The following is a 144,179-nucleotide window of genomic DNA, read 5'->3' on the forward strand; positions in this document are numbered from 1 at the left end:
GGGCGCACGCACGCACAGACACGCACAGGCACGCAACGCACAGGTGGACACACGCACAGGCGCGCACACGCACAGGCGGACACAGGCGCACGCACACACAGGCACACACACGGGCGCGCGCGCACACAGGCGCGCTCAGGCGCGCAACGCACAGGCGGACACACGCACAGGCGTGCACATGCACAGGCGTGCACACGCACACGCACAGGCGCGCACAGGCACACAGGCGCGCGCACGCACAGGCGGACACACGCACAGGCGCGCACAGGCACGCAACGCACAGGCGGACACACGCACAGGCGCGCAACGCACAGGCGGACACACGCACAGGCACGCAACGCACAGGCGGACACACGCACAGGCGCGCACAGGCACGCAACGCACAGGCGGACACACGCACAGGCGCGCAACGCACAGGCGGACACACGCACAGGCACGCACAGGCTCGCACACACAGGCGCGCACAGGCACGCAACGCACAGGCGGACACACGCACAGGCGCGCACACGCACAGGCGGACACACGCACAGGCACGCAACGCAAGGCGGACACATGCACAGGCGCCCACACGCACAGGCGAACACACGCACAGGCTCGCACACATGGGCGCGCGCACACACAGGCGCGCACAGGCACGCAACGCACAGGCGGACACACGCACAGGCATGCACATGCACAGGCGCGCACACGCACAGGCGCGCACAGGCACACAGGCGCGCGCACGCACAGGCGGACACACGCACAGGCGCGCAACACACAGGCGGACACACGCACAGGTGCGCACAGGTACGCAACACACAGGCGGACACACGCACAGGCGCGCAACGCACAGGCGGACACACGCACAGGCACGCAACGCACAGGCGGACACACGCACAGGTGCGCACAGGCACACAGGCGCGCGCACGCACAGGCGCGCAACGCACAGGCGGACACACGCACAGGCGCGCACAGGTACGCAACGCACAGGCGGACACACGCACAGGCGCGCAACGCACAGGCGGACACACGCACAGGCACGCAACGCACAGGCGGACACACGCACAGGCGCGCACAGGTACACAACGCACAGGCGGACACACGCACAGGCACGCAACGCACAGGCGGACACACGCACAGGCACACGCACAGGCGCGCACAGGCACACAGGCGCGCGCACGCACAGGCGCACACACGCACAGGCGCACACACACACGCGGACACACGCACGCGCGGACTCTCCGCCTGGGACAGACCCTGGCAGCCACCAGCAGCCTCGACTTCCAGAAGCGCCGCTGCCTCCGTTTTCCCCTGGGGGCGGGGAGGGGCGCGGGAGGCTGTAAGGGCAGGATTTGCGGCCTGAGTAGTATAAATAACGGGTCGCCACACTCGGATCATCCTGTCGCGGTGTGACCGCAGTCCCGTGACCCTCCGTTACTCCCGAACCAGTGCTGTCATATAATCTGCGAGCTATGCATAAACAATCTGGGTTACGGTGGGTTTCCTAAAACTAGGAGAATTTCAGCCATAACACTCACATTTTGTTTCTGGAAATTAAAGCCTGGGAACAGTGGAAATAAAGTCCATCGATTGATGAATTGTATTTCTGCACAGACTCCAATTCCCAAGGCTTGTGGGGAAACAGAAATGCGATCTTGCTCCTGCTGGCTTCGCCCCTGAGGGCAGCAGGCCTGCGGCTCCTTGGACTCCCAAATATGGTCCCTGCTAAAACCCGGGTGACCTCGGACCTCAGGGAATGACAAGAACACACCCAAGCAAGAGGGAACTGCTACTTGGGGCTCCGCTGCCCAGGGGCTTCCAGATGCCAGAAGAGGTGACCAAGGCCTCAGCAAGGACCTGGTCTCTCAGGTCGGAGGCATCCCACCAGCAGCCAGGGGGGGACTGGTTTGCGTGTCTCCCTGTCCCCCCACCCCGACTGTGGCGTTCTGCAGGCTGGGGGCACAGAGCCCTAACGCCCAGGGAGCTGGAGGCTCAACCAGTGTTTGCTGAATGGTGACTGAGGGAGGTCGCAGTGGGGGACAAAGGAATGCTTTATGGGCAGAGGAGAGGATGGGCTGCGAGAAATCGAGGAATCGGGGAGAGTTTCACCAACAGGCTGGGAGTGGGGCTTGGACGGGACAGCAGGATTTCGGGATTTCAGCAACAGCCGGAGAGCATACAAGGTGGAGGGAACTCATCGCTAAGCGAGCAGGGACTGGAGTGTGCACAGCGAAGAGCAGGGGATCAATGTGATGAGCGCTTTGAAGATAAGGGAAGGCGGAGGTGGGTGCAGCAGTTAGGATAAATAGACCCACGGTGATGTTGCCCGTGCTGGAAGGGCTCCAGAAGAGCCTGCAGGGGCAGCCTGCTCAGTCCACACTCGAGGGCTTCCTCATCAGCATGGCCTCCCTACCCCTTTGGCCAGGACAAACCTATCTATCCTTCAAGGCCCTGCTCAAACTCCACCTCCTCCAGGAAGCTTTCCCTGAATTCCCCTGCTCCAGTTTCTACTGTGCACACTCCGTTCTGCGCAGCCCAGCCGCCTGTTGAGGCCATGACAAGGTGAGGCAAGCATCTCCTGGGTTCAGAGCATCACCACAGTGGACCACTTCTTACACCACTCACGTCCCCCACAGTCTGGCTCACCGCAGAGCAGGCATGGCAGGACTGCAGAAAGAGACTGGCAACCCGAAGAAGAATGGCATGAGAGGGGACCATTCAGCCAGCCCAGCTGCTACCCATTTCTCTACCCACCAGGGACTCTGCTCACCTTCCCAGCCCTTAGCCCAGGGACCAGAGCTTCTAGTCCCTTCTTCAAGGCTCCTGGAGAAAGAGGCTCCTGCACCGCATTCAGAAGGCAGCCCCACCTTCTGCCTTCCTTCCAGAATCCTTAGGCTCCCTGCACCTTGCCAGTCCTCTCCAGCTAAAGACCATAGGTCACCACCCATTAAAGCCAGGCAGGGTGGCCTGCTGGTGCTGTCATCATGTCCAGTTAGCCCCGCTCCCAGGAGCCCAACGAGGCCTGGCTGCCAGCACCATCCATCCCCAGGAGCAACCTGTCTGCTCAGAGCAACTAAAACAGCCCTAGCCCTGTGAGTAAATCCGCTTTTACAAGGCCAGGGCAGAGCTGCGGGGAGAGGAGGTATTGAGGGCTGGGCAGAGCTTGGCCTGGGTCCCCCCCCTGCAGAAGGAGGTAGGAAGACTGGCTCTTGCCCCTATGGCTGGGCTGAAGGGCGGATCTCCACCCTCACAGGTGGAGGCTGTGCAGAGGCCGGAACAGCCCCGGACCCCCAGGACAGCAGCACATACATAGGCCCCAGGGTGCTGCCCTCATCATAAGGAAAACACAGGACATGTTCAATGGACCACTTAGGGGCAAACACACGACAAAAGTATTCTTCACTCAGTAAGTGTCCTCCACAGTAATTAGCAGACTCCTCTCGGACACATGATTGCCCGCGGGAGCAATTTCCCTAGAATCGTAGTACAAAGGTGTTAGTCACTCACCCTTTAGTATGATTCAGCTTCACCAGATCGCTTCCCTGCTGCCTTCTGGTAGAAGTCAACTTCCTAAAAGAATAGATCCTGTGGGGGAACTGATACAGGGTGGGTTATTTTGGAACAAGGGGTATTATATGAACCTGGTTAGAACAGGGGAGAGAAAGAGGACTGGTTCAGTCAGGACCCCAAATAAGGAGACAAAGGAGAGGAGCCTGTGATCTCATTAGAGGCCCAGAGAGGAGGCACTGAGATCCAAAACAGCCTCTCAGACGTGGCACCATATTCGTGTGCTCGGGCTGCCCTATCAAAGTGCCACAGGCTGGAGGCTTGAACCACAAAAGTTTATTGCCTCGCAGACCTGGAGGCCAGGAGTCTGAGATCAAGGTGTCTGCAGCGCTGCTTCCTTCTGGGGTCTGTGGCTTCCTTCTGGGGACTTCCTTCCGGTCTCCCCTGGCTTCTGCCGGTGTGTTGGCCACTTTGGGCACCAACATTGCACATTGGTGAAATGGCGAAGTAGAAGCATCACCCCGGCCTCTGCCTTCATCTTGTCATGGGGTTCTCTCTGTGTGCAAACGTCCGCCTTTTGTAAGGACACCAGCACATTGGATTAGGGCCCACTCTAATCCACTGTGACCTCGTATTAACTAATTACAACTGCAGTAGCCCTATTTCCAAATAAGGTCCCTTCCGAGGTCCGGGAGTTAGGGCTTCAACACATGAATGGGACGACGGGGTGGCATGGGACAGATTCAACCCCAAACAGGCACCTTTGCTGGGATGGAACCAGGACAGAAGACTCCTCACCCCTGAGTGACCTTGAGCAAGACATCCCCCAAGCTGACCATCATTTATTCATCAGTGGCCCCGGGTAAGTGGGTGCCAGTCCCTTCCCACCTGGTCCCTACTTGCAGACAGGGCCCAGGAGGACAGGCCTGTGTTCCACAGGCACGGGGGGGCGGGACTAGATCCTGCCAGAGTCTTCCATCCCTCCTCACATAAGGACAGGAGCCAAGTCACCAACACTCCCAAGCTCCAGGGACAGGGAGCCGGGACGCTGAAGGTGCAAAAGCTCCCTGACACCCAGGGGTGAGTCTCAGACGCCCTGTCATTGAGACCCACATAGAAAGCAAGCTTTCTGTTAAACAAGATGAATAAATGCCTGATGTCACCTACAAACAGCATGTGCTTTTGCGCTGTCAACGGGTGATCACGGAAGGTCAAAGTCAGGCCCACGCCTTGAGCTGAGAGCCAGAGGAGGGACACACTTGCCCAGCACCTCCCTGGGGCCAGCACCCTGGAGCCTAGACCCCGGCAGGCAGGCCCACTTGTGGGGCGACGGCGACACCCAGTGGCCATATGGGAAATGACATGCTCAGGCCCCGGGGGCGGGGCAGGAGAAAAGGTGCTTGAGGGCCTGGCCGCGTGTGCACCACGGATACCCGAGTGGCTGTGTCAGATTTCAGTCCCATGTCTTCTGGGCTCTGAGCTGAGACCCCAGGTCCTAGGAGGGACAGCAAGGACCGTCTATTCGCCTGTGCAGCTATTTAAAAGAAGAAAACCATGCTCGAACGTGGGGCAGCTGGTGATCCTTTAACAAATAGGGTTCTGCTCTTCGGGGAGCTCACAGGTCCTGCAGCGGCAGGACCCCGGCCTCTCCACCCGCATCAAGTGGTGGCGGGACTTCAGCAGCGACCTGGGTTCTAGGGCAGGTTCTGCACCAGGACCTGTTGGAGCCGCTGCCCCAACCTCAACTGATGCCCCCCTCCCTGAAGAGGCAGAGATGATGGAGTTTAGTAAACCACTCCTGATGGCATTTGCAGCTCAGATGCTGTCTGAGTCATTGTGAGCAACTTGCCTTCAAGACCTTGAAGCTTGGTGTCAGAGGTGACAAGCACAGGCAACTAAATTTAGTATTATTTAATTTTGGCCCAACATTGCCAAATATGTTATCATTTTGACACAGAGTCAAATAAAAATATTCATGAGATTAGTTTACTTTCTTTAATTCGTACTGAGTCTTCAAAATCTGGTGTGTGTGTGTGTGTGTGTAAAACGCAAAATAGCTTGATGTGAACACTAAATTTTCATCAAAAATACTTGATCTGTATTTAGATTTCATAAACCCTGCAGTTGGAAAAGTAGATTCATACGCTTTAAATGTGAATGTGTTGTTACAAACGTCCTTTAAATTTTTTAAATAACCAAACTGAGGGGTTTTTTTTAATTTATGTTAATTCAAATAAAATTTAAAATTCAATTCCTGAGGCACCTGGGTGGCTCAGTGGGTTAAGCGTCTGCCTTTGGCTCAGGTCCTGAGATCGAGCCCCACATCAGTCTCCCTGCTTAGTGGGGAGTCTGCTTTTCCCATTTCTCCCTCTGCCCCTCCCACCTCTGCTCACACACAGGTGCATGCTCTCTCTCAAATAAATCAAATCTTTAAAAAAAAAAAAAAAAATTCAGTTCTTCAGGGATCCCTGGGTGGTGCAGCGGTTTGGCGCCTGCCTTTGGCCCAGGGCGCGATCCTGGAGACCCGGGATCGAATTCCACGTTGGGCTCCCAGTGCATGGAGCCTGCTTCTCCCTCTGCCTATGTCTCTGCCTCTCTCTCTCTCTCTCTGTGTGACTATCATAAATAAATTTTTTAAAAAATTTTTTAAACATTCAGTTCTTCGGCAGCAGTAGTAGACATTTCAGGTTTCCAACAGCCACATGTGCTAGTGTCTACCAACTTGGACACTTCAGCTCTAAACCTCTTAAGTGCTTCTTAAATAAAATCACACTGAGAGAGAACTTAAAAACCCATGTCTTTCTTCTTGTCCTGTCCAAGAACTCAGTGTGTTTGGACTTCGTCCATGATAGGGCCAGCTGTGTGTCCCAGAACCCTCCTGATGACCCAAGGGTAGCATGAACAGTCAAACCATAAGAAAAGTATCCATAGTATAGGAAGGAAAATACAGTGCAACTTCTGAGCAAGAGGTCTCAACTTTCCCAAAGAGCCCATGCTCGTAAAGCTTTGGGGTAAAGCCAGTGTGTGCACCCCACAGACTCGGGGACCCCTCCAGCTGCCACAGTGTTATTCAGACAGCATGAGGCCACAGAGGCCCACACAGAAGAGTAACTTCTCCATTCCACAGAGTCAGTAAGTGGCTGAGCCAGACCAGAGCCCAGCTTCTTGTATGTTCTGGGCCAACACATGAGGTAACTTCACCAACCCCGTTTCTTATGACCTTAGGTTTCCCTAGGAAGGCCAGGTCATGCGCCACAGGGCACCTGCAGGCAGATGTCCCAGCCAGTCTCCAGCCTGGACCTGACCCTCAGCAAGTCCTGCCGCTCATACTCTTCTCATCTGTAAATGGGGAATGTGTTCATTTCCTAGGGCTGCTGTGACAAAATACCACAAGCATGGTGGCCTAAAACAGCAGAGGTTTATTTGGTCACAGTTCTGGCAGCCAGAAATTTGAAATCAAGGTGTTGGGAGGGCCACAGTCCCTCTGGAGGCTCTAGGACAGAATCCTTCCTGGCTGCCTCTAGCTTCTGGTGGCTTCTGACGCTCCTTGGCTGGTGGCCACATCATTCCATGTTCTGCCTCTGACTTCACATGGCCTCTTTTCTCCAGCTCAAATCTTCCTCTGCTTTTCTCTTAAGATACACTTGTCATGGGATTTAGGGTCCACCCAAGTAATCCAGGGTGATCTCCTCATCTCAAGATTCTCACCTTCGTTACCTCTGCAAAGATTCTTCTTCCAACTAAGGTCACATTCACAGATTCTGGGCATGAGGTCATGGACATATGTTCTGGGGAGCTGCCTGGACCAAGTGAACTCCAGACTTCAGCTCTAGAAGTCTCTGACACAAAATACCAAAGGGCAGCTATTTCTACTACATAAAGAGTGCATCCAAGTAGGGAGGAATATCAACATCCCAAGAGGTAAATGGACGATTTTAACATACAATTGGAAGATGCTCCAATGAGTAAACAGACACACACAGATGTTCTGCTCTCTTAATGTTGGAAAGATGCAAATGAAGATGAGCCTTAGATTTGATTGGTCTAAGAAAACTCAAACCCAGTGCTCCCAAGGATGTGAGGAACCTGGCACTCAATACACAGACCCTCCATTTCTTCCGAGGGACTGGATCACTGTAGGCACTTATTAAATGGAATTGCTCAGGGAAACAAAAGCAATGATGAACTACTGGGACTTCATCAAGATAAAAAGCTTCTGCCCAGCAAAGGAAACAGTCAACAAAATCAAAAGGGAACCTTCAGAATGGGAGAAGGGCTAGTGATATGCAAATGACATATCAGATAAAGGGCTAATATCCAAGATCTATAAAGAACTTATCAAACTCAACACCCAAAAAACAAACAATCAGTCAAGAAATGAGCAGAAGGTATGAGCAGATATTGCTCCAAAGACCTACACATGGCCAGAGAGCACATGAAAAAATGCTCCACCTCACTTGTCATCAGGGAAATACAAATCAAAACCACAATGAAATACTTTACCTCAGTCAGAATGGCTAAAATTAGCAAGACAGGAAACAACAGGATGTGGAGAAAGAGGAACCCTCTTGCACTGTTGATGGGAATGCAAGCTGGTGCAGCCACCTGGAAAACAGTATGGAGGTTCCTCAAGAAGTTAAAATAGAGCTACCCTATGACCCAGCAATTGCACTACTGGGGATTTACACCAAAGACACAGATGTAGTGGAACAATGGGACACCTGCACCCCAATGTTTATAGCAGCAATGTCCACAATAGCCAAACTGAGGAAGGAGCCACAATGTCCTTTGACAGATAAATGGATAGAGAAGATGTGGTCTATATATACAATGGAGTATTACCCAGCCATCAGAAAGGATGAGTACCCACCATTTACATCAACGTGGATAGAACTGGAGGGTATTATGCTAAGTGAAATAAGTCAATTGGAGAAAGATAATTATCACATGGTCTCACTCATATGTGGAATATAAAATGTAGTGAAAGGGACCATAGTGAAAGGAGGGAAACTTTGTGCGGAAAAATTAGAGAGGAAGATAAACCATGAGAGAATCCTAACTCTGGGAAACAAATGAAGGGTTGCAGAAGGGGAGGTGGGGCGGGGGGGGTAACTGAGTGACAAGCATTGAGGAGGGCACGTGATACGATGAGCACTGGGTGTTTTACTGTATGTAGGCAAATTGAATTTATTTTTTTTAAGATTTTTTTTTATTTATTCATGAGACACAGAGAGAGAGAGAGAGAGAGAGAGAGAGAGAGAGAGAAGGCACAGACATAGGCAGAGGGAGAAGCAGGCTCCGTGCAGGGAGCCTGACGTGGGACTCGATCCCAGGTCTCCAGGATCAGGCCCTGGACCCAAGGCGGCGCTAAACCGCTGAGCCACCCGGGCTGCCCGGCAAATTGAATTTAAAATAAATAAACATAATTGCTCATGGGTGTGTAAATTAGCAAAAGTATTGGAAGGGAGAGCAGAATGAGACAACATATTCCAAGAATCTCGAAAATAAATAATTGGCTTAAAATTTCACTATTGTGAATTCATCTTAAGGAAAGCATCCTTACAAACAAATGTTTATCTCAGCATTATTTATAACATTGAAACACTGCAAACTCCACACATTCAAGAGGAGGGGAACAGTTTTGCACACTCTGTAGCCATGAAAGCAATGTTAAAACCAGGAAAACAGATAAGGCTGAGTAAATAAATCAAGATCACTGTGGAGGAGGAAGGGGAGGCTTTTGGAATGCAAGCATTGTTTTGTTGTGGGTAATCAAGAACATGATATGTTTGCTTTATAATTGTCTTAAACTGTGCGTTTATTTCAAGCATTTTAATACTTATGTCATGTTTTACAATGGATGGATGGATGGATGGACGGATGATGTGTGTGTGTGTGTGTGTGTGTGTGTGTGTATGAGAGAGAGAGAGAGAGGGTTTTTTTTCTTTTTAAAAGGTAGATTAAAAAAATAAAATAAAATAAATTAAAATAAAAAATAAAAGGTAGATCCATGAACTATTAGGACACCAACTGCCCCAGAAGCATGAACAGTCCCATCTAGGGCAGAGCCTCAAAACACTCCCAGAACCATTACAAGACTCACTGCAGTGCTTCCTCCCCTCACTTCCATAAAGTGCATGGCCCTTGACACACACGATCCTGATGAGGATGAACGGAAGCAAATCCCTAGGTCTTAGGTCCCTATAGGTAAAAATGGACTGACCGCCCTGTCTCTGTCTCTGCCTTCCCATAGGTGCCCCCTGTGCAAAGCCAAACACGGGGAGCCAGAGGGTCCATCCTGCACCTCAAGGGTCGTGAGCTGGGGAGTCACAAGCAGAGCAGCATTCAACAGGAATGCTGCCTTCAAGCTGCCAAGCAGCAATAGCTCCACACAGCCCACCAGCTCACCTGGAGCTGACCCCCCACGGGTGGGCCAGCCTCCCACCTGGGTGGCCTGGCCAGCCCTGCTCAAGTCACTATGCTCTCAGGACAAGTGCCCTTCTAAGCCCTCTGCCCCCTGTTCCACTGCTCCAGGCTCACCTTTCTGCTCCTGTTCTCACCAGGGTTTCAGCTGGAGGGCACCCAAGCCAGCCCCTTACTGCCCCCAGGTCCATTAAGGATTGGATGAAAGTGCCCTGAGGAGTTCCCACAAGGGTATCAGGGAGGATACCCTCTCCCAGGGTCTTCCTAGGCTTCCTGGGGAGCAGCTGCATGGCGAGGATGCATGCATGCATATGCATCTTCTGTATGCATCTACCCCAAGCTTTCTGGAAAGCAAAACCTTGCACCTAGAACTTGTGGGTGAGAGGGGAAGGGCTCTTGTGGGTCCTTACAGCCCGGTGTCCCCAGAGCAGCCTCCATCCCACCAGACTTCTCCACTCCCTAACCAACTGAGCCAGACTGGCATGGCCAGGGGGAGGTGAGATGGTGAGTCAAGGGGCCTTCCACCACAACCCACCTTCCAGCTGGGCAGCGCCTGCCTTTCCAGCCATCCGCCCACCCACCCATCCAGGAGGAAGCCCTAGTCTGCTCCCTAGGATCAGCCTGGAACGTTGCCCTAAGTAGGGGCACTGAAGGGTGCCACATTCCCCCGGGCTGGAACGTCACCCCACTTTTTCCACTTCGGGCTGCTATTCACTAGATGCCCACCCATCCTCCCACTGTGGCTGTGGCTGTGTGCTGTCTGAACACATCAGGGGAAACCCCGTGTTCCTGGCCTCTGTGCCGGGGCTCTCATTCAACTGCCCCGAGAAACAGGAGCCCGAGGCCCAAACTCAACAGCCAAGGCAAGTCCCAAATACCAACATAGAAGAACACCCAGGCCCTGCCCAAGGCGCTGAGGATGTTTTGGAGTTGTCAGTAGTCCTTAAACAGAGCAAGTGAGATTAGAAATTAGATCTTATTTTTAGGTAATCTCTATGACCAGTGTAGGGCTCCAACTCATGACCCCGAGATCAAGAGTTAAATGCTCCACCAACTGAGCCACTCAGGAGCCCCATAATTAGATCTTTAAATCCTGCACCTGTTCTTCTCTACCTGCTCTGTTCTATCGCACTCCTCCTTCCCTGCACACCTCCACCTGCCTATCTACTAACAAGAGACTAGGATCTCAGTCCCACCAAGATGTGTGGGACTCGATCGGACCTCTCTACTCAACTCTTGCCAAGTCTTCCCTGAGACTTAGGGGCTTTCTTGCATTTCTTGCAGGTTGACAGAGGATTCCCTCAGTGTGAACATAAAGATGTCTGGATTTGTAGAACCTGCAGAAGAAACCACGTACAGCTCTACCGTGTTCAGTTCCTACTTTACATGGGCCCCAAGGGAGAGTCTCCAAGAAAAGAACTACATGGAGATGAGCAGAGCCTGAGTCGGGTACAGGAAGTATGAGGAACACCAGCCAGAATGCCAGGTCTCCAGGCACTGAAATTACTTGATTCATTCTATATTTACACGGAACAGAGACCCATGGTGGTTAGGCCTTATCAGCCGTGAACTAGACTCTTTCCTGGAAGGAACGGTTGATTACATTAGAAGGAGAAAAGATCATTTAAAGTGAAGGATCACGAGCCTGGAGGTAGGTAGGCTCTAAGCAATCTCTACCCACCAGGTAGCTTCCTACTGTTGCCTTGGGCACAACAGCCGTGTCAGAGCTGCTGTCCCAACCAGGCCCTCCTCCCTTAGGATGTCTCAGGAGATCCTAGGTCCCAACTGAAAAGGTCATTCCCATGAATGAACTGTCATGTTGGGCAGATTTCCTGCGCTGGAAGATGTCAAGGGGCCAGTACAGGCAGGTGTTGGGCCAGGTCTGGGGAATGTGAGTGAACCGCAGAGGCCCTGCAGGGGGGGAGGGGGTGGTGGACCCAGAAAGGAGGCTAAGAGGCACATGACTGTGGGCAAAGGAGGCTCATGAGGTACAGAGATCCGGAAGCCTCTCTGAGCTTCGCAGGGTGGGTACTGCCTGGGAAGAGATGGAAATGACACACTACCGAGATAACAAGCTCTACTTGGGGACAGGTGTCCATGAAGAGCTATGTGCCCATGGCCTCTGAAGCTCAGGACCCTGAGCAGTGGATGCCAGAGCACAGGCTGGGCTGCGCTCCCAGTGTGAGGACTGAGGACTGGCCTGGCAATCCCTGCCCAGCCTGTTTCAACCTGCCTTCCTCTTTCCTACACAATGTATGGATGGCCCCACTCCAGAGGGCAGGTTCAAAACCCAGCTGTAAACTACACCACAGTTCAGCTTTCGCTGTGCTCTTCCGGGATTCTGGGGAGGAGAGCCACACCTACACCACCTTGCCCACCTGGGACCTCCAGCTTTTCTCCCTACCCCATGTTGGCATTTCAGAACTCAGGGCTGAGCATGGATCTCTCCCAGATGTGACTTGAGAGGATCTTCCATTGCCACTTGGCCACTTCCAGCTCTGCTACAGATTCCCCACAAGATAAATCCTTTGGGTTAAAACCAAACCCTAACCCTTAAGGGCCTTCTTACTAGCATTCAGGGGAGAAGCAAAAAGACCAAAGAGCCTGATGACAAATGAATATTTAGCACTTCAGCCTTGGTGGGCCACGGCTAGATAATGAACCACGAGAATCTGACCCCAACCTGAGTGCCATGTACCCATTCTGCACATTCCACAGAACTACCCACCCTACTGGCATCTGCAACCGTGCAACTCTGTGCATGGCGGTCCCAGTGACCGGTTCATTCTGCCGTTGGGAGCTCTGCATGGGACACCAGGGCCTGAGCCCTGGGCTGGGACCCCCTGGTCGAGTCCTCCTAAGAAATAACTCCACCCATCTGCTGTTGACAGTACCAGTCTTTTCCCCAGGGGCACCATGAGGTAAGTTTCGAAAGCAGTTGAGCTGGTAGGACAAGGAGGGCCTGGGGCCATCAATCAAAAAGGGATATGTTGGCATGTCAGACACAAGGCAGTGGCCAGAATCGGAAGCTTGCAACCAAGCAGCAGAGTTCAGGCTTGGGCCATCTCTATCTGGGTGCCCCCTGTGTCTCTAAGACAAGCCTAGCACAGTGTTCATGAGGAATGGCCTGTTTTCATGTGTGGCATGCCATTCTAACCCCTAGAACTAGAAGTGGCTTCCAGATCCCAGGCCCCCTCAAGCAAGCAGGCAAGCAGGTGCCAGGCCTGATAGGTGTAAATTGTCAAATCTGCCTCTCATGGTAAGTACTGCTGGGCCTCACCTTCTGGCAAGGGAGCTGAACCCAGCTGCAGGAAGGGTCCCAGGATCTTTTCCTCCAGAGGATGCATGCCCAATTTGAGGTGGCTCTGAAGAAAGTGGATACACTAGAGATCTAGAAGCCTTCTCCATGAAATATGTCCATCCTCTTCAGACCTCATTGGCCAGTAGATACGCCTCTGGCTCTCCACTCATGTGGCCTCTTGCTTGGTGTTTCAAGAGGCCTCCTTGGTCTCCAACACCCTTGCATCCTGTTAGACCTTTGGTCTCTGCCCTGCCTCATTCCATCTTCCAATTCTGTCTTCAGACCCACTACCAGCTCTCCTTCAAAGACACAGCGTCTACTTCCATCCTGAGTGAAGAAGGCTTTGAGCATCTGCCTTGGTGGAATCCACTTCCAGACTAGCTGATCTCTCCACCCCACTGGGGAAGATGAACTAGACTGTCACAGCTCAAATCCACTTCGTATCACTTCCACACTTCCTTCATAAAAACTACCCCTGTCTCTTCCTAGGTGAATCCTCAGGCTTCAGAGTCCATTTCAAATTCTGCCAATTATATAAAATTTTTCTCTTCCCTCCCTCATCCCCAACTCCTTTTCTTTTGAACTCTCATGATCACAAAGTCACAACCATATTCTACCTTGGTTGGTTATTTATCCTTAATTTTTCATCCTTATTTTCCTTTCCATATGGATTTCCTTGAAGATAGGGCCATGATCTTTGCCTCTGGTAGTATTCAGGCTTGGAATTCAACTCCTAAAATGTATGTGAGAGTGAGTCAAGTGCCATATTTGTCACCACCTCCTTGAAGGCCTAAGGATACAACCTAAATCAGTGTGCATGAGGTCACCTGTGACAGGACCTCAAGCAGGGAGCCAATCCTATCACAGAGTAGCACAGAGGTTCAGTCCAGATTCAGACCACAAACCCCCAGATAAAGTGAGGGACAGGCCTTGGTCAGAGTATGCTTGGGAGCAGAAATGGCTGTGGGAACTGTGGTGATAGTCTATCATGGTTCCCTAGCACGAGGATGGCCACTGACCCTTCTATTGGCCTGAGCAAGGCCACACTGAACAGCCATACCTGCAAACCAAGAGAGTCTAGCAGAAACCAAGTGTTCCTCTACTATAATATCACCACTGTGGTTTCTCTGTGAGGGGAATTCTTGCCAGTTCTTAAAACAGCTTATGTGGTATTCCTTCTCAGAACCATATTCTCAATATACTCTAAAATCTTGGGCTATTTACTTTAAAGGTGACTATGGTGCATATGAAAATGAAGTCATCTATGAGAAGGAAGCCCTTGCTGTGAAAGGATGGCCAAGAATCACTAGAAACCCTGACTCCAGATGAGATGAGCACTCTCTGAAAGAAGGTTACATGTGTCCCTGAGCTTAGCCCCACAGTTATCCCCACCCCCATCTGAAGGGAATCCCACCTGATTAGGGAAGGGAACATTGAAGAAGACTTTGTAGAAGGAACTCAAAATGTCAGAATGCTTAGATTCCATGCTTAGTTTTCTTTTTCTTTTTGGGCTATTGTTTTACCTTTTTTCCTCCTCAGATACCTATTCATATTGGAGGTATAAGTAAATTGGAATAATATTGAGTGACCCTCTCCTTTAGAAGATTACCTAATCTTCTGTTGCTATAAACAAATTATGACATGACTAGATCATGATCCATCAAGAATATAGCCCACTCACCAATGGAAAAGACCAGAAGAATAAATCTCTGTAGTAGGCTGTCTGTACTGGGCTCAAACCCCAATTCTGTCATCTTTGTCATTCATTAGTTGAGACCTTGGTGAAGTCTCTAACCCTGTCCAGTCCACAGGTCCCCTTGTCCATGAAACAGAGTTACCTTGAGTCCTCTATCATTCTGCAATTCCACAAATCAAAGAACCTGCTCTTGATTCCACTCTTATCCTAGGCTAATGCCATTCTGCTAGGCTAATGCCAAGTTAAAGAAACACTAACCCGAGGGGCAGGCATGAGGACAGGCCAAGGAAGAAAGCTGTTCAGTCACCAGAAGATGGCTCAGTGGTGTTGCAGTCCCAGATCAGAGACTGAGGGAGAACTTCCCTTGAGCATTTCCACCCAGTTGCCCTAACCTTGACACTCTCATTCAGCAGAGCCCAGGAAGGGCCAAAGAGACCTGGAGATCTGGACAAGAGTAGCCAAAGGTAAGGGTATTCTGGAGGCAAGAAGGCAAAAAAAGAAAGTTCTCCATGAGTATACTAAATGCTTCCCTTCCTAAGATGAGTCCTTTGCCAAGTTCCACAATGAGGAAATGACACCATGAGTCAGCCATTGGAGTCAGTATTCTTTGAGGTGGAGCTGATGAGCTTTGTGGATACCACAGCAGAATTACCCCTGGACACATGTTGAGTGTCAGCGTCACCAGAATTTGACAGCAGCACCCAGTGGGACCCCATTGTAAAAGCCAAACAGACTCAGCTAAAAGCTGAAGGGGCAGACCCAGAAATCCAATCCTACTGGATATAATAGCTCGAGATTCTGTAAGGACATCTCATGTGTCAGAGCAAGACCGCTAAACTGGGGACCTAATCTCCCAGTGGATCTTAGCGTCACCTGAACCTACCAAAAAACTAATCCATTCCTTCTGGGCTGTTTCTCGGCCAAGATCTTCCCCTGACCTCCGAGCATCTCTCTCCAGCCCTGTGCAGGCCTCCTTGAGTGTAGGAAGGGGCCAGGGTGGACCGGAGGGAGATGCTGATGTACACAAGCTTTCTCCAAGTGCCTCACGCCTTGTCTCCAGATTTTCCTGTCAGCTGCAGAGAATAATAACCTGTTGGAGGTAGACTCTGACCCTATCTCCCAGAGTGAGAGAGTCCTGTACCCCTCACGGTTCAGGAGGCTGGTGGCGAAGCAGATAGCATCTGGACCCAAAGAGGGATGCTCTGGAAAAACCACAAAGCAAGAATTTAGGCTCCTAGGTATATGGACAGCTTGGTGACACTAAGAAAAGTCTCTGGGGAGCCCCAGGCCCTGGATACTTTCTAGGTTTGGGGGAAGAGATCTGGCTCATACATACTGCTTGGTGATTTGGCATCAACGTTCAGAGGTCAAATCCAACAGGCAGTAGGTAACAAGTAACTGGGTGTAAGCATTGGTGGGAGGAAGCCTGGCAGGAGTTGGACCTCTAGGGGATCTCCTGCTTGGACAATCATTACCCATGTGAACTGGACTAGACATTTCCCCCTTTTTAAGCTCACTACCTACTTTTGCAAAATGGGACCTTGAACCTCATTTAGGTTACTGAAGACTTTAGAAGTGTTGATAAAGCATCCAATATGTCAACTTCCTGTTAGGGAGTCTCCACTGTCCCCTACTTCTGTTCTTGCGTGTGTCTACAGTGCATGGCCCAAGTCTGGCCACACCTGAACCCTTTGGGGCATTGTCCAAGCCAGTGCTCTCCTGAGGGAAGAAGAAGAGGTGAGGGCAAAGCTCTTTCACGTTGTACAGTGGTGACACTGAGAAGTTCTGTCCATAGTCCTGCTCACAAATATCCCCACCTCTTCCCTCCATCCTCCCAGAAGAGTCCAACCTTCTGGGAGCTGCCTCGAGTCCCAACAAAACTCTGAACCCTTTCTGCAGAGCTGTCTGAACAGCACTTTGCATCAAGGCAACATCTGGGCAGACCCATATTGCTTTCTCAGCCCAACAAACTCTTGCTTGAAGGTGCCTTGCCTGCAGATCTTGGGTGAGTTATAAAGGCTCTTTGGCCAAACCACCTGGCTCTCACCCATTAAGCTTGTCTAGTGTCTGGCTATGCTAATTTTCAGGCATTTTATGAGATGTTTAACAAGTCTGGTCATCCTGCTAGAAGGAAGTCCTGGAAGAGAGTCCATATGAGTCCAAAATCTCAGTCTTCCAGCCTCAGTGACATCCCCCACCCAATGTCCACCCTGAACTCAGACCAGGAAAATGTACATCCAGCCCGGGTTCAGTGACTATGGGGGCAACGTGCCTGGTAGCCAGATGGTCAAGATCAGAGATGGAAACTTTAGACAGCATGTCATGTGAGCCCCTGAGACCCTGCCTTTTCCCTCATCACAGAGCAGCACTCAAAGGTCCTGGCTATGGTCCTGGCTGGCTACCCGCTTCCTCATCACAGCAGTGGCCACCATGCTGAAACCATTCAAGGTAGCCCATGAGTCGATCCATGAATGACAACTGATTTCATGTATGATGAACACACTTAACCAAGCATGTGGCCCGCAAAGCCCCGCAAGTGATGTGCTGTTTCGGAGATCCTGCCCGTTCCTTGAGCAAGGGACAGCACTCAATGTTCCACGGCAGAGGCCCTCCAAGCTTGTTGACTCAGCATTTGTTTTATAAAATGAGATGAGGGACCAGGACCGTGTTGTCTGCTTTCCTATGAGCAAAGAAGTATGGGGACAAGGGGAGTTACCACAGCCTAGAGCCCATTCATGGGGGAGAGAACTGCCCAGAGACAGGGCTCCCGAGGAGCATGAGCATTTGCAGGGGCTGCTTCAGCCTGCCCCCCACTTTTTCCGCAGGCTGCCTACCTGTGAAGGGCAACCGTGTCCTGCTTGTAAGCCCAGCTACCCCACTGCTCCACACAAGTATTTGCCAGGGGTGCCCATGTGACCGTCTTCACCATCCTCCCCTCCCACCCTGCCCCCGCAGGGTCAAGGTTTACCTCAATGCTGGGAGTCACAGCACATGGTCTAGCCTGGAGATGATCCTTGGCCCAGCTCTGGCTTCCCGCACATGTGATCTGATGCCTGAGCTGTGGGCCTGTTGTTGCTGGGGCCCCCGCTGGCTGGGTCCCACAGCAGTCTCTGAGGAGGGTGGTAAGAATGTCTCCCTGGGGCCCAGTTCCGGAGCTTGTCTTGCTTCCAGATGATGCTGTCATGGACTGAGCCCTCAGCTCGGCCCCCACTCTGCTTCCTGGCCCACGTAACTGTCTCAGGAGGGCAATGTTTCTCGCTATAAAAATGGGTGGTCCATCTTGTTAACTCAGCTGAGCGTCATGGGTTGGTTAGCCAAGGTGGGGTGGGTGGGGGGCCGCTCTTGGCCTTGGCCATAAAAGAGCCCTGGCTGCGGAAGTCCCTACTGGGGTTGTGACCCCTGCTGAGCCAGGAGGGTTTTAAGATGCTGGCATCTTCTCTCATGGAGGACCTCAGGCCCCCAGGTCATTATCAAGGTTCTAGAAACACCAAGGGCATTAAAGAAGAGGAAGGACACCATTTAAGTGCAGGCATTGGTTTACATAAAGGAGATTCTTAAAGGGGCCCTAAGAAGACAGGATTCACATGTAATCACGAACACTTGAAGCGCTTTAAAAAGCAAAAGGCCCTAAGGAGTGGGTGTAAACCAACTCAGAGAAGGAAGAATAGCTCTGAGGAGAGTGAGAAAGGCTTCAGCAAGGAAGTAGCAATCCAGAGCTTCTTGAAAGGGGAAGGGGTCTCTAAGCCTCAGGAGCACAAGGGGTAGGCCCCCCTGCCCATAGTGTGGGTGGTGGCTGTCACCCACGGCCACGGCAGCCACATGTTGGGAGGGAGAGGAGAGCCTTGCTCCCCATCTCCTGAGCCCTGCTGGCAGTGCCCTCCTTATACCCGCCCCCCCTCCTTACCTCATGCAGTGCCCCCCTGCCCCCTTGGCTCCCTGGCCACTCTCCTGAGCAGTGGGGGGCAGACCCCAGCTGCAGAGCTGGGCCACTTCCTCCTTCCCTCACTGTCCCCGGAGGAGCCCACGTTCAGCCTGCGCACTTCTCTGGTCTCTTCCCCACTGTGAGTCTCACCTGAGACCGCAGCCTGGCAGTGCAGTGTGGCCAGGTGCCGTGTCCTAGTTCCAAAGCTCTGCTGCTGGAAAACCATTCCGCTCTCTCTAAGCTAAATCCTCCACCCTGGTCCTTCTTCCATAGAAGGCCAACATCCCCTGTAAATATGTGGCCTGTCTGGCTCGAACCCCAATGCCACTGACTGGGCCCCTCCAGACCCCAGGGATGCTGGGCTGGGAAGAACTGGCAGGTGCGCAGCCCACTCCCACACCTCCCCCCTCCCCAGGCCGGCTCTGGTAGCTCATGCTTGGACCCCATGAAACTTGTATCCTTACAATAAAGTCCCTTTTGACTTGCACTGAAGCTGAGTAAGTTTTGAGTCTTGCACCTAAATTTGTCCCAAGGTGGAAAGAGCAGGGGGTTGGCTCCCCTGATGGCTGAGTCCCTTCTCTTCCTGTTTGTCAACCTCGTCATCTGTGCTAAAGTAGACCCGGCCAGACAGCACTCTCCTGTCTGACCAGCACTCCGCAGTAAAATGCAGTGTGGCGGGAGCCGGGCCGGGCAGCAGGCAGCCTGGGGCCGTGGACTCCATCACACCTCACCAAAGAGCCAGGGAGCTGGCGCAGTCAGCTGAGCAAAGCAGGCCTGACTCAGGCCCTGTGGGAGCCAGAGGGGCTCCCGGTGGAGACTGCCTGTCCCCCAGGGGGCAAAAAGAGGGAGGAGCTCGTTTTGCCCCAGACTGAGGGGGGTCCCAAGGTCACCGGACTTCCAGTCTCAAAACCAAGAAAGTCCTGGCCAAACCAGCTCAAGCTGGTCACCCCCAGCGGCAGCTCAGGTACAAGGAAAAGAAGAATCTGGGACTTTCTATGAACTCTGACTCCAGCCTAATTAAAGGCTAATTGAAGCCTAAGTTAAATCAGAACCCTTCCCAGGATGCCTGGGTGGCTCGGTGGTTGAGCGCCTCCCTTCAGCTCAGGGCCAGATCCCAGGGTCCTGGGATCGAGTCCCGCCTTGGGCTCCCCACGGGGTGCCTGCTTCTCCCTCTGCCTGTGTCTCTGTCTCTCATGAATAAATAAATAAAATCTTAAATAAAAAAATCAGGACTCTTCTTTTTTGGTAAAATAGAAATATTAGCAATGCAGAAGGGATATTATGAGAACACATGGGAGTTGACAGGCACTTGTCTTACTGGAAATTTCTCTAACTAGTCCTTGACCCTAATCCCAGGAGAGTTCCAGTTTCATGTGAATTTACCGTTCTCCTTTTCATGCTTGCAGATAAAATTATAACCCACATTTACACGGGTGGAAATACCATTGGGTTTTTTTTTTTTTAATTTTTATTTATTCATGATAGTCATCACAGAGAGAGAGAGACAGGCAGAGACACAGGCAGAGGGAGAAGCAGGCTCCATGCACCGGGAGCCCGACGTGGGACTCGATCCCGAGTCTCCAGGATCGCGCCCTGGGCCAAAGGCAGGCGCTAAACCGCTGCGCCACCCAGGGATCCCTACCATTGGGTTTATGTTCTCCTTTCTCCTCTACCCTTCTGAAGTTCTTCATTCCGGCTTCCTTTCCCCCACAACCCACCTGGGGCGTCCTCTCTACTCAGGGGTGTGATTCGGGTGCTTGTGCACATCATGCTTCTCTGCATCAGGTTTCTGGATCCTCACACAGTTCATCACAGGGTTGGGGCTGCGGGGCTCCCATTCTGGAGGATGGTAACTGACAGAGAATGGGATCTTGAGGCAGGTCTACATTTGGCATCAAGATTAGTGGAAACAAGTAGAAACTGAGGTGCTTCACTAAATAGAAGCCACTGTTATTTTTAGACTGTGAGCTCAGAAGAGCTCAAGGTCTGTTCTTAACGATCTGTATGACCTTTGCATCTGTTCATCTACCTATAAAATAAAGAGGTATTGGGGAGAGGGCGGAGGAGAGAAATAGCAGAGCACAAAGGATTTTTAGGACAGTGAAGACACTCTTTGTTGTATAATGATGGACATATATCTCACACATTTGTCCAAACCTACAGAATGTGCACTACAAAGAGTGAACCCAAAGTGAGCTCTAAACTTTGGGTGTCCTACATGGACACATCCATGGTTTATTGGTAAAAAAATAAAAACAAACAAAAAAACCCCACCATCCTGGTGAGTGATGTCAGTCATGAAGGAAGCTGTGCCTGTGTGGAAGACACAACGTATGTGTCCATCTCTGTACCTTCCTCCTTGACTTTGTTATAAACCTGGAATTCTACAAAAATAAAGCCTTTAAAATAAGCGAATGATACAATAAAGGAGATGACTTAAGTTCCTTCCAGTTCAAGTGTCATATGAGTCTGATTAAAATTATGTGGCCATTAAGCAATTCGAAAGGAATTATGTCTCGAAACGTGAAAGCTAGCAGACCGAGGAGGAAGAGCACTTGAGGCGAGGACAGTCTGCTTCCCGGGCCGGGACTGCTGGCTGTGGTAGGGACTGATGATGATGGAACGCAGCGGGGTTTTATGAGAGCCCGTGAGTAGGCAGCCTGAGCAGCCTATACATTCGTCATGTCTGAAAATCCTTCTCCCTGATACTGAATGCCAGCAGAGCTAACCACCGCTACTTGCCCAGACGAAGGACTTATTGATCCAGAAAAAGGAACGGTTAGCCAGCATTGCTTTATTGGCTCAACAGCAATGGCTTTTTCCAGGGAGGAAACCCCACATAAAACTATTGCAGACGGAATCCTGGATCGAGGCGTGATAACTCAGTGTTATCCGCTATGCCAAATTCCATGGTACCAATGTGATCTCCAATTTGAGAGAAGAAACATACCACCCACCCTCCCCGAAAAAACTCAAGTCCTGGAGAGACTCAGGAGGGCCAAGGGGAGTCTCTCAGCTTTTGTCCTTTCCTCCTGTTCCCTCCTCCACTACTCCAATAGAACAAATATAGAACAAATAGAATGGATGGTTGGGGGAGGATACACTGATCAGTCACCCCAAGTGCCAGGGAGACACATACAAATGCAGATCATGTCCTCAGGGTCCCCAGCTTGAGGTCAGAGGGATAAACACCCAGGAAATGAAGAGCATAAGTAGATGCTGAGCTGAATGATTTTGACAAGTGTTTCTGGAGTCTTCTGTGGGGGCCGGTGAAATACACTCTGAGATACAGACCCATCTGATGCCAACACTGCTGGTCTGCGGACCACATCCAGTGGTAAAACGTGCTCCATCTAGACCGTAACGAAAAACTGGAGAATGAGGACACAAGTCTGGGCTGATATTGGCAGGGAAGGGTTAATGGTAGTTGAAGCTTCAAGAAGGGCCAGGACTTGAATAAATGAGGGAAAGAGGATGTTCTGAGAGAGAACACTGGTGAGCAGAGACAGGAAGGTGGAAGGAGGATGACGAGGGTAGAGAGGACCACGCCACAGGCCATTGTCACATGCTGGCATCCGCCACGGACGCAGGCTTGGGCTCCATGTGCAAGTGCCTCACTCCCTTCGCCCGCCTCATCTCCTCCCCACGCAAGAGGTGGCTCCAGTTCCAATAAGTCTACTGGCAGCTGGCTTCATAATGGAAACGATGATTGTCCTGCAAGCCCCACTGACAGCTCCCAGTCCTGGCAGTGCAGCCAACTTGGATGGCGTCTCACCTGGCTTGCTGCAATGGCTTGTTGCTTGGCAGCCTGAGAGGACTCCCACTTTTCTTTTCAGTTTCGAGCCAGAGGAGCCTCTGGCCTCCAAGAGTTGAGTGTCTTGAAGGCACACGGGGTGGTTATGAATTGAGCAGACAGCCAGGGACAAACCGGTATGTTGTGCGGGGTGTTTGGTCCTGAGCCCCGCTCCTGATCTGGTCAGGAGGAAGGGAGATAAGGCCCCTTTGGAAATCTTTAGTTTGCAGGCTCATTCTGACCAGGTGTTTACTCCTCCTTCCGCAGGTGGCATTTGTGGGTGCAAGGACATGACGGCACACGTGTAAAACACCTGTCGTCTGGAAATTAAACTGATATTTACTAGGTGCTTAGATTCCCAGCGCTGCTGTGACAAAGCGCCACAAACTGGGGAGCTGGTAACAGCAGAAACGTGTTCTCTCCCAGTTCTGGAGACTCTGCAAGTCTGAAATCGAGGTGCCAGCAGGGCCATGCTCCCTCCAGAGGTGCTAGGACAGGAACTTTCGGGGCCCTCCTCCAGCCTCTGGTGGCCCTAGGTGGTCCTTGGCACGTGGCTGCAGGCCTGCAGTCTCTGCTTCCATATTCACATGGCTCTCTCCTGCGTCTGAATCCAAGTTTCCTTCTTCTGAAGACATCAGGCATAATGGATTAAGGGTCCGCCCCGCTCCAATATGATCTCACCTTAACTAGTTACATCGCAAGCACTCCCTTCCCAAATAGCATCCCGATTCTGAGATACTGATGGTTAAGACTTCCAACGTAAGGGGATCCCTGGGTGGCTCAGCAGTTGAGCGCGTGATCCTGGAGTCCCGGGATCGAGTCCTGAGTCGGGCTCCCGGCATGGAGCCTGCTTCTCCCTCCTCCTGTGTCTCTGCCTCTCTCTCTCTCTATCTATCTATCTACATAGATAAATAAATCTTTAAAAAAAGAAAAAGACTTCCAACGTATCTTTTGGGGGGACACAATTCAACTCGGAACAGGTACCTGTTACAAAGCTGTGTTAAAACATAAAGTCCCTGCTGAATTCACTTTGTCTTTTAGAGGACTTTCTTCCTCTAAACTAGAACAGTGAGCTGTTTAAATAAAAATAAACACAAGTACAAATCAGGCCCTTTTTCAAGATCAACTGAGAAATAAGGGATCAAACACTTGTCCACCCCACACCTGATAACCAGCAATGCATCTGTAAGACCTAAGCAGCAAGTTAAGGAGTAGATCTGATAAGGAATTCACTATCTACTCAACATAGTAGAGGCCCCTCTGTGTGCCCCCTCTGGAGGTGCTGATGATGGAGCAGCGAGCAAAGCAGCCCCAAATCCCCACCCTGGAGTAGCCTAAGCTCCAGGGGGACAAGACAGGAAGACACAAGGAATAAACACAGAGTATGGGTAGACAGAGGAAAAAGGAAAAAGTGAGATGACATGGGGGGGGGGGGGGGAGATGATGGGGGGGGATGGGGATTTGCATGTCTCAACAGGGTGCTCTGAAGACTGCCCCACCGTTAGGTGACAAAAGATCAAAGGCCTGAAGGAGGAGAGGGCAGGGGGTGGGGATGAGGGGCAGGGAGGGAGCCCCAAACACAAGCTTGAGATGCCCGACTGACTGAGGCGCTTTGGGAAAACTCTGCTGCTTGCTCTGATAGAGGAGCAGAGCCTGCCTGCCTGAGAGACCAGAGACCTGCAAATAAAAGGGGGGGGGGCAGGTTGAGGGGAGGGGTGCCTGCAGGCCTGTGCCGCTGCTGCTGGGGGGTCTGAGGCCGGGGGTCTGACCCCAGCAGCAGCAGAGAGCAGAGTGGGGAGCCCCCAAGAGCTCCAGCTCTGACAAGTGCAGGTTGCACTGTGACAATGCCCATCTTAAAAAGGGCACTCTAAGAAAGGGGAAATAGGTTTGAGTAGATGTGGTGCCAGAAGGACAGACTCAGAGGTTGTTGTTTTGTTTTTGTTTTTGTTTTTATGAGAAACAGAGATATAGGCATAAGGAGAAGCAGGCTCCCTGCAGGAAACCTGATTTGGGACTCAATCCCAGCACCCCAGGATCACGACCTGAGCCAAAGGCAGATGTTCAATCACTGAGCCACCCAGGTCATCCACTCAGAGGTATTCTTGGTACAAACTGGCCAAAATTGCCTAGCAGGCATAGATCCACAAAGGTGGTGAAAAGAACTAAAAACTAATGTTTTAAAGATGTGAGTGGTGGGAACAGGAAAGTGAGTGGTTTGACGCTTTGTTTCCAGCTGTTCTGGTTAAAGCAGTCACCTCTGGAGGGGAATGTGGAGGAGGAGGGGAGGGGGGATCTTAGTCTCCATTTAGCTTTTAATTTTTATTACCATATGCATTATTAATTTTATAACAAAAAACTGGCAAGCCTTCTTAATGTGGTTTTTTAAAATCATGGGTCCAAGCCGAACGAGGCAGATTTCTACATTTTTACATAGAGGAATGTCCAAGATAATCAATAATTTATTTTTTTTAAATTTTTATTTATGTATTCATGAAAGACACACAGAGAGAGAGGCAGAGACATAGGCGGAGGGAAAGCAGGCTCCCTGCAGGGAACCTGATGTAGGACTCGATTCCAGGACCCCGGGATCACAACCTGAGCCAAAGGCAGTTGTTCAACCACTGAGGCATCCAGGTGCCCGATAATTTAAATCACTGAATGATATGTATGCCATAATTCCGTGCATGTACATGCATACATGTGTCTGCTGTGTATTTGTACATGGAGAAAGATCTGGAAGGGATACAGTTTAACAGTGGTTCGGATGGGTGATGGGGGGAGTTCGTTTCTATAATACATCTCTGCGCTTTTGCCTACTTTTCAAAGGAGTACTTACATGGGTTGTAATTTGGTTAAAGCCTTCCTATACTTTACTTCAGTCAGAGGTCAATTAATCTTCTCATAATCCAAACAAGAATTATTGAAATTTCAAATAAACAAGCCGTAGAAACTTCCAGCTGCTTTTCTCCTAGTCTTGTGAGAAATACTTAAGAGACTATATAATGGTAAACTCTATTAAAGTTGGTTTTGTTTTATCTATAGAAATATCACATTAAGGAGGCACCTGCGTGGCTCAGCGGTTGAATGTCTGCCTTCAGCTCAGGTCTTAATCCTGGGAACCTGGGATCAAGCCCCACCTCCTCTGCCTGTGTCGTGTGTCTGCTTCTGTGTGTCTCTGCTTGTGTGTGTCTCTCATGAATAAATAATTTTTTTAATGACCACAGCTTTGTAGTACAACCTGAAATCTGGCATTGGGATACCCCAGATATGGTTTTCTTTTTTAAAATTCCCCTGGCTATTCGGGGTCTTTTCTGATTCCACACAAATCTTAAAATAATTTGTTCTAACTCTCTGAAGAAAGTCCATGGTATTTTGATAGGGATTGCATTAAACGTGTACATTGCCCTGGGAAACATTGACATTTTCACAATATTAATTCTGCCAATCCTCAGCATGGAATATTTTTCTATCTCTTTGTGTCTTCCTCAATTTCTTTCAGAAGTGTTCTATAGTTTTTAGGGTATAGATCCGTTACCTCTTTGGTTAGGTTTATTCCTAGGTATCTTATGCTTTTGGGTGCAATTGTAAATGGGATTGACTCCTTAATTTCGCTTTCTTCAGTCTCATTGTTAGTGTATAGAAATGCCACATAAAAGTATCAAATTATAAATTGTTTAAAACTAAGCATGACTCTTCTAACAGAATGAACACACGGCAAACAGAATGAACACACGGCAAATGTCTATTTAACTCATGGAAGAGAGAACCACCAGGACTGTTAAAGAACATTTGAGATATTGAGTATTTATAGTCAATGAAGAAAGAATTGGGAAATTAAGTCACTAGATTAGAATCGAAACTAGTTAATGTTCTCCAAGGTGATAAAAACCACGATCTTTGGGGTCATCATTTCTACCAGAAAGAAATCAGTTTGGTCTCCTCTGGACAAAAATCTGTAAATTACATGTAATCTCAGAGAATTAAAAAGTCCCCAGGGAGCGGAGTGGGGGTGGGGGGAGGGGAGTGGTCTGTTAGGCCATGCTCTGCAGATTATTGAAAGGATACACAATCTTCCTTTTTGCCTTATTTATAGATGGATACTTTTTCTTAAAATAAGATAAGAATTTACATATTGGCAGCTGTGGCTTTCCAATTTCCAAATGGAGTTTGCTCTTAGTATTAATCTGCTTTTCACCATCTTCTGTGCCTGTTTTCAATCAGGAAAGAAAATTACCAACAAGCAATTTTAGAACTGCAATAATGTTTGATTGTAAAAACCAATCTTAATATTGTTTTGCTACTCACCTTGATGGATGCTAAGACAACTTATGAGCAATTTAAATTTTGTCCCAGGATCAAAGAAAGAAAAAAGAGTTCTTGTGTCTGCTTTGAGTTGATGCCAGCAACAAAAATCAATTGATACTAACTGCGGTTTTGAATGTTTTCATAGATTTTGGAACATAACCTTGGGCAAGTTACTGAATTTCTTAGCCTCAGCCTCACCCTCCTCAAAAAATAAGACTTCTTCACAGCGTTCCTGTGAGATTATACACTGGCGGACACAGCCCTGGGAGTGCCCTGCTGTGCTCTTCGCTCACCATTTGCGTACATTCACAGGTCATAATTTCTGCTTTTGGGGCTTCCCTTGTGGGTTTTTAAGTCATTTGTCTTTTTGCTACATGGATGTATTCTTTCATCATGTGATTTTGAGATAATAAACTATGTTTTTAAATCTTGTCGGGGATCCCTGGGTGGCGCAGCGGTTTGGCGCCTGCCTTTGGCCCAGGGCGCGATCCTGGAGACCCGGGATCGAATCCCACGTCAGGCTCCCGGTGCATGGAGCCTGCTTCTCCCTCTGCCTGTGTCTCTGCCTCTCTCTCTCTCTCTGTGACTATCATAAATAAATAAAAAAATTTAAAAAAAATCTTGTCAATTGTTTTACTTCTCAAAAAAATGTATTTCTCACCTTTTTTCCTTTTTTATAAAGAATATAACAATGTTTTGTTTTTTTAAGTCCCCTAACATTAGATGTGAAATTTAAAAGATCTCTCTGACCAGATGCCATTTAAACTGGAATCGCTTTCCAATAATTTGTCCCATTTTTGAGAAATGTAGAAAACACCGAAACATGAATTTATCGGGAAGCTGTTATAATACCACACTTCGCTCATGTAGTGATTGTTCAGTTCACTTTTCACTAGGATCTTGAAAAGTTATACCACGTGTTTGTCAACAATTCTTGTAAACAGCAACCTCTTCATTCAAATACAGTAAATAAATATGCTAGAAGTGAAATTTCGGTGTCACAGCTTCAGGCAGAGCCATACCCTCCCAGTGACCCAGCACGAGTTGGCGTGGATGAGACGAAACTTCAGCACTCTCCGTTCTGTCTGTAAGCTCTTCGGTATTGGTATTGGTTCAGTATAAGGTTTTTAGGCAAGAGAGAGGTTTAGAAACTCTGAGTTAAGATTTTAAAGGGGATTAGATTTGGCAGAGATGATACTAAAATCCACCTTAAATGCCAAATTGATTTGCCCTGAAGGCAGGTTTGCATCTGCCACACCCCAAGAAAGGCTTACAAGAAAGGTGCAAACTGATGGGGGCACAAGACTAAGCAGTGAGTGTGGGGACATCAGAGAAGCCTGTGAAAGAAAAACCAGAGAAGATCCAGGAGACTGCAAAGAGATAAAGACCAAAAGCTCCTGTTCCACCAGCAGAGTGGTTTGCTATCATAAAGCAAGTCTGTTGGCTTCATTCAGTCCTAGATTTCAGAAAAAAACATAAATAGCTCCAGGCTTTCAATTAGCATTAGAGTAATCTTCTAAGCTCAAAAGTAACATAAGTCCATTTATTCTCTTACCTTACTTTGTAACAAACCACAGTTTTCTGCCTTGTTTTTGCAGACAGAAAAGCTGGAAGACGACATAGTTGGGGTACTTTTAGTAGAACTACTAAAATAGGAAAAATCTGAGCAATAGCACACATAAAAGAGTATCTTTAAGGCACACAGCAAAGCTTATTTAATAAAAGAGAAATTTAGAATCTGCGTCATGCTTACAGCTTTGACCCAGTGATAAAAATAGATTATTCTTCAGTTATCTCCAGTAAAGACAAGAGAAAAATAAGTATCTGGGTTCTAATCACCAAGTGTTGATTCTGACTTTCAGTGATTTTATCTTTTTCTTATAAAGGATGAAAAATCATTGAATCCAAGAAACCAAATAAATTGTTTTATGGAGTTGTTTTTTGGTGGTGTTTTGTTTTTTTGTTTTTGTTTTTTTTAATATTACATCTGACTCTAGTCAAAATTAAGGAAAGAGAATAGAAGCCAAGAAAAGGGGTACCTGGGTTGCTCAGTCCAGAAATCAAATTTTTTAAAATAAAAAATTGAAAATGAAAATAAAAAACAGAGCTTTACTGAAGAAAATGCCACATATTTCTTTAAATATTTTATTGTAATAACATACAACTATGCATTGATATTATTTACATTTTATGAAAAGCATACTTATTCAACAGTTACTCAATCTGAAATTAACTACTTTAAATATATCATTTAACTCTCAGTGCTAATGCATGAATATCTTTATCTCAAATATAAATCAAAATAGCTGAACACAAAAAAATTGCTTAACACCTATTTTATGTTATAAGCAATGAGATGTCAAGTATTAAAAGGATCATGAGTCAATTTTATTTCAATAATTTCTTCTTCTGTTTTTCTTCTTTGTCTAAAATAGTCTGTCTTAAGCTCAGTGTAGCATCTTGAAATTCAGGATTTAAGTTTAGTACCTTCTTAAAATCTTCCAAAGCATCATCAAAGTAGCCTGTACCAGGACCCCAAAAATGAAGAAGAATAATAAAACTGAGTATTTCCAAACATTCTTCCTAGTAAAGTTCAGATACACATGCTTTTATATTTATAAACTTTCAACTACACCTAGTATTTTTTTTCTCTTATGATATATGGATGTGTATATCAAAGTAATTTTGCATGCCTTTATAGAATAATTAAAATTAAAATTTTAAATTAGCTTTAAATTAACATTTAAAATTAGCTCTGGGTTTTTTTCTTGAGATTTAAAAGGCAAAGAGCATAAATCGCCATAAAATCTCAACAAAATCCTATCACCTATTTTACGTGATTACAGTAAAATTAAGAAACAGAAAATTAGTATTCTTTTTAACACTTTAAAAAAGAAACAGTACCTACAGTCCCTTTAATCCAAGGATCTAAAACCCCTTCACTTTATATGGTCTCATGTGCCTTTAAAAATTTTAACTCAGAAAAGTTTCACAGGTGGTCCTCAGCATTGTCCTCATTTCGCAGTTGGGAATGCACAGGCACAGAGTAATGGGGTCACCCTCATCCGGCGTCAGGTCCAATCCCCACCCCAGTGCTCCACTGTCGTCTGTAAAGCCTACCAAAAGCCTAAAATAAATGCTTCCTTTTTTTCGGGCTTGTACACCCAAATTTGATATAATTTAAGACTTGATGATTACTACATTAGTTTCATATTTGAGAGCTCTAAATTCATAAAATGTAGTCAAGGACAAAAGGGGAAAAAAAAATTCTTACCCAGCCTATACAATATCAACCCTCTGTTGTAATATGGAACTTCAAAAGTGGGTTGGACTTCTATGGCAGATGTGTAGTCATCCATGGCTTCATAAAAATCAACCCTGAAGTACTTGATTTGCCCCCTGTTGTTATATGCAGTAGCCAAATCCTCGGGGCTGCATTTGCTTTAAACAAAAAGTTCATGTTAAAAACGTGCGTTCCCAAATTCCTCTTGTTTCCACTTTCATTCTCTTTGGGGTATTGTCAAACTTCGTAGCCTGTAACACACAGTATCTACGCTGAGAAGCCACGCTGAAGAAACGAAGTGCAAAGAAATAAAGCAATGGAATTGACTTTTGTCTACATGGTAGGGTGGAAGTGCTACCACGTCAGCCCGAAAAACACATTAATTTTATAGTGTGTTTGGAGCCCCTGCTCGTTGTCAACTGGTTTTGCAGAATGTAATATTCAAATGGTTGTTCCTAAGCACGCACCAGCGGGGCAAAGAAGACAGATCGGATTCGTGCTGAGCAAGGAGAAAAAGCCAGCCCAAAAGTTCCAGTTTGCAATGGACATATCACAAAATCAATCACCAGTGTTATTCTCAAATTTTTAAGTGATCCCACCAAAAATGAGATTTTAAATCATTTTTCACCAGTAAAGAAGCACAAGTTAACTGTAAGTGAAGATTCAACATGTTGTTGCCCAAGGCGGGGAGACAGCTGCCTTCCCTCTCGTCTTAGCTGGAATTGCCCCCAAGGCTAAACTGGCCTCCTGCAAGGAGGATGGACATCCGGCTCAAGTCCATTCTGGGGGTCCTGTGTGCAGAATGGGCTCTGCTTTGGAAAGCTCCAGAGGCTGCCCCCCGGAGCTCAGACCAGCCACTGGCTCAGCAGGTCACCCTCTCCTGCCAGACGATTCTGTTTGCACGGAGAACATTAATGGACTCTGCTCCGTGTCAGAGACAGTTCTGTTTTCCTTTCTTTTTTTCCAAAGGGATTCTCAAATTTGAACCAAACAGAAAAGGTGCAAGCTACATTTACCTGATTTCTTCATCATGCCCCATAGCGCAAAGTATAGTCCTCAGAAAATATTGTGACTGCAGTCAGTGCTATTGAGAGACTTAATATCTAGATCCCTGACATCTGACAGGCACAGCAACCACTGATACAAGAGGCACTCACAGGGGGCTCCTGCAAGAGTTCACCAAGGATGGACAGAACTGCAACACGAGAAAAATTTGCTTCTGTGAGCTATGACAGACTGGGTGCAAGAATATTTCTAGATGCCACAAGCACCATCGTTCAAACCTGGGGAACGGGAGGACACAACTCCCTTCAACTCTGCCATGACACTAAAAGAACTGCTGCCCAGTAAAGGGTTTTAAGAAAAATGCAGCCTCAGGACTCCAGGAAGGGTATAGTCATTCCATTTTTAAGCTTCAAAACCTTGTTATAAATTTCTTACATCCAGAGGATCATAGAATGTTTGGTTTAGAATTAGATCTCATTACAACAAATTCTAAAAGCCTACTTTTCATGCGGAAACTGCTTCATATTTTAAAGATGTGGGCTAGGGGCCCCTGGGTGGCTCAGTCGGTTGGGCGTCTGACTTCAGTTTGGGTCATAGTCTTGGGGTCCTGGGATCCTGCCCCGAGTTGGGCTCCCTGCTCAGTGGGAAGCCTGCTTCTCCCTCTCCCTCATCCCTGCTTATGCTCTCTCTCTCTCAAATATACAAATAAAAAATCCTTAAGAAAAAAAATAAATGAAAACATGGACTAATCATAGAAAATGAATTTTTTGGTAGTATTAAGATTTTTGTAATGATAGTATTTATCATACTAGAATTTAACTACCTAATACAAATGTGGATTTCTTTTTTGCATTTGTAACTTTAGCCAAAAAAAAAACAAAAAACAAACAAACAAAAATAACCTGGAAGTTAGGTTTATGGCTTAGACTGCACTTTGGGATATGAAAAGTAAATGTTATAAACCATTCTGAGTGATAGGCATGCAAAAATCACAAATACTTCTTCACAGTGGTTCAGTGACCCACTATTTTAAAAAATAATTTTAAGCTAAAAGACATATTTAGGAAAACATCTGAAATGACAGAATCCATTTTAAATTCATGACTTCCTAGAAGAATTTCAGAACTGTAAGGAAATTAGAAAGTTCATTCAGGCGTGCTGGGTGTCCAGCAAACTAAGGCAGCAGATTTTCTTTCCTGTGTTGGGAAGAAGCAGATACCACATTTGCCATAAACACATAGGTGCTTTTAGGCTGGATGTGCAAAGGAGACTATCTGGTGTCAGCAGACCTGCTGCTGATAAATACTTTTTGAAACCAACTAGATAAGTCATCCTTTGAGCTTGAAATGATAGAAAACTGCATTTTCTATGTTAACTGATCTTTTTTGGCAGAGGAGGGGAGTCTCAGGGGATGGTGCTAGTGTCTTATTGACTGTTCAGAAACCTCAACTAACTGTTAACCTTGATGTATTATCAAAATATGAAAGCAGTTTTATTTTTCTGGTTTAACTCCACATGAGTTCAGCAAACAGAAGAAGAACTTTGAGCCTCATACAAAAGACAAGCTGGTATCCTGTCAAGAAAAACTGAATCTGGGTGGCTCAGTGGTTTGGCGCCGCCTTGGGTCCAGGGCCTGATCCTGGAGACCCGGGATCGAGTCCCACGTCGGGCTCCCTGCATGGAGCCTGCTTCTCCCTCTGCCTGTGTCTCTGCCTCTCTCTCTCTCTCTCTCTCTCTCTCTGCGTCTCTCATGCATAAATAAATAAAATCTTAAAAAAAAACAACAACTAAATCTTTGCAGGGAGAGAATGCTGGTGCAGAGGATTCGACACTGTCAAAAAGCCGTTCATTCCCCTGCTGTGGGTGTTCTTTTCTCACCCCGGTCCACGCCACTCCATCCACAAGTACAAAGACAAACCCTGGAGGAACAACAAACGCTACATACAACCAGGCATAAACCCTAGGCACCCCGGGCAGCAGGTGTTCGCGGCTGAAGCTGCTACTGTCACAGACGGACTTTCAGGCCCTCTGACAGAAGCCCACGGCACCACCCATAACCTGCACTTGCCGTCCACCAGGATCTGGACCGCACCACCCCTCAGGATCTAACTACCGACTCACAAGCGCTGTAGGGGACGGGGGACCACAGGAGATGACCTCCGGGGGATGAATTCAGCAAATCCGGACTCTCAAGACACGGGACTGGCTTCCTCGACAAACTTCAAGGGCAGAAAAAAAAAAAAAGAAAGAAAGAAAGAAAAGAAAAAAGAAGGGGAGCCTTAATAGATTAAGAGGCCTGGGGACATCCGGACTTGACCCAACTGCTAAAAAACACATCAGCTAAATAAACACGTTATTAACCAAGGGATCATATAATAATAGTAATAATAATAATAAAATAATAATGATACTGTGGCTGTTTGTGTAAGAATCCTTAATTTTTAGAAACGCACTTTGAAATATCCACGGGTGTGTGTGTGCAGGTGAAATGACAATATTTAGGCCCGGCTGTATCCTCCCCCACTACACACACTCACACACACACACACACACACACACACACGTGGAAGTGGCGGTCCCAGGCTCCGGCGTCACCTCGCCGCCTCAGCTCTCCGGGTCCGCCTGTTAAACGGCGGGTGGGAGGCCCCATCCGCTCCGGGTCTCTGGGTCAGAGCGAGCCCGCACGAGGAGAGCCCCCCGGAGCGGGGCGGGGGGGGGAGGGGGCAGCGGCGCCCCGGGCGTCCCGCAGGAAGCGCCCCTCACCGCCCCTCTGGAAAGGTAGCGCCTGCCCCCACCTCGCGGAGGCGCCCGCGCCACGTCTCGCGATAGTTACCTCCCGGGCGCCTGGCCCGCGGAGCCCGCGCAGGCGCACTGGCCAATGTAAGCGGAGTACAGCTCCTCGGCTTCCGCGTATTCGCCCTTCTGGAAGTGAGCTTGGGCGAGCGTCAGGGCTGCGTGGTTTTGTCGCCCTTGCCGCGCATCCATAGCGCCCGAAGGTTCGGCTTTTTGTGTAGAAAAGGCGGTTGGCTTCTCTGGGCGGCGGCACCACAGCCACTTCCGCGCTCCCGGAATGGAACCTGACGGCAAACCTCGGCGCTAGCAGAGGGGGAAGAAGTGTGTGCCTCCCGGGGACCCGTCGTCTCGCGAGATGAACCGCTGGGGGCGGGCGCGGAGCTCGGGCGGCCGGGGAGGCTTGGCCGGTTCCCCTGCGGCCTGGTTCTCTTCTGCCCGCCGGCTCTGCCCGCCTCCTGTTCCGAAAGCGGTAGATGGACGGACCCCAGCTGGTTTCGAGGTCCGTGGGCGGGAGTTACGGAGAGCTCGTCCTTGGTTACGGCGCCCACTCGTAACACGACTCTACCCGCGAGGACGAGCCGGGTGGGCAGCGGGTGCCCCCAGCGGGTGCCACCGCCGAAGCCCCGCATGTATCCCTGCATGAGCTCCAGGAGCCTGCACTGCACACCGCAGTCCTGGCGTAGGGTCAGGGTCCGTTGAACACTTTGTGCCGACAGTCCGGCCTGTCGCGTTAGTTCCCGTTCCCTGGCCGGGAATGCCCAAGGGAAACCCGGAGAGTCCTTAAGTACACTGTGTCTAGGAATTATGTAAAGAGAGGAGATTAAGAGAACAGTTTCAGGAGTAAAATATTCAGGAATTAACCAAGAACTGAAAGATCTGTACAACGGAAACTACAAAACTAACAAATGGAAAGACGCCCCCATGTTCAAGGGACCTACAGATTCAGTGGAATCCATTTCAAAAATCCCAATGATGTTTTTACAGAAGTAGAAAAAAAAAAAAAAAACCCATCCTGAATTAATAGGGAATTTCAATGGGACCCAAACGGCCAAAACAGTTCTGAAAATAACAGAGTACTCACTTCCTGACTTCAAAACCTAACTGCAAAGCTACAGCAATCAAAACGCTATGGTGTTACCATAAGTACAGTCTTTTCAATAAATGTTACTGGAAAAACGATATCCACATGCAAAAGTATAAAGTTGGACAGAAACACCCTATAAAAAATTAACTCCAAATAGATTAAAAACTTAAACATAAGAAGTGAAACAGAAAATTCTTAGAAAAAAACATAAGGCAACAGCTTTGTGACATTGGATTTGGCAACTTCTTGAATAGACCCCAAAGGCAAAACAAACTGGGCTCCCTGAAAATTTAACTTTTGTTGCATTAAAAGACTGTAAACAGTACGAAGACAACCCAGAGTGGGAGAAAATAATCTACAAATCATATGCCTGATAAGGGAAACTGAGATGTTGGGCTGGTGTCATCCATCTACTGTTAAGACACAGAAAGGATTCTGACATGGTGTGTCTGTCCCACTTAACAAGCCCTGGTCTGTAGGACACTGGAGGGCCTGCCCTGTGATTTTGGAGCTGGGCTAGGCTCAGTTGCTGTGCCTCCCTGACTCTCACATCCATCTTCATGGAGTCCTGCACATGGTGCTTTGCCTGGGGGTGGCATCAACAAGCCTCCCCTTTGCCAGCTCACCCAGAAATATGGCAGCAACAAGGTGATCTCCTGAAAGTGTTCTGTTCCCCTGCAACCTCATACTGTCAAGTGCTGCATAAAGTGTGGCCACACCAACCACCCACGCCCTCAGAGTAAAGTCAAATAAGGTCCCTCCTTGGGTTCCTCCTTCCCCTGCAGGGCAGCCTCTTGCCTGAGCCCCATGGCCCTGGGGCCTCAGTAAAGCTTTGCTTTAGTTGACTAAAGCAGTGAAAAAAATACAGACACATACACACCCACATACATCTACTGTCCCCCTCCGCCCCCCCGAATATATAGAGAACTTCTAAAACTCAACTTTTCCAGAGCAGGTCTACTATTTTGCATTTGCATCAACAGTGTATAAGGGTTTCAGTTGTTTCATTCGCTTACCAATACTTGGCAGTTTTAATTTTAGCTATTAGAGGATGTGTGAGCATATTCCATTTTTCTCTGGATTTTATGAACTAGAAATTTAAGCTATGGCAATAAGAAGCGAGTAGTTAAATAAAATATTAACTCTCAGCCTCTTCATGTCTACTTTTTCTTTTAATTTTAGAGAAATTTCTTAAGAATAGCTTGTCATGAAGAAAACTTACAATAATTTCTTCAGTTTGACCAGGTTTTTCTTCTAAATTCAACTAAACTTTACATTAATGCCTCTCATTTTAAAGAGGTTATTAAAATCATTTTTACTTCTCATCTCTCATAAATGCTCTATATACTTTTGTAGTTTTCTACCATGGACATATGTTACTCCTCCAAAAATAGGTTTATTCTCAAAAAATAAGCATTAATTTCTTAAAAAAATTATTTGAGAATAATTGTAAGAATAGACAACACAATAGAGGGCAACATAATATTGCCATTTTCCTTTTTTTTTTTTTTTTGCCATTTTCATTTTAGAAACTCAGGAGCAATATCTTAGAGCTATAACATTATCAAGCACTTCAGATACTCTCTTGAAAGTCTGGTAAAATAATTTCCCCCCAACCTCTACATGAGAACTCTGCATGGCTTCTAGAGTAATTCACTGCAACTTCTAGTCATCTGACATTTGCCTAGTACCTTCCTAAGTGGTCTTTTCTGTTTGGTAGCAAAAAAAAAAAAAAAAAAATGACATTATACATCTACTGGACCTCCTTGTCCCTTACTCTCCTCCACTCTGAAGCCTAACACCCTCCTAATCAATCCCCACCAAAATATTTAAATATTTAAATCAAACCCAAACAAATACCATGCTATCCGTAAGTTATAGGTAAAGGAAACTGGAAATAAATACAAGCATTTTTACCTCAATACTCATTATTTTTTCTGGTTTTTGTTTTGTTTTTTTTACTTAGTGCCACATGAAACCTAAAATCTCAGCTCTCGAAATACAAAAAGATCATTCAAAGTGTATTTTAGTGGGATGCCCGGGTGTCTCAGTGGTTGAGCCTTTGGCTCAGGTCAGGGCATGATCCCCGGGTCCTTGGATTGAGCCCCACATCAGGCTCCTCTCGGGAAGCCTGCTTTTCCCTCTGCCTATTGTCTCTGCCTCTCTGTGTGTCTCTCATGAATAAATAAATAAAATCTTCTAAAAACAAACAGAAAAAACCTAAAATGTATTTTAGCAAAAAGATGTGTAATAAAGTCATTTGTGTATGATAGCAGGTCAACAATGTTATATTGCTTGTTAAGCATGTTATCACTATAAACTTCATCAGTTGGTCCCATCATCTCCATACTTTGGCCTACCAAAGTATTTTGAAACTCTGAAATGTAATATAATTCTACTTTGAAACTTCACATAATTCAGGCCAAGTTTTATGATAAAGAACAACTCAGCATGACTTAAATGGAATCCTTACAGGTTTCTTACAGGAAAAGAACATAATTGTTTCATTATACTGTCTTCAGTATATGCATCATTCTGTCCAACTTCTTCCCAAGTATTTGCTACATATAGATAATTTTGCTTCTCTTTACTCCTTTCATCAGGAAAGAGTTTGTTTTTGTTGTTATACTAAAATTATCTTCAGGATGAAGAAACCAAATTAGGTCAATTCATACTATGGATCTTTCCTTAGTATGTTTAAGCAAGACAAAGGTCCTCAAGATATTATGGCAGATTACGAAAACTTTCAGAAATATAAATCCCAAACAGGCATAAGCTCTCACAATAGTAGAAAAGATATATCTGTATATATGTGTTTTTACATGTATGTATACACAATCTACATATGTGATAATTAGGTATACAACGTATAATGGTTGTTTTCAGGGATTGTGGATTGAATTAAGCTGAATAAAAAGTAGAGGAACTCAGGATCTACCTGAAATAATTCGTTGGAAGAAAAAGTCTAGAGTTCAAGCAACATGGAATTAGTGGCAAACGAGAAGGCTCTAAAAGGAGAGTTCCCAAAAGATATGTTAGGAAAAGTTTGAGGAGCCAACAGCTGATTTTGGAATGAAAACGACAGGCAGTATATTAACAAGCACAGTAAGGTCTAGAGGAGTGACAATCTAAGTGAGTTCTCAGCTGATTCCTGGGATAGGAAAGGAAAAGTGAAAGAAGATATATCAGGAATTAGACCACGGACTAAGAATCACAACTCTGAACATCAGTCCTGCATCTTTCATTGATGAAGTGGAGAATAATTTTATTCTGAAAACAAAGTCTTATAAAAAGATGTAAGTAAGGGGTGCTTGGCTGGCACAGTCGGTTAAGTGTCTGACTCTTGGTTTCAATTCAGGGCACGTCAGGGTCGTGAGATCGAGCCCCATGTAGGACTCTGCACTCAGCATGCAGTATGCTTGAGACTCTATCCCCTTCCCTCTGCCCCTCCTGCTCGTGCTCTCTCCCTCTCTTTCTCTCTCAAATAAACAAATGAATTTTTTCTTTAAAAACGATGTAATTAAGCTCAACAAGAGATATATTCCCTAGGGTTGAGCTTTTTGATAGTATGTAATTTTCTGATTTGGAAGAACATCCTATTCTAGTCATAGAAGAAAACAAATCAGATGAAACTGTTAAATAAGTAGGTGACTTATGAGGTGTATTTGACAAAGTTAATAGAGCATATATGTATGATCATACCTCATATTAAAGAGGCACTAGGAGTACAAAAGGCAACCAACGTACTATTCATGACACACTAAATATGCAAGAGACTTGTAAATTGTTCAATATGTGTGATATCTTGACTCAATTACCCATTGGTGACACTTAACTCTGGTCAGTCCTCTACCCAAGAAATACAATCAAATCCGTGACTGTTCAGCCAACTAATTGGCAACCTATGTTCTGACCTGGTGTGCAATACCCCCTTCTATACAGCAAGTGTCCATCACTAGCTTTAGGCACATTCCATGTGACTGTGTCACTTGGCTCAAACCTCGGCTCTGGCCCATACTATCTTTATAACCATACTATCAGGGGGAAGCTGATTGGGCAAATGGGAGTCAGGACATGAGAATAGAACATAGCCCAGGATCCTGGTACTATAATCTTTCTACCCCACTGACACTACCCTAATAACTGCCCAATCACTTTCTCCTTATTCCTCGCTGTGTATTTCAAATTGATTCAATAAACCGCGTGATTTAAAGCATCCTCATTGGTCTGTACCCCTTCCTGTTCCATGACTTCTGGAATGGCTTGCTTGGTAGTAGATTTGGAGACTAACAGTGTATCACAGTAACTTCCAACAAGGCCCTTAAACCCAGACAGAAACTTCTAAGACTTCTGGTCCTCTCATTTTATTTAAGCATATGAGCCTGCTACTGTAAGCTCATGTAGGCTCTAAACCTTTCCTCAGAGCTCACTACTCTCAATCTGCAACAGGTTTGTCTCTAAAGCACTGAAAACATAGCACTTTGAGAGAGGTGACTAACCTATGTATCACAGCTGCAATACCAATGTGACATATGTCCCTTTATTACCTCTAATAAACAGCCAAACCTGAGCAAATAATCGTGGTAACGCAGTGCTAGAGTCTGGCCCGCAGCTGCAAAATGAAAGGACACAGTTCATGGGAATAAAGTGGAGAACACTATTAGCTACATAAAACAGGTAAGAAAATACCCATTGCTGGTTATAATTTTTTCTTTTTTAATTAATGATAAGTCAAAACACATGCATTATCTAGAAAGAATCATTCTCCATACCTTAAGAGTTGTTTAAATGAAGATCTCTGCTTAGAGACAATGTTTCAATTAAAACTATAACTACAAAATGGATATTGTTGTATAAATTTTATCATTATAAATAAAGCCAAGTTTTCTGCTAAATGCCATCTCACAGATGAGACTAAAAGGGTAGATAAAAAAGGAAAAGCTATATAAAAATAAGGCTATTTGAAATAATTCAAATTATAAAAAATATCTTAAAATGCCTTCTCACTTCTGAAAATAAAATACAGAAGACATTCTATGCTTATTTAATGAAACACAGCTAGCAACAGAGCTCATTTAACTATAACAACTGTTTAACCTCCTTCTAATACAGGTTATGTCAATTCCCTAGATTCACCTTTGCCCCACTTCCCAGGCTTCTCCTACCTCCTCCCCTCAAAGTTTTTAATGAATTAGTAACCTTGAAACTGTGAGAAAAATTTCTCATTTGGAGTATTATCATAGTATTATGTAATCATAACAGAAAGGAAATAAGGTTGATTTCCATGTTTTATATGAAAATCAGCATCATTATTCCACAGTTGTATTTTTACAAAAAATTATATGTATACATAATATACGTGTATATATATGAGACATTATATGTACATAATTTATACATATAATTTTGTGTAAATATACTACTATGAAATAATGATACCGATTTTCATATAAAATGTATGGGAATCAACCTCATTATATATACAGTTATAGCTATCTATCTATCTATATATGCTACATATATTTTACAGTTATATGCAATTTGTCATTTCTTTATGCCACTGAACTATGGCACAAGGGACAGAAGTTGTAGTTGCCAATTTCCTGAGCCAACACACAGTGCTTGCACACACTGCACATCCAGAATTGATATTCAGTGATCGGGCTTCCCGTGGCAACACATGTTGGCAGTTTCCCTTCCCCTCTGTAAAAGCAAGAAGGAAAAAAATTATACTTTAAAACTTCTAATTACTTAAACTATTTATTACACTATGTATTATACATAATTAAACTATTTATTAATAAAAAATAAACTATTTTAAAACATCTCAAGGCAACTTTCAATTAAAAACTTTCCTTACAATGAGAAAATAAAACATTAATACAGTAAATAAAATAAGTAAGTTACTTTAAAATTAAGTGCCTAAATAATTATATCACACTATTATACTTCTAGAAATCCCAGCTTTTAATAAGTGAATGATATATATTAGTTACAATCCACCTACCCTTCAAGAAGGCTGTCCAATTCAGATTTTCTATTATCTTTTGGAGTATGTTTTGTGAAGATTTCTAAAGCAAGGTCTTCATATTGCTGTTTTTGCTCTGAACTGAGGGTCTCTAAAGATTCAAGTTTAATAAAAGCTTTTGAGCAAGTACCAAAAGCTCTGCTGGCACAGGCACAGATTGCTAACAGAGAGTAGATCTCAACAGCAGGGATGATGTCTTCATAGTCTCTCAGGTGAAGAGCTAAGAAAAAAGAGGACAGTTCAGATTTTGAAAAGTAATCATAGTATCATGATCATGCATGGAAAAGAATCTGTGTTATGCTGTTTTAGTTTAACCTACATGAACTTTTATAAACTTAAAGAAAACAATGGTGGGTGATCCAAGTGCTGGTAGAAGGAAGTAAGGAAGTAAGTTACGTGATCTCACAGTTCTGTAAAACTAGCCAACAGCCCAGCTGCCACAAAAATAGCTACCACCAACTGATGTACATGCTGTGCCAGTTAGAAATACACACACAGACAAAAAAATAAAAATTATTATCAAAACACATATCTTTTGTTTCATATAAATACATTAGAAATTTCTGTGGCAATCCATAAAAAGTAAATTAGTATTATACTGCTAGTCATAATTTTCAAGATAACATCATGTTTCTTTTTGGTAAAAAAAGCAAAGCAGTATGAAATTATGTTTTTTTCTTTGCATTTCTTTGAACACATTTTTTTGTCTCACCGAAACAACAGAAGTTTGAGAAAAAAGAAGTGACAATGAACTCTAAGTTGTCAGTTCAGACCATTTAAACTTAGCTACCATATCTTATTTTCACTTGTTCTATACTAGAGATCTAGTCTTTCTTTAAAATGTACTGTAGAATTAATAGATTGTATATGGATTTCTTCATCTAGTAGGTGAAAACTCTCAAGTTAAAGTTCTAATTTGCTGGGCAGCCCGGGTGGCTCAGCAGTTTGGCGCCACCTTCAGCCCAGGGCATAGTCCTGAAGACCGGGGATCGAGTCCCACATCAGGCTCCCTGCATGGAGCCCGCTTCTCCCTCTGCCTGTGTCTCTTCCTCTCTCTCTGTGTGTCTCTCATGAATAAATAAATTTTTAAAAATCTTAAAAAAAAAAAAGTTCTAACTTGCCTTATGAGTCTAGAAATTGTGTATAAGTTATATATAATCCAACCATTTTATTTTTTAAACATTTTATTTATTTATTCGTGAAAGACACGGAGAGAGAGAGGGAGAGAGAGAGAGAGAGAGAGAGAGAGAGGCAGAGACACAGGCAGAGGGAGAAGCAGGCTCCATGCAGGGAGCCCGACGTGGGACTCGATCCCAGTTCTCCAGGATCACACCCTGGGCTGAAGGCGGCACTAAACCGCTGAGCCACCCGGCTGCCCTAACCCAACCATTTTAAAACATAACTTCATAATTCATACCACATATTAATCAGTTAAAATTAAATGAAGGTCAGTTATAAACATACAAAAATAAAACTGATTCTAACGTATAACTAATAACCGATTAGAAAAAACCTTTACAGTCCCCTTGTTAATACAAATGGTACCACAGATATGTTTGTCAAAATGGAAACATGACTGCAATATACATCATAGAGTATAAAGCAAGCTCTTGAACAACATATACTGTAAGATATTATTTTAAGGAAAACTGTCTACAATTTTGTAGACATGGAGAAATGTCTATAAGAAAGTTCACCCAAATGTTAGTAATCATTACTTCTGAGTTATAAGATTATTTTACAAGTTATTAGATTATTTTACCTTTTTCTTTGTATTTTTTTGGTTTTGATTTAAATTGTTACATAAATTTCATTTTTTAACATAGGTGTCATTTTATTAAAAACAAGTTTAATGCTATGGAAAGATCTATTAATATGAAAATATTTTACAACATATCATTTTTCAAAAACGACATAAAGGTATGGTCTGTTATACTCCTGATATCATTAAAAAAAACAAATTTATATATATATATATATATATATTCAAAAGTATATGGACTGAGCTATTGAGTGACTTTGGATGAACAGAATAGTGAATGCTATAGACGTTTCTTTTGCTTATCTCAAACTTCTGATTTAAATGTGAATCATAATTATTACTTTCTGTGTATTAAAAAAAATTAAAAGAGCTTCAAAAAGGGGAATAAACAAAACAAACTGCAAACAGCAAATCTCAAACATGAAAATAAACCCATAGATAAAAGTGTTATCAAAATTAATATATGGGCATTCAATTTATCATTTTTAGACATGTTATATACATTATTCATCATTTTTAGACATATTATATACATTAGGTCATATGCCCACCTGTCTTGAGGGCGGTGTCAACATATCCCTGATACAGCTGCCTCTGTGCAAGTATAAAGAAGTGGTAAGCCTCAGCCCCTCTCCAAGCATTATCTGTGAAACGACTAGTTGTGGATAGAACTTCCTCCTCCAGCAAACCAGCCAAAGCAGAAGTAGCCTATGAGTCAAGCAAAACCACATTTTTGTCAGCATAACCATGAGAGTCATTCCAGTGAAGATAGCTTCTGATTTGGTTAGACATTAAAATATCCAAGTAAGCTCATTTTATCATGACAAAACTGTCACTACTGATTTAATCTCTCCATTACAATTCATAATTTTTTAATCCAGGATAATCAAAAATTTCTTTCAGCTTTACTGAGGTATAATTGACAAAATTACAAGATGGTAAAAGTGGGCCTCGTGATCTGACACATAACACATTGTGATCCATGGTGTGGTCAAATTTTAAAAGAGAACTGAGTATAAACTTTAAGTTAATAAGAGATTCATTCACATATAAAATAATATACATATTCTAGAGAAGTTTCTAAAACTCACTAGCTAGAAATGATTTACCACATAAAAAAATTAAAGCAAAGGCTACAGATTAGTCTTGCAGAAAAAATTCTCAGCATTTATATGTGGAAATTTCTCAGTGTGAGTACTAATTCCAAGTCAGTCGTTCCTTTCCCCCCTCTAAGAATATAAATGCAAACAAGCAAATTAAATGGTCTGTCCCTAATGAGAAGTTTGATAGTTGTTTTTTTTTCTTCTCTTAAACATATCAGATGATTTCATGTTCTAGAATGTTCTTCTACCTTACCTCTGAGCTCTTTCCTTTAACTTTTCCTCTTTGGGCATTTTTCATTTGCTCGTGGTATTGCTCTATGAGTAAAGCTGATAGGACATACAACTTCTTGACACGTAAAGGTTTAGTTCTTTTCTTTGCCTCTTCATCTGCGATCTTTAAACATTAAAAGAATTTGGGAAGACATTCCTTAATCAAATTATATTTGTACAATCATTTCTGAAATTTGGTCTTTAATAAAAAAAGAGAAAACCAGTAGGATGGAACATAAACACCACTCATTTATGATAAATATTTTAAAACTCATTTTCTTTTCCTTAGTTTACAAGGCCTCTATTCTTCCCTTAGCATTTAGCCACAGAGTTACAACTCGTAACAATCCCAGAAAAATCACAAATGCTCTTAAATAATTAAGTCACAATGAAGAGAGGTTTCACTGAAGAGGTTGCACTTTCTATAAGGAAGGTTTTTAAAATGATGTTCCAAGTACACTGAAATAACAGGACTTTAACATGGTACAGCCACAAGAAATAAAGATTTATTTAGAAGACTGAGGGGAATTTTTCCTGTTTCATTAAGTCAAATGGCAAAAAAAATAGAATAGGATGTAAATTTTGCATACATCAATACAGTACTGCTCATCTTCCTTCCAAATGCATATTATGAAAAAATGTCATGTCTTTAAAATGTATACATTTAAAAGGATTCAAAATTCTATTATCAACAGGATTTAATTCCCAGTTAAGGGAATTTATGGTCCCTGAAAATTCTATAATTCTTTGCTAACTTCAGTATTAAGTAAACATTCAATTGTTTAGGTATCAATAAGGTGCTAACACTAGTAAACAGCCTTTTTAGTAAAAGGTAATAATACTAAGATAATGCACAGTTATAGTACTAATAAAACCAGAGGGATTTTGCTATAACAAGTATTTGTTTTCAAAGAAAATGGAAAATGTGTTCTTTAGTCACAAGAAAACATTGGTAGTAACTAGAACATACCAAATACTCACCAAGATTATTATATTACCTTAAACATCAGTTTAGCAGCATCATAAAAGTAATTAGCTTTCCGATAGAGTTCTATGGCATCAAGAGTTTTATTCTTTTCCAATAAATGAGACGCATACCTCGCTAACAAGGATCCAATTTCTTTCATACTATGATTTTTAGCCAATTCAACAGCTTTGTTCCACTAAGGAGAAAAATATACCTACCATTCAGTTACCCAAGCATTTATAGTCACATGTCATAAAATTCATACAATAAAGCTTTCAGTTTATAGTAATAAATAACACTACATCAAAATAAAAAACTGGTATATATTTTTTAAATAACTAACTAAAACAAGAGCAATTATGTCTTATAAGTTAAACGTGTCAAAATGATTAAATGATCTAAGCCTTTAATTTGCTTAAGAAGTACATCAGAAAAGGAAAGCCTCAACGTTTATAATCAGAATATTTTAATTCACTTTTGCACCAGCAAAGATTGAGAAAAAGCTACATTTGCTTATAGTAAAAGAAAATATGCAATTTCAGTTAAGAAAATGTCCTATCAGATTTAACATTTAAAAGTTATTTTTAAAAAGCAAATGGAGGGCAGCCTGGGTGGCTCAGTGGTTTAAGCGCCTTCCTTCATCCCAGGGCATGATCCTGGAATCCTGGGATCGAGTCCCACATCAGGCTCCCTGCATGGGGCCTGCTTCTCCCTCTGCCTGTGTCTCTGCCCCTCTCTCTCTGTGTCTATCATGAATGAATGAATGAATGAATGAATGAATGAATAAATAAATAAATAAAGCCTTTTAAATAAATAAAATAAATAAAATAAAAGGAGCTTTATAAAATACTTCAAAAGGGGGCACTTGGGTGGCTCAGTCAGTTAAGTGTCTCTCTTGGGCTCGGGTCATGATCCAGGGGTCCTGGGAGGAGCCTGTGTCCAGCTCCCTGCTCAGCGGGGAACCTGCTTCTCCCTCTGCCTCTGCCCCTCCCCCTGCTTGTGCTCTCTCACTCTCTCTCAAATAAATAAATAAAATCTTTTTTAAAAATAATTCAAGAAAATACTTGAAGGGAATACATTGATATTCAACAATTTCCACAATTCTGCACTTTATTTTAGTTAAATTCCAGCTCTTAAAAATATCAAATATATATTTTCTATAAAGAGACAGGAAAATAGATTTGCCAAAATAAATATTGATAAGGTAACTCAATTCCTTCCTCTTGCAATGACCATTAACTAGTCCTTCTTTGGAAACAAAACCCTAATAAAATACAGAAAATTCTGAAATTACTTCCAGACATAAACTTGCCAGACTAGAAGCACAGGGTTTGTCCTCATATTGAGTTAGTTATGAGCGGGTCACTCTTAATGGTAGCACTTTAAGAGGTAAGCGCAAACTCCAACATTTTCTAGGTCCTCAGGAGTATCTAGCTCCTTTCACAAAATTCACCTCAAGCCTATACTGGCAACAGCCTAAAAGGATGAATAGAGACTTTAATTTTCAGTTCCTTACTTGGTTGAGATGGACACAGGTATCTACTGCTGCCTTTGGTTGATTACATTTCAAAAATGCAGTTACCGCTTGTTCACACATTCCAACCCTCACAAACATCTGTGCTATTTCCTGTAAGGACAGAAGAATACTATCAGATTTCACGGACCAAGGAAATCACTTTTATTTTCATTTACAAAACTCCATAGGGACACAGGAATATTAAATTTACTGGTGGTTACAGTCATTTTTTGTTGAAACATACACAGGGACAGAGGCTACAAACCAGAAAGGATGCTAAGGCATCACTTTCTATAAAACCAGTGTTTCACTGGCTCACAGATCTGATTTTTAACCAGGTCCTGAACACATTGCGCTCTTTTCTTCTCTCAGTATAGTAGCAACTTTACAGAATTGTCAGGTTCTGAAACAAACCCCAGACTAGTGTGTAAAAGAAACATTTAAGGCAACTGATGGTATAATCAATGGTCATTGTTAAATGCCTAGGGGAAATCTCACATTCACAGAGCTCTCGCATACCTCTCTAAAGAAATGCCCCCAGACAAGCTGGCCATTCCTGAGTTCAGGAAGCTAGATCCAAGACAGAGCTGCCTTGCAGGGTGGTGGTGAGAAGGGAGAACCACAGCAAAACAGACCATACCCATCCGGCTTTCTCTTCATTTTGAAAAAAATCTATTTTCTTTTTCTTTCTGAATATCTATTTCGCCAGAGCTTTTCTCTCCCCACTCTTACTTTGAAAGTATTTTGGGAAAACCATAAAAGCACATTTTGGACTCAAGTATTTGTATTTTTCTGGTTATAAAGTAACACGTTCTAATGGTAAAAAAAAAAAAGTTAGAAAGCACAAAAATGTAAAGTTACTGATAATCTTACTACCCACAGGAAATTTATCTCAATACTCTGATGTAATTTCCTAATGTCTTTGTTCTATGAATCTTTATGTATGTGTGAGTTGGTGTAAGTATTGTCATATTATGTATAGTCTGTACCCTGAATTTCCTACTTAAATATTAGATACATTTTACCATATTATTAATAACTCCTCCAAAAATTTGATTTAAAGTTTACACTACTAAAAAGTTTTATTCACTTTAATTATTATTATAGCTATAATTAGTATTTACTTTTGCTTAGTATTTACTCAGCAACAATACTATTCTGGATATCCTATAACAACATTATTTTCTGCATCATCAGACACACCTAACATGACATTAATGTAGGGTAACCTGTCCCAATACCCAGGATTAAGAATAATTTCAGTTTCTCTCCTACTCAAGAAAAAACAAGATTGAGAATAAAGGTACATGAAAATGCCATTATTACAGGGAAAACTGCTCTAATTCACAATAGAGAAAACCGAATTATCAGAATTCTATTCATTCATCTGTGAATTGACAAAATTTTTGTGGTAGAACTGATACTATACAACTCTGATTTACATTTTAGATAAGACAAAAAATACATAAACTCATTAACATCATTCAATAATTAAGACACTTAAAAAGAACATTCAAAACAAAGTTCCAGAGAACTCTGCTTTTTATTTCTCTTTTTAACATTAATACTTTGTTAATATAACCTCATAAAAGGGGGGGAAAATAGCCTAATAAAAGTCAAGCTATCTTTTTAAACTTTTGTTACAGCAAATTTCAAATACATACAACACACTAATCCCCAGACCCAGCTTGGATCATTTTGAAGCAAATCTCTGATAAGTTATCATTTTAACTGGAAATATTTCATGTGTTCAGCTAACTTTAAAATCAATTTTATAAAACTGACAAGACTACCATAGATTGTGAACATATTAAAGTAGTGGGAATATGACTAATTTTCCCTCCATTTTCAAGCATTCTGTCACTGACATATTGCTTTAAAATTAAAAGTATCATCCCACATCAAAGAAACTGTAAGATTATAGATTCATTTTAAATTTTCTTTGTGGCAGAGGATACTTCCTGACTATAACATAAAAACCTTATAAAATAACCTAATAACTCTAAAACCTAACATTTGTAATACCCACTGGAAGCAACTTGTGGTTTTCCGGAAGTGAACTGGCAAGATTCTCCAATCCCTCATAATCTTCCAACATATAATAACATTCAGCTAGACGTTCCTGGTTCCGGCCTTGTACGTAATACTGTACAGCATTCAACCTATGGAAAATTTTAGAAAGCAGTAACTTTTAAAAATAATGTGAATCTCCTGATAAATAAGCACTTTCACCAAAAACATTCCTTCATTAGAATTCCTAGTATTACTCGTATTACTCTAGTCACCATCTTTAGTTACAGTGTGTCTTTGAAGCATATATAAATTGGGGGGGGGGGGAGATCTAAAGACTGTGAGCATATTTTAGTTGCAACATTCTTTGGATATTTTTTTTATTTTAAAGATTTGTATTTATTTATTTGTCAGAAATAAAGAGAATATGAGCAAGGGGAGTGGCAGGCAGAGGGAGAGCAGAGAGCCTGATGCAGGACTCAATCCCAGGACCCTGGGAGACACTTAATCAGGCCCAAGGCAAAAACTTAACCAACCGAGCCACCCAGGTGCCCCCATTCTTTGGATATTCATAAGAAATATTGTTGTAATCTGATATATTGTATTTCCAACCCTGAGGTAAATAAATAAGCATACTGATCAAAATGAAAACTTAAGAATAAAAGCCAATGATTTCTGAAAATAATCTATAATAAAACAAGCAAATATAAAATTTTGTTTTAACTTTTTCAGAAATAAATCATAAAATGTCTTTGAAATGCACACTGTGGTCTAAAACAGTAGAAAGCTGCCTGGAGCTAAGCACATGTTTTGTAAGTCTGGAAACTGCAAAGTTTTACAATACTTATCTAAGGATTTCTTGCTCTCTAATGTGAATCTAAAGGCGTTTGAATTTTAGGATCCAGGAGGATGGCCTTCGATTTCCCCAGCACTGTGTCATAGGGAATTACTCAGGCAGCTACCATATTAAGTGCCACACGAATGGAAGAGGTGGTCCACATAGGCTACCTACCATTTTTGTCTATCAGCAAAGTAGTCTCCAATGGCATTGTGGGCTTGTTCTAGGAGACTGTCATCTGCATCACCAGATCCAGTTTTCAGGAGCTGGAGTACTCTAAACCAATCTCCCAATTTCAGCCGGAGGCCAATAGCAAGATCTCTGCAAATGACAGCATTTATTCATTCATCTGACAAATATTTATCAACCGTCTACCACATGCTAGGTTCAATTCTAGGGTACTAGAATACACAGCAGTGAACTGACAGACAAGGTACCTCTCCAAACATTTTAGAAACTTAATCAGGAAGGAAACAATGAGGAAAATCTGAAATAGGGAAAAAGAAGTAATTTCCTTTTATTTTCCTAGATTCCAATTTTCTTAGCAAAATAATGATTTAAATAATAATAACTTCTTTTCATCAATTTCTTAGACATAATCAGGCTTATTTAAAAAGCACACATATAAACAAATTTGGTTTTATCTTTCTTTTCAGGGCTGAAGCTATAGTCGGGACTCCTGGAAGTACAAGTAATATTAACAAAAATTAGAAGAAATGAAGTTCATACATTATTTTATATAAATCTAAAATGAACATAAAGAATAAAAATCAATCCCTAAATACCATTTTTTATTTCATGTTCCTTGACAACAAAAAATAAAGGCCTAAACCAAAAAAGAAAACCCAAATATTGAGCTGCATAAAGGATAAAAGCCCTCAGTCTCTGTAGTCTTATGTTTTTTTCTGACCAAATGAAAAAGTCTCCCATGGCCAGCAATAATATATATAAATACAGAAAATAAAACTGCTTCCGAAATATAAAATGTAAATTAATAAGGGACGTGTGGAATATCCAGCTAGCGATCAAAACTGAAATTAACTTCTAAAGAAATGGTAGGATACATTTATTTAGTCTACTGTACCTTCCTCGTTTGTACAAAAAAAATCACCAACACCAAAGTAGAGCAGGGGCCTGGGCCTTCATTACCTACCTTCTGTCCATATCAAGGTACATTCTTTCTGCCTCTTCAAACCTGCCAAAGTAGGCAGCAACTTCGGCCTGCCTCATGGGCTCACTCTGCAGATTGCCCAGACGCTTCACAAACTTAATGCCTTGGTAATCTTTGCAGTGCACAAATGCTTGCTCTGCAGTGTGCAAATCCAGTTTCTGAAGAGCTGCTTCAGCCAGCAGACGCCTTTATTACAAAAAAAAAAAAAAAAAAAAGCTTATTGTAATTACTGAGATAAAAAAAGTCTTGAACCAGAATTCAATTAGTATACCAATTTTTTTCAGTTAAACAGGGTGGGAAGTCATTAACATATTTATACACGTTTCACTTAATATTATGCTCATTTTGAGTACTTCCAAATCTGAAATGAATTTCTGTATTTAAAAAGAAGAGCAAGAATGGAAGTCTACCCCCACGAAGGCTACCATGAGAGTAGGGAACAATAGAGCTAAGACTTTGAAAGCATATACCAGTCATTCGGGGAAGATTTTTATTTTATTTAATTAATTAATTAACTAATTTTAAAGATTTTACTTATTTATTTGACACCGGAGGGGGGTACAAGCATGGGGACTGGCAGACAGAGGGAGAGAGAGAAGCAGGCTCACCCCTGGGAGCAGGGAGCTCAACATGCAGCTCCATCCCAGGACTCTGGGATCATAACCTGAGCCTGAAAGCAGACACTTAACCAACTGAGCCACCCAGGCGCCCCAGATTTTTTATTTTTAAATACCAGAGTCGGGGGTGTGGATTATCCTCTATGAATTGAGATGCATCTTCAATTCCAACCTTTTCAATCAATGCTCGACTATCTCGCAAGGACCGAATCTCAAAATTAATTATATAATCCTTGTTCGGATGTTCGGGATTCTAAAAGTAACATGAAAAAAAAGTCAAATGGCTGCCTTTAGAGTTGTGTTTCTTTTTTACAGGAAAACACACACACACAAACAACCGCATCATGTTATAATCCAAAAATGGGAAGAAAAGCTATTCCAACGTGTGGGTCTTCCGAGTTGTCTGGAAAACACCCACAATCCAGCTTCACTCCTCTTGAGGCTATGTGGCTGCCCTGGGGAATAGGGCAGTGATGGAAGAAGGGGGTCTCTTAAAATTATGCAGCCTTGTTTCCCTCAGCTTAAATGTCATGTTCCCAGGAGCTGCTATTCTCCTCGCCCAAAGTGCTGTGGCTTCCACCAGAGCAGAAAACACATGTGTGTGCCTCTACCCCCTCATGCCTTAATCTCCTCTTTCCTTGCCAGGGGCAATGAAACTGTTGCTCCGGGTGCTGTTGGGCAGCAGACAAGCAAATAAAAGAAAAAGAGCAAGTTTTCATCACCTCTTTTCTTTTAATTTTGCAAGCTGACCCCTCCAAAAGAAAATAAAAAATTTTGAAGGCCAGCCTTGCAGGAAAGAGCTAGCTAATGGGCAAAGAAAGAAAATAGTAATTATGAACTCACCAATATCCTACATATTCCAAGGGAAAAAAGTGGAACATACAAGAAAGTTAGAAAAATCAGTAATGGCTACCAGAACTGAGTTGCGTGTGCCCCTCCTCACCCTGCAACCAAACCAATGCATGTAGAAACTAAAATATTCTCCGGGAAATCCCTGGCACACTGTAGAAAGTAGTATGGAAAGAGCATGAGTTTTGAATTCAAACAGACCTAAGTTTAAATCCTAATTCCAATGCTCACTGGCTATATGACACTTTCTAAAACCTGCTATACCCCCCTCCAACTTCTCCAAATAGAAACCCAATCATGTCACTTTACTGCTTTATGCCTCTAATGAGTCCAGGATATAGTCCAAACTCCACAGAAGGCACACAAGGCCTCTTATAACCCAGGCCAACCATCCCCATGACCGTTCCCTTCTTCATTTCTGCCAGCACTACCAATTACACACACCACCTTTGAAGCCAGACAGCTTGGAGTCAAATCATGTCTCTGCCTACTGCTAACTGGGTGTCACTGGCAAATTAGTTTCTCTCTCCAAGCCTCAGATTCTTCATCTGAACAAATGAAGATAATACTCAAACTTACTTTCTAGAGTTGTAAGGATTAAATAACACACATCAAACATTTAGCACAATGCCTGGTTGTGCTATTCATATTACTCACAGTCTCAGAACTGACCCAATGTTCTCTCACTACAGACTTTTGAAGGGATACATCTGCCAACTGAACGACAGCACCCCCACCCCTTGTCTAGTTGCTGAATTTGTCTATCTTCCCAACCCCTCTACTTGAGGCCAGGAACTGTGTCTTACTGACTGCCAGTAAACATTTCCTGAGTCAATGAACAGATGAACTTTTGGTAAATCATTTTACTCACTAAGAGCCTTCTTCATCTAAAAATGACATCTGTGTAATATGTACCAGGCATGGTTGGAACAACAAATGAACAATGATATATAATGACAAATGACAAATGAACACTTCCTTTGAGAGGTACTTTAGTAAATGTAAATTTAATAAATTCCTTCTTTTTCCTTTTGCATTCCTTCTGTTCTAATCCTCCAAGAAATTTCTCATGGGAAAAAAAAAGAAGTGAGTTATAACACAAGGGGTACAATTTACATATTAAACCCAAACATGAAAACATGCTACAACTGCAACTAACTCTGGAAATATAAAAATCTAGTATTCAAAAAAACTGGATGAAGTACACAGAAAAAGTATAAAACAAAGGTAAAACTGTTTTCAATATATTCTTAGCAAAGAAATTCTCAAAAGTTGGTCAAGGAAGGCCAAAGTAGAGGTTCAAAAAGATATCTGAAATCAGAAACGAATTGTTTTATAAAGCCTGAAAAAAAAATAGGATAGTAGCCCTGCAAACAAAAAGTTACTCAATTACCCTAGAATTACAGAAGACTAAACTGTCAAATTTCAGTACCTCTGTTATTAATATAAAAACAATGACAAAAACAACTAGCTATCATTTTTTGAGTTCTTGATCCTAGCTGTGGTAAGTGCTTTTTACACATTACCTTACACAATAACAATCCTGTACGATAGGTTCTATTATTATCCATATTTTAGAGACAAAAAATTGAGGTTCATAAACACGAAAGGGAAATGAAGCTCAAAAAGGTGAAGGAATAAATAAATAAATAAATAAATAAATACATACATACATACATACATACATACATACCAAAAAAAAAAAAACCCCAAAAAGGTGAAGGAACCTGTCTAAAGTGGTACAAGTGACAGAGCAGGGCCGATCCACGTTCCTAACAGGGACACCACACTGCCTGGTGAAAAAATAAATCCAGCCAAGCCAGCAACAGAAATACAATTGTTTTTTAAGAATTACCTTCAGTATCTCATCCAAAAGGACAGATTTAATTTCTAAATCCTCAAAGTTACAAATATATCCGGAAGTCTGAATGGGCTCCTTTAAAGATAAAAACACATGTTATGTTAAATTGAACAAAATTTTCCTTCCTTTAGTATGTGATTTTATATTTATTATCAACATTTTCAAACCAACAGAAAAGTACAAAAAATGTCATTAACAGCTATATGCCCATCATCTAAATAGTTATTAACATTTTTCTAAATACACTTCAATTTTTTTGGCTATAGTATTTAAAAGTAAATCAAGTAAATTTATAGACATTATGACATTTCACCCCTAGCTATTTCAGTACATATCTTTAAAAGATAAAGATGTTCTTAAAAAAAAAAAAAAAAAAGATGCTCTTTACATAGCCACGTTACTATTACTATACCTTATGAAATCAGTATTACTTCCCTAATAGCATCTAATATCAGTCCAATTTTTCTCAATACCACTAGATAATTCTTATTCATGCAATGCAACAGGAAATTTAATTTTAAATTTACCTGACAAGCACTATATTTGTATGTAAGTACATATATCAAAGAAATTAAGTACCATACTGAAAGTCTACCCTCTGTAACATTAACCAGAGAGCATTCCTGATAGATTGTCTATATAAGAAGACTTAATTTGCCAATTTGTGAATACACAAGTCTGTTACAGGTCTGTCTCTTATCCTAGTGTTATGCAGGCTTATAGAAATCAAGTGTAGTAAACGCATATTACAATGTAAAGTGAGCTGCCCTAAATCCGTAGTAGAAAAAGTTAAGTATAAATATTATGTAAACAAAGAGAAAAAAACTCTCAATATACTTACTACCCCCAAGAACACTGTAGAAAGGATAAAATAATGTCTAGTAATGAAAATAATAGCAGAATGTAATTTTTTAAAATATGTGTTTACGTGTATATTATGAAACAGAAAGCAAAATCCAAAGGAAAAACATACTGAATTTATGACTCTGAAACTTAGTTCTTCATATGATAGAAACTACAAAAATTACAATAGGAAGATACTAAAAAGATGGATATTACAGGTGAAAGTTGAATCATTTAGTATGTCGAAGTTTAGGGCTCTTGCATACATATTATATGTGTTTATTGAGTCTTAAGGTGATTATTTTCTTTTAAAAAATAAAAATTGGGGGCACCTGGGTGGCTCAGTGATTGAGCATCTCCCTTTGGCTGAGGTCATGATCTCAGGTCCTGGGATAGAGTTCCATATTCGGCTCCCCACAGGGAGCCTGCTTCTCCCTCTGTCTATTTCTTTGCCGCTCTCTGTGTCTCTCATGAATAAATAAATAAATATCTTTTAAAAAAAAAAGTAAAAATTGTTGAGAAAATTTTACAAAATCCCTTTATTTCTTAAAAAAAAATTGTACTATGTAAAGGCAAATAATATGTCTTTATGAGCAATGAACATCCAGAGAGAATCAGAACAAATTTAATTCAAAAAGAAAGTATATAATGACATATTTCTTATAGAGGCCTTTTGTACCCTTTAATTATTTTGATACTATATGTATCCAAATATACCTGTATAAAAATGTTTATCATTAGAAAATGATTTTATTTTTGGCTAGATAAAACACAAAGCAAGGTAACCAAAAAAAAGTCATAAAAGATAATGCGTGGATAAAAAGTTACACCAAAAACAGAGAAAGGAAGAAAATACAGGTAGGAGGAGAGATCAAAAATTAAGAGCTTCCAAAATAATCTATGATTATTGGCACATAAGTAAATATGCAAATATCTGTGTAATTCAGATTTTAAAAAGTCAACTTCTGCTTGAGGGATCTCAACTAATTCTCTTTATTTTCCAAAATTCACTAGATATCATCCACGTTTCAACTGAAGTTTTAGACCTGCTGACAAAAGCAGGACACATTCCCTTATGCAGTGCATAACAAGTTTGTTTTTATCAAGAAAGTATTTACAACTTCACCAATCTATATACTATATTAAGTACTCTTATTCAGTACATAACTCAGAAGGTCTCAACATGGACAACAGAACAGGTATCATGAAGGGCTTATCCACTCACTTCTAGCATATTGTGACATAACGAAGTTTGTACAGACTTAGAGGACTTAAGGATTATAGTACATAATTTTTTTTATAGTACATAATTTTTAGCTAATCTTCATAAATTGGACCTGTCGTTTAAAAATCTTCCTGCAAAGAATCTGTGAATTAGCAGAATATTGGTAATGTGAGAGCAAGCAAACAGTCACCCTTCTTACTCCTAGCATAAATTCCAGGGTTAGGGATCCCTGGGTGGCGCAGCGGTTTAGCGCCTGCCTTTAGCCCAGGGCGTGATCCTGGAGACCCGGGATCGAATCCCACATCAGGCTCCCGGTGCATGGGGCCTGCTTCTCCCTCTGCCTATGTCTCTGCCTCTCTGTCTCTCTCTCTGTGTGTGACTATCATAAATAAATAAAAAATAAAAAATAAATAAAAAATAAAAAAAATAAAAAATAAATTCCAGGGTTAACCACATTACAGAGTGAAAACCATTGTAGTCTAATCAGGTCTGACAAAAAGTCAGTTAAAAAATGGAAATTATCAAAAAAAAAAATGGAAATTATCAAGACTACTTGAAACATGGGACTTATACTTACTAAGTTAATAATTCCATATTCTTTTTTTTTAATTATTTATTTATTTATTTATGATAGTCACACAGAGAGAGAGAGAGAGAGGCAGAGACACAGGCAGAGGGAGAAGCAGGCTCCACGCACCAGGAGCCCGACATGGGATTCGATCCTGGGTCTCCAGGATCGCGCCCTGGGCCAAAGGCAGGCACTAAACCACTGCGCCACCCAGGGATCCCATAATTCCATATTCTATATAAAGTGTGCATTACGCCTGAGATATCAGCTAAAGGTAGCCTGAACCATAATACTATGACGTTTTAAAATAAGGTTTACTTCCTGTTTTTTTTCTCATTCTTTTAAAATTTCTATTTCAGGGACATGATTGAAAATATATTTTTATTAATGTGGTAGGACATGTATATAACTTCTAAATAAATAATTATGCATACATGAAGGTATGGATTCAAAAGTGTGGAAACCCCTTGTTTGGTAAAGAGGTGTATAAAAATGAGAGGGTGAGTGACAAAAATATGAGATATGAAAGGAATACAAATATGAAATAGCACCAATGAGAGAGAAGATCCAAAAAAAGACTAGAAAAGCTGAATGAGTCCCTTGAGAGGGTCACTGGAGATAAAAATGATCAAGCAGGGAATACCAACATTAAATTACTCATTTCCAAATTCTCAAAGAAAGTGTGTTTTATCAGTAAATTACAACTTCACATACAAATGGCACCCTTTCTCCACATATAATCTGAAGAAAACTTTACAACTTAAAGGAAAGGTATGAATCTAGAATTCATAACACCACTCAAATGGATAAGAAGGTATTCAGTATTAATTGTCAAACGATAGCCTATCTCCTGAATAATAAAAGAATACAATGTCCTAAAGCAGCCCCAGTAAATTGTTTTGAAGAGTGTGTCCTTACATGATCAGTCAAAGCAGCTACAGGAATGAACAGCAGAGTAACTAACCAAGCAGGGCTCACAGCCAGCCAGTGTCCTCATGAATGAAAAGAATGGCAGGGTTTATACAGAAATCCAGTCAGTGGTAAGGATGAGAGAAATTCATCTAGTTTTAAATCCAACATAACTTGAACTACTTGCCAAGGCAGAAAACAAACTCAAAAAAAAAAAGAAGAAGGAAGGAAGGAAAGAAAAAAAAGAAAAGAAAAGAGAAGAAAAGAAAAGCAAAGCAAAAAGAAAAGAAAAAGGCTGTTCTGTTAAAACTACTTAAGAAGCACTTTGCACCAGGCCAAGACATCTTTTCCCCTGGTGTGTCACACACACATTATAAACAGCCCAGCACAACACTCTCACCTGTCCAGGCATATGATTTCTCACATAGGACACTCAGGGCCAATGACAGAAAAAGGACTCTAACGTTCAAAAAGTATTCCTCTCCCATCCTCAAGGTTATCCTGTGGTTACCTGTCAAATTTTCACACTTTTTTTTTAATTAATTAATTTATTTATTTATTTATGATAGTCAGAGAGAGAGAGAGAGAGAGAGAGAGAGAGGCAGAGGCATAGGCAGAGGGAGAAGCAGGCTCCATACACCGGGAGCCCGACGTGGGATTCGATCCCGGGTCTCCAGGATCGCGCCCTGGGCCAAAGGCAGGCGCTAAACCGCTGCGCCACCCAGGGATCCCCCTCACACTTGTTTTTGTGGCAAGCATCAGATTTCCCTTGGACCCTTGGTAGGAGCCCCTGCTTGCAGGTTAAATGCAGCAGCAGCCTCAAATGCCTTTCCTTTAAACAGTACCCAGAAACTAAAAGTCACAAAGATCCTTAAGACTCCCTAAAAGTTTTAACAAATCCTTTTTTAAAACAGATTTTATTTATTTATTCATGAGAGACACACAGACAGAGGCAGACACATAGGCAGAGGGAGAAGTAGGCTCCCTGTGGGGAGCCTGACATGGGACTTAATCCCAGGGCCAAAGGCAGAAGCTCAACCACTGAACCACCCAGGTGCCCCTTAACAAAGCCTTTGAGAGCAATTTATATCAGGTCAATTCCCAACCCACAGAGCCTGAGTAGAGCTAAAATGAGGAAATGCGAAAATAATTTAGGCTATTAAAGGGACAAATAGTTTACCACTAAGCAAATTACTCTAGAAGATCTTTGGCACCTCAGGGACCCAAGCATTCAATTTCTATCCAAAAAGGAAACTGTAGATCCACACATCAATTGTACAGCCTTTATCAAGTTACCTCTTATTATTTACATTTGTTGGGTACATCAAGCATAAAGAAAATTCCCAATTGAAAATGTATTAATTATTCAAAAATTGTATAAAAGATTTATTTCAATGATGCATTGATTAGGCTACCACTCAAATGATTTTGAATTTCCTAAACACAAATGCTGATGCAGACAGACAAAGGAAAAATTAGCTGCTGTGAGCTGCAAGGAGAAAATCAAAAATAGAACTTTAAAACTAGTGAGCATGGGGCTTCCTGATATGCCAGAGAGGGTAGATTAATCAGTCCACACTTGCATATTCATAAAATTATCAGGGTGAAAAAGTCCAGGATTCGTGGCTGACAGAATTGGTGTGAATATAAATAAGACCAAGGAAGCACAGATTAAAGTAGATAGAGAGGCAAAGAGGATAAAAGCACAAAGCAATTTCAAAACAGCATTTTTTTTGGTTAGGTTTTAAGCAATTTTAGTAAACGTTACTACTGATTTTTTTTTCTTAACTTTAACAAGTAAAAAATAAAGACTATATATTAGAGATCATGACTCCATCTTCTAAAAAGAACAGATAAATGCTCAGGAAGTGCCTTTCAGAGAAAGCAGAAAATATTTAAACAATCAGTATTATTCCCACTCAAGACCAAATATGTTACAATTCCACAGAGATGTTTCTATTTCTTTTCAGAAATTCATGCAGCCAACACCAACAAACCTCTTAAGGAAACAAAGGGAAAAAGTCACGTTTTGATTATCTGGCTCATTATTTATGTACTGTTAATGCTCCTTTTTTTGTGTTTACCTCAGGATCCAAGTTTCTGAAAACATACATTCTTGTCTTCTCCATCATTGCAAACAAATCTGGATTATCTTTGGCCCACTTCATATCCCAGACATCTTTCCGCTCCAATTTTAACAACTCGCCAGTGACTTGCTGTCCTGTGCTGTCTGTTACCCGAGCATCCAAGTCAAAGAACGTTAGAGCTCCTGAGATGTCTATGATAGCCAGACGACTACAAATAATGATGTTGGAGAAGGGAAACAAAATTGTAAAATGACGATCAGCAATCACAAATATTACGACCTATTACTGTTCTTCTGCAAAATCAGTTCTTTAAAACTGGGAAGAAGGCTTTAAAGAAATAACTGGTTTTAAATTTTTATAAATTTGATAGAAGACATGGACTATTCTCCGTTTTGCTTCCTTGTGAGGAAAAAGTATCCAAAAGAATTAAAGCAACTGACATGCAAACAATTTAAAGTATTACATTAGAATCTCTATATTTTGCCCAATTAGAGAAAACCATCTAAACACAGTATAATACAAATATCTAAATACAAATCTAGTATAGTAATATCACACTGAACTATAAGACAAGCTTACAACACACGTCTTTGTATTTATTACATAAATCCAACAATCCCACTTGATAACTTCTATACCCCACAACTACATGAGGAGAAATTTCAGACTTACCTAGAGTTGCAATTCAAGGATAACTGGTAGGCTCGACAATTAAGGGAATATTTTTGAATTAAACCAACATTAGGAAGACTGTATCTCTGAATGGCACCAGATTCACGACCCTATGGAAATTACTTTTGATTACTACAGCATATTTACATAATAAAATTAAGTTACAACTACAGGCCTTTCTATATGTTGATACATTTGTTTCAAAGCCAAAGTGATAGTGTCATAACTAATTTCCAATTCTAATACTAAATCACATTGCTGAGTGCATATATATCTCCTGATTTAATTAAAACCCTTTAAAAGTAGCTGAAGGTGAACTGATTTTTTTTATTTGGCATTCAAAAGAAGTCAGGAATCTAGCTGTTCAATAATACATAAAGTCTTACATCACAAGGAAGAAATAACAAGGGTTATTTAACAGTTGTTATCTAGGCTAATATTCAGGGTACACAAAAAAGCTAAAATATAAAACACTTACTGAATTAAATTTCATATATATGAAAAACCAATGTAAGATCACCATACAAAACAGTTGTTACTGAAAGTCTACATTTTTACGCTATAGCCACTTATCTGATACTAGTTAGAGGCAAAGGGAGATGATCAGAAAGCAGTGATACAATGAGTATTAGTTTAAATGGGTCTAAAAATAAAACAGATTATAAATTATTATGCAACTCTGTGCAAGCCTTAATGCTGACAGATCAACAGTTGGTATAAGGATCAGGAGAGAACTGTAGTTTCCAAATGCTTCTGTGCCTCTGGTGGTGGCAATGGGACAAAGCAGAAAGCTGTGCTCAGCCAATCTTTCCCTCTCCCCTTTTTAATCAGAGCAGCACTGTTTTTGCAGCATGATTCTCAAGAGAGGACTATCAGAAAGGCTGGAAGGATGAGAGGGAGAATATACTTTAATATGTAAAAGGGAAGCATGGGTTTCAGAAGATTTACCATATTGGGGTATGAAATAAGATCTTCTTTTTGAAAAAAGGGGTCCTGCGCTTTGAATGTTTAAAAAAAAGTAATTATTCTAAAACCTTTTACATTTCAACAGTGAAAAGCAGTTTTAAATGCAGAAGATATTTTCTCCATTAAAACTTCTGACTGGTATTAAAACTATCCGAGTATGTTTCTTATAGGTAGACTCTGTCATTTAGGAATTAAGTCAATTTTTGTGATTGCTATGAATTGCATGTTATTTTTTTTTCTGCAAATGTCAGAAACACAGCTAACACACACACACAAAACAAACAAACAAACAAACAAAAACTCCCTGCCATACAGCAAAAAATCTAAAAAGAAAAAAAGAGGCTCTATAAGACAAACAGCTTTAAAAATACTGATGAGGAAAAACAAATACTACATTCTTAAGATTTTGTCCATCATAAAATTATCTAATGGCTAAGGAACGTAACCAGAACTGTAAATACACACTATTAAGGCTCTGATTACATAATTATTCAATGACTTCACCAGCATTACAATATTAAAGTAAACATTTAGTTCTAAAATTAGTATTTTCCAATGTCAGAGCTCAAGAAAAGACACTACAACATCGATTTTATTTGAAAAATTTTCCTAGACTTCTTCATTTTATTGGTTAGCAAACACATCACCTCTTCATTTTAAGTCTTATGACAGTAGCTGAGCCAAAACACTTCTCCAACACAAAATAGCAGGCCATCTAGAGGAGGAAGCTTTCTAAGACCTACTACTGCTATCCAATCCACTCCACACCTGCCAACTTGTACGGTCATTCGACCCAGTGTCAAACTCTCCCCAACTGGCCACTATTCTATTGCTTTTACAAGCAGCTATTTTTGCAAATGCTTAACAATTTGTGAGGCAATCTTTAGAATTTTCTTATTTTTCACACTGGACTTTGTAAATAGGTGCCCACAAGATGATGTTCAAATCCAAAGCATTTGCTCTATTTGCTCACTTTGCTCTATTTTTCTAATTTAAACAATTATTATACATAATGCTAGTTTTTTTTTTTTTTTTTGAACTTACCACAATCAGTGTCTTATCAGAGGCAGTTATGGCACAAATTGGATCCCGGGTGCCCTAAAATAAATCATTATTCTTTAACAAATATTTATTGAATAAGTAATCTGGTATAAGGTAGTATGCAATTCACTAAGAATACTTTAATGTATTTAACCTAACATTTACTTAATGAGCACCTACTACGTGATAGATACTGAACTAAGCACGAGAGACACTCGGATAAAATCTTTCCCCTCCAGGATTCCTCCAAAGCCTACTGGGGAAGACAGCAAACCAAACACCTAATTACAGTACAGTATGATCAAAGTAGTGGTGTGCTCACGAGTTACAAGCACACCAAAGGAAGGAACGTCTCATCTACACAGAAGGGCACGGGGAGGCAAAAACCTGAGCTTTGTCATAAAAGAACAGATGGCAGAAGGGCCAGCCAAGGCCAGAATGAGGAAGGGGAAGTAGCACAGCACTGTAACAACCTGGGTGGATCTCAGGTGCTTATATGCTTAGTGCAGAAAAGCCAATTTCAAAAGGTTCAATGCAACATGATTCCATTCCTTTAAAAAACTCTCAGAGTGAGGAAACTAGAGATAATTAGTGGTTGCCAGGGGGTAAGCACAGGGTGGAAAGCAAGTGTGGAAAAAAAAAAGACATAGCAGGAGGCAAGTCCCTTCCCAATGGTGAGATTACCTCAAACTATGCACACATACATTAATGGGAAAACTGGGTAAGGAATGGGGTGGGAGTCTAGCTAATGGTGTCATCACCAATATCAATACCCTGTTTTTTATATTATCCTAGTTATAGAAGATGTCACCTTTGAGGGATGCAGGGTAAAGAGACACTATGTGCTATCTGTACAACTTCCTGTGAATTTATAATTATTTCAAAAATTTTTTAAGAATCAAAAGAAAAAAAGCAGACATAGAAAACAGTTTTTTGAGACAGACTTTTTTTTAAAGAATTACTAGAATAAGATGGTATTTAGTAAAAAAAATTCTTCCTCAGATCTCAAAATAAAGTTACAGTATTTCCAAATTTACAGATATCAACATTTGCTGGCAATAATAAGATCACCTACTTGAATGGCTTTACTATAATCAAGCACCCCATCCACAGATCCAGAAGGAGTATCATCAATATGATAAATTCTGGGGGGAAAAAAAGTGAGAATTTCAAAGATGGTCTAATAAGTAAAGGTGATACCATTTCCTAATTTTTAGAACAATTAAAGGATTGGATGACATCCATGAATATTATTATATAACATAAACGTCCTGATTATTTTAAAGAGTTCTTGACACAGTTGCATCCCACAAAGGTGGAAATCATCCACCAGGTGTTTACTAGTTATGCAAGTGTTACATTCCTGAAAGTTCTGCCAAAAAAATACTTGAACATTCAATCACATATTTCCAATGAATTTCATTAAGCCACAAAAGATATTTTACCTTATTCTGCAAATGAGTATCACTCAGGAATAATTTCTAATACACTAAGTAAGTTTCTCTGTTATTTCTCCATAATTTCCCTTCTATTGATATGCTTAATAAAGGTAAAGTTTAAATAAACTTGGGAAGCTGTAGTTAATGGAATTCTTATTCTAAAGTAAAGAATTGTTCCCTGTGTTATGAAGATGCACTACTTTTGGACTTCCCCCATCTGATACATTTAATATAATACTATTCACACCACAGTATCTCTATTACTTTGTCTCTCCGACCAGTTGATGAGTTTCCTGGATGCAAAGACCATGTCTCCAGTGCCTAGCACAGTGCCACACACTGTCAGGTGCTCTAAATCTGCTGGAAAAATATTAAAATGAGTGGGGCGGAATAGGGAAGATACATCAGAGTAGCTATGAAGCCCTGGGCAAGTTAATTAACTTCTCTGAGCCGCAATTTCTCCATGTGGACAATAAGGGCAACTTTGAAGGGTTAAGAGGCAAAAATAAAGTGAGGTTTGTAAAGCACTATGCACAGAGCCTGTTGATCATCAAGAAATCATACATGGAATATAGTCACAAAAAAAAAATCAAACCATTTCCTATCTTTAAAATATTATGAAATTTTTATCATTAAGTTGAAATCGTAATTGTACTTTCATCAATATAATGATATTAAATGTTATATAGATATGTATCAAATGCAGAAAGAAAATATATTAAAAATAGAAAATAATTTCAGAGGTGCCAGATTTCTACATCTTAATACATTTCTATTAAGTATATCCAGCTAATATGTCTACTTAGTTATCACAAAATAAAAGTCAAAGGTCAGAATAGGAGGTCTTTTAAGAGATTTTGTGAGCACCTTCCATCTCATAAAACAAGTAGAGTACTGCAAGAAAGGCCAATCTGAGTGAGCGTTTCAGAGCAAGATCAACCTGGTTCCCTGGCCCATCTCTGCTTATCCGGTGGTGACCTTTGGCAAATAATTTAAGCTCCTGTGTCTTAGTTTCCTCTCTGAAACAGGATTAATAAGAGTACTGACTAGGCTTACTGTAGTATCTAGCACATTAAAAGTATTCAATCAATGATGGCTATTCTCACCATCATTCACCATATTTTACAGATAAAGCCCAGAGAGATGCTTCTCCATCTGTAAAACTAGCACGTGTGTCCCAGATAGAAATAGAGGCATATGCTGCCATCTTAAAGCCAGAATATCTTTAGCTAGCTCTCAGAGGACACTTTCTCTATGGAGAGGCTAGACTCTTTGGTCCCAACTTTGTCCTAAGATCTCCCTGCAGACTGTGGTTCTTTTGCTTATTATTGCTTCTGCTTTCACATGCTGTTCTAAAAGAGGCCAAAGATTCTTCCCATTTAGACTTTCAGAACTACTGAGAAAACAAGATATAGTATTTTCAACTGTTTTTTTAAGAAAGGGAAAAGGGGGGGAGGGGCAGAGGGAGAGCCAGAGAATCTTAAGCAGCCTCCAGGCCCAACACAGAGCCCGATGAGGGGCAAATCCCACAACCTTAAGATCATGACCTGAGCCAAAATTGAGAGTCAGACACTTAGCCAACTAAGACACTCAGGTGTCCCTCAACTGTTTTTTTTTTTTTTTTGGTTGCTTTTTTTTTTTTTTTTTTTTGCTTTCACATGAATTCGCATATCTAAAATATTTTTACTGGGGACAGTTCTCCTATCTTAGTGAGTCTTAAAGGAAAGACTGCATTAAGATCTCAAGCATGTGTGAAGGAAGATGATCTGAAATGACCCCCTGCCGCCCACTCCCACCAACACAGGCCTACACCCTGATTAAGAATTATTAGCTTAAAACACTCAACAAAATGCTCTTTTTAAAGGCTTAGGATTACAACAAAAGGGCCAAAAGAGTATCACCAACAGAGACAACAAAACTAACAAAACATAGTAAATGCATCTGCACCCCAGGGAATCCCCCCCATCCTAGCTCCTAACTCCTCAGTGTGGTAGAGACCCCTCTACCATTCAATCCTAGACTCCCTGGAATCCAGGGCAAGACAAGCCAAGTGACCAGTTCACCTCCCTGAAGACCTTCTCCGTATCTAAGAACCTGCCTCCCCTGTGGAGACTGATACTACAATCGCCCCCACCCCTCTAGAAAGACCTATACCACTAACCCATAAGAATGAATTTTAGACATGCAACTGAATAATCATATTTCAAGTATAGCATAATAACCCTAATTTGGTAGGAGTAGATGAGTGAGAATAGCTACTTCCTTATAAAAACACAGATTTCCACTCTTTATCTCCGAGGGCTTTCTTTTATTACACCACACACTTATCATTTATTTTGATAAATTTAAATAATTTGAAAGATTTTGAAATCAATGGGAAAATATTATTTCTAGTAATCAAAACAATTTACAGTTCTCAAGCATGACAATGTATAATTAACTATGACTGATTTAAATGCGATATGGTCAAGCTACTAAAAACCATGCGTCAAAAGATATACCTTTCTCTCCCTTCCTTTCGAGACCGCGTGATCTGATTAATTTCCAATGCTGTGAGCTTCTTTGCCACACGATATTGCCAGGTATAAAATGCTTCTTTCGAAGCTGCTATCACATGGGTTTTGGTCATTGCAACAAATAATGGTACTATTAAAAAGAGCATTAAAACAATTAGGTTACAGTTACACAGAATAGCAGAATGTTTGTGCTGCAAAGGAATTCAGTGAGCACTGCATTCAACCCCTCATTTCAGACAATATACCTCACACACAGTCTCTGAAATAAAAAAAGAATCAAAAGCTTGCAGAACTATACAAAAACATGTTACATCAAAATGGTTCAAAGACTTAAATGTAAGAGCTAAAACTGTAGAAATCCTAGGAAAAAAAAACTCAGGAATAAATTTTGTGACCATGGATTAGGCAAGAGTTTCTTAGATATGACACTGAAAGCACAAGCAACAAAAGAGAAAGTAGATAAAATGGACTTCATCAAATTAAAAACATTTGTTTCAAAGGACACCATCAAAAAAGTAAAAAGACGACCCACAGAAGAAAATATCTGTAAATCATATATGTGATAAGGAATTGTTTCTAGAATGTGTAAAGAAGTCTTATAATTCAATTAAAAAATGGGCAAAAGATCTGAAAGTCATTTCTCTGACGATATATAAACAGCCACAAGCAAAGGAAAAGATGTTCAATAGCATTAGCCATCAAGCAAATGATGCAAATCAAAACAGCAATGAGCTACTACTTCCCTCCTATTATAATGGCCAGCATCAAAAAGTTAGACAATAATGAGTATTGCCAAGGATGTACACAAATGGTCAGAAAATAAAGTAGTACATCCACTTTGAAAAATAGTTTGGCAGTTTCTCCAAATGTTACATACAGAGTTACCATAGGCCCCATCAACTCCACTCTTAGGTATATACCCAAGAGAAATGAAAACAATGTCACACAAAAGCTCACACACACGTTCAGAACAGCATTGTTCATGACAGCCAAAAAGTGGAAACCGCCCAAATGTCCATTAACGATGAATAGATAAATCAACTCCCACTCCTTCCTCCTGTCTCCACTAGCATTACTGCTTGGTTTGGGCATTTATCCTTCCCTCTGATCTCACATCTTCTATTTCCTCATTAATTTAGAAAAGAAAATTCTCCAAAGTTCCTTTCTAACTTAGGAATATATTCTCCTAACCATATAACTTTTTTTCATGTGTTCTGTTTCTTAAAGAACATTTAATTAAGCTCCTATTACATATTGTTTGATACACAGTCTATCTTTAGGATTACAAAATGGAGGAATAAAGAAGTAAAATAACTTGTCCAAGGTCACAAAACATACTAAACACCATAAAACTAGGCACATATATTCACACAAAATATATAAAAAACAGAAACAAAAAAACCTTCATAAAAGATCATTTTAATACCTATTTTCTAAACTCATGAAGAATCAGAACAGTATAAAATTTATGTTTCATTAAATATTAAGCAAAGTATTCACATGGTTAGAATACAAGAATGCTGTTAATAGCAGCTACCACTTATGGAGTTCTTGCCAGAGTCCAAGTAGATGCTTAAGGCCGACTTAGAAAATGGACAAAGAATTAGAAAACAGACGAGTGATAAAATGTTAATTGAGTATATTAACCAATTTGAGACCAACTTTGAGTCTCAAATCCAAGAATTCCTATATATGCTAAGTAACTTACTATAGTTGAATCGTAAGAAAAAAAATTTTTTCATTAAAATTGTTAAACATTTTTCTATTCAAAACACATACTGATGCTGAACTCTAGAGGGAGCCAGAGCCTTTCCTGTAGGGAACAAGTGGTTGAAAGGCAGTCCTAAAGGACTGGGGAGCGCCTAGTGGGATGAGCGAGCCTGCCAGGCCCAAGCTTTGCTCAGCTTTCTTGGACTCCGTTTTTTCACTGAGTCCTAGTACATTTGTTAAATGTTTAGTAAATTCTAGCATAGATACTCTAATGCTGACTATTCTGCTCGGAGTATGATTTGAAGGAAGCTCACAAAATTTTTAACTATTTTCTAATGAAATATAATTTTTCCTAAGCATATAAAAGCATTCCTCTAACCACTATTTACCTACAACTGTAAATTATATTCATGTTCCTTTCTGATACATCCTAAATAACCACAATAACTAATCGTTAGCCTGATTAATTCAAAATTAAAATGTTTATGGTTCATGGAAAGAGTCAGGCTTTGGGATTCAAGTGACAGGTGCTTGCTTATTAACCTGTGGCCTTATATATATCACTTATTCTCTCTGAACCGCAGTTTATTTACTGTAACTGAATATGATAATAATACCAACCTTATACAGCTGCTTAAAGATTAAAAGAGATAGTAAAAATAAAGCATAGTGTGGTGCCTGGAATAGAATGTTTAATAATCACTTCAAAGCCAATATTTCTTGAATTTAAATATATATGTGTGTATACATACATATATATATATGAGAGGTACATGTAATGATATAGTAATTATAATTACGTAATTATAATACACACACTATATAATTGTATTAATATATAATGAACATACTTCATAGTACCTATTCTCACACACACAACTCTCCATATGGCAAGCATTATTATCCCCATTTAGCAGGTGAAGACACAGAAAGATGCAGGGGTTAAATAACTTGCTAAAGCACACATATGGAAAGTAGAAGGTAGAACACAAGCCCAGTTAATCTGACTCCAGAAGCCATGTCCTTAACCACTATGGCATATAGCTTTTCATTAAGGATTAATAAGTATTAGATGTGGTTACTATTACTGTCTTAACTTTTTATACCTACATAGGTTTTTATAATAAAATCACACACAAACCTACTGGTCAATATAAATGTATCTGAAACATACATTCTTTTGAATCAGTAGGGTAGTAATTTCAGCAAATTCATATAGGTAGATAATTCCATCTACAAAAATTATGCTAGATCTTCATTAAAAGATCTAACCCAATCAGGTGGATTGGTTCTTAGTTTCCTAGAACTAAGCCTCCAAGAAAAAGGTAAGAATGCAAATTTTAACAGAACACTTTAGAAAAAGAACACAACCAGGATAAAAGCACTTCAACTATTCATTATCTGGAAAAAAATTCAAATATTTAGAATTATTATTGGGGAAAAATTATTAAGAAAAAGACAATCTCTTCACCAATGGTGTTGGGAAAATTGAATGGCCACATGCAGAAGAATGAAACTGGACCACTCTTTTATACCATACACAAAAATAAACTCAAAATGGAGGAAAGACCTAAATGTGAGCCAGGAATCCATCAAAATCCTAGAGGAGGGACGCCTAGGTCGCTCAGTAGTTAAGCATCTGCCTTTGGCTCAGGGCGAGATCCTGGGGTCCTGGGATCAAGTCCCGCAGCAGGTTCCTGGTAAGGGGCCTATGTCTCTGCCTCTCTCTGTGTGTCTCTTATGAATAAATAAAATCTTAAAAAAAATAAAAATCCTAGAGGAGAACACAGGCAGCAACCTTTTTGACCTCAGCCACAGCAACTTCTTGCAAGACACATCTATAAAGGCAAGGGAAACAAAAGCAGTAATGAACTACTGGGACTTCATCAAGATAAAAAGCTTCTGGGATCCCTGGGTGGCGCAGCGGTTTGGCACCTGCCTTTGGCCCAGGGCGTGATCCTGGAGACCCGGGATCGAATCCCACGTCGGGCTCCCGGTGCATGGAGCCTGCTTCTCCCTCTGCCTGTGTCTCTGCCTCTCTCTCTCTCTCTGTGTGACTATCATAAATAAATAAAAATTAAAAAAAAAAAAAAGATAAAAAGCTTCTGCACAGCAAAGGAAACAGTCAACAAAACTAAAAGCAACCCTCAGAATGGGAGAAGATATTTGCAAATGACGTATCAGATAGAGGGCTACTATCCAAGATCTATAAAGAAATTATCAAACTCAATACCCAAAAAACAAAAAATCCAGTTAAGAAGTGGGCAGAAAACATGAAAAGACATTTCTCCAAAGAAGACCTACAGATGGCCAACAGACACATGAAAGAATCCTCAGCATCGCTCAGCATCAGGAAAATACAAATCAAAACCACAATGAGATACCACTTTACACCAGTCAGAATGGCTAAAATTAACTCAGGAAACAACAGATATTGACAAGGATACAGAGAAAGGGGAACCCTCTTGCACTGTTGGTGGGCATGTAAACTGGTGCGACCACTCTGGAAAGCAGGGTGGAGGTTCCTCAAAAAGTTAAAAATAGAGCTATCTTACAACTCAGCAATTGCACTACTAGGTATTTATTCAAAGGATACAAACATAGTGATTCGAAGGGGCATATGCATCCCAATGTTTATAGCAACACTGTCCAAAATAGCCAAACTATGGAAAGAGCCCAGATGTCCATTAACAGATGAATGGATATAAAAGATGTGGTAATACATACAGAATATTAGCCATCAGAAAGAATGAAATTTTGCCATTTGCAACGGCATGGATAGAACTAGAAGGTATTAGGCTAAGCAAAGTAAGTCAGTCAGAGAAAGACAAATACCACCTGATTTCATTCCTATGGAATTTAAGAAACAAAATAAATGAACATAGGGGAAGGGAAGGAAAAATAAAATAAGATGAAAACTACGAGGGAGGCAAACCGTAAGAGACACTGAACTCTAAGAAACAAACTGAGGGCTGCCGGAGGGGAGGTGGGGGGTATGGGGTAACTGGGTGATGGGCATTAAGGAGGGCACGTGATGTAATGAGCACTGGGTGTTACATGCAACTGATGAATCACTAAATTCTACCTCTGAAACAAATTTGTAAAAAAGAATTATTCTTCCATTAACTGAACTTTGTAACACTGAGAGGTAGTAGTTACTAGCCAAGCAAGGATGTAAAACAATCTAGGAATTCACATATAAGTAAAACCTGCTTATAACAGTTTAACAGAGACCTGAAATAAATGTCTACATCTCTAATGTTCCCCTACTTTCCTACTCATTCATTTCTCAGCCCCTTAAAGAGCTGGTAAACTGAAATTGCACAGACATGTTTTCATCAAATTGCCTTTCTCTACATTATATAGAGTGCATGTGTTAGAGACCATCATTAGAAAGCCACCGACATGCTCCCACCAAAATAGCTAAAGCACAGGCACCTGGTACTTTCCAGGCACTTTCATGCCTTTGGTCCTCTGCAAATGCTGTTTTCTCTCCTTCAAATGTCACCTGAAGAAATAGTTATCCTTCAAAATTCAGCTGCAATGAAACTGTCTCTAAGTAGGAGAGATGTCCCTGATATTCTTACTCACCAACATCCAGTTACCCAATACCCAGCACAAAACCTAGACAGATGGGGAGCAGTGAGCCAGTGTTCAAAAGAGTAACTGTATTTCATTATTTGTGTAGATATCCTACAGGAAGTTTCATAGTCAATTTCTTTTAGCTCCAGATACTTAGTAAGTACAGTACCTGAAACTGACTGAAGGTTTGTTAAATGTATTATCCTCTATTTTCATGATAGAAAATAAATATTTCCCATACATTCAATAAACATTTGTTATGGGGCAGGCACCATGTTAGGCAAAGGAGATACAGAAATGAATAAGACATAAATCCTTAAGAAGTTCAAAAGCTTGTGGGGAAGATAAACAAGAGAATCAATAATCACGGTGTAGAGTAAAAAGTAGTACTGTGAATAGAAGAGCACCAAAGGTATTTTAAGGGCTCAAAGGAAGAGCATCAAAAAAGGGCACCTACGTCCTCACGTATAGTTCAAGAGTGCCACAAACTAAACTTCTATAATAATGCATAAAGTTCTTTTACAAAGTTTCTATAGAAAAAAAAAGGAAAAAAAAACAAAGTTTCTATAGAGCTTGTCAGGAGGAAGAGTACGTAGCACAACAAAAATTACACTTTCCAGAACAACATCAGTTATATACTTTTTTCATTTTAGCCTCCGGTTCTCATGAAAATTTGGCATACAAAGTGAAAAAAGGAATTTTACAGGATATGTATGAAACAAAAATGTTGAGTCTTTGGCTGGGTTTACTGCAGACCAATGAAAGAACTATTTGTTAAAATTCCAGCCAGTGAGACTGCAAAAAAAAAAAAAAAAAAAAAAAAAAAAAAAAGGTTTCGAGACTCAAAAATACAAATAATCATGCCCTCAAGTATTGGCTATTTTATGAAAGTGAAGGGTTGACATCTGGTATGGGGGGAAAAAAAAAGACTACCTGTGATTAAAATTTGAGGCTAACCTTATCATCATCATTTTACGTTAAAACTTTTGACATCAAAAGAAAAAGCATATAAAGACTGGCAAAATTTACACCGTAAAGACCATTATGTTTCTAACAGAAGATATTCACGTGACAAGAATCTGTAATAATTTTAAGTGAAGCCTTTAAAAGGAACTCTAACATATACATGTATGCACATCTATAAACATATAAGCATACTATGGTAACAATGAATGTAAGACATGAAGTTGAAAAGTTTCACTATAAAAGTGAATTACCAAGACTCTAAACAGCATAAAATCTTTGAAGCCAGTATTTCTCACATTTGCTTGTATCCCCCAAAGAATTTAGCCAAATATACTTAGAAGACAGACACTAACATTTGATTAACTATGAAATCTAAAAAAAAATAAATTATAAAAAACACTCTCAGATTCAAAAAATAATTCAATGGTTTTTTAGCTTTTGAAATCTAATAATTTTTCTAATACTATATCCAAATAAACTACCACACTTTTAAAAAAATATTACTTTTGGAAGTTGCAGTGCAATGGCAACAAAATATTTAGTAATGATTTTTAACAAAAAAATTTAGGAGTAAGATGTGCAATTTTTTACTGGTGACTCATAGCTGTCGGCTAGAGAGAATGGTAAATCTAAAGTAATGTCTTCAGAAAACAAAAAGTCAGGAATTTTTAAAAGCTGTCCCTATTAATAGACTGATTTCATTAGAAAAATCTGGAAAGGGCAAATACACTTTTACAAGCAGCTAAAGTGTTTTTATGGAAGAGAGGTATTTACAAGCAGTTTATTAATAATAGAAGTGGTTTAACAGCAAAATGCTTTCTATAATCCTCAGTTTATTACATGCTAATCATTACGCTGCATACCAATTCCTATACAATTATATTTCCCGTTGAAAGCAAATGATGGGGTGGGAGTGAATGGGTGACGGGCACTGGGGGTTATTCTGTATGTTAGTAAATTGAACACCAATAAAAAAAAATAAAATAAAATAAAATAAAATAAAATAAAAAGAAAGCAAATGATGGCAGTATAGCAGTTGTGAGATTAGTGGGGCGTTTAGATAGAGTAGCCTTATAATTCACTCTATTAAACAAGATACTTCTGACAGTGAAGTGGAGCATTATTGATAATTTTACCACGATAATAGGCATAAACTGGTGCTCGACTTGTCGAACCAGGAAGAACGGTCATCCTTGCTTTAGAGAATACCTTCTTAACTAATAATAATATAGTTAGGTTTTTAAGTTAGTTTTTACATATAAAACTTGACTAAAGACAGAATAGGCATTAACATTTCCTTACCAATATCAATATATTTGGGATCCAAAGGTGTGCCAATAGAATTACAAAGAACTAGCACAAACTGTGAATAAAAAACAAAGAGTTATCAGAACTCCTGCTTCTTTACAATAAAGGAAACAATGCTTAAGATATCATGCTTATCTCTTTAAAGTATCACAACTGGGAAATAACTGATAAAATTGTTAAGTGCAAAGAATATACTCCATAGCATTAAACATAAGGAAACATGAATTAAAATTAAACCAAGGCTGATTCCTCAATATAATGGAATACTGTGGTTTTTAAGAGGCCATCTAAGAAATACAAGTACACTAGCTACTTTTCATTATCTATACTTCTAAAACTCCTGATCACCTGTAACCTCAAAATTCACTTTCATCCTATGATGAGCTATATAAGAACTAATTTAATTTGTTACCGTTGCACCAAATGTTCCCATCTCGTTCTCCTCCTTTGAAGCAATATAAAAATGACATGAGAAATTAAGAAAAAAATCAATTAACTCAGAAAAAACATAATCCAATCTAGTGAAAAATTACTTACAATGCCTACTGGCTAGCACAAACATAATTACCAATAGTTAATATTAGAGAAAACAAGCATAATGCACACTTTACACCATATTATTCTAAAGTGATTTCATTTTTCTTACTGTTAGTCACCTTTTCTATATTTTGTGCTAAAAATACTATTTTACTTAGATGTTCTTCTGATAAGAATAATTATTTTTTTAAAAATAATGATTTTAAATAAACCAATTCTCCATGTACTATTTACATATAGTCTTTTTTCTTTTTTTTTTTTCTTTTTTCTTTTTTCTTTTTTCAGCTTCTCAAGTAAAACTTCTTTAATGTCATAAATATAAACTAAATGAATCTTCATGGGCTATTGATGGGAATGCAAACTGGTACGGCCACTGTGAAAAATAGTATGGAAGTTCCTCAAAAACTTAAAAATAGAACCACCCTATGATCCGGGAATCACACTACTGAGTATTTACCCCAAAAATACAAAAACACTAATTCAAAGGGATACATGCACCCCTATGTTTACCTCAGCATTATTTACAGTAGCTAAACTACGGAAGCAGCCCAAGTCTCTATCCAATAGATGAATTGATAAAGACAATGTGGTATATAGATATATACAATGGAATATTATTCAGCCATAAAAAAGAATGAAGTCTTGTCATTTGCAACAACATGGATGGAGCTAAAGAGTATTATGCTAAGCAACACATAAGTCAGAGAAAGACAAATACCGTATGATCTCATTCATATGTGGAATTTCAGAAACAAAACAAATTAGCAAAGAAAAAAAAAAAGAGAGAGAGACTAACCAAGAAATAGAATCTTAACCATGGAGAACAAACTGATGATTACCAGAGGGGAAGGAGGGTGGGGGAACGGGTGAAATAGATGATGGGGGTTAAGAGTACACTTATCGTAATAAGCACTGAGTCATGCATAGAATTGTTGAATCTCACTATACTGTATACCTGAAACTAATATAACACTGTATATTAATAATGCTGGAATTAAAGTTAAAAATTTAGAGGCTCCTGGGTGGCTCAGTCGGTTGAGCATCTGACTCCTGATTGGGGCTATGGTCATGATCTCAGGGTGCTGAAGTCAAGCCCCACACTGGGCTCCATGCTGAGAGTGGAGTCTCCTTGAGATTCTCTCCTTCTCCCTTTGCCCCTCCCCCCTGCTCACATGTAGGCACACATACTTCTCTCTCCCTAAAAATAAATAAAATCTTTTTTAAAAAATTAAAAAATTAGGGATCCCTGGGTGGCGCAGCGGTTTGGCGCCTGTCTTTGGCCCAGGGGACCCGGGATTGAATCCCACGTCAGGCTCCCAGTGCATGGAGCCTGCTTCTCCCTCTGCCTATGTCTCTGCCTCTCTCTCTCTCTCTCTCTCTGTATGACGATCATAAATAAATTTAAAAAATAATAAAAAATAAAAAATTAATAAAAATAAAAATCAAAAAGTAAAATTAAAATGTTATGAAAAATAGAAAAATGTTTTAAAATTTCTTTAAACTAAATGACAAAAATTATACTGAAATATAATTTACTCTTCCACTACTTAAAATAAGCTGATTTACTGCCACAAAATATATATCACAAGTAACTTGTATTTTCTAATCCACATATAATCTACATGCTCAAGGTTAATGGATGAAGTAGTTCTATAAGATTTCTTATTAAAAATAGAGATTCCGGGCAGCCCCGGTGGCGCATGGTTTAGCGCCGCCTGCAGCCAAGGGCGTGATCCTGGAGACCTGGGATCGAGTCCCACATCAGGCTCCCTGCATGGTGCTTGCTTCTCCCTCTGCCTGTGTCTCTGCCCCTCTCTCTAGCTGTGTCTCTATGAATAAATAAATTTTTAAAAAATAATAATAAAAATAAATAAATAAATAAAAATATAGATTCCCATCTAACTTACCATTTTCTGCTCCCTGAAGCAACCACTTTCAGATCCTTTAACTCAACTTTTTGATATTTACCTCCACAATCCTAAGTAATGTGTTCACGATGGTACTTCTTATTTTATTGTTTCAATCTGGGATATTCTCTACTGACTTCCCACTATCACAGAGAGGTATGTAACTCTCTTTCAGCCCCATTCCCAGCCTCCCATCACACAGGGGGCACACTTCCATCCCTCCAGCTTTCCACTTACAATTTTGTTAGATCAGAATTTTAGGAGTTAATATGGTCATTATGCCCCAGATAAAAGGGTTTTTCGATTAAATAATCCATGTAATCAAAAAATTCATTAAAAAAACATCATTTTAACTACGTAAGAGCTATTCAAAGCTGAGTTATAAGCACACCCCGATTTACTCTCCTTTCAAGCGCATTTTGCTTTCCCTATGGTTGGTAATTGTCTATTTTTTCCCTTTGCTTAGTTCCTCTGTATTCATTACTGCCTCAAGTTCCCAGTTGCCTCCCAGGTATGTATGTCTCCTCTCAAGGGTTCAATCACATTAAGTCTTTTATTAACATCATCTGGAGTTTCCTTTGGAGCCATGTGACTACTGTCATCCGATGGTGCCCGAGGCATGCCGCACCCTGTCAGTTGGTACCCTCTTCACCACTGTTGTTGGGTTATCCAGTTTCTTCCTCTCTCTTGGCCTAGGCCTCATTTTGGTTGGCCATATCCGGAAGTAACTATCTAAGATAAGAAAGCTTGGAAGGTAAATTTTTGGTGACCTTGTACATCTAAAAATGCCTTTCTCCTGCCTTCATTTTATTTTATTTTCTTCACACAACACAGAAAGCTTTATTCATCCTCACTGTTCCAGAGAAAAGCAGGCTCACTTTAGTGTGCTGTCGTCTTGGGCTTCGGCCAGGTGTATCTTATCAACCCATTGCTGTTTGTCCTGCTCCTTTTGCTCCTCAGCTGCTCTTCTTTCCTCTTCTGCCGGAGGCTTCAGGTAACTTGAGCCTGGCTCCATAGGTGACACTGAGAAACAGGCGGAGTAGTGGCCAAGCTTGATGAGCACAGAGACCTACACCAGTGACGCCACCGTGTCCATAACCTTCATGCCGGAAGCAAAATCTGTCTCCTACCTTCATTGTAATTCATAGTTGGCTTATGATAAGGAATTCAACATGAGAAATCACTGTCCCTCAAAATTTCAAAAACAATTCTCCGAAGTATTGCTGTTGAGAAGTTGAATGACTCTATGAAGTCTGTTTTTCGGAAAGCTTATAGGATCTTTTCATCCCTAGTGTTCTAAAATTTCACAGTGATATGCCTCGATGTGGACATATTTTTTACTCACTAAGCTAGGCACTGTCAATCTAGAAACTCAAGGGAAATTTTCTTGAATTTTTTCTTCAGAATTACTCTCCTTCACTTTGCCTGTTCACTGAATTTCCAAGGCTGGGCCTCTGATTTTATCTGTTCACTCCTGTTTCCACTTCCTTGCCTTCTTGTTCCACTTTACAGGAGTTTTTCCTTCATTTTATCTTCTAACTCCTCTACCAAATTTTTCATTGCTGTTATCATTTTTGTAATTCCCAATTATCATTTTGAACTTCCTTTTCTATAGCATCCCTTCCTTCTTTTTTGGATGTAGTATCTCATAATTCTAGAAAGAGAATTTGAAATGATTCTTCTGCATTATTCCTCTCCCTGCATTAGTCTCTGCATCCTCCCAATTCTTTTCCCCTGGTGTTTATTTCTTTGTGTCTGTTAAACGAAATGCTTTTCTCAAATGTCTGACAATCTTTGCCTATCTGCTTCTATTTAAGAGTATGACACTAAGGGGTGCCTGGATGGCTTAGATGGTTAAAGTATCTGCCTTCGGCTCAAGCCCCACATAGTGCTCTCAATTCAGCAGGGAGTCTGCTTTTCCTTCTCGCTTTGCTGTTCCCCCTGCTTGTCTCTATCAAATAAATAAATAAATAAATAAATAAATAAATAAATAAATAAATAAATAAATAAATAAATAAATAATCTTAAAAAAAAAAAGAAAGTAAGACATTGAAAAGCTGTTTGGAATCTATTTGTTTATGGGTGAGCCCCATGACTCTGGTCTTCATAGTAAGGTGACAGGGCAGGGATCTTTCCAGGGGGACTCCTCAGGAGTAACTTTAAGAGGTCTTTTCTCTTGAATTAGTCAGATTATCTAAATAGGACTCTTTACATGCCTTTTTTTTTTTTTTTTCTCCTTTTTGCATAAGCCCTGGTACTTCCAAATTGTTTTTCCATTTGATTCTTTCTCCTACCAGGTACCATTAAGTCCTGTGTCTCTTTGGGATTCTGGGATAAAAACTGGTTAATTCTTTGCCTTCTCCATTGATGACTTAGGATTCAGCTTTCTTAGGTCTGCTAAGGTAATTACCACTAATCCACCTTCTCTTTAACCTCTGAAAGTATGCTGCCATTTCCTCTCCCTTTCTGGTCCCTATGGGCTTATGAGTTTTTTTTTTTTAAATACCTTTACTGTTGTTTTAGTGAGTTTTAGGAGAGAACAGAGCCAAAGGTGGCTGTTCAGATGGCCACCTTAAACTAAAAACTCTTTATTTTTAATAAGATAAAATAATTTATAAACTGGCCAAGGACAATGGTAAGCCTTTTTTGAAAAATTTATGATTCTGCAAATATTTAAATTGTTACCATACTTTTTTAAAAGGTATTATTTACATTATTTATTTTCTACTCTGAGACATTGATTTTTAAAGCAATGTAACTCCAAGTAAAAGTATATTTCTCCACATCAAAGCTACCCCAGGTGTTATAATGGTTATCGTTACATAATTTCTTGAGATGTCTGGATATTCATTTTTTCTGCAGAATTTTAACTTAGCAAAGGATTATCACATTTTAAATATATTTCAGAGGCAAAAAGCTACTGTATTCAGCCACTCAATATGAAATGCTAATGGATTAGCTGATTGGAGAAAAAAGTACAGGATAAAGAACCAATGGAGTCACATAATTTTCCAAAACAGAGGTCTAGACAAGCATGGCCAGTAGACCCAATACTCTGTGGTACCTACCTGTACAGAAGCTATGCTTGAGAAGGTAAAAGTTAACCCATCTCAGCTTTAACATATAAAGAACACCTACCTGAGGATGATTTTCATCAGCTTTTGTAGCCAAAATGCAGAAATCTCCACAGGTAGTAATAGAAAGGAGACTCTTCACATATTTCACATATTTCTCATTGTTTTTTGTATCCCAAAAGATAACACAATACTCTGGACGATCAGGTCGGGTATAAGCATAAACTACAGTATTTGAACAATAGCCCCACTAGGAAGAAAGGAAGATGCAAAGAACAGGAGGGAAGAAGAGAGGGAGAGAGAGAGAAAGAGACAATATTTAACACGGGGAAAGAAAAATCTTACTGTATACCATAAATATGTGGTTTTTGGGTGCTGACAAAATATCTTCTTCAGGAATATAAGACAGAACATTATACAAGACAATACAAGACAGAATATAGGACTGAACATTCAGCCTACTACCTTCTCTCACTAAAATAACCAAAAAAATCTAATATTAATAATACAGTTGTCAAACAAAGAATGTACTGCAAAGATCAATTTAGTTTAACTTTCCTTATTTTCATTTATGAGATTTAAGCTTCAGTGGTAAAAATGTCAGTCATTAACAGCAGCATGGGGGACAGCAGGATGACTGGTCCCTAGAAAGTTTAAATCCTAGGCCCCCAAGCCAAAATTCAAAAACAGATTCTTTGCTTTTTCTCCCATCCACATTTTCTACATTTGTTTTCACCAGAGTAACACATGCACATAGCTTAGAGTTAAATAATTCTATATGGCTTATTTAAAACAAATATAAAATGCAGACCCCACTGACTAATTTCCTCCCAGGGAGAGCCATGAACAACTCTGAGCTTCGACTATTTTGTTATTTACCTCCGTATCACATATGTATTGATTGTGGAACTTAGAGAACTTAATGGAACTTTTTTCTCTGGGGCTAACTCTCCCAATATATTCATATGTAATTGTGAATAAATCAATATTCGGAATTGATATTATCATGACTGAGTTTATTATTCAAAACTAAGGCATATTTCCTTTTATACTATGAGTACCTTCTAAAATAAATTTTTACTTTAAAATAGTTTTAGATTTATACAAAGTTCCAATGACAGGGATGCCCAGGTGGCTTAATCAGTTAAGCCTCTGACTATGTCAGCTCAGGTAGTGACCTCAGGGTTGTGAGATTGAGCCCCGTGTTGGGCTCCACGCTGAGCATGGAGACTGCTTAAGATTCTCTCTCCCCCTCTCCCTATGTATCCCCACATCCCTGCTTCTGCATGTGCTCTCTCTAAAAAAAATTTAAAAAGACAAAAGTTACGAAGATAAGAGACAGTTCCCTATACTCCTCTCCCATTTTCCCCTATTATTAACATCTTACACTACCATGGTACATTTGTCACAACTAAGAAACCAGGACTGATCCAGTCTTATTAACTAAACTCCACACTGTGTTTGGATTTCATTAGTTTTTCCCTATTGTCTTTTTTCTCTCCCAGAATCCTATTTGGGATGCATTATATTTAGTAGTCATATCTCCTCAGACTCCACTGGAATGTGATAACTTTTAGTCTTTCCTTATTTTTAATGACCTAAATGGTTTTAAGGAGCCCTGGTCAGATTAGGTATTTTGTGGAATGTCCTTCAATTTGTCTGATGTTTTTCTCCTGCTCAGATTAGGATTATCAGTTTTCAGGGAGACCACCACAGAAGTGAAGCGCTCTTCTCATGCACCGCATGAGGGGGTACATGATATCTGTATGATACCACTGATGATGCCAGCCTTGATCACCTGGACAAGGTGGTATCTGCTAGGTCTCTCCACTATAAAGTGACTTTCTTTTTCCCCTTTTCTGCTCTTCAGAAGTGAGTCACTAAATGCAACTCCCATTCAAGTGAGGGAAGCAGAGTATCAGCTGGGGTAGTAGTATTGAAGTAATTCGAATACTTCTGTAAGGAATATTGGTCTCTTCTCCCCCATTTATTTAGTTTATTTTAGATCAGTTTTTGCTCATGAGCATTTATTTTATAATGTGAGTTACAATCCAATACTACATCATTTATATTCTTGCTCAAATTGTTCTAGTTTGGGATCCCTGGGTGGCGCAGCAGTTTGGCGCCTGCCTTTGGCCCGGGGCGCAATCCTGGAGACCCGGGATAGAATCCCACATCAGGCTCCCGGTGCATGGAGCCTGCTTCTCCCTCTGCCTGTGTCTCTGCCTCTCTCTCTCTCTCTCTCTCTGTGTGTGTGTGACTGTCATAAATAAATAAAAATATAAAAAAAAAGATTAAAAAAAAATTGTTCTAGTTTTGGCCTTCAGGAACTCTTCCAGGTAAGCCCCATCCTTTTGTGTTTTGAGCACTTCCTTACTTTCTGGCACTATCAGAGGCTCCAGGCTCATCATATATTTTTCCCACCTTACCCCTAAAATCAGACAGTTCTCCAAGGTGTTTTGCCTTTTAAAAATGAAGTAAGTTTTTCATAACAAATATTCTTAGTAGTTTACCAGATTAATTAATCTCATTCTTCCAAACCTGTTTTGGGTCAAATGTTAAATTTAAGATAAAATATTGCTTAGTATTATGCTGCTTATTCTCATTTTCCCCTTTTGATCTATTCTCTGCCTTTCTTTACCCTGCTCTCTTCCCTGAAGACTAACTTCTGTGAACTCCATCATGTGGGCCTACCTTGCCTTCTGGTTTCCCACTGGGTCTGGCCAATAGAAGGCACCAGAGCAGGTAGAGAGATGGGCTGAAGTATTTCTTCCCCAGAGCTCTTTCTACTCAGCAAGCCGGCAGAGGCTGTGCTCCCACAGGATAATCTCTCTTGCATAGCCACAGCTCTAGTGGGTTCCAAGAACAATACTTCTTTATCTTGCCCACTGTTGCCAATCATTGGATGCTTGTACTGTCATCCCTTACTGGACCCCTTAGGCCTGCTTGTACCTTTGTAATAAACCCTACATCAATCTCTTTTCAATTATTCTTTTGAGTATGCTGAGCCTGAGTTTTCTGGTTCTAAAGTCTTCCTACTGGGACGCCTGGGTGGCTCAATGGTTGAGCATCTGCCTTCAGCTCAGGGCACAATCCTGAGGTCCAGGGATCAAGTCCCACATCCGGCTCCCCAGGGGAGCCTTCTTCTCCCTCTGTCTCTCTCATGAATAAATAAAATCTTTAAAAAAATCAAGTCTTCACAGTAAAAACACCTCCTTTCATCTGATTTCTAAAATAAAGTGGCTATGAATACAGGCAGAAAATATACATTATACTTTGAGCGATAACAAAATTATTTAGTAAATACAGCTTTTTTTTTTTAACAATTGCTCACAATACTCACCTTATAATCAGGCCGAATATTTGCAAAATATATAAAAGAATCAACAGCTAGTGCAATTTTCAGTCCTCCTCCTTCCCAAGACAGTGCAGACATTTGCTTTCCAGGAACTTTCAAAGTACCCAAATGCTGAAAAAAATAATTATACTTAGCCTAAAGAATCACAATTAAATAAAATAAACATTGCCAATCACTTCATAGAGATCAGAGGTGGTATAAAAATTATTTTGTGAAAGGTTACTACTCACTTTAAAATTATTTTCCTTGAATTTTTATAATGAAAAACATACATTATAGGAGAAATTTACGAACAAAAGTGAAAGAATTCAGTATCTAATTTCATCAAATCTAAGAAGCCTGAGATCTAAATATGCATCTTTATGTACAACTCAGGAAAGAATAAGACACATTGTTAATTAAAATAGGTTAACTTTGATTACAGGATTCATCCCAATTTTGAGTTGTAAAAAATTCTGTGTCTTGGGAGCACGTGGCTGGCTCAGTCAGTGGTTGTGAATTTGAGCCCCATGTTGGGTGTAGAGATTACTTAAAAATAAAATCTTTAAAAAAAATTGTGCCTCTTGGAATGAATGAAGCATTGTGGTAGAATAAATGCAATCTTTAGTCTGGCCTCTCTTTCAACCCCTGCAGCCAACTGGTCACGAAGGCTTACTGCTTTCACTCCCATCTACCCTCCACTGCCTCTGCCTCCTTTCCTGAATGAACTATGGTAATGGTCTAACTGCAATTTTTACCTTTCATCTCTTTTCTCATTCCCAGCCTCTTCCCATACCTTTAGCAGGGTATACAATGCCTCTTGCCATGTGGCCCAAAACTATACTCTTTACCTCAGTACTTACTATTTAGCCATAATCCTGCATCCTCCCTCATGAAAATGTTACTGTGCCTCTAAACCTTTGGCCCAGATAATATATCTCTTCTGCTTGAGATCTTCCTTCCCTCTCCCCATGCCTCTCTGGCCTTACTCTACCTCCTGCATCCTGGTCTCCATCCTCCAAGACACAACCTTAATATTGTTTCCTGCCTTCTCCCTCCTTCTATGGGTCCAAAGAATTCAGAGAGTGAGCTACCTGAGAGCTCTAACTTCATCATATTCACATTTATGTCCCTATCCCTTCATGGACTGCTTGGCAAACAGGTACTCAGTAAATATCTACTAAGTAAATAAATGTATCCTGCATTCAAGCTAATGTCTTTATATATGAAGACATGCTACATACTTTTAATTACAACCATACCAAACCAACTTACACTTTTCAATTCAATATAGCCCATTTTATGGCTAAATTAACAAATGAATAAGTTAATACAAAGACATTTTAATGTGGCCATAAAAAGAAAATATTGCAAATCTATGCTTTTGGGACAGACCAAAGAAGTTTAACAAATTGTTCTGGGGTGTCCCTTGTTCTTAAGCAGATACACTCGAAAGTCAGATTTAATGTATTAAACTCCATGTTGCCAGAGAAACTGATGAGGGGTTAAAAATGTTTTAACCTAGGAGGGTCCATTCTATCTGTCCTGTTGCCTGTATGAAATCAAAGGGAGAAGACAGGCTCTCACAAGCAGCACTCCTGGTATCAAGGGCCCACCCTAGAAGAATAAGGCCATCTCCCAACTCTGCAAGCCAGCCAGGTGATGGCAGCAGCAACGAGAGAAAACCCACGTTGTAGTTAAGCATTCACTCACTAAGCACTGGATTAGGCATTTCCTCATTGTTATCTCCTGTAATTTTTATAATAGTGCCATGAGGTGTTACCTTTATTTCAGAACATAAGTAAACTGAGTCTCAGGGGTGAAATAAGTTCTCCTAGTGAGACAACACTGAGGAAATAGAATTCAAAGCCAAAACCAGGCCAACTTGACTACAAACGCATGTTCTGTTATCCCCTTCCCTGGCTAAGACTACAGGGTAAGAGCCAGAAGACTCAAGCCTTCTGAATCAAAAATAAATGCTTCCCTGAGGTTCCCTTAGGTTTAAATTTTAGATAATGTCCTTCCAAGTTACCTTCCTGATCTTAATAACATAAATCCAAAATAAGTCCCCCATATACTCACTCATTCAAAAAAATACTCAGCAACTAATTATACATTGAGGAACTATGCTAGATACCTTCAATCACAACCAAACCAACTTACAGTTTTCAATTTAACACATAACACTGTTTTGCAAGATAAAACAAGGAGGCCTTAGAATCCATGTTTTTCTACTTAAAGAAGGTTGAACTAAGAAAAATAAGCAGATAAAATAATATAATAAATAAGCCAGTGGTTGACAAAAATTACCAATAAAGAACATGAATTAAGAACAAATTTGGATTCTTAATAGTTAGGAACCTTGAGAACTGTATTTCTGTTTTTACTTGGCTTCTTTTTTTTTTTAAAGATTTATTTATTCATGAGAGACACAGAGAGGGAGAGGGGCAGAGACACAGGCAGAGGGAGAAGCAGGCTCCATGCAGGGAGCCCAACATGGGACTCGATCCTGGGTCTCCAGGATCACGCCCTGGTCTGAAGGTGGCACTAAACCACTGAGCCACCCGGACTGCCCTTCCTTGGCTTTTAACATCTATCAGAAATATCATTAACTAGCACGTACAATCTGTTCTCTACATCACATTCAACTGGGTATTCTGAGATACTGATTCAAAAGCACAAGCTGATACTATTTCTTTCCATCAGAGAAATTACTAAAATGTATTTTAAAATATTAAAACAACCGGGTAAGGCTTTTCTGTAGCAAAAACACATATTATTCAAGTCTGTGATGAATTTGTAAAAAAACAACAGGGACCAAATAGAGTCTAGAGACAGAAAATAAAATTGGTAAAAAGTTATCAAGTTTAGTTACTAATAAGTTCTCACTTTCTAAATTCTTTAAAATTCACAATATATTAATTCTCCTATTGGATATTTTCCACTACTACTTCAATAAAATTCTCCTTAAAAACTAAATTCCTTAGAGGTGCCTGGGTGGCTCAGCAGGTTAATCAACTGACTTGGTTTCTACTCGGGTCATGATCTCAGGTTCCTAAGAGAGAGCCCAGGACTGGGCTCTGCAGTCAGCAAGGAGTCTGCTTGTCCCTCTCCCTTCCCTTTCACCTCTCCCCTTCTGCAGAGGCCACACTCTCAAATAAATGAACAAAATCTTAAAATATTAATAATACTACTGAGAAGGATAACACATGCATTTATTAAAACAATGCTTGTATTTTAACATAGCATCACCTAAGATTAGTTATTAAGGTAGACTTTCTTAAAATAGTTGGTTATTCTTCAACAAATTAAAACTATTAGAAGTCTGAAGGAGGGAGGGGTGCCTGGGTGGCTCAGCTGGTTAAGTGTCCAACTGGTGATTTCAGCTCAAGTCATGATCTTATGTATCTTGGGATCAAGTCCCACATCAGGCTCTGAGCTCAAGGAAGTCGGCTTGGAATTCCATTCCTCTCCGTCTGCCCCTCTCCCTCCTTGCTCTCTCCTCTCTCCCTTTCCCTCCCTCTCTCTCTCAAATAAATAAATAAAGTCTTTTAAAAAAAAAAAAGAAGTCTTAAGGAGGGAGAGACAGATATGTTGTGTTTAATATCTATGTACATTTAATATATCACAATAAAATCCAAAATATTAAGCTGAAACTAAATTCCATTAAAACCAACTTGAAAATCAGCTGGGGGCAGGCTGGGGGCGCTCAGCAGTTTAGCGCTGCCTTCAGCCCAGGGCCTGATCCTGGAGACCCAGGATCAAGTCCCGCGTCAGGTTCCCTGCATGAAGCCTGCTTCTCCCTCTGCCTGTGTCTCTGCCTCTCTCTCTCTCTGTGTCTCTCATGAATAAATAAATAAAATCTTTAAAAAAAAAGAAAACCAAACAAATAAAATTGTTAAAAGTTATTTGTGTTCCCTTTCTGAAAAAAAAAAAAAAAAAAAAAAGAAAACCAGCTGGGAAAAAGAGATGCACATTCAGATCACAGAGAAAATAACTCCTGCACAGTGATTTCTTAGGTGAAACAGCTCATTTTCTAAATGCACAGAGTACAAACTAAATTCCGTGATAAAATACAACTATCAAGACTTACAAGTGAGGATATTACTCAAAGACAAGATTCCTAATATTCCAACATTTTTACCCAAAATGTCCCTTTTCGGGATCCCTGGGTGGCGCAGCGGTTTGGCGCCTGCCTTTGGCCCAGGGCGCGATCCTGGAGACCCGGGATCGAATCCCATGTCGGGTTCCCGGTGCATGGAGCCTGCTTCTCCCTCTGCCTGTGTCTCTGCCTCTTTCTCTCTTTCTCTCTCTCTCTCTCTGTGTGACCATCATAAATAAATAAAAATTTTTTAAAAAAATGTCCCTTTTCAAAAATGTGACAAGTTTACACCTCTTCCTCCATTCTTTCTTCCCCTACCTTACTGCACAGAAAAGAAAAAAGACATTTACCTCACCAAATGGAGTGTAAAACTGCACAGTGTTTACATCTTTATCCTGAGTGACAACCTTCTGGGAGCCTGCCACAGCTAACACGCTGCCAATGTGGTTCCACTGGATACTCACCACATACATGCCAGTGTCAATTAAAACAGGATCTAGTCAAAAAAGAAAAAAAAAAGTGAGATTAGCTATGGCAAAATAATTAGCCTACAGAATTTTATAATCTTCAGAACAATTGAAAGATATTTTGTAAGTTCTCTACCCTAAAAAAAGAGAAAGAAAAATTACATACTTTGGTCATTCTCATGTCTCATGATTTGGCACCTCCCATTGTCAAAACAAATAGCAAGGCAGGGGCAATCTGGCTCCACATAACCTTCTGTGCCGTGGTACCAATGAATTCCAGCAATACTGATTGCTCCAGTGACATTCACCAAGCAATTCAGTTTCATTTTCATCTAAAGAGAATCAGTTAGGTTAATATTTCATATTTTAAAACAGAGTAACATAGAGTATTATAGAAAGAACACTGAAGACAGGATTTAAGAATCTGGTTTCAAATGTCAGGCCCATCACTTACTGGTTTACCAATCCACGGACAAACCACTCCAAACTTCAGTTTTCCCCTTTTGCAAAATGAGAATTAAAAAAATCTCAGATGGGATGCCTGGGTGGCTCAGTGGTTAAGTATCTGCCTTCCGGCTCAGGGCATGATGCTGGAGTCCTGGGGATCGAGTCCCACATCGGGCTCCCTGCATGGATCCTGCTTCTCCCTCTGCCTATGTCTCTGTTTCTCTCTCTGTGTGTGTCTCTCATGAATAAATAAATAAATCTTAAAAAAAAAAAATCTCAGAGAATTTATGAGACTAAGTAACAAGAGGCATATGAAAGTACCTACAAAATAGCAAAGTGTCATGGGAAAGCTGGCTATTATCATCTCTACCAAAAAGTAGATTCATGTAATGTCCTCACCCTCACGACACACAAAACTGCCCCATAAGTAAGATCAGAGATCAAATGTAGCTGAATCTCACAAAGGTAGAGTTTTCCTTGAGATCATGCCAGCTGAGCCTCTTCTATGGACCTGATTTTTGTTCCTTACTGTTTAAGTCTTCCATTCTCTTTTTCCAAACAACCTTTGAATAGCTTGTTATAAAAATCTCATTGGAAAAAATACATATATCAGGACATCTGGGTGGCTCAGCAGTTGAGCATCTGCCTTTGGCTCAGGGCGTGATCCTGGAATCTCAGGATCAAGTACCACATTGGGCTCCCTGCATGGAGCCTGCCTCTCCCTCTGCCTATGTCTCTGCCTCTCTCTCTCTCTCTCTCTCTCTGTCTCTCATGAATAAATAATACCTTTAAATATATATCATGGTATCTCATGTAAACTTTGGCTTCTGCTATTAGAAGACAGAAAGAATAAACTATACCTCATCCAACTCATTATCCCTCAGCTTCAATACACTGGACTCTTGTCCTTCCCAGTTACCAGGAATTCAGAACTAAAAGCATTCATTTACCTTGAAGCAACTCTTTTTTTTTTTTTAATTAAAAAAATCTAAATGGGAAAAAAAACTAAATTGAAGACTTTCTTGATAACAAACTATCATAATAAATGTGTATACATATATGAATGATATATAAAACCATCATAAAATTGTGTAACTAAAACTAATGAATATATGAAAGTATATAAACTTACTATAAAATTCCCCTGATTATCATAAATATGTATTTCTCCATTTGCCATTCCAAAAAGTAGGATTTTACTATCTGCAGACCATGCTACATGGCATAACTGTATACCTTTCAAGTCTTTTCCCCAAATGCGATTCCCTAAAATAAAACACAAAACATAATTATTTCATTAAAAATTCAAGTCATGATTCTCCAGTAATTCCCCTAAAAATATTTCCCTAAAGAGCTCTCACATTCTTCACAGCACTATGTGTTTGTTCAATAATGCAGTCAATAAATATTTACTGAGCAACTACTATGTGCCAGACAGCCTATTAAACATTTTAAATAGATGCTGCTTCCAACTTTCTGCCTTCTCTTCAAAATTCTAATCTTGGACCTTAATTCCAATTAGCAGATGAATTCACCTTCGACTTTGGAAAGAAAATAAAAGCTTTCAAAAAAAGCAATCCCTAGGAATGCCTGGGTGGCTCAGTAGTTGAGTGTCTGCCTGTAGCTCATGTCTTTGCTCACGTTGTGATCCTGGGGTCTTGGAATAAAGTCTCACATCAGGCTCTCTGCAGGGAACGTGTTTCTCCCTCTGTCTATGTCCTGCCCCTCTCTCTCTCTCTCTCTCCATGTTTCTCGTGAATAAATAAATAAAATCAAAAAAAAAAAAGAAAGAAAGGAAAGAAAAGAAAAGAAAGAAAAGAAAAGAAAAGAAAAGAAAGAAAAGAAAAGAAAAGAAAAGAAAAGAAAAGAAAAGAAAAGAAAAGAAAAGAAAAATCCTTCATTCCCACTTTCAAACATTCAGGACAAAACCAAATCCACATTGACCCTTTCTTTGGGTCCTAGTACAAAGGAAAGAGGTATATCCCCAACCAGACACCCATCTAGGGAGAACCTGTCTACCTACTTTCTGGTCTAAGCCCTTCATTGATGTGCAAAGATCTCCCTCTACTGATTATTCACATTTTCTTTCTCTTTAAACTCTTCTTCCCAGGCCCTTTCTTACAGGTATTTAAATATACTCAGATCTATCCTTCTTCAAAACTATCACCTCAAATAAAAACAAACAAAACAAAACAAAGAACATCTCCCTCAACCCCAAGTTCCTCTCTAACTACTACCCTTTTCCACCATTCCTCTCCCGGACAAGCTTCCTGAAAGAGTTCACACCTGCAGTCACCACTTCCCCATCTTCCCCCTCAACCCACAGCCCTGCCCAATCTGGCTTCCGCCCCCACAGATCCACAGACATGGCCTTCATGAGGTCCCTAATGGCCTGTTGCTAGGTACACTGCAGGCTTTCTTTTTTTTTAACCACCTCTTCCTTCTTCCTTGGTTTCTGTGAGTCTGTTTACTCCTTTATCTCCAACACTTGTACTTTACTATCCTTTATGGAATTCTCTTCTATTAAATGTTGCAAGTTCTGATTCCACAGGTGGCCCACAGATTTTCATCTACTACAATGATTTAAATTACCAGCTAAATGCTGGTAATTCCCAAAACTATGACTCCAGCCCAGATATTTCTGAGCCACAGATGTATATATCTAACTATGGTCTAGACATATTTTACTTGGCTGTCCTACAGCATGACAAAATCAACATGCCCAAAAACAAAATCTTCCCTCACAATCAGTCTTTCTCCCACATCCCTTATTTCAATGGTATCACCATCCATCCAGTTGTCAAAGCTAAAAATCTATTACTATTACTCTAGACAATCCCATCCCATCATCCCCAAACTGATCAATAACGAGGTCCTATTTATTCTACCTCCTAAGTATCTCTAGCATATGCCCACTTACTTCCATCCTCTTTGTCATTATCCTGGTTCAGCTACCACCCAACATCACCTCTCACCTGAATTACCAGAATAATTCCCTAACTGGTACACCCGGCCCCCTATTTTTCTTGCTCCCTTCAGTCTTCATATTACAGTCACAGAGATGCTTCCAAAGAATAAATGTGATCGCATTGCTCCCATTCTTAAAAGCTTTCATTTGCTCCTCAATGCCCATAAAGTTAAGTCCAAACTCCTTGTATAACTCACATTCTGGCTTCCGTTAATGTCTCTAATTTCATCACATAAAACTCTTCTCCTTTTGGTGTTATGTTATACTGACTCTCAAAATTGTTTTCAATACCCTACATATGGCTAAAGTTCAAACCCTGTGGACCTCCTCAAATGCTACTTGTTAGGTCTAGGACATTTTACAAACCAACCGTCCTGTTAGCTAGTGCCTCAGCAGATATCAATTCCTCCAGGATGTCTTCACTGATCCCTCCAAGCCTGGGTTAGATACTTCTACTACATATTGCTGTATTTCTCCTGTCTCAGCACTCATCACAAGGCACAGTAATTCCTTGGTTACTTATCCATCTCTCCTGCTCTAGATCTGAAATATTTTTTGTCATATCTAGTGCCTAGAACTATAGCTGTGATTTTGTAAGCTCTCAGAATATTTGTGGAATAAATGAAGTTATACTAGAAAAAAACAAAAAGAAAAATGAAAATCATTTTGAAATAAATTACTTCTCTATAGGGTTTCACATTAAAATGAAGATACAGACTCTCAGAAGCCCCATTGCTTTCTATGAACTCAGATTTGAAAAACATAGATTTTAAAGCTATAAAACACAAGTCACAATAACATGCTCAGCTCTATTAAAAGATGACCAGATGGATAATTTCACAACATATAAAAATATCAAATTATTATGTTGTACATCTAAAACTAATGTTATGTCAGTTATATGCAACAGTTCAATTTTTTTAAATAGCCAGATTGTTATATTCCTATATACTTTTTGAAATTAAGATCTACATATTTATAATAGTCTAACAAGTATAAAAATAAATAACTAGGCAGACACATTTAAAATAATCCTGAAAATTTTTTTTTATTTTTTTAATCCTGAAAAATTCACTTTTTTTTTTTCAGTGCTACTGTAGGAAATTTTTTTTAATAGACTGTTTACATAAAAAAAAAAAAATAGACTGTTTACATGAGTATACTTAAAAATAAATGTTTCTTAGGGGCACCCGGCTGGTCAGTCCATAGAGCATGTGACTCTTGATCACAGGATTTTAAGTTAGAGCCCCATATTGGGTGGAGGGTTTACTTAAAAAGATACATAAAAAATAAATAAATAAATAAACGTTCCCTGAATGTCAAATTGTATATCAACTGTTTTCTCTTTTTTATGTTTCTTTTTCTGTCAAAAAGCCAACATAGAATTAAACCTCTAAAGACAAAAATGCCAACCAAATCTTGATCTTAGTATTGTGTGCAACAAAGCATTACCATCCACTGAACCAACTATCACAGCCCCATCTTCATATACAATGCATATCTTCTGTCCATCAGCATTCCAGCTCATACTTCGAACCACTGATTTATTTCTATTATTGATCATCTCCTCGTACCAAGAGCCTATTTGCACAAATTAAAAAAAAAAAAAATACAAGTCAAAACTTTCACATAAGAGTTGAAAACATTCCATAAAATATACTGTGGAATAAGTAACTGCAAAATGTTCTACAGCCTGAGACATTAAACTATAAAACCTTCAAATCCAGCAAAAACAAAATAAAAAATAAGCTGAGGCCTTGACCAACAACTGCTTCAAAGATTATCTCAGGAAACACAATAAATGCCCATCTTTTCTTTCTTTCTTCCTTTACATCCATTAAAAAATAAAACTTTATTTGCTTTTGACAGGCCAAAAACACTGATTTTTCTTAAAGCCTAAAACTTCAGAGACTAATCAAAGAAAAAACAAAATAACCTTGGTAATTTCATATGTATGCAGAAATTCTCCGGTGATTTAATTATAAGCATATTAATAAATACATGTACATTAGGTTAAAAACTCTAAGCCTGCTTGAAAAAAGTTTCAACAGTTCAAATCACTTAGTGATTTTACATCACTAATGCTGAATAACAAAAACATTCTTGTACACAAGGCTGGAGTGAGAGGTCTCAAGGTGTAACCAAATGTGAAGCAAATCACAACGCTATTTTGTTTTGTTTTTGACAACATTTTGGTATCAGGAATTCTGGCCTACAGCCAAGCAAATTATCTCATAATTTGGAATAACTAGTCAAGGAGGGCATTTTTAGGACTGAGGCTCAGAGAAGACCCACCTTGGAAAAAAACACAGTTTAGCCTCATCTTCTGTGTTCTCACATTCTACTCCCTGCACAGACATACACACATACATAAACTTTGAAAAACATAAATTCATGTACCACAGCACATTTTTTTAGTTAAGAATTTTTAAATGGTATACCCTGAATATTTTCAAAACAACACACAGGAACTAAGGTAGCCTTCTAATTTAAAGATGATGGCTACAGGCCCCAAGAGATCATGTATGACGCATTATTTTCTAGTAATAGTGATGCACCTAAATTAATCCTTCTCTCGCTCTCTCTTGTAGGCAAAAGGTATAAATCATGAGCCAATAGTCAAAGCTGAGATAAAATCTGTACCATAAAAGAAAAAGAAGGTAAATGACTCAATAAAGGGAATGAATATTGCCCCTGACTTCTTAATAAATGTTTTTACCCACTGGACTAACTCTAGCCACTGATCACACAGAAAATAATTCTTATTGGAAACTGGGGAAAAACAGCTATCTCAAGTAGAAACTATTCTGCTAAAGGCCTAAGTTCATTTTGGAGAAAACCAACAGTCACCTAGTTCACTTTCTTTATGCAAGGTCACAATTCAAAAAAATAAATAAATAAAGTTAAAAGGAAAAGTAAGCAAGAATAAATCCAGAAATAATACCCTTATGCAGTCAAGGATGAACTCCTGCTGCTGGTTAAAAGGGGTCTATTTCTAATATGTTGTTTCCCCATTCAAATGCTGTAACTCAGACTCCAATCTGCGAAATGTTACATAAGCTCTCCTAGCCTACCTTTATATAACATCCAAACAATGATAAGCCCATTTTGATCACTGGTAGTCAACTTCTGGTATTGTTCATTCCATGTTACAACTTGAACAGAACCTAAAAAATTATAAAACAATTTAGAAACTAAAAAAAAGTTTACAATTTCAAATTTGTATTTTTATAATAAACATCAAGTGCATGTTAAAATCAATAAAGTTCCTGTGCAACTAACCCATCTTTAATATCACTCAAAAATATTCATAGGAACATAGTGGCTCTTGTTACTCATTTCCTACAACATGTGATACTAACTTTCATGTTTGCTCCTATTTCAGGCCAGCAGAGGCACCTATTATGGTCAGATGCAAGAGCTGCCATAGATATAATGACAGAAACACATATAAGTAAGATTTACCCAACTGGCATGACTCCCAAGGATAATAATGCCCAAAGGACATCATATTAATTACCTGGGTTTTTTTTAGGGGAGTGGGGACCATCTGTGGTTGATATATGCCCTAATTTCTCTTTTTCCCCCTCTTGTTTTCCATTCTATTAGTAATATACTCTTGAGCATATGTTAAACCTCTGGGTTATAGGAACAACTGTTTCTTTTTTAGTTTTTTTTTAATCCCTTAATTCTTTAGTGTATTTCCTAAGAAGACATTCTCTTTCATAACCATATTACAAATTAGGGAACTTAACAATGATACAATGTTATTATCTAATGCCAGTCCATATTCAAATTTTATCAATTGTCCAAATAGTGTCCTTTATTGGGACGCCTGGGTGGCTCAGTGGTTGAACATCTGCCTTTGGCTCAGGGCGTGATCCTAGGGTCCCGGAATTGAGTCCCACATCGGGCTCCCTGCAGGGAGCTTGCTTCTTCCCTCTGCCTCTTTCTCTGCCTCTCTCTCTGTGTCTCTCATGAACAAATAAATAAAATCTTAAATATATATATATATATATATATATATATATATATATATATACACACATATATAGTGTCCTTTATAGATACTTGTTTTTCTCATCTAGGATCATATAGTGCATTCAGTTGTCATATCTCTTTAAGTCCACTCTCATCTGGAACCATAGGACAGATTCTAAAAAAGGATTCTATCCATAGACAAATAACAGTATTTTTTAATATATAAATATATAAAATAAGACCTACTTTGTTTCAGATTTACTGAAGATATTGTTTAATCATGTAAAAGTTGTTGAAGGACTCTAGGCTCAATTAACTAATTATGCTCAACAGAAATGATTACTCTAAATATCACCATTATTAAAAATGATAACATTTCTGCCTTAAGCAGATGGTTTCTAAATGCCTAGAGACTATTCAAATATGATTTTAAAAATTACATGACTCACCACTATGACCTTCGAGAGTCTGATTCATAGAAAGGTTACTAGGGGCTGCAAGACCCCTCAATTTTGCATCATCTAGAAAAAAAGATATAGTATGGCAAATATATTAAATAAGACTTATTAATTATAAGACTTGACATTTCTTGCTTATTTTGAAAGGAGTTTCTATTCCTGGATGATATTAGAAAGTTTTTTTTAAGTATGCCTCATTCTGATCTATATTTCTCATGGTAGAAACATGGACAATAATATGTGCCCCCTTATAAAGATATTATTCTGACAATATAAAGCAAAATATATTTTTAAAAAAGCATTGTTTACCCAGTATGTTAAATATATTAGTAATTATTATTGCTACTTATTCTTTCCTAAAAGATCACAAATAGAAATATTTATGACATATAGACTGAAAATTCTAAAGCATAAGAGGGATCAGAAAGCAAAGACTTTGGAAATTGGTTTTTACTATATTTTGCAGAATCTTTTATTCATTAGTTCATTCACTGAATGTCTACATTGTACCATGCACTGTGGAGGCTTCTGAATATAAAATGATACACAAAATATTAAGGCCTCTCCCTTCAGAGAGTTTGCAGTCTACTGAGGGAATAGATATTTAACACACATTCATCTCCTCCCATAAATATATATGCATATATATGCATATATGTAAAATTAAAAATTGAGGAAGTAAAGGCATAATAAAGAGATAGTAACAGAGGGAGATTAATTTAGATTAGAGGGAGGGAGAACTAGGGAAGACTTTCTAAAGAAATTATGTTTAAACTGAGACTGAGGGATCCCTGGGTGGCGCAGCGGTTTGGCGCCTGCCTTTGGCCCAGGGCGCGATCCTGGAGACCCGGGATCGAATCCCACATCAGGCTCCCGGTGCATGGAGCCTGCTTCTCCCTCTGCCTGTGTCTCTGCCTCTCTCTTTCTCTCTGTGACTATCATAAATAAATAAAAATTTTAAAAAAATTTAAAAATAAATAAACTGAGACTGATGAATAAATTGGAAATAGCCAAGTGAGGTGGGGAAAAGATGGGGAAAAGATGGAGAAAGGGAGGGTAGTCCAGGCTCAAAAATAGCAAGTGCAAAGGCTCTGGGGCTGCAGTGTAGAGCTTTTGAATCCAAAATGGAATTTAGTTAGGCCCTTTATCTTACAGAAGAGTGCACTTAAACCCAAAGACATTCACCAACTTTCTGAAAGTCATTCAGCATGGCAGAGCTGAGATCCCCACTCCAATCTCATCTAGATCTCCAACGTAGATGGAGGATTGTTTAGCTCTCCATTCTAGAGCAACACTACAGATGCTAAAGGAAATGTGAAACTGTTTGCTATGATTCCAAAGAACTAAAAAAAAGAGAAATCAAGCTGCAATCACAAGAAATGTATTGATAAAAAATACTTTTAGAAGTCTCGTTTTCTGTTCTTGGGAACTAGGTGAATAATTATTAACACACCTGAGAACCAGAAAGGATGATCCAGGCCTGCAAATAATCTGACAAAATGTGAGATTCTGTGACCTTACCAAAATGCGAATTCACATCATTTTTATTAAGACTCCAAATAATAGGGCACAGTAAACAGACAGAGCAAAAGGCAACATAGTGATTTAGTTCTCATTCTTCATTCTTTTCCATCAGTAACTTCAGAAAAAGCCATCTGATTTTTACATTTTACTTTCTCTGAACTAACTTACTGCCAAAACACCACTAAACGTTTGGGAGCTTTGTTTTTTTTTCTCGTTTCAAAAGAATTAAAATCGCATAGTGACAAACTCCGTGAGCAAATCTCACTGAACAAATGATAACTAGCCAATTTTCCACCAGGTTCAAACACTTGGGCTTGCATTCATTTACCTGTCTGGGTCTCTAATTTCAAAACTTTCAGTAATCCGTCTTCACCACCACATGCTATGAATCCTTGGTCCTTGTTCCAAGACACACATTTCAGCTTCACGTTATTGGGAATGGCAATCTGAAAAGCAACCACAGCCACTTGCACAGCTTTCCGCGAAGGAGCTGGTTAGCGAGTTACAGGTGAAGGCTGAAGAAAATCCACCGCCCCACCCCCACCCCACCCTCCACTGCCCCCCAGAAGAAAAAAAAGCGTAAGCTGTTCTGAAAAGGGCCATGGCACGATCCCTCGGCCCTGCCTGGCGCCCTACCATTTGGGAAAGAGAGAGGGAAGTGCACAGAGTTAGGGCATTGATTGCGGAGGAACATGGGGGGGGGGGGCACCTGATGAATTTTTTACGGGAAAGAAGGGAAGGAGGAGGTATAAACCCAGACCATCGGTCCATATTCCCTTTCCACACGCCAACACCTGGGCTACCCTCTTATAATTACTTTTCTCTCCGGATGAGACTCCGAAGACTTTACGTCACCTGGACAACACAATAGGTGGAGGAAGAGAGAGAGAGCCACGCAGCGACCTGCAGGGCTGGCGGGGGCAGGGATGGGAGAGCGGGGCCGGAGGGCTGAGGGCTCCGCCGACAACGATCCGGGGTCGGGACCGTCCGAGGCTGGACGACGCAGGAGGGTGGAAGGCGGGAAAAGGCGAAGCCGGCATCAGGACGCCAGATCCCGCCCGCAGGGTGCGGGAGTCGCCCGCGGGTCGCCAGAGCCAAGGGGAAGCGAGGGCCCCCGCGGGGAAAACTCACTTTCTTGCTCAGGTAAAAGAACATTCTGGGAACTCCGAGAGGACGAGCCCAACCGTCCGGGCCCGCCAAAGGAAACCTGGACTAATAGTTCTCCAGGCGCGAGGACCAGCCGCCCCGGGGAGCGCCCGTCGCCCTGGCAACCACAGCCGCCCGGCGCATCCGGGGCGCCGAGGGACACTTCCGGCTTCGGCCTCGCGGCGCCGGACGTGGTGCGCCTGCGCGGACGACGTGGGGCGGGGGCGGGGGGCCTGGGGGAGCTGCAGCTGCGCGCTGGTCCTGCGCGGGGCTGAGCGGCTGGGCCCGGTGGGGGAGCCTCGGCGCCGCGCCTCGTCGCCGCCGCTGTCCGCCCTGCAGGAGCTCGGAGGACGCGGCGCACCTCCGACCGCCACAGTGCAGCTCGCCTGCGGGGTCGGTATCCGCTCGGGAGCGGGCGCCCGGTGAGATGAGGTCACAAGGGTCACACGGTTGGGGGTTCTCTGGGGTGAGCCCCAGAGCCCCAGCGTGTTGCAGGGAAAGGTCATTCATGTGTTCGATGGGCTGGGGCTGGGGCTGGGGCTGGCGCCGGCTGAAGCAAAGCGCGGGCCTTCCCTCTACGCCTTTGGGGACCGGGAACCCCCTGGCATTTCGGGGGCAGGAGATGGGTGTTCATTCTGCTTGCTTTAGGACTTTTTAACAGCTTATAAGCTATGACTGCAGCCCGGTGGTTCATGTAAAAGGAATGTGTATGAGCTTTGGGCCTTTGCGGCTTGTAATTGCCACTGAAGCCCAGCCTGCCGGTTTTTGAGTCCATTAAGTGTGCTTGGTATTTTCTCGCCTGGGGCCTACTGTTCTCTGTTCTCTTCTTTTTCTACCTTAATTCTTTTCCTCGTTGTCCCTTGTCCTTTTGGAATGTTTGGAGAGTTACAAAGCCCCACAATTTGGGCACAGGGCAGAAAGGCCCATGCAATTATTTAGCCTAGCTCATCTTTTCATTTCTGTCTGATTTCTTTTTTCTTTTTTTTTCTTTTTTCTTTTTTTTACCGTATTCTGCGGCTACTGCTGTTGTATAATCTGGCTGGCACTTGATGCAGCAGCAGCGACTGCTAATTCTCCCATGTAGTCTTTCCACATTTCAGATTAAGTACTGTTCAGATCCTTTGAAGTGAGTCTGTTGACTAACCCAGCACAGTCAAGGATTGCCTAGGGTCAGGTGCCTTTCCCGTCACATCTGAACCCCCAGCTTAGGGGCCCTCAGGCGGCTCCATGGTTGAGTCTGCCTTTGGCTCAGGTCTGGTCCTGGGGTCCCTGCAGGGAGCCTGGTTCTCCCTCTGCCTATGTCTCTGTGTGTGTGTCTCTCATAAATAGATTAAAAAAAAAAAAAAAAACAGCTAAATGAGATTTTCCATCAATAGGGAAATGCCTTTACTGTGGTGCCCTCACTCTAAGCAAGCCAATATGCTTTCTGCCTCCAAGGCCATTTTATGTCCTGTGATGATCCTACCCTCTCTGCCATTTGTGCCTCGCCAAATGTACAAATCGGGTCTCCCTGAGAAATTATTTCCAAACTTAACCCCCATTCCGTTCAGATAATACATTTGTTTTCAAACGTGTGTCTTTTTTCAACATCAAACTATAAATCCTTAAGATCTGTTGGCACCTTTGTACGATGAGTTCCCAATATTGAGCTCATGAAACAAATCAGAATTATCTAAGCCAGGGGATTCCAATTAGTCAAGTTTAAGAGATGATTAGTTGAAACTAGTTACTGATGGCCACACTCTTAAAAAAATCATTTTTAAATAACTTCCCCTAGTGCTTGCACAAGAGCTGTCATTTATTCCTCCTACAGCACCATTTGTCGGTGATACATTAATAAATATTACCAATTCTGTGTTGAAATAAGTTTGGAAGATAATACTGCTCTAAGTCATCTTTCAAAAATGTCGAGGAATGACAATGTACGTTTCATATAATATATACTGCCTTGATGTACTTATTTTTCATTTCTTCCTTTAAAGTTTCTTTTTTAGATTTTTTTAAAAATATTTATTTATTTATTTCTCTCTTCATGACAGAGAGAGAGAGAAAGGCAGAGACACAGGCAGAGGGAGAAGCAGGCTCCACACAGGGAGCCCAACATGGGACTCGATCCTGGGTCTCCAGGATCACACCCCGGGCTGAAGGCGGCGCTAAACCGCTGGGCTACTGGGGCTGCCCTCTTTTTTAGATTTTTGACTGATTTTAGGTTTACATCTCTATGTTATATTTACTTTTCAGGTGCTTATATAAATGTACTTCATTATTTTATCCAAGTTTAAATCATTTCATTTTATTCCCTCTCCCATAACATTCTTGATAAAAACCTATTTAACCTGAACTTAATTTTTAACTTTAAAACTATGAGATTAAATTATAGGAAGAGTTACAATATTGTGTCCTTTGAAAAGAAACCATTATATATTCAAAATAATTGGTAATTCAGTTTAATTTAAGAAAGTATGTTAATAGACAAAATTGATACAGGTCACAAAAACAGTCATAACAATATGTAAAGACAGTAACTTTTTTATTATACTAAAGACAATAGAAACCAAAAAAAAAGAAAAATTGAGTAGTCACAATTTAAAAGACTGTTCCCTTCTAAAAACTATAAGCTCTCAAGCTGAAAAAAAAAAGACATATACCAAGTATGTAAGAAAAGTTACGCTTAAACTTTAAAAAGTCACCATTAGGTGTGTGGTTACTTGTTAGAGCAGTATTTCTAGGTACATAATTTTATTGATTGGATCCTAAAGTCAAACAGTAAAGATAAGGTAAGATTTTTTTTTTGTCCTTGGTAAAAAGTTTATAATACTCTTAGATTCAAAACTAAAGTCTTTAGTTATGTGTTTCTTATATAATGTTTCATGTAATGTTCACTTGATCTAGATATGTGTGTTACAATCCCTTGATCACAGCTTCAGTAATACTCCAGCAAAAAGTGAGCAAAAAACAAATCCTTAAAGAAACAGTTCTAAATTATATTCACCTCAGTTTAATTATATGAGCTTTTTAATGTGTAAATACTTTGTATAATTTACACTCTCCATAATAAAACTGGTTTATACTATAAATACTACCAAAAGAAAATAGATCAAAAGTTTCCATCGTAAGAATGGAATGAATGAAATAAACATTTAAAAATTAAATGGCTCAATTGGTAAATAAAGAAATATTAAACTTTTCATTCTATTTCCTATGAATCATTTCACAGTCATAGCTTAGAGACACTAAAGTTTGCTCTTAAGGATCTGAACGTTTATTTCCTTAAAAAAATAATACTGATTCTCCAAAAAGACCCTCATACTACTTATCCAGTAATATTCAAGCATTTGCAATGGCAAATTATTAGCAGGAACATTGAAGTATGCAAAAATATGAAGTAAATCAAGCTCTTGGTATTTCCAGGTGAAAAATCTGAGTACTTCAACGACGTACTTGTCCGTATTCATCTGCTTGCAACTTCCCCAAAATGTCATCAAGTGACTAGTTGTTAAGGCCAATGCCTTTTATTTTTAGACATCAGAAAACATAAACACACTTTCAAACACTTCAATACAAGATAACAGAAAATAATTACGTTCTATTTATATTCTCATCAAAACTCTAAAATTCAAATGGTATTCTTTAGAGAGCATGTTATAAAGCAGAGGTCCTCAGAGATGATGATATACAGCAGTTGTCTGCAAACATTTTTGCTCCTATCCCCTAAAATAATTTTGACAAATAAGTGATGTCTGTGCATATTTAAACTATATGAAAATTTTCATCCTAAGTTTCAGTTACAAAATATACAATTTCTACCATATCATAAATAATGATTTTTTTAAAATAAAATCTAGGGGCACCTGGTTGGCTCAGTTGGTTAAGCGTCTGACTCTCTTTCACCTCAGGTCACGATCTCATTGGTCCTGAAATCAAGCCCTGCATTGGGCTCTGCGCTCAGCGGGGAGTCTGCATCCCCTCTCTGTCTCCCTCTGCACCCTCCCCACAGCTCATGCTGTCTGTCTGTCTCTCTCTGAAAGATATAAATAAGTCTTTAAAACATTTTTTAATTAAAATATAAAATCTAAATTGGTCTTTCAAGTGTATCCTGTATACTAATACCACACTGAATGGATACCTACCAAAGTCTAAAATAAAATAGTTAAAGCAATTTGTGTTTCCTTGTATTTGTATTTCCTTTCTACTTTCTCCACAGAATTTTATTCTACTTTGAATCTTGAAAATCTTTTCTTGATCGCCAAGGTTTCTTTGAGGAAAATTTACAAACAAAAAGCACATAAACACTTATATTGAAACTACCTTTAGTTTTCTTTGACCATAAGGCCCCCAGTTTTTTTAATCATCAGGATTGAGTTATCATTACAACTATTATGAGCACATAATTGATCAAATGACAAATAAATTATAAATGTTGACATAAAATTACTGAAAATAAAAGGCAGAGTTTAATTGGAAAAATATCTCTTAATGGAATAAATTGGGGGGAGTAGTGTTTATGAAGCCTTCATTTAAAAAACTGTTGATCTGGGAAATGAACAAGGGGTGGTGGAAAGGGAGGTGGGTGGGAAGTGGGGGTGACTGGGTGACGGGCACTGAGGGGGGCACTTGATGGGATGAGCACTGGGTGTTAGGCTATATGTTGGCAAATAGAACTCCAATTTAAAAAAAAAAAACTGTTGAACTGTCCCTTTGTTTGGCTCTCTGGAGATTTTACTTTTCCAAGAAATTCACGTTAGAAGATTCACGTGAGATAAGAGGTATGCCTTCCTTCTGTAAAGTTAGGAGAATGGCAAAGTGAAGTGAGGAATGGGAACAGAAAATGCCAACTGACCCCCTGTGGCATTTTTGGTAGGTCAATTTAAGGATTTACAAAGGGATTTTTATAAAAACTTTTCTGTGCCCCACCCCCCATATCCCTATCACAATTTGAATACCACTCCTCTAAGATCCCTAGGGACAGTGTTGTTAACTTGAGCTAAGAAAAAGTACTTTTCCTGAGTTATTCCTTTGGTCAAAGAACTGATTTTGAATGTTTCTTGGATGGTACATGTTACATGTTGAAATCTGCTTTTGACCATTTGGCTGGCCAGCATAAAGTATGTGTCATCTGAGCTATCCCCTCACTAATCAGCCAACTCCTTCCATACATGTACAGATTCTGAACTAAGAAAGCCCATATTAAGGAATCAGCACAATAGTTCCATCTGTTAATAACTCAATTAGCATATACTGCTATGGAAAAGCACTAGAGAAAGAAGTAGTTCGGCAGCTTTTAACATGTAAATATTAAATGAGCAAAACAGTCTAGTAAAACATTTTAAAAGAACACTGAAAAAAAGTAAACACTGTATTACTATTGCTCATCTTAAAATGTAATGAATAGGGCCCTTATCCATGGAATGTCCTAAAATGTTTGGTTCATTTGTACTACCTAGGATGGCTCAAAGAAGAAAACCTTCCAGAAAGGATATGTTTGGCATTCAATCTCTGTAGATATGAGTTGACCCTATCCTGGAATGCCAGTGTGGCTTCACATCCACAAGCATCTTCTGTGGAGATGAGTCTTCGTGCTTCTTCAATGGCTGATGACGACAGTACACAAAATGTTATAGCTCGTTAGAAATCATAGCAAACCAGGAAATCTACAATTCAGTCCTTCCATTTGTAAGACTTAAATGCATTTTCCAGGAGGTAAAAGGATATAAGAGCACATAGAGGAAAAAATACTTTGGAATATTAATGTCAGAAGAAATTGAATTAGTTGTTGGGAATTGTCAAACCTAGCTGTTGATTATAGTAGAGTTCATTACATTCACTATACTTTTGTGACTGTTGGAAACCTTTCAATGATATAAATATGTAAAAAGTTGATGTAGGGAAGCCAAGAACACAGAGCTAAGATAATTAATCTTATTATGATACCATGTCCTCATTAAGAAATGAAAATGAGAACAATTCTCTCTTTGGCCAAAATATTTCAAGAATTAAAATCAGATAATTCCTGATTTTTTTTATACAGACTCTTATTCTATTGAATGGTCTGAACTGAAAGTTCCATAAATACTTTGGAAGTAAAAATTCAGGTTTGTATCCTCATTTAAGTAAAGAACCTGGGAGAATGATAACGCTAACTCCTAGTTCTTTCTGAAATACAGTGAGGCAGCTATTCCTACTCACTATCGTAGCCCCTAAAGTTGCCTAATAGAAATAAGAGTAACTTCCCAGGTCTGAAGACTGATGAATAATCTTCCAATTGAGCATTACCATCATCTGAGGACAGAGAATGGTCCTTCACTGCTATGTTTTCTCCCACATTCTACAAAGGATATAGGGCTAACGTGACCATAAATTCACTTGATTAAATATAATCTATCCAAATTCTGTTGACTTTTAGGAACAGCTCCTTAAAACTCTCCAGCAACTTCCCATTTTCCTTTTTTTTTTTTTTTTTTTTTTAAGATTTACACAGAGAAAGGCAGAGACACAGGCAGAGGAAGAAGCAGGCTCCATGCAGGGAGCCCGATGCGGGACTGGATCCCAGGACTCCAGGATCATGCCCTGGGCCGAAGGCAGGTGCTAAACCACTGAGCCACCCAGGGATCCCCAACTTCCCATTTTCCATAGAACAAAATACAAATTCCTTTCCCTCCCCACAGATCAGGATGACGTGGCCCCTGCCTCACCATGTTGGCACCACACTTCCCTGGGCTGCTGGTGCTTCCCTCACACTGGGCTGCCTCTCCCCTCCTCTCCCCCTGAAGCCACCACACAAGCCTCTGCACCGCCCTCCCTCCTTCTGCCAGCACCTCAATCCCAACCTAACTACAGCTGGTCCTCGGGTTTCAGAGGTCACTTCCTCAGAGAGACACTCCCAACCCGAAGCAAGTTCCCTAACCCCCACTGTCCCCACTGTCTCAGGACCCTGTTCTTTTCACATGGCTCTTCATTCATAAATTGCTATTTCCTTGTCTTTTCCCCTTAGACTGTTATCAAAGACCATATCCGTTTTGTTTGCGATTATATACCTAGTGCCTAAAACATAGTAGATGGTCTATTTACTGAATGGCTGATAGAATGGTTGAAGGAACACACAAGTAACCCCAACACAAGGTGTCCTGGGCTGAAAGAGGACAGAGCCCAATGGAAGGGAAAGGGGAACTCTGGAAGAGAGGTAAGATTGAACTATGCCTGGGAATTAAAGAAATACATACAAACACTATTTTGTAGCATTTGACTCACACAAAGTAATTTAGAGAACACTTAGGCAAGTGATAAAGCATAATAAAAATAAACACTAATTAATAAAGCTACTACATAACTTAAGAATTAAAATATTATGAATACTGTTGCAGAGACATCATTTAAGTAAAAGTAGAAACACTAGAAGACATTTGCAACACACAGGACAACAAAGAATTTATATGCAGAAATGTGAAGGATTCTTTTGAGTCAGTAATAAAAATACAAATAACCCAATAGAAAAGTAAGTGCATAAGTGGCATTTCCCAATAAAAATTTCAAATGACCAATAAATACAGGAAGAGGAGCTGAACCTCTCGAGGAGCCAGAAAATGAAAAAATGAAGACCACGGGGAGACACTTTTTTGCCTCCACTAGACTGGCAAAAATTGAATCCAACAAAACCCAATGTTGGCAAGGATTGTTGTCCTTAGATTTTGACAAGTAAGAGTGGTGAGGGAAAGGGGTCCCAGCAAAGGGTGGAAACGGGCAGGGCACGTTCCTGGAATATCTGCTCATCCACGTAATGTGGACAGCAGAGGCAAAAGAAATGAATGGGTGAAGAAGAGAGGTTACCAGGAGCGGGGAGAGAAGGGAACAGGTTCAGAGTTTCAGTTTCGGATGATTGAGTTCTGCAGATGGACAACAGAACCATCACATAACTGTAGAAATGCACATAACACAGCTGAACTATACACTTAAAAATAGTTAAAATGCGAAATTGTGCATTATGTGGATCTACTGCCACCACCACCACAACAAAAAAATCCAACTTAGGAAAAGACTTTGATTAGAAAGAAACACAAAGAGAGAGGAAGGAATCACAAGGGAAGAATGGCTGGGAAGACAGCCGAGGGCCTCCAGAAGACTTGGGCCAGAGTAAAGCTTCCTCCTAGAAGATGATCCTTCCAAACAAAACAGGCTACAAGGAACAGCCTTTACCTGAACACGTCTTGTCGTCTTCATTCAAGATGTAGCCGGGGTAACAGTCGCAGTGATAGGCGGCCACCCCATCATCCACGCAAATGTGCTGGCAACCGTGAGAGCCCTGAGCACACTTGCTGCGAACTGCCCGAGAGCAGGGCAGGAGAGAAAACATTCCCAGGTTACAATGCGAAAGTAAACATGGATTTCTGAGAGACAAAAGCTTTGGTTTGGTTGCAACAGATGCTTAGAATGAACCCTTTAGTTGTCAGCTTTCAGGAGAAAACCTGTCTTCCTTGCCTACATCCCACATCACTCCCTTTACTGCCTCCCCCCTTGCCTACTCATTTCCTGCCAATATCTGGGAGCCCCTCCCCTTTTTCTCCTGCCTGGAGTATTGGGGCTGCACTGAGACTTGATTATATCCCAGAACTTACCTTTGGCTTCTCCCAATGCCCATAAATGCCTCCAACATCTCCAGCTACACAGGGATTATTTTCACCATCACCAAAAATAACATATTAGCGACCCACTTGCACAGGGAACTAACTTTGATGCTCACATAAATTTGCTGCTGTGATGACCAAGGGCCTGCCCTTGATAGCATACAAAGTGGGCCCTCCCTTACTGTCTGCCCCTCTCCCAGGCTAGTCTCTGCTTTCTCAAGATGTTCATTCTTTTCTGTGCCCAGCCTGTAAATTGCTCAGAGGCAGAAAATGTGCTTCCCTACATCCCCACAGTGCTTTGCACAGTCCTGGGAACCAAATAGTTGCTCAGTACTCTTTAATTGATTTTTTTTTTAAAGGGAATTGGTGATGTGCCATTTCCCTTCGTCTCTCTTGAAAAGGTCACATAATATCCCTCCTTGAGAAACCTGGAGCATATACATAAAAATCTTTAAAAAGTTTGATGAGGCCAAAATTTTAAACACCGTCTTAAATGGTAGGAATTCTCAGAAGTGTTTTCACATTACAAATGCCCCCCTGTTCTGCCAGTGAGCTTAAATCAAATTAATGAGGATTAGCCAAGTCATAAGGCTCAGATTCACAGAAGATTGATCATCTAGAAACTGTCAGGGAAGAACTTACTTCCAACTTACTGGAAGACCTGTGTGGGTCTAACTCAGTCATTGACAAAGTCTCCTTTACTAAAAGGATCCAGCTTTAAGATTAACACTACAGAAAAGTTCCAGGCCAAGTTTTAATTGGAAAAAGATCAGTTCAGCCTATCACACCAAACAGTTACTGTCCAACTGACTTCCTCTAAAGCTCCCATTTGCTTTACAAGTCCCCAGTGGACGGAGCCATAAAATTTTCCTGGATAAGGATTCTACATTCAATGAGTGTTTCTCATAGCCCTCACTCCCTACCCATTTCTAAAGTGCGCTGTTTGCAAAATCAAGTGAGCTCACTGCTGTCTGAGCAATGCATGTGTTAGTCTATAAGTGTGGTGGAAGGTCTAAAGCCCGATTCTTTCAAATATCTTCAAGAATCTCTTCCTGTGTGAATCGCAAGTTGGTTTCACTGCCACAGAAAGTGCCAGCTATGAAAGAATTTGTAGAGTGATCTTACCCGAACATGTTTTATTATCTGCATTCAGAGTATAGCCCTCGTAGCATTCACAGTGATGGGACCCAGCTCTGTCATTCACACAAACGTGCTGGCAGCCATGTGTACCAAAAGCGCACTGGTCTTGAGCTGCCAAACAAAAGTCCAGAAGAAAAGAAATTAAAAATGGAAAAGTCTTTTCTTACCCATATGTAGAAATCTTCTTACCTGTAGCTAGAAATCGATAAGAAGCAAATCTATTGGAAACCTTCCACAGCCATCCGTACTATCGGTTCACATTGGAAGTTAGTGGAGTTGAATAAAATCCTATGCGCACAGTCCTTATTCTTTTTCCTTTCCCAACTGCTTTGTCTTTTTTTTAAAGGTCTTATTTATTTGTCAGAGAGACAGAGAGAACACAAGCAGAGGGAGCAGATGGCAGAGGGAGAAGCATACTCTCCACAGAGCAAGGAACCTGATGCAGGACTCAATCCCAGGACCCTGGAATCATGCCCTGAGCTAAAGGCAAATGCTCAACCACTGAGCCATCCAGGCGCCCCAGAGCGTTCTTTGATTTTATTTTATTTTTTCATTCTCTCATTGTAATTCACTAAACTGTCTTTAGCATTTGGAAAAAGCACTGCCAGGGCGAGGTACAGAGAATGGAATGCACAACACACTCCCCCATGTGGGCCATGATACAGACATAACACACTGCCATTTCTGACTTTTCTAGGAAGGCTCGGAAATTGCAAATGCCCAAGAGAGAAAAACCAAGTACCTTGTCAGCATGACCTACCCTCCAATACTGGCTAGGTAGGTATGCAGAGAGGGAGGTAGCAAAAATAAAGCCTTCTCCCCCACTTACCTGAGCATGTCTTCTTGTCTTCATTCAAGGTATAGCCTTCATAGCACTCACAATGATAAGAGCCAGTCCTGTCGTTCACACAGATGTGTTCGCATCCATGAGTATTAAGGGCACACTTATCAATAGCTATCAAAAGATCATCAGAACAAAGGTGAATGCATGGAAAACGTAGCAAATTAATTAAGAGTACTACACACACACACACACATCTCATACTACCTAAACAAGGTTGCTTAGCACAACAGAAAAGCCCCAGGACAGGAGGTTGGGAACTGATTTCTGTGCTGGCTCTTTCACTAACAGACCCCATGACATGGGTAAGTCTTCCTTCCCTGGCTCTCAATTACATCATCTGTAAAAATTAGTAGTTTCCTTCCTCTCAGAAACTTTTTCTGAGGATTTAAACCAAAATGGCCCTAATTCCCATCTTTACTGATCGTGTGTGTATATTCACATACCAGATAAATAAGAACCTGTCTAAACTTTCTTCTGTGCCTAAATCCAATGAGCAGCTGTGGTCACAGAGACAAAGGGGCAGCTTGTATTTAATCAAGTAAAATCCAGGACAAGTTCCAAATCCTCAAAAGGACCAAGTTTTGACTCCCTTCCTTACTAACCCATTTCCCTACTAACCCTGTTCTCTAAAACTAATTATAAGAACTATAAATAAGCTGATTCATGTATTACCTCACTTCTCTCCAATAGTTTTGGAGGAAAAACACTGATAAGCAACAGGGAACCCACTAAAGAGCAATTAGGAGAAAAGCAGAAGGCCGGTCCATGGCCAGGATAGAAGGTCCCCAGACAAGCCCCAGCCAGGCACTCTCCCTGAAGCGGGCCTCACCTGAACATGTCTTCATATCAGCGTTCAAGGAGTATCCTTGGCTACACTCACAGTGGTGCTTGCCGTCCCCATCACTGACACACACGTGCTGGCACTGGTGTGTGCCAAGTGCGCACGGGTCCGAAGCTGTGCATGGGAAGTTTACAGGAATCAGTATGGAAACATCAAAAACATTCCAGACACTTTCTTCCATGTCAAAAAAGACCTCGCTCTCTGGTTCCTTTTCAATTATAGGGCACTCTAAAAACTGCCTGTTTGTTTTCTGCCTCTGGCTCACTGGAAATACCACTCTCACATTAATCATGTTACTAGTTTAAAATTATAGATCTCGTTGTCAGCTTTCTCAAAGAAAAAGGAAATTTTGAATTTGGAGCTGAAGCCAACACTTACAGGGATCAGACAACTTGATATTTTATTCAGTGTATCCACGTAGCCCAGGAAGAAGGCTTCTACTTCCCAACTCAAGACCTGGGGAGAACTACAACATACTTCTTGAAGATCTATGAGCTAGTTGTCCTGTTGCAGCCAGAATCTGCTTTCCAAGGGCTCTACAGTTTGGGTCAGAACAGAATTCACACACAGGTAGGCCTCTTAGCCTGGAACTCACTCATTCTTGGACGAGTTACAGATGTGAAGATGTGAACATGTAAACGATGGAGGGCAAGGCAGGTAACTGCCTTCTGAATGAGCAGCACGGATGCATGAGCAGCCTCACAGCCACTAACGTCTACAAGGTGAATGGGCTCCCATGCTCAACACAAGCAGGTAAAAAGAAAAGGAAGAATGGAATAAATGAGATTATGTCAGCTAGGCTGCATCCCCATCTTTTCACTCTTGGAGGTGTTTATATCTTGTTGGATTTTTTTTTTTCCTAGTGACATGTTTTGAAAGAAAAATCAATGAATTTAGTCATTTCTGAGAAACCAAGGAGGCCTGTTGGAGGAGGCTGGCACTCCTGGGCAGGTAACCCAGCCTCGACTGTTTTGGCAACAGGTCAAGGCTAATATTTTCCCAAAGAAGGGCCTTTTCATGGAGCGATCTTTCCAACCCGTTGACTACAACAAGCTGCCCCTCAGTCTTTTTTCCATAGAGAGGACATTTTTTCCCCCAGAACAAGCAGGTCTTTTGTACCAGAAGGAAAAGATCACCACTCACCACTTGCTACTTTATGGCCTGCAAGCCCAACCCCAGGTGCTAGCTTTGAGACCCAACTCTGCCACAGGCCAGTGTCTTTATGGAAAAGCTCTCACCCGCAAGCACAGGGGGTTTTCCTGGGTGAAAGAAAGCCATGTTCTTTTGAGAAACCAATGAATACCAAGTAGATGCCACCAAAGCCAAGGACAGCTTGTGAAGGCCCAGTGTCCTGGGACAGGAAAGACAAGGGGCCACCAGCCAGGTCTGGCTGAGTTGAGGCCAAACTTTGCTCCAGACCAAGACTTCATCTCCCATTTCCTGACAAACTAGGGTGATTGCTGAGCTCCACAGTGATTTCAATATAAAGTCTTGTTGAAATTCACAATTGTAATTACGGATTCACTTGTGTGTCTCATCACCATCCCCAGACTACTGCTTGAAAGTAGGGAGGTACCTTTGTCTTTGTAAAGATACCTTTATCCTTGTGTCATCAGTGATCCACTAATATGTATCAAATAAAGAGATGGGGAGTAGGTGATACAGCAAAAGGTATTACATTTAAAAATTCACCTGAACTAGAAATTTGCCCACACCTGTTTGGATAATTCCACAGATGGCTTTGAAACACTGTATCTCTAAATGATAAAAAATAAATAAAGCATGAATATAGATAGAAAGACAGACATATAGACAGATAGATGGATGCAAAGAAAAAGAGAAACTTAAAAGTAAAAAAATATGTTTCATACATTCATAATTCTGATCTAAAAATAGAGCCCAGCAGTAAATGGATTCATATTCATGGATTTGACTGATACATGCTAAATGAATTAAATTAGTTCCAATTAAATTAGCATGCTCATTCTCAAACTCCATCCTAAAGGAAAAAAGACAGAAGGACAGTAACAATCTTTTTTTTTTTTTTTTTAAATCTGCTTCTGGCTACCGCACAAGTGGAATGAAATCCCACCCACCACCCACCCCTGGTTCTTAATCCTGTCCCTCCACAAAGAATTATCAGATGAAGAGCAGAATCTGAAAACTAAGAGTACCTAGAGAATAAGCAAAACCCTGACAGTTACACTGGAACACCAACTGATCCTTCCATGGGCAGACAGATGCTGCTCCCTGTCTTCTGCAGGAAAACAAGCAGAGTTCTGTTAAAATCCTGAGATGGTAAAGCTAAAGAAAATATCTAGGAAAAATGGAGTTGTGGGCAGAGAGGAGAAAAGAGGTGTCTTGAGTTTTTCATTTTTATTTTTTTCTGAGCTCATCAGGGAACAGCAGGATCATTTATTCTGGATATTTCCAGACCTTCACATTTCTAATGCAAACATGAAGATTTTTATGAGCAAACCAAGTTACATATAAAGCAACTCTATATTCCTAAACCAACAAAGTGTGTTTAAGTTGGGAAAAAACACAAGGAAAGCACTGCTTATATTTCAGTTTTCCATAAAGTTTCCACCAAAAAATAAATAAATAAATAGATCTTTTTTTCTTTGGATACACAACATCTGAATATAACATCCTTTCTAGTTGAGAGCAAAGACTTACCACAAAAGGTTTCCTGGAATCTAGAGGAAAGTTTCTCAATGACCCCATAGGTCTCCACGTAGAAAACATGCTCATCTAGTGGCTCACTGGCAATTATCTTGAGGGACTCCATGTCTGCCCGGTCCACGCCCACAGCATACAGCTCAATACCAGATGCCCGGGCCCGAGCCGCCACCTCGTTCACCTGGTCCTGGGGCCTCCCGTCTGTCACAATGATGGCCACCTTAGGGATGTTGGAAGTGGGCCCCCGAGCACCTGCCTCCTCGGTGAAGGCCTCATCCATGGCTGTCTGGATAGCCAGGCCTGACATGGTGCCTGTAGACAAGGGTGTGATCCGGGCCACGGCCTGCTTCAGGGACTGCTTATCCGAGTAGGTCTGCAGATGGAACTCAATCTTCACAGTGCTAGCATAGTTCACCACTGCCACCCGTGTGTCCGCCGCCCCAATGTCCAGAGTGTCAATTATCTGGGAGACAAAGGTTTTCACCTTGGTGAACTCCAGGGGCCGCACACTGCGAGAACTATCGATGATGAACACCAAATCCAACGGCCTGCTCTTGCAAACACCTGCAGAGAAAGATGTGGGCAACAAGCAAGGCTGAGCAATGATGGGATCCCAATCAGAGACAGGGCAATCCTCGGAGAGCCCTGGGGTTGGAGGCGCTACTATCTGTTCTCGTCCCCAAGACCATCCTCCCTTTAGAGGTTGAAAGCACCAAGGTCTTCCAAATTCCCTATGAGAATTCACAGAAGAGGTGAAGTTCCTCCAAATATCTCCCTACAGGCTGGCTGAACCCCAAACTTCCACCTACAACCTCATCCCTCTGCTTCAGGTATAGCTCCCAAGGTTCCTCTTGACTCCCAAGGTTTCCAGATCTTTCTTGGGCACCTGAGCCATGGGACCATGGGACAGGGTAATGGAACAGTGTCCCTAAATGGCGTGAAAGGTGAACTCAGGACAGCCTCGCTGCCCTGCCCAGGCCTCACAGATACCTCAGGCAATGGCTGCATCAGAGACAAGCACACTGGTGCTTTCCTGGAGGCTTTCTTCTTCTACTTCACCACCAGCAGGGTAAACACTGCCCCCAGTCAGCACCCTCTCCTTCTCATCATTTATCAGGCTTTAGTGAACCTCGTGAGTCTGAGATACTTAAAAGTGAAAAGAGGAATGACAACTTAATCTGATCCATGTCTGTCATGCTTCCAACTCTGCGTGTGTCTGGTTTTCAGGAGCAGAGATGCCCACTGGTGTCTACCCTCTGCCCCCCCCCCCCAAACTCCCGCAGTCATCTCTTCCATTTTTTTCATTCACCAAATACTTTTCTGGGGACATATCATGTATTCAACCCCGGGGCTACAGAAGCAAAGAAGCTTGTATGTTTCCTACTCAAAAGTACCGAGCACCAGGCACGTGGGTGGCACAAGTGGGTTAAGCGTTCGGCTCAGGTCATGATCTCAGAGTCTTGAGATCAAGCCCTGAGTTGGCTCTGTGCTCAGTGCAGAGTCAGCTTGAGATCCTGTGTGTGTGTGTGTGTGTGTGTGTGTGTGTGTGTGTGTGTGTGTGTTCTCTCAAATAAATAAATCTCTGGGGGAAAAAAAAGTACCAAGTACCTTGTAATAACACCACACATCTTTGGGGCTCCTGAGTAGCTCAGTTATTTAAGCGTCTGTCTTTGGCTTGGGTCATGATCCTGGGGTCCTGGGATTGAGCCCCACATCAGGCTCCCTGCTTAGGGGAGGGGAGTCTGCTTCTCCCTCTCCCTTTCTCTCTCTCATTTGAGAAATTTGAGATAGAGTGAGCGAACAGGAGAGCAGAGGGGGTTGGGGGAGAAGGGGAGCAGGGCAGAGGGAGAGGGAAAAGCAGGCTCCCTACTGAGCAGGGAGCCTGACATAGGACTCAACCCCAGGACCCAGAGATCATGACCTGAGCAGAAGGCAGATGCTTAGCCAGCTGAGCCACCCAGATGCCCCTAAATGAAATCTTTAAAAAAAAAAAAAAAGAAAGAAACCACACACGTGCTCGTTTTCATCTCTTCTTTCTTCCCCTTTCCCCCCAGTCTTGTTCTACATTCCTTCTTCTCCTAGCCACCAAAATCAAGTCCAAAAGTCAGGATTGGTTGAGAGAAAAAACAGTAATTAAACATCTTTTCCGAGTCATTCCTCCTCCTCTATACAAACACACACACACACACACACACACACACACACACACCCCTAATGTCCTAAATGGAAATGTGACTGGTGCTTGGGCATAAAGCATCAACCAGGGTTCTTTCCTTCCAGGATCTGGACGGTGACGCTACTATAAGAAAGCGATTTACTCAGTGACTAAGGGGAAAAGATAGATTCAAAACAAACTCCTGGGCAAGACAGTTTATGACAGAAAAAGCCCTATCTGGAACAGGAATGATGCCTCCATATAGTTTTCTTCTAAAAATGGAAAATTATCCTCTCAGTTTTATCCTGCTTCCTAGAGGTATTCAATTAAGAAAATAAACCATACCCTACTTTCAAGAACATTTTAGAGATCACAGGATACAAATAAAACAACCCTGTGAAGTCAGAGAGGCAGAGGTTGTTTTTAATACCCATTTTATAGGCGAGAAGCCTGAGGTTCTGGAAGGTGTGTGAGCCAGAAAACAGCAGGTCATGGTTTGGACTCCAGGTTTCCTGACTCCCAGCCTAATGGGGCTTTCCACTGAATGGTTGCCTCTCTTTCTGAGGCAATATTTTCCACCACAAAAAAATCAACATTATCTCATGTACCCAGTAAATAAACATCCTGCTTGTTGACTTTGAGCCACCACCTGAAATATGCTGTATGTCATGTATTTAGTTAAGTCAAAAGGAATTAAGTCTTTTTTTTTTTTTTAAAACAACTCTCGAATTTCATTTCATCCCTTAATTACCATGAAACAGGAGCAAGGAAGAATAATCATGATGAAAATCCCTCCTGGACATAGATGTAGGTATTTTTACATAATTGGAATAAAAAGAAAAATACATGGTGATACAAAATCCATATTTGACAGTGATTTCACTAATACCCAAATGGTATCCTTACTAATGTCAAGGTTATATTCTCATGGTTAATGTGCAGGATTCCTTCCTTCTCACACGGAATCCTTTATGGGAGGTTACAGGAGGTATGGTAGGCAAAATAAAGCTTCCTCCCCCCAAAGATGTCCAGGTCCTAACCCCCAGAACCTGTAAGTATGTTACTTTACATGGCAAAAAAAGACTGCAGATGTGATTATATTAATGACCTGGAGATAGGGAGTTTATCCTGGATTATTGGGATGGGTCCAGTGTAATTACAGAGGCTTTGAGAAGTGGAAGAGAAAGGCAGGAGAGATCAGAGTGAGGAGATGTGAGGAGGTCCCAACCTGCCCTTGGTGGCTTTGAAAATAGCGAAAAGGCCATGAGTCGAGGAGTGAAGGTAGCCTCTACATGCTGAACCGGGCAAGGAAACAGCCTCCCCAAAATCTTTCCCAAAGGAACACCGTCCTGCTGACACAACTTTAGCCTTTTGAGACTAGTACTGGACTTGTGATCTACAGAACTCGTAGATAATAACTGTGTACTGTTTTTACGTCACTAAGTTTGTGCTAATTGGTTACAGCAGCAATAGAAATCTAATACAGGGCTTCAACAAGGATGGCGGGAAATTCTGTGAGCATCTGCTTACTCCCGATTTGGACCCCCTCTGCAACATCATTGCTTTTGAATCTCACTCCCCTTTACTAGATTGCAGCACTTTGACTCTCAGAAACCAAGAAAGGGAGAATCTGAATTTCCTAAAAGATTTCCATACTTACAATTTTGCTGACTTTTGATAGTCCTGCTAGAAACAAAAGCCCATAGCAAAGCGTAGCAATTTCCAGTTGCAAAAAGGAGGGAATTTGGGGAAGAGTGAAATATGTTTATTAAGGGGTTATCACTCAAGCAAGATCAGTTTGGATTCCAAGTAATGCAGGGCCATTGCTGCTTTGGGGGAACATGAACAACTGGCGCAGATCCCTCCTCTCTCTCCCAGTCCCGCTCCCAAGGGAGGTGTGTCAGGGCCAGAGGCCAGGTTGCCTTTTAGAAGAAAGGTTTCCCTACACTTGCCAACCCACCCACCCTCTGAATTTAATCCTTGTGAACCGTGGTACTCCAGCTCAAAGACAATGCTGTCACCATTTCGGATCCAGCCCGTTGGAGCTGATGCAGCAAAGAATCTTTTGTGCTCTTTCTCAACATTATCCAGGAAGGTGCAGAAGGGCATAGACAAAAGAGACCGACTTGAGTCCCTGGATGAATGAGATTGGAGACCCAGAAAATGGTTTGGTGCAGCCTCTCTTCAGCAAGACCGACACTGGATGTTTTGGTAATGAAGACCAAATTTTACATAAACGATTTCAAGAGCTTGGTAGATGGTAGCAGCAGAAAGATCCTTGTGTAGGATTTTGAAGCCCTGTGTTTTATTCTGGGCTCTGACACTGATTTCCTGAGTCATTTGATAAGCCTCAGTTTATATGCTTTTAGGGGTTGTGTCAGATGAGCTTCTAACTGCTGCTCTAGGAACCTCTGCCAGAGGAACCAACGACTGACCAAAAAGGGCAATGGAATTGTTCATGAAAGATCCAGTGTCTTGGGTGTTTGAGGATCTAAGAGAGTAGGGGTTGGGATTGGGACCCAGTCTGTTCAAACAGAACACCTGGTCAGGGGCGGAAGACGAGGTGGAAACAGGATGGTCACAAGAGAGGTCTGGGGCCATCCAGGGGGCACCTTGGGTTTCCTTCCTGGCTTCCCACCCCCACTCCCTGGTGTGAATTCCAGTCTGAAATTTGGTCCAGATCCTAGACTGGACGGAGACAGTTTGAAGGCTGAGGCCAGAGGAAGGAGGGTCACACACCGACCTGGGGCTATAGATGAAGTGATTCCTGAGAACCGAAGGCAGAGTCCCGGGAAGGGTCTGTTCAGCTGCGCAGTTAGGGGCTGGCACAGGGGGCTGGGAGGCGCAGGTGTTCCCTCGCTGCCTCGTCTTCCAGGGAAAGTGGCTGGAGTTTGAGCTTCAGGCGACCCAAATTCTAGCCCCGACTACGAGTGACCTTGGGCATCCCCCTTCCCTTCTCTGGACCTGTTTCCCCACAGGATTCTTGGGGGAGGGGATTCTTTCTCCCGCATCGCAGTCTGGCTCAGGCTGGGCTGGACCAAGCACTTGGCGGCTTCAGGGGGCGTCTCCTGCTCGATGCTCCGCTTCCCTACGACCCATCCCTCCCGCCCCCTTTCCTCCCGCCGGCCGCTCCCTCCCAGGCGGGGGGTCCCACTCCCGCCCCCGCCCCCGTACCTGCGCCGCGGGCCCCGCCGGGCTGGCCGGCCCCGGGAAGGGGCGCGCGGGTGGGGGCGGCCGGAGCGGGGCGGCGCCCGGGGCTGCCCCCTGGGCCGCGCGTGCCCAGCCTCCGCCAGCCCGGCCGGGTCAGGGGGCCGGGGGCGGCGGGGGCCGGCGGCGGCAGCAGCAGCAGCAGCGGCCAGAGCAGCAGGAGCAGTCCCGAGAGGTGACGCGGCATAGCGGGCTCCGCGCTCCGGCAGGGGTCGGTCGTCGAAGGTCGGCTCGCGGCAGCAGCCCAGCGCCGAGCCGCGCGCCCTGGCGGCCAATTTAAAGGTCCCGCCGCCCCGCGCCCCGCCCCCGCCCCGCCCACATCCCGCCCCGCCCCCCGCCGGAGCGCGGGAGGAGCCACCGGGCGCGGCGCCCGGGGCCCGCGGGAGCCGGTCGGCGCATTCCGGCGGCAGAAACGGAATGTCTGGGGCGAGACGGCGGCGGCGCGGTGCCCGGAGCCCGGAGCCCGGAGCCCGGGCCCGTCTGGGTGGGCTCGGCCGGGCGCCCCTGGCCGCGCGCCCCCTCGACCCTGTGCCGGGGCCTGCGGACCCCCGGCCCGCCCGCCCGCCCCGCGCCCTCCTGCGCGCTGCAGGCCCGACCCGGGCGCAGCCGAGGCCCCGGGCTCTGCTTTCCCGCTGCCGCCCGCGGTGCCTGCGGCGGGGTCCGCCCCCCTCCTCGCACCGCATTCCTTGCCCCCGCCAAGCAACCCGAGTCTTGCTGTGGGCTCTCAGTAAAAGAAAAAGAAAAAAAAAAAAAGCCTCACAGATTCGAGCAGCATGAATAGAAACGCTTTCATCCCAGCTTCAAACATCCCTAAACATTTGAACTTATATTAACCAGGAATAGAAAGTCAAACATACATTCCCCAGGGAGCCCCCTGCCAGCTGGACGGGCAGCCTGTGCCCACAGAGGCTTCCAAGGCGCCCCCATATCCCATTTCCTCCCCGGAAGAGCAATGTGGCAGCCCAGGGCTGGGGGCCACCCAGGGGACCCTGTCTACTGGGAGGAAAGCATAAATGGTCTACCTGTTTAAGGGAACACGGTGAATTTAAGAAAAAGAGACTGGCTCTGCCTGAGGAAAGCAGGAAGGCTTCTAAAAACAGGTGAGGTTTGCCCTGGATCCTAAAATCCCTCACAATGAATGTGAGTTCCAAAGGATCCGATCCAGGCTTCCTGCTTCCAGACTGTGAGCCCTCTAAAATCCACACTCGGGCAGTAACCTTAAAATCCCTTCTCTTCTTAAACCTTGCCCCTTCCCTTCCAGTAAAATCCACATTCCTTCTCAGGGCCAACCTGGCTCATTGAGATTCAATCCCACCTCCTCTGCAGCACTGACCAACATCAGAACTATATTCCTGCTCTCCATGCTTCGACCATGCTAGCCTTCCCCCGTGTCCTGGAGGACACCGATCCTGTTCCCATCTTGGTCATCAGAGGCCAGCTCTTTATTAGTTTTTCAAACTTATTTTTAACCATAATCCATTATAACAACTACATTTTATGTTATGAGCCAGCAGCTACATAAATAGATAACACGTATATCCACAGAGATGATGGTTGCACAAGACGACACTAACGCTTACCACATTGGATGCTCTTCTATTCACCTCCATTCAGTTCTAGTTCATTTTTAAGTTTTTTTTTTATTTTTAAAGATTTTTAAAAATGTATTCATGAGAGACACAGAGAGGGAGAGAGGCAGAGACACCGGCAGAGGGAGAAGCGGGCTCCACGACTGATCCGGGGTCTCCAGGATCAGGCCCCAGGGCCAAAAGCAGGCGCTAAACCGCTGAGCCACCCAGGGATCCCCCTCGTTTCTTTTTTAATGTGATCATGAGCACATAAGTTTAGGGTTCCCTAATATTTCCCACAGCTGGCAGTTTAAAAAATTCTGTCTTAAATAGATTCTCTCCTGCTGTCTCTGCCTTTCCAATCTATTAGAGCGTCCTGTGTTTCATTTGAGGGATTTACTCAATTTGTAATTATTCGATATATATTAAATTTATTTATTTTTACACCCCACCAGACTGTAGCCTCCAGAAGGGAAGAGCTGACGCCTGCCTGCATTGTTTGGTGCTGACTTCCTATAAATTCCATCTTACTGCATGCAGGTTCACAGTCTATAGTGGGACTGAATATTTAGGAAATAGAAGATCATAGAACAGAGCTGAATGTTAACCCTGCCTTGGCAGGATAGTAAACAGGCACGATAGATTGTGATAAAAGAAATAACGGGTGATGGGCATTAAGGAGGGCACATGATGAGATGAGCACTGGGTGTTACACCAAATGTCAGCAAATTGAATTTAAATCAAATATTTTTTAAAAGAAGAAATAACCCGGCATCCCTTTTTCCAAGAGCCTGAGGATGCTGAGGAAGTGGTCTTGCTCAGTTTCACTTCACTGCCTGACAACAGGAGGCTCTGTGCTGAGCAGTGGCTCCACAGACAGCCCTTCCCTCTGGCCTCCTCTAGTGGGGACTAGGTCCTCCTCCACCACCAGGCTCCTCCGAAGAAACTCAGAGGTAGAAGCAACATAAAACATAATGGTCTGTTTCAGCACATTTGCATGTCAGCATATGTGAAGATTAAGACTTTTTAGGGTAGGGAAGGAATTATGAGTAATTTTCCCTAAAAATCCATTATAACACTGCTACTTTGTTTTTACAATCCTAAAAAACTATTTCTTTACTGGTCAGCTCTGGCTAGGTTGGGCTGTAGTAATAATGACCGTAAGATCCCAAGTGCTCATAACAAGAAAAATTTCTTTCTTGCTCCGTTATGTGGCTTTCACAGGCTGGCTGCAGTTCTTCCCCATGTCGTCTTCATTCTGGAATCTGGGCTAGGGGTGGACCCAACCTGAGACAACCAGGTCTTAGGGCAAAGGAAGGAAATGAGAGATAGCAGAACCAGATGACAGATCTTAACATTTCTGTAAGGAAGCGGAGTACATCAATCCCAATCACATGTGATTGGCCAAAGCAAGTCATGTGGGCAAGCCAGGTCCCAGAGTGGGGAATTAGAAAGGTTTTTTTAAATGTAAATCTTATTTTATTTAAATTCAATTAATTAACATATAATATATTACTGGTTTCAGAGGTAGAGGTCAGTGATTCATCAAGCGTATGCAATACCCAGTGCTCATTGCATCACCTGCCCTCCTTAATGTCCATCATCATTACCCCATCCCCCCATCCCCACCTCTCTGGCAGCCCTCAATTTGTTTCCTACAGTTCACCATCTCTTATTGTTTGCCTCCCTCTCTATTTCCATCTTTTTTTCCCTTCTATTCCCCTATGACCCTCTGCTTTGTTTCATAAACTCCACATATGAGTGAGATCATATGATTATTGTCTTTCTCTGATTGGCTTAGTGCACTTAGCATAATATCCTCTAGTTCCATCCATGCATCATTGCAAATAGCAAGATTTCATTTTATCTAGGCTCTTTCCATAGTTTGGCTATCGTGATATTGCTGCTATAAACACTGGGGTGCAGGTGCCCCTTTGGATCACTACATTTATATCTTTGGGGTGAATATCCAGTAGTGCAATTGCTGGGTCTTAGGGTCGCTCTTCTGTTTTCAACTTTTTGAGGAACCTCCATACTACTTTCTAAGTGGCTGCACCAGCTTGCATTCCCATCAACAGTGTACTGGGGCTCCCCTTTCTCTGCATCCTCACCAACATCTGTCATTTCCTGAGTTGTTCATTTTAGCCATCCTGACTGGTTTGAGGTGGTATCTCGCTGTGGTTTTGATTTGTGGACAAGTGATGTGGAGCATTTTTTCATGTGTCTGTTGGCCATTTGCATGTCTTCTTTGGAGAAATGTCTGTTCATGTCTTCTGCCCATTTCTTTATTGGATTATTTGTTCTTTGGGTGTTAAGTTCCATAAGTTCTTTATAGATCCTGGATACTAGCCATTTATCTGATGTGCCATTTGCAACTATCTTCTCCCATCTGTTGGTTGTCTTTTGGTATTGTTGACTGTTTCCTTTGCTGTGCAAAAGTTTTTTATCTTGATAACGTCCCAATAGTTCATTATTGCCTTTGTTTCCCTTGCCTTTGGAGATGTGTCTGGTAAGAATTTGCTGTGGCCAAGGTCACAAAGCTTGCTGCCTGTGTTCTCCTCCAGGAGTAGAAGGCTTTTACAGCCTATCATTGCAAACCGTAATACAATCTAGCACAATTTATTTATACATCTTTTATAATGGGATGGATGGGTGCCCCCTGATGTCTCCTCTCTGGATTAGTAAGAATCTTTGGCCTCCAAATCCTAATCGACTTCTCACCTGAGGCCCCTTCCTTTGGGCCATCTAATCCTGACCACTTCTTTTTCTTAAGATTTTATTTTTAAATAATCTCTACGCTCAAGGTGGGGCTCAAACCCACAACCCTGAGATCAAAAGCACCACACTCCACCAACTGAGCCAGCCAGGCTTCCCTAATCCTGACCCCATCTAACAGCTCTACACAGGTGGAGAGCCTCAGTGGATTGATTTCTTTCTGCTGCTTGGTATCCTGCGAGTAGGGGAGCCACACTAGCTCTCAGCTCAGACCCACTGCAAAATGTCTCTGTAAGCCTGTTCTGAAATGTTGTCACCACCAGGAGCCATGCCCCTTCTTACCCTCAGGTTGTGTACTGCTGCCCAGCTCCAAAAAGCTTCCAGAACATAGGCAAGGCCACGGTGTCAGTTGGATTCCAAGAGCTATTTTCTCACATCCTGGACTTACTGATTCGTGACCAAAACACCTAGTTATGCTAATTTAAGAAACTCCCAGATTCAATTCTCTCCAACTCTGTGAGCCAGAAACCTAAAGGAAGGAGGCCTATATTGTACATGCCTCAAGGCGGAGGTTCTCCCACTTGGCTGAGCCTAAGAATCACTCAGGAGGCTTATTAAAAGGCAGCTTCCTGATACTCAGGAATTAAAAGGCAAGTACCCAGATTCTTTTATGATGATGGTTTGGGACTGGGCCTAGGAATCTGCATTCAACAATCTCCGTAGGCAACGGCCACCTCAGGGAATTTGCAATGTCCTGGTTCTAATGGTCTCAACACCGGGCTCAGACCAGGATCCAATGCAAGGGCAGGTGCAAGGAGGTGGTGACCCAACACAGACAGCCTTTGAGGGACTGTGTGGTCATAAGACATCTTGGGCCAGGGAGTGACTATAGTCTCTCTCCTTCATCACATTTCTCAAGAGCAGTCACTAAAATTCAGATCACCAAATCCAAAGTCTTCTTCAGAAAGTTCAGACAGCTCCACTTTTGGCAAGTGTCCCAGTTTTAGCACCTTTCAGCAAAGCTGGTGTGTAATCTTGATTCTACATGAATTGTCTAAATCCTTTTCTACTGCCTTTCTTGCTTCCCATATTCCACAGTCTAGATATCCACAAGATTTTTTCTAGGTCAGCCTTTAAAAAATTGTAATAGATTTTTTTCCTAACCATAGAAGTAATGCAACTTACTGTGGAGAGTTTAGCAAATGTAAATCAGAAAAAATAAGAAAATAAAGACTGTCCAAAACACTACCGTCCAAAGATAAGCTATGTGGTATTATCTTTTTCTCTGCTTGTATATTCATATATTTTTATTAAAAATGAGATCACACTGTATATTGTGATCTTATTACTTGCTTTTTGTGCTTAATGTATAGTGAACATTTTTGTTATATTCTTCTAATACATCATTCTAAATGGCTATACTGTATTCCATCATATTCCATTTATTTCTGCAGTTCTCCATTGTGGGACACTTAGTTTCTACTTGTTTTTAATTTTTAAAAATATTTATTTATCCATGAGAGACACAGAGAGAGGCAGAGACACAGGCAGAGGGAGAGGCAGGCTCCCTAAGAGGAGCCCGATGCAGAACTCGATCCCAGGACCCTGGGATCACGACCTGAGCTAAAGGCAGATGCTCAATCACTGAGCCACCCAGGCGTCCCAGTTTCTACTTGTTTTTAATTATAAACAGTGCTTCAATGAATCTCCTTTTATGAATCATTATGAACTATTATTCTTTCCATAGAAGAACTTGCTGGAAGTAGAATGTCTCAATGACTAGGCCTTCTTGGGCCTCTGTGTACCATCAGATTAGGAATTCCACTGAGGGGTGCCTGGGTGACTCAGTCAGTCAAGCGTCTGCCTTCAACTCAGGTCATGATCCCGGAGTCCCAAGATGGTGCCATATGTTGGGCTCCCCACCCCGGGAGTCTGCTTCTCCCTCTCCCTCTCTCCTCCCCCAGCTAGTGCTTGTGCTCTCTCAAGTAAATAAATAAATAATCTTAAAAAAAAAAAAAAAGGGAATTCCATTGCGTGTGGTTTCAGCTGCCATCTCTCTCTTTGAGTGGTAATTCTCAAATCAATATCTCTTGTCCCAGTCCTGCTCCTGGACAACAGACTTACATTAATAATACTGCCTATTGTATGCTCCATTCAAAAGTCACAAAAGCACCTCAGCCATCTCCATGAATGAATTCAACATCTTCCTCTTCCTTTTTTTTTTTTTTTTTTAAAGCCCTAACTTGGGGATCAAACTCATGACCCTGAGACCAAGAGTCGCATGCACCACTGACTGAGCCAGCCAGGTGACCCTCCACATCTTCCTCTCCAACAAGCTCCCTTTTACACCTCATCTTCACCTGTGGAATCAGCATTCTCTCAGCCACGTGAGCATGAAGCTTGATGTCCTTTATCCTCTATTGATCCCCTTGTGTTAAAGTTATCACGTCTTGGGACGCCTGTGTGCCTCAGTAGTTGAGTGTCTGCCTTTGGCTTAGGGTGTGATCCCTGGGTCCTAGGATCGAGTCCCACATCAGGGTCCCCGCAGGGAACCTGCTTCTCTCTCTGCCTCTGTCTCTGTCTGTCATAAGTAAATAAAATCTTAAAAAAAAAAAAAAAAAAAGTAATAAAATTACCAAGTCTTCTACCCACATCTCCACCAGTTCAAATCTCAATTCTCAAATGTCCAGTTCTCAAAGCCTATCTCAAATCGCTTCATTACAGAAGCTTATCCTTATCTTTCCAGCTGTACGCAATCCCTGAAGGAGGGGAAGACAAGAAATATGTGAAGAAATAATGGCTGAAAAACATCTGAAACTTGATGAAACTGATAAACCCAATGAACCTCAAGCACAAGGAACACACACACACAAAACCTTGCATTTTTTGTCTATCTTATATCTCAAAAAAAAAAAAATTAAATCAAGGAACATGTAAAAAAAAAAAACCGCTTAAAACCAGTGACAGAGCAAAACTTTTAATCCCCAAAAGACAAGGAAAAAAATAAACAAAGTTAAAGATGATGGAAAATTTCTAAGTAGAAACAATGTGTACAAGAAGACAGTCTGCCTATGTATGTCTCTGCTCCTCTCTGTGTGTCTCTCATGAATAAATAAATAAAATCTTAAAAAAAAAAAAAACAGTGGAGAAGCATTTTGAAAGCACTGGAAAACAAAACAAAACAAAACACCTGACTACCAAGAATTCAAAATCCAGGGATAGAATTGTTTGAAAACAAAGGTAAAATAAAGACATAGTCAGACATACAAAGGCCAAACAAATTCAGCAGCAGCAGAACCACATTGAAAAAAAAAGTTAAAGGGAGTTCTCTGGCAGAAGAAAAATGATACCAAGTGGAAATGTAGATCTACAGTAAGAATGAAAAACTCCAGAAATGGTAACTGAATGGGTACATATGTAATTTAAAAAATTATCTTCTTCTTTAAAAGATAATTAACTGTAACTAAAAATAAGTGTTACAGAAAGTCAAAACAAGAAGGAACCTAGTCAGCCACTCATTTGCAAATTAATTATTGACTGTCACTTGAATGGTGGGAGGGCCAGGGAATATAAATCAGGTTTCCTATAAGCTGCCTCACTGAATGGTGGCAGGTAACAAACTCCTAAGAGACCAGAAACAGTTGCTCTCTCTCTGGTTTCCAGGTCACATTCTCTTCTCTCTTTTGAGTCCTTCCTCTGGCCCTGTCTTGCTCACACACACCCATTGTGATAGTATGTACACTTTAGTTCCCAACTCCTCTATGTCTGTGTCCTCACTTGATCCTAAAAACAACTCCCAGAAGTGTGTATGTCAGGGGTGCATCTTCTTGATTTTACAGATGCAGAAATCAAATCTCAGACCTGAGTTAAAGTCCCCAGCATAAGGGATTCATAGCTTGAGTGAGGACTGAAATTTCAATCTTCTGACTCCAGATTGCATGCTCATTTCACCAGCCCCTACTGCCTCTCTCATGTGCCTGAATTCCATGTTGTTTGGCACTCATCTTATTTTACTCGAAGTATGAGAAAAGTATCACGACTTTTATCATTTTCTGCAAGGGACATCGAAATAATTTGAACTCAGTTCACGATGACTATGAACAGATTAGTCAGACTAGAAAACAGGGATTAGGTACAGATGGAAGAAAATGTACAATTCATCTGTGGAAAGTCTCTTGGTTTTGTATTCCAAGTACCCTTAAATGTAGGTGTGGTATCCTTGACATTTAGATCATATCCAATTCATATTGAAAATAGTCTATTAGCAGTGTAAAGTTTTATGGAGACAAAGTATTTCATTCACTGAACACTCACCACCCTCCTTTTCCCTCCCAACTTTGGTCATTGTGCCAAGTGTTGTAAATGGAAAAAAGAGTAAGGCCTCACCTCTAGGTTTTTTGCTAACAGAGACACAGACGCAATAAAACACAAGCTGTAATGGAGGGATGTCTTAGGTACTCGAGGAAAAGAAGCAGGCCCATTCAACAAATCATTCTTCAAAGCATAGTCATTGGTAGCCCATTTACCAAATGATCAAAAGAGAAAGTGGCCAATTTACAGAAGTTACCTAATGTAGTGAAACCCTCTAAGTAATATTTTGGCCTATTTCAATATGTAGATGTATTCTTTGAGGACTTGTTGCAAGTCAGTCAGCTGTTGTGCTAAGCACTGTATACAACGCCTTCTCTTAGGAAGTCATTTGGGGCTTACTAAAGCTCACAGAGGATAAATGACAGGGCCAGACCCACACAACAAAACAGAGGCAGAACTGAAGTTTAAAACCAAGCTTATCTGAATCCAGGATCTGATTTCTCAACAACTCCTCTATACAACCTGCTTTATAGTATCTACTGATTTTTTCTTTTGTGCTAGGCACTGTTCTAGATTCTGCACATCAATTCTATCATTTATTATTTGCAACTCCGTGAGTTATGAGACTCTTTTTCTAGATGAGAAAATAGATTCAGAGAAGTTCTATCACAGGTCGTTTTAGGACTCTCATCTGTTTGGAACCCTCCAGTTGGTTCCCCTCCCACTAAAACAGTCATAATGAAGGATGGTGGCCAACCCCATACCTCCTCAAACTTACTACCCACCACTCTCCGCCCTTTCCACTCTCTTCGTTGGAGCTGGCTATTCTTTGAGCATGCCAAGTGTGCTCCTCAGATCCCTCTGTTTGAGATGTTCTTCGTCCCTCAGGTCTCATTCACATGTCCCCTTATTCCAACTGCAGCCTTTCCTGACATCCTTTAAAACTGTACCCACAACCCCCCTTTTCTTGTCTCCTTTTCTCCATAGCTCTATCACTAATTTACTATATAGTTTTTAATCATCTCTCTTCTCACCAAAAGGAGACCAGGGAACTTTTATTGTTTTGCCCATCACTCTGTCTCTTGCACTTAGAATAAAGTACAGGCTCAAAACATATTAAACTTTTGATCAAAGTTAGAGTGTGAATTGGGTACTGAACCCAGCAGATAATCCCTAAGACCATCCTCTTTCCATTACATCAAGTGTGCTAATGAGGTCAGGGAATATGCATATGCATACTCCTGTGAGTTCAATTTTGGAAACAAGGGCCTCACAGGGCTCAAGTTTTGTTTGATAGGTCTCAGAAACACTTGGAACTTTATGGAGCTTTATAGCCCGCCACATTCATTTAAGTAAATGTTGAGAAAGTGAAGCAAGAAGGCCAAAGTGGAGCACAGAGTGGACAAAAACAGATGGAGGTACAGAAGGAAACTCAGATGACAAACCTCAGCAAAAAGTTGGAAAAGCTGAGGTTGGGTACTTAACAACGTTGGATGATAAAAGCCAAAACTGAGGTTAGAAAGCATAATAGGAAAAAAAAAAAAAAAGAAGAAAGCATAATAGGGGGGCACCTGGATGGCTGTCGGTTGAGCATCTGGCTCTTGACTTCAGCTCATTTCAGGGTCCTGGGTTTGAGCCCCACTTTGGACTCTGTGCTCAGCGAGAAGTCTGCTTAGGATTCTCTCTCCCTCTCCCCCTGCTCTTCCCCATGCTCACACATTTGTTCTCTCTGGATAAATAAATCTTAAAAAAAAAAAAAAAAGAAAAGCAAGCAAGCATAACGAATTTGTGATTTAGGAGGGCATTAGGATCTCATGAGACTTTTTTGTGGGAATTTCAGAGGCAGTGCCTAACTCAGAAGTCAGAATGGGGAGATTTATGAGCTCCTTACTTAAGCTGAAGCTACTTCCTATTTTAAAACAAGCCCAAACATCTAAATATTTATCTTTCAGTGTTATATCTACCTGCACTTTAGAATAAAATATTCTAAACTACTTATGCTTTTCTCCAAAAACAGAATTTTCTCCAAAATTACCTTCTTAAAGCAAACAATTTTGGCATATTTACGAGGATATTTGTTATGCCACAACAAATTTCCCTTTACTGGAAACAGGACCCCTTAACAATCATGTTTTTCCCCTTCCTTAGGGGAAATGATTGGGTTTAACACATTGTGACTATTTTTTATCAAGTTCAAGGCCTGTGTCCTTTTCCAGAAGATAAACCTGCTTCAAATGAAGTTGCGATTAAAGGTCATAATGGCTCACCATTTCCACTCTAGGAGGAACAATGCCCAGTTGGGCCCACTGAGCTATGGATTGTGGACAAATGCCACTCCCATCCCCAGCCCTAAAAGGAGCCCCAAGTCAGGGTCCTGATGTGTTCACATTTTGATGTAATCCCATCATTAATAAAGAGCTAGTAAGAGTTCAGTTAGTATCCAAATACTGTTTAGCATGATCTTCAACAGAAAACACAATTAAACCCAACAGTAATATCTAAGGAAACTTGAATTTGAGATTTCTATTGTAGTTTTGATAAAGAAACAAAGTTAAGACCTAGCCCAGAGAAGTTACCCCGATTTTCAAGTGTTCTAAAATCTTTTTTTTAAAAGATTTTATTTATTTATTCAGGAGAGACAGAGAGAGAGAGGCAGAGACCCAGGCAGAGGGAGAAGCAGGCTCCATGCAGGGAGCCCAACGTGGGACTCGATCCCAGGACTCCAGGATCACACTCTGGGCTGAAGGCAGACACTCATACACTGAGCCACCCGGGCATCCCAAAATGTTCTAAAATTTTAAGGTCAGTAAAATATCTTATACTACCCAAAACTGGGTATACTCCCAGACACAACTGTACTTCCTTTCTAAATATTGTCTACCCTTTATTTTGGTGGTGGTGTTTATAAAAGTGATATTGCAGCCAAACAATTCTGTTCACCCTTTGAGAAATGTGTGAAATACGCTCATGTGTCTACATGGTAGATGTGTATAAGGCCACTACTGCTACATTCTTAGCAAGATGCAAGGTGGAATATTTTCAGGAGAAAATTTTTAGTTGTGTGGTCTATAAGCCACAGTTCACTTGCTTTCTCCTTTGGCTTTCCTCTGAAGGCGAACTGATGCACTTTTAAATTATTCTTGAATTATTCTTGATGAACTCATTACCTAAATACTAAATCTCCACATAAACCACAGCTTGCTACCCTCATCCCATGATTTTTCTAACAAAACATCAATATTAATTTCTGGCCTGTGATTCGAGCATATCTTCACCATAACTTTAAATAATATGTGAGCTACGGACTAAAGAAATGCCTTCTAATTAAGTCTGCATTGTATTCTCCAAGTGCCAAAAGACCTGACAGTCTGAGTTTACTGTAATGGAAAATGTTAAGATTCTACCTACCAAAAAAGGGTAACAGATTTTTTAAAAAAATGACAACAGTCAATATTTAAGAGATTTATTAAAGCATCTTATCACAAAGATGGAAACATACAAATTAGAAACATGCAACCGTCATTTTCCACAGTCAAGTTAAAATGTTATATATTTTTCCTGTTTTCACAGCTGAAAACTTCAGATCTTATACCTAACTCACTCACCCTGAATATTTAATTCATTCTTCCTGAAAGTATCCAGGGTAGCAAATAACCAAAATGCAAACTATTATATAAAGAAAGTGCAAAGTTAAAAAAGAAAATGTGTAGAGAATACCCCCTCCCCCCCTTAAAGGCAAACAATGGCACTTTGCTCTTGCTTAACCTAGATTGTCTCCAGAAACTATTAAAATGTAATAGACTTACCAAAAAAACAAAAACAAAAAAAAACAAAAAAACAAAACAAAAAACAAAAAACCCCAAACCTGACTTCCTGACTTTGAATAGATGTCCAAAAAGCTTGTTAGTGTTTAAAAATAAATGCTTAAACAAAGGAAACTGTATTTTATATCAAACAAGTTTGAAGAGCCCTGTACTGCAGCATTCTGTAAAATAAACAAGACAAAAAGCTGGTATAGGGTTTATTGACAAAGGCAGAATTTCTTCAGGCAGGTATGTAAGGAGGTGGTGGCTCTTTCTCAGGCATCTTCACGGCCATTTCATAGGTTGGCAAAACATACTGAGGAGAGAAAAAAATATTGGACTTAAAGCACTTAAAATTCTACCTGGATGGGATGCCTGGGTGGCTCAGTGGGTGAGCTTCAGCCTTCGGCTCAGGGCGTGATCCCGGGATCCGAGATCAAGTCCCACATCGGGCTCCCTGCATGGAGCCTGCTTCTCCCTCTGCCTGTGTCTCTGCCTCTCATGAATAAATAAAATCTTAAAAAAAAAAAAAAAAATCCTACCTGGAATAATTCAGCTTTCAGATTTAATTTTTTTAAATAATGATTTTTTTTCCAGATTTTATTTATTCATGAGAGACACAGAGAGAAGCAGAGACACAGGCAGAGGGAGAAGCAGGCTTCCTCCTGCCAGGAGGCGCCTGATGTGAGACTGGATCCTAGGACCCCGGGATCACGCCCTGAGGGGAAGACAGACGCTCAACCCCTGAGCCACCCAGGTGCCCCCAGCTTTCAGATTTTAGCTGAAGAAGCTGTTAGCTGAAGAGTTCCCGGGTGTAGAGAGGACTGGTAATGGAGGGGAGCTGTCTGGTCTGAGACTACTAAAGACCGAGGGATGGCGGGGAGGCGGCAGAACTTTGCTTCTGAACAAACAGAGGCTACTAGGAAGCCCTGACGGGAAAGGAAGTAGGTGGCATGGCTCTCCGTGTGACTAAGGACCAGTGCCTTGGGGGCTGGGAATCCAGGTTAAGGGCACCGCCGAATCACGCTCAAGGGAGCCTCCAATAAATGATGCTGGATCCTGAATTTCATCAGAATCTATCATCAGGCACTTTTATCATTTCCTCTAGGGTAAAAGGGCACATCTGTGTAGGAGTGCCATTCCAACCTAAGTGACTCCAAGTGTGACAGACTGGCCCTACAGGGGTCACATATATATTCTGCTGAAAACCTAGAGAAGTTAATACAGCAGTAACTAAAGGCCCCTAGAAGTAGATCTCCCCAAAGACTCACAGAACCCATCTCCCCACAAAAAAACCAGTTTCCGCTTTTGATCACGTGGATGTTTCTGAAAGCAACACAAGCTGCACATGATGGCACCCCATCCTTAGAAGTTCCAGGGGCCAGCATGATTCACAGGGCCACTTCCGTCTGATCTCTCCTACAAAATGCAACCCCCTGCCCCGGAGACAACCTAGGAGTGAAGCTGAATGAGCAGTGCAGGGGGGGGGGGGGGGGGGGGGGGGGGGTGTCTCTCACCTCAGTACCCATGTTTCCAAAGGGAAATGCTAAATCTTGCAGATGTAAGCTACCCACGCCCAAAATCATATGGCATTGAAGAGGAAGTCAAGATCTAGGTTCTTGAGAATAGTCAATGGCTACTGAAGATTTAATATATTAAAAGGTCATTCACCTGTGGGGGTGCTTCAAAGGCAGGGTACACGGCAATCTCTGGCATGTTTCTGTTGTTGATGTATTTATAGCAGTTCCAAACACAGTTGATTAGATAAGCCTGAAAGAATGCAAACAAAATTTCCATACGCTAGAAACTCAACAGATCACCTACTCTAAAATTAAGGGGACTTATGCTTTCCACCACATGTGCTCTAGAGAGAAGGGAACAGATACCCATTTGGAACCTAGCACAGGCCAGGCCAGGCCCTTTTCCTACCTGCTCCCACTTAAATATCCCAAGTTTTATTGACAGTATTTTACAGAGAAACCATAAATGAGGTTTCATTTCAGGTGCGGTAACTACTGTGCTGCAAAAGAAATTCTCTCTGAACCTTTGGAATTCTAACAGATTTTCAGTCAAATCATGAACTAAAACATGAACTAAAATAAAATCATGAACTAAAAATACGATGTTCCTTACATTCAGGAGGATCCTGGCCATTTCCAACCTCTCTCTGGAAACAAGAGGGAAGACATCCCCCCAGATGCTATCTTTACTACCGTGTCATAATAAATACTGTCCCCTCACTGTGAATGCTAAAGAGAAAAGGCAAAAAAGGTTTAGACAGTGTCACAGTCTAACTGGTCGCCCAAGTATTTAGTCAGTAACTCACCTTAAAAATAATGAATAAGGCAAAGAACACAAGAACAATGAAGAGGAGGCAGCTGGAGTCCAATGCCAGGAGGTCATCTTTGTAGGGAAAATCAGGCTATAAAAAAGGGAGGTGGGGAGAAGAGGTGAACAGGCAGGGTAGAGAGGATTTTTAGGGCAGTGAGACTATTCTGTTTGATACCACAGTGATGAATATACATCTTTACACACTTGTCCAAACTTACAGAATGCACACCACAAGTGAACCTAGGGTAAACTACGAGCTCTGGGTGATAGTCATGTGTCAGTACAGGTGCATCAACTGTAACAGATGGACCACTATGGTTTGGATGTGGTCATTGGGGAAGGTTGAGGGGTGGCTCTTTCCATTCAGTTTTGCTGTTAACCTATAACTGCTCTAAACCATGAAGTTTATTAACACACACACACTAAAAATTCAGCTATGGCACTTGTACTTTATGATAGTCTAGAGAGCATCTTAAAAACACACACAAAAAAGGGCACCAAAGTCAGAAGTGATTTTTAATAAAAACTTATAAACAGCACTTAACTCATAGTACTTTTAAGCCTCATCATCATCAAAGCACGCCACTGAACACTTAAAACACATCTGAACACTGCTGTCCAAATTGAGCTGATCTTCTCTCTACTTTTCACTATTCTAGATCTTTCTGGCCTTTGGAGAAACACCACCTCCTGTATACAACTGCAGATTTGTCCTTGGGTCACTAAGTCAGGAGGTGCTAAATCTAAGTTCCATGGGTCACTGACTCCTACCTGGTAAAGTAATTTTTCTAAAAACCAATCATCAATCTCAACGTTCCTCAGAAAGGGGCAAATAGAAGGAACATCCCTGGTTATCAAAGCAGGCAAGACTCTGATTTACTGCAGACCTACTACATTCTACTGTGAAGGGTCAATTTTATTTACTTAAATATTTATATAGCATTTACTGTGTACAAGGCAATTGAGAGGAGTTCCAAAAAGGCATTCTCAAAGAATAATTTAGGATTTACAAGCTGGCCAATAGTAAAGGTACTTGCCAGTATGAGAGACCAAGTGAATATAACAGAGGGGAGAAACCACTGGAGTCTAAAAGAATAGTAAAAAATTCATTCTAATGTTCTCCTTTAAAGCTCATCTAATTTTTAAAATCTGATGTTTTTAATGGAAATGTCAACACAAAGGCCCAAATAATTTTCCTAAAAAAGCAGCATGCAAAAATCCCAAAGGACCAAAAAAGTATGCACGCACCAACTCCAAACCCTAGCTAAGTGTATCCTTGGGATACAATTGTTCTTTAAGTTTCATTCATAAATAAAAAGACAAAACTGAATGAGACCAGCTCATGGGGAAATGCTACAGCTTTTATTCAGAAGGTTTGCAATTTTTCAGCCAGACATGACAAGAGAGATCTAGAATGAGGAAGCTTCTACCACTGCCAATCAAAACACTAGACCCTGCCCTCAGCTACTTCTCTCCCATTAATCATATGCTGCTTTGCTTCCTTCCCTTACTCAGTGCCAGCTGCCACGGTCACCTTTTAGTCCTCTGACTACACTCACCATGTTCCTTCCAGCCTCGAGGGGTCTCTGTGACCTGGAACATCTGCTTCTGTATTTGCTCTGTCTTAACTCCTACTCAAGACTCTTGCGCACAATTCAAGTCTTGCTTCCCAGCCCAGGTCTAACCCTTGTGTGACATCTACTCATGCAGCCCACACTTTTCCTTCACAGCTTTTTACCAGTTTTAATGCAGTAATTGTCAACTTTCTAACTCCTTCACTAGCAAATAAGTTCTACTGATGTATCCCAAGAACCCAGCAGAGTGCCATCCACATAAGAAACAACTACCAAATGTTTTCTGAATGAATGAATGATAAATGTGGTCTTATGCAAGATGGACTAGGCAGGAAATATGAAAGTGGAGAGAAAATTCCTAAAAGACAGCACTTTTGAAATGAACTTTCGTTTATCTGGACTCCATGCATCCTTCCAGACCATACCCCAGCCCACAGAGTTCCCATTCGCTTCATCATACAGCGCTAATCTAAGCTCCACAAATGCTGTCCTATGACAGTTCTAGGTCATTATCACAGATAACCTCTTCATTTCTTAACTCCTCCAATCCATGGGCTGCTCCTCAAAGAGAGGGAAGCTATGCTTACAGGTACACCATTCACCAATGATTTGTCTCAAATAGAGGAAAGGATACTGTAAGTACTCAAGTATTTGCTATGGATGCCTACAAAGAAAAAAGAGGAAAAGCAAAACCAGCATCCAGCTTTGTGCTGTAGCAAGCTGCTAGAGAGGCAGAGCACACCCCCAGCAGCCAGAGTGGCCCCGCCCAGCTCCTTCCTGAAGAGCTACACTCGCATCTTCAGCAACCAGCTGCCAGAGCTCTGAACTGTCTGTGCATATCTGTGCTTTACCTCCATTTATTCTGTGCATCCCTTAGCGAGATGTGCCCTTGGGTATCAGAAAAGACTAACAAGATTATTTGGGGGTGGGGGTGAGGGTTTGGGAACAAACATTTACAATATTTCAGCTTACAAAAGATTTCACAGGAATGCTCTACTTTTGAATAGAGGGGGAAACCTCTAGAGCCAAATTATTACAGTATGCTCAAAACAAAAGTTCAACTACACCTTATGTTCTTATGACATCCATCTTTAGAGACTTTTAATACTGGAATATCCACATGGTATGGCAAGAAAATATGCTACTTACACCTTACTGGTTTCAACACGGTAGTTAAGAGTAGTAATGATTATTTTAAAACACTTTCAAAAATAAGTAGGGTAGATTAAAAATAGTCCCTAAAGCTAACTCAAAATTTCAATTTAAATATTTTACTTAAAATAAAGAAAAAGACTCAGTTGGCAAACACACTTACTAATTGATCCAGATACTCTTTGATTCTTGGCAAGTAAGTGAGGGAACTGATAGCAACCAGGCAACTGAGAACGAAGTCAAAAAGCCGGTAACAGAAGAATGGGATCAGCCAACCCACTTGATACTGAAGAAAAAAATAACAACCACAAAGTCACAGCACAAATAAGAAATTATTAAGTACCACTCGGTAAAGGTCAAACTCTAAAAGTCAAAAATAGAGGATACTTACAGAAATTGCTCCATATACCAGCATTGAACTGATAATAAACATAAGAACAGACACAGCAAAAAGAACGCAGGCATTATCTAAGAAAACAAAAACAAAAATCTAATTAAGCCACTTACATAATAAAAAGAACAAAACTCTTCATGACAAAATCATGTTTTCAAGCTAGCTTAAAAAAACAAGTATTTTCAAGATTGGCTATGAAATAAAAAATCTAAGACCAGGCATGTTAAAAAAACAATCTGTCTCAGCATTAAGAAACAATGTTTGAAGAATCTTCACATTTGTTTTTCTTGTTTATTAAATTGGCTACAATTCACTGAACTCTGATCATCAGTCACTCAGCTAGGAAGACAGATCTCTGCCCAGAGTCTTAGAGTCTGAAGGTGTGCAAAAAGAGAATGATAATCCAATGTAGCAAGTGCTACAACAAAAGCAGAATCAGGAAGAAAATATGGAAGAAAGGACACAAGTTGGGTCTTGCAGGCTGAGTCAGAGTTCAACAGGAGGGAGGGCTGGTACTTACTAGAAACACACAGATGTAATAAATAGAGAGTGCCACAGCTGCGCCTCTCTGGCCTCAGATAAAATACATCATCAGAAATTCAAGGTTCTCCACTAACAACCTCCTTGCCACCCCAACATATGAACTCACTACTCCCTGTTCCTTCCCTCAAGATTTCTCTGTGACTTTACAGGCCTCTTTCTCAGGTTGTTCCCTTCTTCTACATTACCCAAGTTCATTATTTGTCTCACAAAACATCTCAACATTACTAAGCCACATATGACTTGAGGTTTTTTTGTTTTGTTTTGTTTTAAGATTTTGTTTATTTATTCACGAGAGACACAGAGTGGCAGAGACATAGGCAGAGGGAGAAACAGGCTCCCTACAGGGAGCCTGATTCGGGACTCAATCCCAGGACCTGGGGGCTCACAACTTGAGCCAAAGGCAGATGCTCAACCACTGAGCCACCCAGGTGTCCCATCGACTTGAGTTTCTTAACACAGATCTAAAATTAATTCTTAAAAAATAAAATAAAATAAAAAATAAAAAAATAAAATAAAATAAATTCTTTGACTTTAGATAGATTATTAAGAACAAGAAGAGTGTTAATAATAATGATTAGAATAACTGCTGAATATTCCCACTATTAGACAAATGTCATGTATCATCTTGTCACTTGGCAGTACAAACATCAGTATCTGGCAATAAATTGGGTAAGAATAGCCCTCTTTAGATTTTTTTTTAGAGGATATAGGATATCCTCTAGATGCTCTGTAGTAAAATAGGGGAGAAATGGGATGATGGGGGAAAAATACATATATAATACCTAGAATAATAAGAGATGCTCCAATATCTGTGAGTCAATAAAGCAAACAAAATATGAGGGCTAAATACCCATATATGAATCTCAGGTTTCCAGCCACCACCACATTCAAGAACCTCCTCCAGGGGGCCCCAACTGTTCACCCATTACCAAGGTAAATGTAAATAAAGTTAAATTCATGACTGAAAAACGGCTTGTATGTGTTGCAAAAGCATTTCATACATATTGAGTGGGATATATCCTGTTTAGCTGATTAGAAATAACTAACCATGAACCTTATCATTTAAAATGAGCTGGCAAGCCAGGATGCCTTCTAACAATCTGCCTTCAGCTCAGGTCATGATCTCAGGGTCCTGGGATGGAGCCCTGTGTGGGGCTCCCTGCTCAGTGGGAAATCTGCTTCTCCCTCTGCCTCTCCTCTAGCTTGTGCTCTCTCACTCACTCTCTTTCTCTCAAATAAACAGTCTTTAAAAAAATAAATAAATAAAATAAAATCACCCAGCAGGCCAAAGATCAGAACTCAACTTGCCATTGTAACACTGGGTCCGTGGGAAAGTCAACTTTCCACTTCCAAAGAGACACAAACTACCATATGACCAAGAACTATGCATTTTTACATTCTCTCAAGCATCGGGGCTTTGGCACAATTGCAAGCAACGTAAGTATGATAACAAATACATGTGATTCTCTCAACAGCAGGCACAGCACTCATGCAACATGCAGGAAACCCGTGACTTCATCCCTGCAGCTCTAGCCAAGGCAGCCAGTTCTACAGACCTACATGAATGTCAACAGCCATCAATCTTTTTCTACACCTTGATTTTAAGAGAAACACATACTGACACTGCATCCTGAAAAAAATGCTGACATTATCAGGTTTTGTATAATTTTACAGCCTAAAGTACCAAAAATAGCCATTAAAAACTAACGTTTTATTCATTTTTGTATTTTTATTTTATATTTTTTTATTTTATTTTTTTGTATTTTGATTTTTAAATAGAAATAGACTAACTCAGGAAGAAAAAAACCGACACCACGAGGGATGTTTCTAATACATTCTTGGTTATTTCTTTTATCACATTTGACAACAGAATTAAAGGATTATAGACATCTGAATAGACAATCAGCAGACTCATTTAAAAAGCACTTAAAACAGTGTAAACAATTTTAAGTGTTCTCATACTACAATGTCAATAGATGGCCACAAAACTCTACTGAATCCTAGATACAGCAGTGAGCCCTATGGACAGTAAGTTATTTGAATTAACCAAAATTTTGTTTAAAAAACTTCATAAATTTATCAGAGAAGATCATAAATATAATGAAGCTCAAGAATTTATAATAAGAGCTAATAACCTAAAAATATAACTTAGATCCTGTAATATTATAACTATACACAAAAAAACTCAATATTTTTCTGAAGTGAAATTTTAAACATGCAAAAACTCCACACTGAAAAGTTTGAGGCATAATTTTCTGTTTAAACACTAAATTTCTAACAATTTATAATACAAAAACTAGAATTTTTCTGCACCTGTTTAGAGAAAGATAATGAAAATGCTGTCAAAGAATAAACAAGTTTAAAAAGGTAATTTCCACAAATGTCTTCTACTTTTAACTCCAACATTGTCTTCCTTCATCTAAATGATAGAAATATGTTTAGAATTGTGACCCTGGAAGGATATCAGCAAATATTCCAGTAATTCATATTCCCTATTTTCCTGTAACCTTATCTGCTCGCCATCCTCTACTACATTTGCCAGCTGACCCTAGAAGGCTCACAGGTCTTTTTGTAATTCCTTATCATCCCAGGACTGACAGGAATCACGGTACACAATGTATATTTCTCAAGAAATCTTCTAGTAGTCTGTAGCATATTCTGGCCGGAAGTTCTCAATTATAATTCTCACTGGATATCTTTGAAAAACCCATAAAAATACTTTCATGCCACAGCAAGTAGAATAACTTAAATATAATCAATTCTCTAAATATTTTGTGTGTATAATTAGCAGGAGATATTTTCAACTAAAAACATACCAGCCATTCTCTCAGATGAATAGTAATTGCCAATGACTTCATATTGAATGTTGACAGCTGGCATTGAGTTTGGATGAGTTACTTCCACGGTCAGCAAAATTGCCATCAACAGGTTGACCACCTGAGAGAGATAAAGATGTTATCAATTATATTAATCAGGAAACCATCTTCAGTCATCTTCCCATGTTTAAACTGTTTTTTACTTGAAGTAACAAAGAGAAAATAGAAGCAGACTACCTATAGATAAAATAACATGCAATACCACTCTAAAAATAGTTGAAAAATAGTATTTCTTGAAGAATAAACCGAAATGTTTCAGAGACAAGATGTGTTGGCTGAACCTGTGTTAATAAACAATAGGAATCATTACAAATTGTGTTCAGAGTTATGTATTTATTCATACACCAATCTAAGAATTTCTGGGCTTGAAGAAACTACAGCTCATCCAATATACTCATCCAGCAGAAAAACAGAATACCCATCAGTTAAACATATATATGTAATCTATCAGATAAGCCTGACACTCCTCCACATTGTGTCCTAATGATAGAAAACTATTTTCTCTTAGACCTGACTCAAATGCTTAAGACTTTCCAAGATTTTAACTATGTCACTTTGACTATCACCCACTAGCCTTAATTCTACCTTTTGAGATCATGTGCTCTCCCTTTTGAGTAAATGCTCCTCTAACACCTAAGGGGAGTGGACATGAGCCTCCAAATATTCTTTTCTAGAATAAACATTCAGGTACTTAAACCATTTCTCTAATGGTTTAACACTGTCCAGCTACCTCACTACTTCCTTTCTGCTCTCCTCTAGACACACGCTCCAGTTTGTTGGACATACCATTAAAATGAGTTAAGATCAGCCTGGTCACAGCATATAGGGATCTCGGTTCTTATAGCCTAAGCTAATAAAGTTTAACCTGCACAGCCTGAAATGGTACTGGCTTGATAAATGGAATGTCATATAAGAGTAACTCCCTAAACCCCTTCATTCTTTTTCACATTTGATTCTGCTAAGCTACCACCTGAACCCATACAGTTAGATTCAGAGGCCCAAGCATAAGCCTTTATACATTCGCACTGGAATCTCATTATATTCTTGCCCATCAAGATGTTCTGGATCTAGATTCAGACACCCCACCGATTTCCTATCTCTTTTAGCTTCCAGCATTTGAAAATATGATCAGCATGCAATCAGTATCTCCATGTCAGTCACTAGTAAAAGAGAACTGGACCAACCACAGGAGGTATCCAGAGGTTGTCCTCTTTGCATTAATCAGAAATCTTTGAATATAATTCTTTATCACTTTCAGAGAAACATCTTGAGTTTTTGTCAAACTTACTGCTGAAATTCCATCATAATATCTGATGTATTTTCCTAATTTAATCTATTAAAAAAAAAATTCTCATGCCTCTAATGGTTAGTGAATCCCTACAGTATCCCAGGAAGCACGACTTCCTTGAGATGCTCAAGAACAGTCCTGTTAATGATTCAATACAGAAAACCACCTGGATTGGAGTTAGGCTTCCTATTTAAAAGTTTACCAAATCTGTCCTCTCCCTTTGTGAAATTTGAATATTTGATACTTTTAAGATATATTAGAGCCTTATCATCAACAGTACTTTAAACAAACTCTATTATGTAGCTCTCTTGTTCATCCTAAGCTCATACAACTAGGTGATAATAGTTTCTCAGTTGAAGGCACTTCATATTCTTTAAACAAGCAACCCAAGTTTTATCATTCAGTAAGATTAGGGGATCTAAAAAAAAAAAGATTAGGGGATCTAAACAATGTCACAATATCAAATTCAGAATCAACTGACATTTACTGAGTCTATACTATACACCAGTTATATTTACATATATTATTTCACTTATTCCTCACAACCACTGGTGAAGCAAATATTACTAAAGCCCATTTGCAGATGTGGAAAGTTAAGCGAAATAACTTGTGATGAGTTCACTGAGCTAATAGAGGATAGAGCTAGGATACAAAGCTGATTTTTTAAAACAACCTGCTTCATAGCACATGGTTAGTTATGTCTATTCCTAAGCAACTCCTGTTTTGAGGTCTTTCCAAAAGAAACTATTATCTAAGGTTATAAAATATTTATACTTTACTGTCCAAATAAGTATGTTTGGTAACATGCATTTTCCCTTGCAATGCTCCAAAGCAAAGTACTTTACTTTTCAACTCCTGAAAGGTCTTACAGAGGATAATCATACTCGCAAGGTGGCTCTCTAGTAAGGCTGATTTTTTCCCCCCATTTTCACTGCAACGGGTTTTGGCTACCATGTTGTGTATGAGTAGGAGCTCATACAACTCGGGAAATTAATTATTGAACAATTAGATGTATCTACTGAAATCTTATAGATTCTGCGTATTGAAATCAGTTTGAAATCAATTCAGCAAAGTATCCTTTGTTAAACACAGTACGGTCTTAGTTAAAAAGCTCTGCACAGTAAAAACATTCTCTTATCAAGAGAAACACACAAACTAAATGAGTAAATGAAGGAAAAGACACAACTAAAATACTTAGGAGCTTAATTTTTCTCTTCCTAAATACTTTATTGCATGTTGGACTTATAAAAATCTGTTCTCTTACATGGATAAGCCAGACTCATCCACTATTATCTTCTCTTGTAGTATTAGTAACACTTCAAGTTTCATTGCACTGTCACAACCCAGCGTATTAAACAAAAATCATAGCTCTAATCAAATGATCAAGAAATGATAAAATAAATTGCAGTGTTATTTCTTTAAAAGCTCAAACCATTCTTCAAATCTTCACTGAGTTGTATTTCATTAGAACTTCAACTTACATTTTAAAGCATTTTCCTGGAAAATCCATCCTTGTGATCTTAAACTGAGCACCTATCTTAAACTGTGCTCCTATTTAGGCCCTGTGCTATTTACTTCTGATGGGTCAGTATTTTGACTAAGTTCCACATAGCATTTTCCAAAAAATACATAAAATCAGCTTTATAGTCTTGCAATATAAAATTTCTGATATACAATTTCTCTGAAAATAGCAAGTATCTTCAATTTTAGGATATTTATTCCCAATTGGTTTTTTTCCCTTTAATTTCAGTAAAGAAAACAAAAATGCAATTAAAATAACTTCTAAAGCTCTCAATATGGAGGGTACTGAATATAGCAAATATGTTAACGGCATGGGCAGGCATACCATTCAATGTAGAAGCAGTCCTGTAAATTTATTGGGTCAAATTATATGGTTTGCATTATTTTTGCAAGCCTTTTGCATACCTTGTGTAAGTGAACAATTACAAAAACCAGAGTGTAGATTTTACTTGTTACAAAGGAACAGTTATCAGACTCCTGGAAGTACTCAGCCTCCAGAGAGGAATTCCTCTTTGCTTCCTCATCTCACTGCCACACCCATTCCAGAAGATTCTTTGGGGGCTGATTTTTGTTCTAAATAATTATTCTTTAGGTTCCCACAGTATATTTTGCCACAACCCAGCACAGGCTGAGATTATAATTAAAACAATGTATGTGCTTCAGGGCATTCTGGTAAGGGTTTCATAGGCAGAGTATCTCCACTGGGAGTGAGTCAGTGAAGAACTGTCAGCAGATAAAGATCAAAATGGCCAATCTTTAAAAATTATGTTAAATGTTTCACATATAAACTTTGTTGTTTACTGGTATGTGCAGTTACAAATGAATTATTCTTACTATTTTGGGGATGAGACAATTAATTTTACAAATGTCTTATGAATACTTCAAATGTTCTAAGTAGCAAGCTAGCTTAACTATACACTTTTATAGAGTAAGATCTATCAACTTTCTACTTCAAGAACATCTTGTAGGGGAGAAAAATAATTACTAGTAATCATGTAATAAGTAGTATTTAATAAGTACATACAAGTGGTATGTAGAAACTTTTCCAGGTACACAGTGAGGAAACCAGATCTCTCTGGCTGGGAAACAAGAAAAGCTTTACCAAGATAACATTTGAGCTGACCATTAAAAAATTAAACAGAACTGGCAAAAAGTTAATAGTCACAGTTGGGTGATGAGTAAATGGGAGATGTTAATACCACCTCACTATTCTTTATATTTGAAATTTTCCTTAATAAAGTTTTTAAAAAGTGACAGGGAGAGGGAAGAAATAGTACATGCAAAAGTACTGAGGCACAAAAAAAAGTGTTTGAGGAAAGACAGTAACTCTGAAATATAAATAGGTTATACTGTTACTTAAAGGAACCAGGAATTAGGGTTGGAAAGGAAGAGCTTGAGGAAACCTGTCCTCACTTCTCACACAGCTACTGAATTTCAGACAGACATTTTATGTCTGAGACATTCATGCAAAATCAGCCATATATATTAAGTCTTTCCAAGACCTATAATTATTACAAGTGCTCAAAATGTATTCTTGGTTTTAAGATTTTACTTGAGAGAGGGAGAGAGCTCTAGCAGGTGGGAAAGGGAGAAGCAGGCTCCCTGCTTCTGCTTAGCCCCTGACATAGGGCTCAATCCCGGGACCCTGGGATCATGACCTGAGCAGTAGGCAGGCAGATACCTAACCAACTGAGCCACCCAGGGGCCCTTCAAACATGAAGGATGCCTCCTACCGCCCACTTGTTAGCCTATTTTCAATTATTCAATGAACATTTGAACTTATGCTATGTAACAAACTTGTTTGAAATCATATGGCTTCAAATTTTATTATTATTTTTATATATCTTATTTATTCATTTGACAGAGAATAAGGAAGAGCACAACCAGGGGGAGTTGCATGCCGAGGGAGAGGGAGCAGCAGACTCCCCTCAGAGCTCGGAGCCCGATGCAGGGCTTCCTCTCTGGATTCTGAGATCATGACCTGAGCCGAAGGCTTAACCAGCTGAGCCACTCAGGCGCCTCTCAAATTTTTTAATAAATAGAGAAAACAATTTGAGGAATGCTAGAATTTAAACTAGAGCTCATTCTGAAATTTTGTATTACTTAACTAGAGATTATGCTTCTTTCCTATCTAAAACCCCAAATGCTAACGCCTCAGGGCCAGTACCTCTCTCATGCATAAAACTGGCTCCAGCTTCTTTATGTACTACTGCACTATTTAATACCACAGAATACTTTAGTATACAGTGTCAAAATGGTGTTAACAGTAGACCAGTTGCCAGAAAGCAATGTCACTGTATCAGATACATTCACAGTACCTGGTCTTGGCCCAGCAGGAGGGAGGGCTGTCCCCTGCACCCCCCAATCCCAGGTTTCAAACAGCACAGCTGCAATCTGAAGATCATAAATATCTTCCCACTTGAAACTAAGGGAGTATCTTGACAAGGTAATGGAGGATGCACATAACATTCTACCTCCCTCAATCCCTTATTACTTCTTAGTAAAGAAGCTTCTAGCAAGAAAATAACAGTTTGGACAAGTCTTCTTTGATTAGAGGCATTATACTACACTTTTGTCTAGGTGGCCTTGTTCTCCCAAAGGTTACACGTCTTCCCAACTAGACAGTATTTGTGCTTATGTTGCTGTGGTATTGAAGCTACACTTTTGAAAGTCACCAACAAATTCCCAGCCTTTTCCCAGTCCTTCATCCAATTAGAATCTGATGTTACTAATCACATTTTCCTCTCTTGTCA

General features: G+C 41.0%; 4 protein-coding genes and 1 long non-coding RNA gene across 8 annotated transcripts in view; 1 reads left to right on the forward strand and 4 right to left on the reverse strand.

The window, feature by feature from the left end:
- Positions 1-29,292: 29,292 nt before the first annotated feature.
- TTC32 (tetratricopeptide repeat domain 32) lies at positions 29,293-35,981 on the reverse strand. 3 transcript variants are annotated; one of them, XM_038560848.1, is made up of 3 exons: positions 34,048-34,439; positions 30,201-30,367; positions 29,293-29,448 (listed from the first exon to the last, which is right to left on the reverse strand). In XM_038560848.1, exons 1-3 carry the CDS (start codon positions 34,197-34,199, stop codon positions 29,315-29,317), a joined length of 453 nt encoding a protein of 150 aa, XP_038416776.1. In that variant the 5' UTR covers positions 34,200-34,439; the 3' UTR covers positions 29,293-29,314. The 3 variants fall into 3 exon arrangements, with proteins under 3 accessions (XP_038416776.1, XP_038416778.1, XP_038416777.1); XM_038560850.1 differs by lacking the exon at positions 34,048-34,439 and adding an exon at positions 33,776-33,964; XM_038560849.1 differs by lacking the exons at positions 29,293-29,448; positions 30,201-30,367 and adding exons at positions 31,858-33,133; positions 33,336-33,433 and having other exon boundaries at positions 34,048-35,981.
- LOC119877150 lies at positions 34,064-94,688 on the forward strand. Of its 2 annotated transcripts, XR_005372156.1 has the most exons (5): positions 34,064-38,387; positions 39,652-39,768; positions 76,826-76,870; positions 93,346-93,414; positions 94,140-94,688. It is a non-coding gene; the product is annotated as an uncharacterized LOC119877150 (long non-coding RNA). The 2 variants fall into 2 exon arrangements; XR_005372155.1 differs by lacking the exon at positions 76,826-76,870.
- WDR35 (WD repeat domain 35) lies at positions 39,784-98,037 on the reverse strand. The gene is made up of 27 exons (XM_038560847.1): positions 97,849-98,037; positions 97,046-97,163; positions 95,185-95,256; positions 93,829-93,921; positions 92,207-92,335; positions 88,919-89,052; positions 87,506-87,671; positions 87,223-87,368; positions 82,777-82,902; positions 79,498-79,683; positions 73,910-73,970; positions 66,335-66,479; positions 63,470-63,539; positions 62,398-62,451; positions 60,388-60,497; positions 59,713-59,923; positions 54,078-54,158; positions 51,490-51,626; positions 50,739-50,942; positions 49,760-49,906; positions 48,767-48,899; positions 46,738-46,848; positions 45,253-45,417; positions 44,238-44,378; positions 43,433-43,589; positions 41,099-41,339; positions 39,784-40,794 (listed from the first exon to the last, which is right to left on the reverse strand). Exons 1-27 carry the CDS (start codon positions 97,870-97,872, stop codon positions 40,644-40,646), a joined length of 3,513 nt encoding a protein of 1,170 aa, XP_038416775.1. The 5' UTR covers positions 97,873-98,037; the 3' UTR covers positions 39,784-40,643.
- Positions 98,038-100,376: 2,339 nt separating this feature from the next.
- MATN3 (matrilin 3) lies at positions 100,377-117,537 on the reverse strand. Its single transcript, XM_038562394.1, has 8 exons — positions 117,318-117,537; positions 111,986-112,552; positions 109,295-109,420; positions 108,451-108,576; positions 107,607-107,732; positions 106,054-106,179; positions 103,344-103,454; positions 100,377-101,348 (listed from the first exon to the last, which is right to left on the reverse strand). The coding sequence occupies exons 1-8, from the start codon at positions 117,535-117,537 to the stop codon at positions 101,293-101,295; spliced, it is 1,458 nt and encodes a 485-aa protein (XP_038418322.1). The 3' UTR covers positions 100,377-101,292.
- Positions 117,538-129,391: 11,854 nt separating this feature from the next.
- LAPTM4A (lysosomal protein transmembrane 4 alpha) overlaps positions 129,392-144,179 on the reverse strand; it is a 17,524-nt gene continuing 2,736 nt past the window's right edge. The window contains exons 2-7 of the mRNA XM_038560851.1: positions 138,558-138,678; positions 135,196-135,272; positions 134,968-135,090; positions 132,074-132,169; positions 131,419-131,517; positions 129,392-130,063 (exon numbers count right to left, since the gene is read on the reverse strand). Of these exons, the coding sequence (XP_038416779.1) occupies positions 129,989-130,063; positions 131,419-131,517; positions 132,074-132,169; positions 134,968-135,090; positions 135,196-135,272; positions 138,558-138,678 (591 nt within the window). The 3' untranslated portion in view covers positions 129,392-129,988. The remainder of the gene's footprint in view (positions 130,064-131,418; positions 131,518-132,073; positions 132,170-134,967; positions 135,091-135,195; positions 135,273-138,557; positions 138,679-144,179) is intronic.

This window comes from Canis lupus, chromosome 17 (assembly GCF_011100685.1).
Source record: "Canis lupus familiaris isolate Mischka breed German Shepherd chromosome 17, alternate assembly UU_Cfam_GSD_1.0, whole genome shotgun sequence".
In the NCBI taxonomy this organism is placed as follows: Eukaryota; Metazoa; Chordata; class Mammalia; order Carnivora; family Canidae; genus Canis; species Canis lupus.

Bases quoted from the DNA above. Each gene is read 5' to 3' on its own strand.
- TTC32 (XM_038560848.1), bottom strand. From the start codon at position 34,199: ATGGATGCGCGGCAAGGGCGACAAAACCACGCAGCCCTGACGCTCGCC. The intron at 30,368-34,047 runs GTAACTATCGCG...TTTTGTTTAAAG, and splicing joins GCGGGCCAGGCGCCCGGGAG to CAAATGCAGCCCCGAGGATT. The intron at 29,449-30,200 runs GTAAGAATTTTT...GTCCTGGTACAG, and splicing joins GTTGATATTGTATAGGCTGG to GCTACTTTGATGATGCTTTG.
- WDR35 (XM_038560847.1), bottom strand. From the start codon at position 97,872: ATGTTCTTTTACCTGAGCAAGAAA. The intron at 92,336-93,828 runs GTAGGCTAGGAG...TTGTGCAAATAG, and splicing joins TGTTTGGATGTTATATAAAG to GCTCTTGGTACGAGGAGATG. The intron at 43,590-44,237 runs GTAAGGTAGAAG...CTTGACTCATAG, and splicing joins TTAAAGGAAAGAGCTCAGAG to GCTACTTCTGCTTTGGCTGG.
- MATN3 (XM_038562394.1), bottom strand. From the start codon at position 117,537: ATGCCGCGTCACCTCTCGGGACTGCTCCTGCTGCTCTGGCCGCTGCTG. The intron at 108,577-109,294 runs GTGAGGCCCGCT...ATCTTTTGATAG, and splicing joins TGATATGAAGACATGTTCAG to CTATTGATAAGTGTGCCCTT. The intron at 101,349-103,343 runs ATATCCTTTCTG...ACAACTAGTCAC, and splicing joins ACAGAGATTGAATGCCAAAC to TTGATGACATTTTGGGGAAG.